A 144179-nucleotide genomic window follows, 5' to 3' on the forward strand; every position below is an offset into this window, starting at 1 on the left:
TTGCACCACAGACTGTCCAGGAGTTGGCGGATGCTTTAGTCCTGGTCTGGGAGGAGATCCCTCCAGGAGACCATCCGCCACCTCATCAGGAGCATGCCCAGGCGTTGTAGGGAGGTCATACAGGCACGTGGAGGCCACACACACTACTGAGCCTCATTTTGACTTGTTTTAAGGACATTACATCAAAGTTGGATCAGCCTGTAGTGTGGTTTTCCACTTTAATTTTGAGTGTGACTCCAAATCCAGACCTCCATGGGTTGATAAATTGGATTTCCATTGATTATTTTTGTGTGATTTTGTTGTCAGCACATTCAACTATGTAAAGAAAAAAGTATTTAATAAGATTATTTATTTCATTCAGATCTAGGATGTGTTGTTTAAAGTGTTCCCTTTATTTTTTTGAGCAGTATATATTTATATTTTAGCCATCAATTGAGTACTTTCCTGAGAGCAATACCAGCTGGACTGGCAATATCCTACTAATTCAGATCAGAGGCTTGAGCACCAGGAGAAAGTTGATATTGTAGAGTGGGTGTCTGATGCTGCCAGCCACTTTGGCCACACAGCTGCTCCGTAGCAATATGAACCTACTGTCGTTACAATAGCCTGGCATAGATGTCTGGGCAACAGGAGAATCAACATGTATGCAATGCACTGAGTAGACTCACAGATTCTTAGAAACAAAATAGTTCCATTCGTTGAGAGTAATCAATGGCTCCAAAAAAGCGTTTTCACCTTATTGATGCACGAGGCATGTGTGATTTACTGTATTTGAACGGGACTGAGCTGGTAGATTAATTTCCAGTTGATAAATGATGATAGCGTTGTCTTTTATCTGAAGTCTTACAGAGAGGAAAATGATTGGGCGGTCTCGTCTAGTGTTACACGTGCAGACTTTCAAAGAAGGCTATTCTCTCCCCCTTGTCCCACGTTATGTTTGCTTTCTTTGAGGAAGGACACATTGAAGGACATCAGTCACCACTTTGCGCTGCAGGTTTCAGATCAGTTATATCCATCTAGTGTCAAGCCATCACTCACCCTGCTCCTACGCCAATTCATAAATCTATCCACGCTGGTGCAGTGACAGAGAGAGACCTGGTGGTCCAAATATCGTTTACGTTTTTTCACGTCAACCGTTGCTCAAAATAAACGCTCCCCCATCTCCCACAGGGTCAGTCAACCTCTGTGATACATTGCACTTATGTGACAAACTGAAGAGATGAGAGAATTGAACTCCTCTCGTTGAGAATATTAATCATTCAGAGAATATGGAGTACATACATATGTAAAAGTTTTTTCGGATCCATCACATCGCACTACTATTCACTCAGGTGTATGTTTAGGCACCTCTTACTTTGCACCTTTGAACCAGCATGTTGTTTATGGCCTCACTTTATACAGACTGATTTTTTACAGGCCTAACCCATCTGCTTTGATGATAGTGATCTATCCTTAATTTATGATACTATGGGGCAGTTTCCCGGACACAGATTAAGCCTATTCCTGGACTAAAAAGCAAACTCAATGGAGAATTACCATTGAAAAGGCTGAATCTGTGTCCAAGAAACCACCCCTCATTATGTGATTACTTAATATGACTTAATATCCCTCTTGTCATTGGATAAAGACACCAAAGTCAGATCGAAAATTATATTTAAAAAAAATCAGGAATTGTATTAGTAAACTCTTTCAGTTTGATTTGTGTGGAGCCTGGGGTTGGGGTAGAGAGAAGCACCAGTCAAGGTAATCTCAGGCCAATCCAGTTGATGCTGAAGACATTGAAGTGTTGTTAGTGGTGTCTCGCTGGACATCCACAGGGTCCCTGTGGTGCGTGCTAATCCAGATTCCCAGTGCAATGCTACTGGTTACATGTCCCCTCGGGGATAAGCAAGCGTCATCTGTGTGGGTCTTGTTTTACTATGAGACATTTTAGTCGTTTGTCTGCACTGTCCAAGGCTTAATGAGTCACAGAATAACACTCCCGATGTAAGTATCGGCGTTTGGTTTGAATTTAGCTTTCTCTTCGGCTGCTTTAAACCTGTTAAGTGCCTCCCTTGGCCAAATAGATGTGTCATTGGGCTCAATTAGTGGTTTAGTGGTCTACTGTATAACATAATATATACCAAGCTGTTAATATCTTTAGTGTTGATATAGCGGTAATGAGAAAGTGTGTTTTGGTGAAGCATTGCATGTAGCTCAGTGTCAAAGCCATATGCAGGATGTTTTGAAGCTAAGCTAATACTGACACGTTGCCTGTTATCTTTTCTTGATTAGCAAAGCTTCCCGAGAGAGGAGAAAGTGTTGGCAGGGATACACATTTAATTTAGTTCCAACATGTGTGTACATGAATGAAGCATTTCACTTGGAGCTCTATAATTCAATGTAGGAGGTTGCTGTATGGTCTGGAGAGCCTGGCGGATCCATTGGCTGACTGCAGGGACCATTGGTAAAGGAACCTGTGGAAAAGTCTAGAGTGAACAACAGGAAGGATGGGAGTCAGGCATCAGTCAAAGTCCTGCACCCAATTAATGTAAGTTAAACATGATTGGGAGTCCCATAGGGCGGTGCACAATTGGCCTAGCGTCGTTAGGGTTTGGCCGGGGTAGGCCGTCATTGTAAATAAGAATTTGTTCTTAACTGACTTGCCTAGTTAAATAAAGGTTAAATTAAAATGAAATAAAAATGCAAAAGACACACAATCAATTGATATGTCTCTTTAGAAAGTTTAGGTGCTCTTCCTCATTTTCGCCAGTAATGTCAAACCTTACCAGTGATAACGCTAAACCAAACAAATTAATAAACGAAATCATCTCTGTTTTTCTTGACTATTGTTTGCCTTGTCTCAATATACGAAGCTTACAAACAGAATAAGTTCCTTCGCTTATTTCCGTATACCTGCCTCCCCAATAAATCAAATGAAATTGTATTTGTCACATGCTCCGAAAACAACAGGTGTGGACCTTACCGTGAAATGCTTACTTTCAAGCCCTTAAACAACAATGCAGTTCAAGAAAGAGTGAAGGAAATATTTACTGAATAAACTAAAAGTAAAAAATAATAAAAAGTACCACAATAAAATAACAATAACGAGGCTATATACAGGGGGTACCGGTACCGAGTCAATGTGTGGGGGTACAGGTTAGTCAAGGTAATTTTTACATTTAGGTATGGGTAAAGTGACTATGAATAGATAATAGTCAGCGCGTAGCAGCAGTGTAAAAACAAATGGAGGGGGTGGTGTCAATGTAAATAGTCCGGGTGGCCATTTGATGAATTGTTCAGCAGTCCTATGGCTTGGAGGTAGAAGCTGTTATGGAGCCTTTTGGTCCTAGACTTGGCGCTCCGGTACCACTTGCCGTGCGGTTGCTGAGAGAACAGTCTAAGAATTGGTGACTGGAGTCTTTGACAATTTTTTGGGCCTTCCTCTGACACCGCCTAATATATAGGTCCTGGATGGCAGGAAGCTTGGCCCCAGTGATGTACTGGGCCGTACTCGCTACCCTCTGTAGCACCTTACGGTCAGATGCCGAGCAGTTGCCATACCAGGCGGTGATGCAACCGCTCAGGATGCTCTTGATGGTGCAGCTGTAGAACTTTTTGAGGATCTGGGGACCCATGCCAAATCTTTTCAGTCTCCTGAGGGGGAAAAGGTGTTGTCGTGCCCTCTTCACGACTGTCTTGTGGTGTTTGGGACCATGATAGTTTGTTGGTGATGTGGACCCGCTCCACCACAGTCCCTTCGATGTTAATGGGGGCCTGTTTGGCCTGCCTTTTCCTGTAGTCCACGATCAGCTCCTTTGTCTTGCTGATATTGAGGGAGAGGTTGTTGTCCTGGCATCACACTGCCAGGTCTCTGACCTCCTCCCTATAGTCTGTCTCATCGTTGTCGGTGATCAGGCCTACCACTGTTGTGTCGTCATCAAACTTAATGATGGTGTTGGAGTCGTGTTTGGCCACGCAGTCGTGGGTGAGGGGACTAAGCATGCAGATGTGTTGTTGCCTACCCTTACTACCTGGGATTGGCCCGTCAGGAAGTCCAGGATCCAGTTGCAGAGGGAGGTGTTTAGTCCCAGGGTCCTTAGCTTAGTGATGAGCTTTGTGGGCACTATGGTGTTGAACGCTGAGGTGTAGTCAATGAACAGCATTCTCACGCAGGTGTTCCTTTTGTCCAGGTGGCAAAGGGCAGTGTGGAGTGCGATTGAGATTGCTTCGTCTGTGGATCTGTTGGAGCGGTATGTAAATTGGAGTGGGTCTAGTGATGATGGTGTTGATGTAAGCCAGGACCTGCCTTTCAAAGCACTTCATGGCTACTGACGTGAGTGGTACGGGGCGGTAATCTTTTAGGCAGGTTACCTTCGCTTCCTTGGGCACAGGGACAATGGTGGTCTGCTTGAAACATGTAGGTATTACAGACTCTGTCAGGGAGAGGTTGAAAATGTCAGGGAAGACACTTGCCAGTTGGTCCGTGCATGCTTTGAGTACACGTCCTGGTAATCCGTCTGGCCCTGCGGCTTTGTGAATGTTGACCTGTTTAAAGGTCTTACTCACATCGGCTACCGAAAGCGTGATCACACAGTCGTCCGGAACATCTGGTACTCTCATGCATGCTTCAGTGTTGCTTGCCTCGAAGCGAGCATAAAAGGCATTTAGCTCATCTGGTAGGCTCGCGTCACTGGGCAGCTCACGGCTGGGTTTCCCTTTGTAGTCCGTAATCGTTTTCAAGCCCTGCTACATCCGACGAGCATCAGAGCCGGTGTAGTAGGATTCAATCTTAATCCTGTATTGACGCTTTGCCTGTTTGATAGTTCGTCTGAGGGTGCATTCGGATTAGTGTCCCGCTCCTTGAAAGCAGCAGCTCTAGCCTTTAGCTCGATGCGGATGTTGCCTGTAATCAATGGCTTCTTGTTGGGATATGTATGTACGGTCACTGTGGGGATGACGTCATCGTTGCACTTATTGATGAAGCCGATAACTGAGGTGGTATACTCCTCAATGCCATTGGATGAATCCCGGAAGATTTTCCAGTCTGTGCTAGCAGAACAGTCCTGTAGTGTAGCATCCGCGTCATCTGACCACTTCCATATTGAGCAAGTCACTGGTACTCCCATGTACCTGTCCCGTATTTACTGTTCCCAAGTAGATTCACTACCTGTCTCCTTTTCATCCATTTCCACTCCATTTCTACACCCACTCTCCACAGTCGTCCTTACCATCTCCCTCCGCCTTTATCTATGTCACGACCTTAGTGATGTGCAGCTAGCTGCCAGACCTGTCTGTGGCACTGAGGCCAGGGGGGCCTTCAGTGGTGCCATGTTGTGTTTGTGAGATTCAAGCTGAGTGCTTGCCTGTGATTGTCAGTGCTTCAATCCCTCTTGCGCCTCTCGCTAGCCCCCTGCTGCAGCTCCCCTGCTGGGTATGAAGATGTAGCTGCTTCCCTGCTCATCCCTCTCCTTGATTAGACCGCTGACAGTATCGTTCACGTATCCAGGAAGAGGAATTCTGCCTCTGTGATGCTTTCTCTTCACTTCCACTGAGATTTAAACTGATATAGAAGAAGCTTCATTGGTACTTCTAACCAAGAGTTAGTTTCCCTGTGTTTAATGGTTCTGGGCTCTGATTGAGGGGGTTTTAGTTCCCTTCAATTTTATTTCAACATCCATCTTTTTTTAGAAATGTAAGTAGTTGTCGACACGTTGTTTTGTCTTCTGGTGTGTTGGTGTTCAGTCAACATGTTGTGTGACTGATGTTAATGTGTCCTCCTTGTCAAAGGATGTTGATGAGGAGCTTGAGGCTGAGTACCCTGAGGACCCTGTCCAATCCCCCCAACGTGGTCAAGTTCTACGGCATGTTCTACAAGTCAGACGACCTCTCAGGCGGACACCTCTGGATGGTTCTAGAAGTGAGATCCCCTGGGTTTTTCTGTCTCGCTTAATAAAGTCGGACTTTGCCCAGCTTTACAATCCAGTCAAATATTATATACTGTATCTACTGTACATCTTCAGTACAACATGCAGTTAATCATTTAAGGGCTCATACAGTAGCACTTTGTCATTTGAGGCAATATAACCCAGTGGTGTGAGCTTGTTAAACAAGACAGTGTCTGATTGTGCTCAGTATAGGTAGCTGCACTTTATCTCCTGTGTTACATTTCCACCAATACGATCGACACAGTCTTACAGTAGACTACAGCCCATCTTTGTTGTTCTCTGTTTGAGCAGTAGAAAGATCACAAACAGTAGATTTACTTTAAATGATGGGAGTGAAATCCATCGCCGAGCTGAGAGGAGGTCACCCTCCTCCACTGGGAAAAATCTCAAGTTTAAAAGCTCTGGAAGGAGTTGTGACTCCAGTCTAGTTGTATGTGTGGGAGGGGTGGCTCTTGTAATTAATCATAATCTAGAGTGGTGAGTATTGGAGGAGCCACTGCTCTCTCTCTCACACACACACACACACACACACACACACACACACACACACACACACACACACACACACACACACACACACACACAGCTGTGCAACGGGGGGCTCAGTCACAGATCTCATCAAAGGCCTGCTCATGCAAGGCCAGCAACTGCTGGAGCCCGTTATCGCATACATTTTATACGGCGCCCTCTTGGTGAGATGGCCAACTGCTAAATGCCTAATGACAGAAGGGTGTGGCATCCACGCACAGTGGGCAGGGGATTGACTCAGGAGGTGGCAGGGTGTGGGAGTAATACACATGGCGGTAGACAGCTTTATTATTAACAAACAGTTAATAATGGCATTACTGACGCTTATTAAGCCCCTCCTCCCGCCTGCCAGGGTCTCCAGCATTTACACAACAACCAGATTATCCATTGTGACGTCAAAGGAAACAACATGCTTCTGACCACCGAGGGAGGAGTCAAGCTTGTCGACTTTGGTAATGGCTTTGATTTCCTGTTGTGGAGGCACTTCACTTCTGTCTGGGCCTTCATTTAAAGGTCCAATGCAGTTTTTTTAAATCTCATTATCAAATCATTTCTGGGATTGTTTTAAATTAAAATGGTCAAAAATAAACAAAAATATCTTCTTAGCAAAGAACAAGATCTCAAGTAAGACTTTTGCTAGGAATGTCTGGGAGTGGTCAGAGTGGGAAGGGGTAAACTGAAAACTAGCAGAGAGGTTTGGAAATCTCTTTCTTATTGGTTTATTAACTCATTTACCACCTGGTGATGAAATCAGGCAGGCCAAAACTCCATCCCACCAAAACGGGCTGAAATTTCTGGGGGACTTTTCAAAACAACTCTTACACTTAAAGCGCATTATCATAATTTTCACAATTTCACATTATTATTCCAACCTCGTAGTGTGGAAATATACACTGAACGGCCAGTTTAATAGGTACACCCATCTGGTACCGTCGTACCCCCTTTTGCCTCCAGAACAGACTGAATTCTTTGGGGCATTCTATAAGGTGTCAGTAATGTTCCACAAGGATGTTGGTCCATGCTGATGCAATGGCATCACGAGATACTGGATCCAGTGTGCCTGGCACCGATGATAATACCACTCTCAAAGTCGCTTAAGTCACTCGTTTTGCCCATTCTAACGTTTAATCGAACAGTAACTGAATGCCTCGATGCCTGTCTACCTGCTTTATATAGAAAGCCACGTGACTCACAGTTTGTAGGAGCGATCCATTTGGTGTACATAATAAACTTGCCGGTGAGTGATATAAAACACAGGACTATCACATTTTTGAGCGCATTGGGCCTTTGACAGATAACTCATCATTGATAGTTCACGGTTAATGCATTTTTTTTATTTCTCCACATAAAAGCCTGTGATATTATTGGTAAATGCTAACATATGGGCATCAATGCTGTGATGCAGTCCTCTTTCCATGTCTTTGTTACCGACCCTATGTAACATCTTTGTATTTCATGGACCATAGCTTAACCTAAGGCTATTATTGCCAATTTAAATTGCATTATTTGATCCTTTGCATATAAAAAGAAAGCTGTTCTGGCAAATGACTTTGAGTTGCCCCAGGCATGTTTATGTCCTCTGTGTGCTGAGAATGAAGTGGAATCCTGCTGATAAAAATCTGTCCCACTTAATTAGAAATGATTATGGTGGTATGGCAGGTTAGCACACCAAGTGATATGCCATATCGCTATTGATTGATTCACACATCGACACTTTCCCTCTGTTTATGTAATTCAATATGCACACAAATATACAGTACCAGTCAAAAGTTTGGACACACCTACTCATTCAAAAGTTTTTCTTTATTTGTACTATTTTCTACATTGTAGAATAATAGTGAAGACATCAAAACTATTAAATAACAAATATGGAATCATGTAGTGAACAAAACACTATTAAACAAATATTTTAGATTTTAGATTCTTTAATGTAGCCACCTTTGCCTTGATGACAGCTTTGCACACTCTTGGCATTCTCTCAAACAGCTTCATGAGGAATGCTTTTCCAACAGTCTTGAAGGAGTTCCCACATATGCTGAGCACTTGTTGGCTGCTTTTCCTTCACTCTGCAGTCCAAATCATCCCAAACCATCTCAATTTGGTTGAGGTCGGGTGATTGTGGAGGCCAGGTCATCTGATGAAATGTTTTGATGTCCCCACAAAATCTCTGAAGCTGGAGTCTTTTATTTCCCTCTCTAACTTTAAGCATAAGCTGTCAGAGTAGCTTACCGATCACTGTACCTGTACACAGCCAATCTGTAAATAGCACACCCGACTACCTCATCCCCATATTATTACTTACCCTCTTGCTCTTTTGCACCCCAGTATCTCTACTTGCACATCATCATCTGCACATATATCACTCCAGTATTAATGCTAAGTTGTAATTATTTTCACCTCTATGGACAATTTATTGCCTACCTCCCTACTCTTCTACATTTGCACACACTGTACATAGATTCTTTCTATTTTTCTTTTATTTTGTGTTATTAACTGTATGTTTGTTTATGTGTAACTCTGTGTTGTTGTTTTTGTCGCACTGCTATGCTTTACCTTGGCCAGGTCACAGTTGTAAATGAGAACTTGTTCTCAACTGGCCTACCTGGTTAAATAAAGGTGAAATAAAATAAAATAAAAAATAAATGCAGCACCATCACTCTCCTTCTTGGTAAAATAGCCCTTACATAGCCTGGAAGTGTATTTGGGGTCATTGTCATGTTGAAAAGCAAATGATAGTCCCACTGCTTTTTTCAGCTTTTTTCTAAAGTATTTTTCTTTACCTCTGAACCGGAATCTCCCAACAGAAGCTAGCCAGCTAACTAGCTAGTAGTCAGCTAACCACTGCTAGCGGCCATCAGCTACCTTTAGCTCGGAAAGCTCTTGCCAGTTTGTACAACGCGATTCAAAGCAGAGCATACCGGACCTATTTTCTCTCCATATCCCCGGATTCCGACCGCAAGCTCTGAACCTTCTCACCTGGATCATCGCAGCTAGCTAGCTGCAATCCGAGTGACTACTAGTGGCTAACGTCTCTGTCCCGAAGCAAGCACCAATTAGCCTGGAGATAGCCCAAGCTAGGCCCATCTCCAGGCTAGCTGAATAGGTCCATCAGCCATTCCTGGGCTACAATACTTATTTTGCCAAATGGCCTGGACCCCTTTTACTGCCGGTACGGGGTACGGAACCCTGCCGATCCATCACGACTGGACTACCGACGTAATCTGCTCGAGGGGGTTACTCAACTGGTTCCTACGTCGCAACGTCCCCGGCATGCCCATCTGCTAGCCTGCTTGCCGCGGCCCGCTAGCTGTCTAGAGCATATCGGACTGTTAGCTGAATAGATCCATTTGCCAATTGGACTGGACCCTTCTGCTACACGGAACCCTACTAATCCATCACGACTGGTCTATCGACGGAACCGCATAAGGAGGCTAAAACAGACTTTCCTCCGTCGCGACGTCCCCCTAAGGCCCTTCTGCTAGCTTGCTAGCCCCGGCCTGCTAACTGTCTGAATCGCCATGTCTCCAGCCAGCCCAAACACTCACTGGACACCTATGATCACTCGGCTACGCATGCCTCTCCCTAATGTCAATATGCCTTGTCCATTACTGTTCTGGTTAGTGATTATTGTTTTATTTCACTGTAGAGCCTCTAGCCCTGCTCAATATGCCTTAACCAACCATTTAGTTCCACCTCCCACATATGCGATGACATCACCTGGTTTAAATGTTTCTAGAGACAATATCTCTCTCATCATCACACAATGCCTAGGTTTACCTCCAATGTACTCACATCCTACCATACCTTTGTCTGTACATTATGCCTTGAATCTATTCTATCGCGCCCAGAAGCCTGATCCTTTTACTCTCTGTTCCGAATGTACTAGACGACCAGTTCATATAGCCTTTAGCCGTACCTTTATTCTACTCCTCCTCTGTTCCTCTGGTGATGTAGAGGTTAATCCAGGACCTGCAGTGCCTAGCGCCACTTCTATTCCCCAGGTGCTCTCATTTGTTGACTTCTATAACCGTAAGAGCCTTGGTTTCATGCATGTTAACATTAGAAGCCTCCTCCCTAAGTTTGTTTTATTCACTGCTTTAGCACACTCTGCCAACCCGGATGTCTTAGCCGTGTCTGAATCCTGGCTTAGGAAGACCACCAAAAAATCCTGAAATTTCCATCCCTAACTATAACATTTTCCGCCAAGATAGAACTGCCAAAGGGGGCAGAGTTGCAATCTACTGCAGATATAGCCTGCAGAGTTCTGTCTTACTATCCAGGTCTGTACCCAAACAATTACAGCTTCTACTTTTAAAAATCCACCTTTCCAGAAACAAGTCTCTCACCGTTGCCGCTTGGTATAGACCACCCTCTGCCCCCAGCTGTGCCCTGGGCACTTGATTGCCCCCCATCTATCTTCAGTGCTCGTGCTGCTAGGTGACCTAAACTGGGACATGCTTAACACCCTGGCCATCCTACAATCTAAGCTTGATCCCCTCAATCTCACACAAATTATCAATGAACCTACCAGGTACAACCCCAAATCCTTAAACACGGGCACCCTCATAAATATCATCCTAACCAACTTGCCCTCCAAATACAGCTCTGCTGTTTTCAACAAAGATCTCAGCGATCACTGCCTCATTGCCTGCATTCGTAATGGGTCTGCGGTCAAACGACCACCCCTCATCACTGTCAAACACTCCCTAAAACACTTCAGCGAGCAGGCCTTTCTAATCGATCTGGCCGGGGTATCCTGGAATGATATTGACCTCATCCCGTCAGTAGAGGATGCCTGGTTATTCTGTAAAAGTGCCTTCCTCACCATCTTAAATAAGCATGCTCCAGGATGCAATGTAGAAAATTGCATCCAGTAGCAGAAACTCAAAAAAAGTTCTGGGACACTGTAAAGTCCATGGAGAATAAGAGCACCTCCTCCCAGCTGCCCACTGCACTGAGGCTAGGAAACACTGTCAACACCGATAAATCCACTATAATTGAAAATTTCAATAAGCATTTTTCTACCTGGCTACCCCTACCCCGGTCAACTGCCCGGCACCCTCCACAGCAACTCACCCAAGCATTCCCCATTTCTCCTTCACACAAATCCAGATTGCTGATGTTCTGAAAGAGCTGCAAAATCTGGACCCCTACAAATCAGCTGGGCTAGACAATCTGGACCCCCGAAATTGTTGCAACCCCTATTACTAGCCTGTTCAACCTCTCTTTCGTATCATCTGAGATTCCCAAAGATTGGAAAGCTGCCGCAATCATCCCCCTCTTCAAAGGGGGAGACACTCTAGACCCAAACTGCTACAGACCTATATCTATCCTACCCTGCCTTTCTAAGGTCTTCGAAAGCCAAGTTAACAAACAGATTACCAACCATTTCGAATCCCACCGTACCTTCTCCACTATGCAATCTAGTTTCAGAGCTGGTCATGGGTGCACCTCAGCCACGCTCAAGGTCCTAAACAATATCATAACCGCCATCGATAAGAGACAATACTGTGCAGCCGTATTCATCGACCTGGCCAAAGCTTTCGACTCTGTCAATCACCACATTCTTATTGGCAGACTAAACAGCCTTGGTATCTCAAATGATTGCCTTGGCTGGTTCGCCAACTACTTCTCTGATAGAGTTCAGTGTGTCAAATTGGAGGGCCTGTTGTCTGGACCTCTGGCAGTTTCTATGGGGGTGCCAGCAGGGTTCAATTATCGGGCCGACTCTCTTCTCTGTATACATCATTGATGTCGGTCTTGCTGCTGGTGATTCTCTGATCCATCTCTACGCAGACGACACCATTCTGTATACTTCTGGCCCTTCTTTGGACAGTGTGTTAACTAACCTCCAGACGAGCTTCAATGCCATACAACTCTCCTTCCGTTGCCTCCAAATGCTCTTAAATGCAAGTAAAACTAAATGCATGCTCTTCAACCAATCGCTGCCCGCACCTGCCCGCCCGTCCAGCATCACTACTCTGGACGGTTCTGACTTAGAATATGTGGACAACTACAAATACCTAGGTGTCTAGTTAGACTGTAAACTCTCCTTCCAGACTCACATTAAGCACCTCCAATCCAAAATTAAATCTAGAATCGGCTTCCTATTTCGCAACAAAGCATCCTTCACTCATGCTGCCAAACATACCCTCGTAAAACTGACTATCCTACCGATCCTCGACATCGGCGATGTCATTTACAAAATAGCCTCCAACACTCTACTCAACAAATTGGATGCAGTCTATCACAGTGCCATCTGTTTTGTCAACAAAGCCCCATATACAGCGAGGGAAAAAAAGTATTTGATCCCCTGCTGATTTTGTACGTTTGCCCACTGACAAAGAAATGATCAGTCTATAATTTTAATGGTATGTTTAATTTAACAATGAGCGACAGAATAACAACAAAAAAATCCAGAAAAAGGCATGTCAAAAACGTTATAAATTGATTTGCATTTTAATGAGGGAAATAAGTATTTGACCCCTCTGCAAAACCTGACTTAGTACTTGGTGGCAAAACCCTTGTTGGCAATCACAGAGGTCAGACGTTTCTTGTAGTTGCCCACCAGGTTTGCACACATCTCAGGAGGGATTTTGTCCCACTCCTCTTTGCAGATCTTCTCCAAGTCATTAAGGTTTCGAGGCTGACGTTTGGCAACTCGAACCTTCAGCTCCCTCCACAGATTTTCTATGGGATTAAGGTCTGGAGACTGGCTAGGCCACTCCAGGACCTTAATGTGCTTCTTCTTGAGCCACTCCTTTCTTGTCTTGGCTGTGTATTTTGGGTCATTGTTATGCTGGAATACACATTTTCAATGCCCTGGCTGAGGGAAGGAGGTTCTCACCCAAGATTTGACAGTACATTGCCCCGTCCATCGTCCCTTTGATGCGGTGAAGTTGTCCTGTCCCCTTAGCAGAAAAACACCCCCAAAGCATAATGTTTCCACCTCCATGTTTGACGGTGGGGATGGTGTTCTTGGGGTCATAGGCAGCATTCCTCCTCCTCCAAACACGGCGAGTTGAGTTGATGCCAAAAAGCTCAATTTTGGTCTCATCTGACCACAACACTTTCACCCAGTTGTCCTCTGAATCATTCAGATGTTCATTGGCAAACTTCAGACGGGCATGTATATGTGCTTTCTTGAGCAGGGGGACCTTGCGGGCACTGCAGGATTTCAGTCCTTCACGGCGTAGTGTGTTACCAATTGTTTTCTTGGTGACTATGGTCCCAGCTGCCTTGAGATCATTGACAAGATCCTCCCGTGTAGTTCTGGGCTGATTCCTCACCGTTCTCATGATCATTGCAACTCCACGAGGTGAGATCTTGCATGGAGCCCCAGGCCGAGGGAGATTGACAGTTCTTTTGTGTTTCTTCCATTTGCGAATAATCGCACCAACTGTTGTCATCTTCTCACCAAGCTGCTTGGCGATGGTCTTGTAGCCCATTCCAGCCTTGTGTAGGTCTACAATCTTGTCCCTGACATCCTTGGAGAGCTCTTTGGTCTTGGCCATGGTGGAGAGTTTGGAATCTGATTGATTGATTGCTTCTGTGGACAGATGTCTTTTATACAGGTAACAAACTGAGATTAGGAGCACTCCCTTTAAGAGTGTGCTCCTAATCTCAGCTCGTTACCTGTATAAAAGACACCTGGGAGCCAGAAATCTTTCTGATTTAGTGGGGGTCAAATACTTATTTCCCTCATTAAAATGCAAATCAATTTATAACATTTTTGACATGCGTTTTTCTGGATTCTTTTGTTGTTATTCTGTCGCTCACTGTTCAAATAAACATACCATTAAAATTATAGACTGATAATTTCTTTGTCAGTGGGCAAACGTACAAAATCAGCAGGGGATCAAATACTTTTTTCCCTCGCTGTATATGGGGCTTTGTTGACAAAACGGATGGCACTGTGATAGACTGCATCCAATTTGTTGAGTAGAGTGTTGGAGGCTATTTTGTAAATGACATCGCCGATGTCGAGGATCGGTAATACTTTTTCCCCTCACTGTTCTACCCACCATTGCAACCTGTACGCTCTCGTTGGCTGGCCTTCACTTCATACTCGTCGACAAACCCACTGGCTCCAGGTCATCTACAAGTCTCTGCTAGGTAAAGCCCCGCCTTATCTCAGCTCACTGGTCACCATAGCAGCACCCACCCGTAGCATGCGCTCCAGCAGGTATATCTTACTAGTCAACCCCAAAGCCAATTCCTACTTTGGCCGCCTTTCCTTCCAGTTATCTGCTGCCAATGACTGGAATGAACTGCAAAAATCACTGAAGCTGGAGACTCATATCTCCCTCACTAGCTTTAAGCACCAGCTGTCAGAGCAGCTCACAGATCACTGCACCTGTACATAGCCCATCCAACTACCTCATCCCCATTTATTTATTTATCTTGCTCCTTTGCACCCCAGCATCTCCACTTGCACATTCATCTTCTGCACATCAATCACTCCAGTGTTTAATTGGTATATTGTAATTACTTCACCACCATGGCCTATTTATTGCCTTACCTCCCTTATCTTACCTCATTTGCACACACTGTATATAGACATTTTCTACTGTATTATTGACTGTATGTTTGTTTATTCCATGTGTAACTCTGTGTTGTTGTATGTGTCGAACTGCTTTGCTTTATTCTTGGCCAGGTCGCAGTTGTAAATGTGAACTTGTTCTCAACTAACCTACCTGGTTAAATAAAGGTTAAATAAATAAAAAATATATCTTTTTTTAACTAAGCGCAAACCAGATGGGACGGCGTATTGCTGCAAAATGCTGTGGTAGCCATGCTGGTTAAGTGTGCCTTGAATTCTAAATAAATCACTGACAGTGTCACTAGCAAAGCACCCCCACACCATCACACCTCCTCCTCCATGCTTCACGGTGGGAACCACACATGCGGAGGTCATCTGTTCACCTATTCTGCTTCTCACAAAGACATTGCGGTTGGAACCAAAAATCTGACCAAAGCACAGATTTCCACCAGTCAAATGTCCATTGCTCATGTTTCTTGGCACAAGCAAGTTTCTTCTTCTTTTGGTGTCCTTTAATAGTGGTTTCTTTGCAGTAATTGGACTATGAAGGCCCAGTCACACAGTCTCCTGCGTGTTGAGATGTGTCTGTTACTTGAACTCTGTGAAGCATTTATTTGGGCTGCAATTTCTGAGGCTGGTAACTCTAATGAATTTATCCTTTGCAAAAAAGCTAACTCTGGGTCTTCCTTTCCTGTGGCGTTCCTCATGAGAGCCAGTTTCATCATAGCGCTTGATGGTTTTTGCGACGGCACTTGAAGAAACTTTCAAAGTTCTTGAAATGTTCCGCATTGACTGACCTTCATGTCTTAAAGTAATGATGGACTGTTGTTTCTCTTTGCTTATTAGAGCTGTTCTTGCCATAATATGAACTTGGTCTTTCACCAAATAGGGCTATCTTCTATATACCACCCCTACCTTGTCATAACACAACTGATTGGCTCAAATGCATTAAGAAGGAAAGAAATTCCACAAATGAACTTTTAACAAGGCACACCTGTTAATTGAAATGCATTCCAAGTGACTGCTTCATGAAGCTGGATGAGAGAATGCCAAGAGTGTGCAAAGCTGTCATCAAGGCAAGGATGGTTACTTTGAAGAATCTCAAATACAAAATATATTTTGATTTGTTTAACACTTTTTTGCTTACTACATGATTCCATATGTGTTATTTCATAGTTTTGATGTCTTCACTATTATTCTACAATGTAGAAAATAGTACAAATAAAGAAAAAGCCTTGAATGAGTAGGTGTGTCCAAACTTTTGACTGGTACTGTACATATTAAAGCATATTAAACAACTGCGAATATGTCATTATAACAGGTATGTGATATAATACATCAAATCTTGATTTTGCATCAAACACTGATTCACTGAGGATGTTGTGTTTTATATTAAATCGCCTAAATTCTATCCAGGTGTGTCTGCTCAGCTGACGAGGGCACTTTTGCGAAGAAACACCTCCGTTGGCACTCCCTTTTGGATGGCACCTGAGGTTAGCCTTTTTTACATGTGCCACTTTACTTGCAGTTGCATGAGAACACAAACACTTCTTAGCACAGAAATATCCTACATGATGACACCATTGAGTTGCATTCGATGTGCTATATGGACTGTAGAGAGTGATAGACGAGTGAGTATGTACTCACTTGATGAATGAATCTAACTAACCTTTTTAAATCAACATTACAATGTGTATTTTAAACACAGACCATTTTTAAATGACTTGATCTTCTTCTGCATTGTTGTGTCATGTTACTTCAGCTTCAGAATCAATGAAAGCCTTTTGGTGCCCATACGAAGTTACTACCTCACTATTGCTAATACATTATCTTCATATCATCATCTACAGTAAGAAACAGCAACTTGCATGAGAAGTGTCCACCTGCTTGTGTCATGTTTGTCCTGCCTGTGTCATCCCAGGTCATTGCCTGTGAGCAGCAGTATGACTCCACGTATGACGCCTGCTGTGACGTGTGGTCACTGGGCATCACAGCCATAGAGCTGGCTGATGGAGACCCCCCATTGTCTGAGATGCACCCCATCAAAGCCCTCTTCAAGATCCCACAGTAAGGCACTAGAGGGCTCCATTTGCACACAGCTGGCTGGGACAGATCAGGCACACAGCGGTGTATACTTTCATAAAAAGCCTTTGATTTTTGTCTGGAGGAAAATGGCAAACAGAATTTAGGAGTGGATCATCGCAGAGCCCTTTCTCTGAGAATAATAAAATGCCAAATATGCCAAGAAATTGTAAAGATTCTTAATGTTATTTTTTGTGCTCATGAAATGCAGGATAGACCTGGTAGAAATTCATTAAATCAGGCAAATAATTAGCATGCTACAATGCATGTGTCCAAGCTAAAACGCTAGATTGTAAATTCAATTGAAAACTCCAGAATGATAAACTGATCAGAAACTTTATCAAGAGTAAATGGAACAATATTTGGCCTTACCCTTAAAACTGTTATTTAATCAGAAAAAATCTCTAATGTGAACACAATTTCTAATGAATAATTACTTGAAAGCTTTGATACTACAAGTGACTGACCTTTTGCTATCGGCACAGTCGCACAATTATCTCCCACTTTGGTGAGGATGAGCCCTTTTGATTGCAATTTGCATTGGTGATTAGCTCCATTCACATTTAGATGAGGCTGTCACCAGCCTCCCATCACAATGTTATCTCCACCCCACCAAACCTGATGAGAAACAAGCATGCGTCGTGTCGCAGGAGTTATGGTAGCCACAACAGCGATTTATCACACCAAACTCAAGGGAATGTAAAACAGGTCACAACAATTAAAGGCTCAGAGAAAGCTGTCCTGGTCAAACGAACGCTCCCAAATCACAGAGCCTGGAATAACACTCTACCGGGTCTGGGATGAGGCATGCATTCAGTCATCTGAGTTGATAGGATGGAACCATTTCAGTGGGATGTACAAATGGTTAGCTCCTAAATTCTGTATAGTGCTGAAATGGTGATTGGCCTGTTTTTGGTAGAAAGCTGTGAACAGCAGACAACACCTTAAAGAGATGAAGCTATTGACACAGTCCCAGAGCAGGTTTTGCATTTTGTGTTAAGAATGTTAATTCCCCTTAGATACCATTCACTACAGGTCATGATAAACAAAGGAAGGGCATGTACATTTACATTTTTTTTTAAACATTCATCCCTTTTTATTCACCTTTTTCTGAAATAGTTTGACTTTCTGAGTGATTTGGAATACGAAGAGTTAGATGTGTGTAGCAACCTACCTTTGTTGAGACTGGGGTTTCTTTTTCTAAATAAAAATAGATACTTGGCCCTGGCCCATAAATCTTTTGAATTGGGACCTTTGGCTGGGCGGCTCCAGGATAAATCAAAGTGTGAGCACACTGAACCGTGAAATGATTCTGTTCAAATATATTTCTCCATCAATGCAGCACGGCGGTCACAATTATAAGGGGAGGTTGCCTGACATTGTCTGTCTGTCGTATGTGGATTCTATTCGAAACAGAAGACTTGTGTTACGAAATTGTGTATCTGTGTGCTGCACTTTTATTCTGCACATTGCTGAGCACAGAAATGATAATGATACACTATAAATTACCTTCATGATTGTAAAGAGGTAGATTTAATGATTTTGGGTGTTGTTTCCTACGAGTGTTTCACTTACTTCAGGAGCTCTTTAAATGAACTATCTCATAAGCCGTAATCAGGGCAGCTTCTCCTGATAAAGCATTGTCCTCGGGAATAACAGGTTTCATAAAAATCTCACTTGCACTCAAACATGCTAGATTTTCTTATGACATTAGATCGTATGTCCTTGCACACGTTCCTGTATTTCCATCTCACAGTTCTGTCAATGGGACAGTATATTAATCTACTGTGTAAATCCCAAGATTATTCCTAGGAGGAGGACATACCATTCCAAACATGGTCACCATTTGGTATAAGCATTAAGAAAAACACATTAGATGTGTCTATGAAATATGGTAATAACTGCATATTCAGTGACACTGTCTAAATCTAATTGATGCATCTCTCTCTGGCTCCATCTATTTCCTGTGGTTTTGTGATGTCGCTGGCAGTATGTAATCCTTGGGTTGAGATCTGAGAGGGTTCTGGTTGTTTTGGCTGGCTGAGGTCTATGCCCCTCGGTGTACTGTAGCATCTCCTCCACGTCATACAGCAGATGGAGTTGCCGTAGGGTGTGGACTGTGCAGCCTCTGGGGCAGGGACACTGGGGCTGAACACAGGCAGGACTACTGCAAGCCATGTGATAGAGCTGTGGATTTGCGGTGGGAACTTGCACAGATGGTATCCCTTTCACAGCGACCAGTGTGAAGTGATGAGAGGAGTTCAGATCGATGTCAGTGAGGCTGCTCTGCTCCTCCACTCCATTTATACCTGCTGCTTGGCCCTCCTGTTCACAGATAGCATCAGATACAAAGAATTGTATTGATTCCAGGACTATTGTAAATCAGTATTACAGATGTAGGATCTTAATTAGAGCCAGTTTGCTACAGAAGGAGCAACAGGAAATGTGAATTATTATGTGGATTATAATTAATGGACATTTTTGTATGGGTTGATACATTTTTCATAAGGGAGATGACAAACTTCAGAAGTCTGTCTAAACCTCAAATACACTACAAGTTTGACATTTCCTGCATTGCAGGTAAGGTCTGATGCAACAGGGTGATCAAATTAAGAGCCTACATCTGTAACAGTAAACTAAGGTGGGCCCAGGATTCATTCAGTTGCAGATAGACCTCCAAGAGCCAAGCACAGATCCTCCACTACGGAAACAGATTATATGCCCATTTTAAAATGGGCTGGATGTAATTTTGCCTGCTATATAGTATGTAATATATGTGGGGCCCATGGTTATTATGAATGTGGGTAATGGAGCATATAAAAGGGTAAAGCTGTAAAACGGTTAACTGCAGAATTAATTATGGACACTTGAGACGATGCTCTCAGATATTCAATATGTGGGAAGGTTAATTGCTTGAGCCAATATTCTCCATGCTGTATTAGCCAAACCCTGACTAAAGTCCTGTGTAAAGTCATAGGGAGAAGGTTGTGAAGGTTAAGGTAATTGGCAAAGAATTCCAAAGCTGTGTTGATCCACCCAGATCCCAGTGGATATTAGCAATATATATAACTGGGCTTGTATCTGTCGGAAGGGAGGCGAGAACTGAGGAAGATGATGGGAGTAAATGATGGCTTGTCAGAGGCAACAAAGGCAAATGAAATCATAGGGCAAGTGAGCGGAATCCCAACCAGTGTTCTGGTGAGAGGTAATACACCAGCCAAAAGCCAAAGGTAATGTAAAGGCTACAGAGCAGAACAGTCATGGGTGAAAGACATCAATACAATGTTTACTGTTTTCTTTTACCAATACTCTTCATCCATTTTCAGGGCTCAGACTGTGAAATTGACACCTGACTATCAGCCACACAGACAGCAGGCCTTGGTTAAATGTTCAATGTGAACAGAATTCTTAGCAGAATGTAAACTGAGTCTTATGTTGTAATCTTGACATTAAAGATTACATTCACTGATATTTACTAAATCCTGTGTGGCTTAGTCAGTAGAGCATGGTGCTTAAAATGCCAAGGTCTGTGGGTTTGAGTCCCGCTTGGGCCACCCATATGAAAGTGGTATGCATGCTTAACTATGGCGTACATATGCATTCAGCCCATGTAACATGTTGGTGATTTGAATGAAAGGCCGGGATTAGGGTTGAGGTTAAGATGTATTCTTGCTCTTCTACAAACAGTGAGACTTTTTGATGGAGAAGTTAGTTTCAGTTTTAACTCACAGCTTCTGGCACAGATGTTTCACATGTTGGGCATTTTGGAATGTATGTGGCAGATAAGTACTATTGACTACGATCCATCGTAGATTGATCGTGTCTATGAATGTTGCTGATCTTGTACTGTACTCGTCCCATGTTTGTATCTCTCTCCTGTGTGTCTTTTAAACACAAAGCATAGGGAATCGTTTTTCAAAGGAGGCTGAAAAGATTTGGCACGGGCCCTTAGAGCTTCAAAAAGTTCTACAGCTGCACCATCGAAAGCATCTTGACTGGCTGCATCACCGCTTGGTATGGCAAACGCTCCGCCCTCGACCGCAAAGCACTACAGAGGGTGTTGCAGAAAGCCCAGTACATCACTGGGGCTGAGCTCCCAGCCATCCAGGACCTCTATATCAGGTGGTGTCAGAGGAAGGCTTGTAAAATTGCCTAAGACTCCAGCCACCCAAGCCATAAATTGTTCACTCTGCTACCATTCGACAAACGGTACAGGAGCATCGGCTCTCGGTCCAACAGGCTCCGAGACAGCTTCTACCCCCAAGCCATAAGACTGGTAAATAGTAAATGAATAGTTACCCGGACTATCTGCACTGACCCTACCTTGCACTGACCCTATTATGCACACTCACTAGACAATATACACGGAGTGTACAAAACATTAGGAACACCTGCTCTTTCCATGACATAGACTGACCAGGTGAATCAAGGTGAAAGCTATGATCCCTTATTGATGTCACTTGTTAAATCCACTTAAATCAGTGTAGATAAAGGGGAGGAGACAGGTTAAAGAAGGATTGTTAAGCCTTGAGACAATTGAGACGTGGATTGTGTATGTGTGCGATTCAGAGGGTGAATGGGCAAGACAAAATATTTAAGTGTCTTTGAACAGGGTATGGTAGTAGATGCCAGGCGCACAGGTTTAAGTGTGTCAAGAACTGCAACACTGCTGGGTTTTTCACGCTCAACAGTTTCCTGTGTGTATCAAGAATGGTCCACCAGCCAAAGGACATCCAGCCAATTTGGCACAACTGTGGGAAGCAATAGAGTCAACATGGGCCAGCATCCCTGTGGAACGCTTTCGACACCTTGTAGAGTCCATGCCCCGACGAATTGAGGCTGTTCTGAAGGCAAAATGGGGTGCAACTCAATATTAGGAAGGTGTTCCTCATGTTTTGTACACTCAGTCAATACACGCTCACTCACACACACTACTTTGACACTCCCACACAAATCCCAGACACATTCACATACACTACAATCACACACACACACACACACACACACACACACACACACACACACACACACACACACACACACACACAACACAAACACTGAGTGTACAAAGCATTAGGAACACCTTCCAAATATTTTGCCATCAGAACAGTCTCAATTCCTTGGGGCACGGACTCAACAAGCGTTCCACAGGGATGCTGGACCATGCTTCCAACAGTTGTGTCAAGTTGACTGGATGTCCTTTGGGTGGTGGACCATTCTTGATACACACGGGACACTGTTGAGTGTGAAAAACCCAGCAGCGTTGCAGTTCTTGACACACTCAAACCGGTGCACCTGGCACCTACTACCATGCCCCATTCAAAGGCTCTTACATCTTTTGTCTTACCCATTCACCCACTGAATGGCACACATACACAATCCATGTCTCAATTGTCTACTCCCTTTCATCTACACCGATTGAAGGCTACCGAGTGGCGCAGGGGTCTAAGGCACTGCATCTCAGTGCTAGAGGTGTCACTACAGACCCTGGTTCAATTCCACGCTGTATCACAACCGGCCGTGATTGGGAGTGCCATAGGGCGGCGCATAATTGGCCCAGCGTCGTCTGGGTTTGGCTGGTGTAGGCCATCATTGTAAATAAGAATTTGTTCTTAACTGACTTGCCTAGTTAAATAAAGGTTAAATAAATAAGTGTATTTAACATCAAGGAAAGAGTAGGTGTTCCTAATGTTTTGTACACTCAATGTACATACTGTACACACCCAAACATACACACACTTTTACACTCATAATTTGCAGCTGCTACTCTGTTCTTTATTTTACTCGTATTATTATTCATCCTGAAGCCTAGTCATTTTACCCTGCCTTCATGTACATACAGTGCCTTCTGAAAGTATTCACACCCCTTGACTTTCTCCACATTTTGTTACATTACAGACTTATTCTAAAATTTATTAAATAAATATAAATCCTCAGCAATCTATACACCATACCCCATAATAACAAAGTGAAAACAGGTTTCTAGAAATTTTAGCAAATGTATAAAAAGAAAATAACTGAAATACCTTATTTGCATAAGTATTCAGACCCTTTGCTATGAGACTCGAAATTGACCTCAGGTGCATCCTGTTTCCATTGATCATCCTTGAGATGTTTCTACAAATTCAATTGATTAGACATGATTTGGAAAGGCACACACTTGTCTATATAAGGTCCCACAGTTGACAGTGCATGTCAAAGCAAAAACCAAGCCTTGAGGTCGAAGGAATTTTCCATAGAACTCCGAGACGGGATTGTGTCGAGGCACAGATCTGAGGAAGGGTACCAAAAAATGTCTGCAGCATTGAAGGTCCCCAAGAACACAGTGGCATCCATCATTCTTAAATGGAATAAGTTTGAAACCACCAAGACTCTTCCTAGAGGACAACCATCTCTGCAGCACTCCACCAATCAGGGTTTTATGCTAGAGTGGCCAGACTGCAGACACTCCTCAGTAAAAGGCACATGACAGCCCACTTGGAGTTTGCCAAAAGGCACATAAAGACTCCAACACCATGAGAAACAAGATTCTCTGGTCTGATGAAACCAAGATTGAACTATTTGGCTTGAATGCCAAACGTCACATCTGGAGGAAACCTTGGCACCATCCCTATGGTGAAGCATCATGCTGTGAGGGTGTTTTTCAGCGGCAGGGACTGGGAGGCTAGTCAAGATTGAGGCAAAGATGAAGGGAGCAATGTACAGAGAGATCCTTGATGAAAATCTGCTCCAGAGTGCTCAGGACCTCAGACTGGGGTGAAGGTTCACCTTCCAACAGGACAATGACCCTAAGCACACAGCCAAGATAATGCAGGAGTGGCTTCGGGACAAGTCTCTGAATGTCCTTGAGTGGCCCAGCCAGAGCCCGGACTTGAACCCGATTGAACATCTCTGGAGAGTCCTGAAAATAGCTGTGCAGCAACGCTCCCCATCCAACCTTACAGAGCTTGAGGATCTGCAGAGAGGATCTGCAGAGAAGAATGGGAGACACTCCCCAAATACAGGTGTACCAAGCTTGTAGCATCACACCCAAGAAGACTCGATACTGTAATCAATTACCAAAGGTGCTTCAACAAAGTACTGCGTAAAGTGTCTGAATACTTATGTGAATGTAATATTTCAGTTTTTTATATAAATTAGCAAACATTTATAAAAAACTGTTTTTGCTTTGTCATTATGGGGTATTGTGTGTAGATTGATGAGGGGAAAAAAACAATTTCATCAATTTTAGACTAAGGCTGTAACGTAACAAAATATGGAGAAACAACTTGTTCTCCATCATATAGCTTTTAAGACCATATAATGCACATCTGCTATTTTGCCAGTTTCAACCTCTGAGGAGAAGGTTATTGGTTGTGTGACAGTCCAATCATGAGCAGAACAGTCCGTGTTTAGAATATCATGCTTCTATCTTTCTATAATGCAGTTATTCTATGCAGGCACACTGTGATACTCCCTCCCAGTCCATCCTACAATACCCTGTGTTGGTGGTGAGCCTGAAGACAGCAGAGAAAAATGTCGCAGCACTTCTCCTTGTTCACTCATGTGTGCTCAACAGAACTGTTGGCTCTCTCAGATGATAGATGAGCTGGAGCTGGAGTTTGAGCAGGTGGCTCACAGACGAAGTCTTTATTATGTTTTCCCATACTGCTGCACTTTACCCGTTTAAAGGCCATCAGGCTCGCTTTGTTTTCACGCTGTTGCCCCTCGAAGTTCAAAGGCTGCCTGCCCAGTGTCTTTACTTTTCCACAGTTTAATGATGAACTGTGTATTCCTATATTCTATAGCTCTATCTACTGTATGACTTTGGCTGTCAGGATTCATGTACATTTTCCAACCAGTTTTTTATGTCTATTAGGAAAATGGGAAGAATTATGAGCTCTGCATACAAAGTATCATATCCCCCCCCCCAAATAATACAAAATATATAATATTCATGTGGGACACAGGAATGCTTTTTTTTGTCTTTCTTCTGAGCTTAGTAGCAGACTTAAGGCTTTAAAAGTGGTGCTGACAACCACTGATTTTACCTCAATCCACTGTGACACACATTTGACAGGAGGAGTGCCCAGGCCTAGATTTAAATAAGCCAATTGTGTTTACAGAATGAGTCAGTGCTCCCACAAATACTGGAAGAAAAAAAGATGCCTGAATTTGCTAAGCACAATGAGGGTACTTGACAGTGTTATCACCAACGTGCTGGTGTATTGACTTTGTAATATATAAGCAGTGCAGCAGTACAACATCAAGGCAAGAGCATAGCTGCAGGCTCATATTATAGTTTGTATTGAAGCAGTCAGTTAGTAGGCTTTGATCTGCACTTCAGAAAGGACTGTCTGTCTGAATCTCCATCACAGACCCGAGCGACTTAGTGCTGGAAAGAATGACACATTTTCTCTGAAAAATAAAGATGTTTAATAGGCTCTCATTTATGTGTAGCCTATAGCTTTGTTCTTGATGATGTTTTCTTGTCAAAGAAATTAGAACCATTTGTTCTTGGTTGTTTTTTCATGGCTTAAATGTACATCGCTTTTCTTCAGAGTCGCTGTCTCCATTTAATAAATTAGTCGATGATACACTGAAGATTAAGTTTGAAAGCTTAAAGGGATAATCCACCCCCCAAAATACAAATCATGAAACCCCTGTCAATTTGGTGAAAGCCTATGTTCTATCGGTGGGTAAAATAAAAAAAATCCCCACGATTTAACTTCTAAGTGGTTCTTCTGTGAAATCAGGAAATCGTGTAGGAACTCGTCACAGCTACATGGTTCTCGTCACACGAGATGGGGAATAACACATCGTCACATTTCATAATTAAAAACAAATAAAACAATTACCTGCACACCAAATCAGCCAATAGATGGTATGGGCATACTTTTCTACAACACATTCGTCCATTTCTATCATCATGACAAAGTATATATTTCACTTAGATGTGCTCATTCTAAACAGTGTGCCAAACGTTTCAGTTCTCCTTCTAGTACAATCTCGCAATGCTCCCTGCAAGTCTGTTGGAAACGCGGAAACGTGCGAAAGGGCCGTCGTTGCCATAGCAACGGGCTCATAGCATACTCGTAACACCCGCTCTGAGACAGAGACGACCTGCAAGTTGGAAGTCAGTGAGATATACTCCTAAATTGATTGTGCCGTTTGTTTAGGCGATTGCACAGCTAGCCTGCTACTTCACATAATGACATTGACTTTGGTGTTATTGTGTGTTGCTACGTTTGCTAGCTAGCTAGCTAGCCAGCCAGCCCAGAGAGAGCATTGCATTGTGGGTCGACTTGAGCTGCAACAGATTTCCACAACGATTTTCACATGTTGCTACCAACCTTGTTATAACAACAAAATGAAACGTTTGTTCACCAAAAAATAATAAATAATTCACATGTTAGTGTTATTTAACACTGTTAATCATAGGAATTTGTGGTTTGGGGTGGATGATCCTTTTAAGTGTATAAATGCACCCTATCCAATATTACATTATCACTCATGAGCGAAATCATATTGTTGATTATAATATGCGTGTAAACATAACTAATCACCATCTTCCCCATTACATTATTTCTTTAATTTCTTTGGTGAGCATGCTGTGAACTTTGTATAGTGTAGAAATGATAATGCCCTGTATTTGAGCCTTACTGCCCTGGCTCCTTTCTGATACATGTATCAACCACTGAATTCATCTTGAGGTACTCGTTATAGATGGTCTCTTTAAATGCTGCTGACAGAGGTATTACCGGGTCCCATAATTTTGGCTCCCGCTGGCAGATGCTTCCTACCAGACAGTTAAGGAGCTGTTATCATTTGTCACTTTTCTCTTGCTGCCTGCAGTGGCCCTGGCTTGGCTGGCTCCACCAGCCTGTACTCCAAATTGTGTAACTCTCAGGTCCTATGACTATAATCAGCACTCAGATTATACTCAACCATGCTGCTGCTCCAGTCTCATGAGAACGATCGTGTTTATGCCAATGACAACAACATCAATAACTTAAACATTTCAGTTCAATATTTAAAAAATAACTTCATATCCAGGAATGATGATTTTTGTGATGTGTGTGTTTGTTTCAGAAACCCTTCCCCTACATTACGCAATCGAGAGGAGTGGTGCAGAAGCTTCAGTCACTTCATTGACCAGTGAGTATCCTTCATCGCCGAGTGCTTCCTGCTAAAAAGTGTTCCTCTATTCTTACACAGTAATGAGGATGCTGGGTCCGATAGTGGGAGGATATTCCAGTGGGAGAATTTAGCTACTACTGGCAGCTTTTTTTAGATCACTTTTTTATTATTGTGCATGTTTATTTGTCTTGATTTACTCTTTGAAGCAACCAACTGGCCCCAATGCAGCTAGTTAATGGTGATAAGAACAACATATATGAATTGTTACTTTCTAACCAACTGGCCCCAATGCAGCTAGTTAATGGTGATAAGAACAACATATATGAATTGTTACTTTCTAACCAACTGGCCCCAATGCAGTTAGTTAATGGCGATGACAACAAAATAAATACATGAATGTGTTACTTTCTAACCAACACAAGCCTATTACAATGGAAAAGTAGAGTACACATGTACATCTGACTTTTAAAAATGTAATGGGTTTCAATGGCGAGACTTCAATGTTTTCCCATTTGACCAAAGGAGCAGAATGCACTGGTTCCACATTTGGTTCTGGGCATCCTTTGATCACTGGAAATGGAAGGACTTGAAATGGATCTTTTTTAAGCTAGATAGTATCAACCCTTTTATCTTCCTCATATTTCATCACTTTTCATTTCCATAAATCTGTCGCAGAGGAAAAACGAATTCTACTGAATTATCAGTTTTATCTTTAGGACGAGATAAGTAATCAGTCCCTCCAGTGTGGAAAACAAATAATGTCAACATTGGCCCATAATAGTCTCGCTGAATAAACAACCTCAATATCTAGCATGCAGTGCAAATTGGAGCAGAGAGCGAGGCGTAAATGAGAGAGAAAATTCAATTTCTTCAGGGGTTATTTATGGGTGGGGATTTTTGTCTTCCTTCTGTGTTGTTATTGGTGGAATAGATTGAAAGGCAGTGGTTATTCATTCATTATTAATAATGAAAACATCAAACAGTACAGCTGTGAACCCATAACCATTAGTGGTAACAGACTCATTTATTTGTGTTAGTCATGCATTCCTCAGAGCACCAGGTCTGTCAGAGTTGGATTAGAAGCTGGAGCTGAGTCCGATCTATAGTTGGTGCTACACTACTGCCTTAAAATATTGGTAAGGCTTTGCTTGAACCCATCTATCAAAAGGCCTATCATACAGACTTTTTGATTCATAATGCACATTAAACACTGTTTTAATGATGTTATACCAAGCACCTTTTTTTTGTGCCTCGTTATTTATTCATTTGGTGGAGCTGGAGAGCTGAAAGAGACGGTTCGAGGCCCATGTGAACAGGAAGGAATATATGGTGCTGTTGTGTTATAGGTAGCCTATAGCAGTTGATTTCTATGCCGTTTGTGTCATTTATTGGGAATGCTGACATCTTTATTGATTCTCTTAAAAAAGCTCAATTATCCTCTCTGGTTCCGAGAGAACACAACTCATACAACCGTTACTTGATTCTTACAGTACACTGTTTATAAAACATCTTACTGTAATGTTTCATTTATATCACTTTGCATATTCAGATGCAATGCATTTTATTGGGTGTTTTTTTTTAAATCGTGCTCTCTCTCTCTCAGTAGTATGAGGTAATGGATTCTATGATATCAGATCAGAAATAATCTCTTCAAACAAAGCCCACCAGGCTACAATGTGTGGAGGGTGGACAATGTTATCAGGCCTGGCACAATGTTTGTGAGGACTCTCCAGCTCTCAGCCAGACCAAATCAAATTTGATTTGCCACATACGTCGTAAACAAACAACAGTGTCTACTATCGCTGTTCTGGATAATAAATGCATCATCAGTGTCTGTCCCCCGTGCAGCCAAAGGAGCTGTCTTTTGAAACAAAGTGGCCTGATGTTTAGCATCCCGGCTGCGCATCTCGGCTAATGGCTGCAACCTCTGCTTAATGTCCTGACACTAATGAATTCGAGGAATGAATTTCCAGAGCAGACTGATAGAAAACTGATAGAAAGAGGAAGAAAGAGGAAGCAGAGTTGCAGCCCAGATTAGGTAGCAGGAGTCAGATTGGTATTGTTCTCTTATCTCTTTGCTGTCTGCCTGCAGAGTTGTGTCGCAGTACTATAAAATATATTCAGGCGTTTAAGTGTTTCGATGAATTAAAGAAGGATGGATGTTCCGAATGGAAGGGATATATACGGTATGATGGCTATAGGTAACATCTTTTCAGAATAAAAGCAGGATAACAAAAAAAATGCTCATTTCATAAGAAAGTACTTGGCAGCTGGATTAAATACCCTCGCCATTTGAAACGGTATCACACCATGTCCATGGACTTTTTACCCGTGTCAAAAAAATATATCAATAATTTGAACAACATTGTATTGCCTCTGGATTGAAAATATTTATATCGTACATCAAAGATGTGAAGGCAGTAGTATAGGGATAGATATGACCACCATGACAAAGAGTGGGCTCTAAGTAAACACGGCACATAGCAGATAGAGGCCATCCATGGCTGTGCCAAAAACAGACCTGTTTGCACTGGGGGCCATGGTGATGACCAGACCATGTACTCACAGAGGGGACAGTGTTCAGACACAGAAGCACTGATGAGAAGCTCCATAGAAGCACCCTACTGAGAACACCCTCGTCAGATAATCCAGAGACATCAGCTTTGTAAGATGTTCAGGTCACTTTGTCTATTTAGTTTTTGTTCATGTGTTGACGTCGACTCAAATGTAAAGATCCACCAGGTGAATTAGTTATCAGAGGTTTTGTTTTAAACCAAGGGAAAGGTTGCACCAGGTTTGGTTTTCTATCTCCTTTATGATGTATTGGGATGTTGTAATTGCATTCTGTCGCTACACAGGTGTCTGATAAAGGATTTTGAGACTCGTCCGTCTGTGACCCGCCTTCTGGAACACCCATTCATTAAACAGGCCCATGGCAAAGGCTCTCGGTCAACAGCTGTCCACACTCATCTGCGAGCAGCAAGACCTGGGCTCCAAACTTAAGACCAGGTAAGTGTATTGTCACCTCAAAGAAATCCTAACATTTTCAGCTGAAAAATTCCCGAGGCGACTAGGTGAAAAATCTGTCGACGTGCCCTTGAGCAAGGCACTTAACCCTAATTGCTCCTGTAAATCGCTCTGGATTAGAGCATCTGCTAAATGACCAAAAAAATGATCTAAAAGAATCCCCACTGCAGAACTCATTAATGAATTGATGAGCTGAGATGTGTTTTCTCACCAGTGGGTGGCAGAGTTTTATTTCCTTTCACTGTCCCTTCAAACCAGTGTAACAGACATGATGTGTAGTCAAAGTAATGAGAAGTATGTGATTAAAGAGAAGTTAGGGGAGTGGAACTAATTTGATAGGAGTGATTGTGCTGACTCAAAGTTAGATTAATAAAAGCGTTTTTCTCCCAATGGATCTTTTTTTAACAGTGTGACGATGACGAACTTTTAGTACAGAGCACTCCTCCACCCATATGATTAAACCAATTATCCGTGGAATAAAACACTTCGGTCTCATATTGATTTACTTGTAGAAAATACTAACTGTTCAACCTTGCATTATCACTGAATTAAGAATTATGCAATGATTTATATCTAGCTTACGGTGAGCTTTTATTAAAAAAAAACAGTTGATTGTGATTGAGAAATTATTCTGTTGGCTGCTTATCAAGTTTATTTTAGGACACAGACTGACTAGGGTTAGTAGACTAGAACTAATCACAAGTGTGCCAATTCTATAGGTCTGACTTACTCTACTGTACAGTATGTGCTGGTTGAATGTATCTTACTGCTGGGGTTGTTATTAAAACACACTCTAGTTTTCTGCAATTCTACACATGTTTGGTCCCATGCCATGGCATTTTTAGAATTTTAGATTCTCCCTGACTGTCTAGTTTTTATTTTGCTGATTGTTAGATCTCAAAGATTATGTTATTAAAAAATATATTCCTCCATTATATTTTCTGCGTACTTTATATCTGGTTTCAGTCGTTTAAGTTTACACTGAAACATTTTACAATCCTGAACAACAAAAAAAAAATATATATGTGTTTTTATATATTTTTGGTTAACATTTTGCAGTGGTGGCCACTAAATGCATATAAGGGAAACACTGCACTTTGTGAATGAGATCTTGCCCATTTCATTGTTCATATTAGGTTTAGTATCTGAACTTGAGAATTTCTGGGTGCAATATTTTAGTGGTGATAACAATTTTATTTTAGAGCTTGTTGTTTTTGTCAAAAGTGCTGATTAATCTCGCTAATCTCGATTACATGTCTATTTGCACACACACGCACGCACATCCCTCCAATTATCCCAATGCGCCAGCTGCCTCTGTGCTGACCTCTTGCCCACAGGCCCCATTGTAGAGTGAAAGGTCAAACAGAGATAAAGTGCAATCACAGCCTGTAATAATGGTGGAGTTCTCCCTGGGGAACACCCTTATGGGCCACCAACAACCCATCTAAATGAATGGGTTTTATATCCAGACAGATTATTAGTCATTTAGCTGTATTCTTTAGTCACTATAATGCTTTCTTCACCATTATTTTGTCCTTTTCTCCAACAGACATAAAATAATCAACACTCCTAAAACAGTCATAATAGAGAGCAGTCCTGATGATGATCTGGTGAACCTGGAGGTTTTAGATGAGGTAAGATTGGATACTGTATGTTGACTTCATTGTTGTTGGACTAGAGGACGGTATATGCACACTACCGTTCAAAAGTTTGGGGTCACTTAGAAATGTCCTTGTTTTCCACGAAAACATACATGAAATGAGTTGCAAAATGAATAGGAAATATAGTCAAGACGTTGACAAGGTTACAAATAATGATTTTTCATTTAAATAATAATTGTGTCCTTCAAACTTTGCTTTCGTCAAAGAATCCTTGCAGCAATTACAGCCTTGCAGACCTTTGGCATTCTAGTTTTCAATTTGTTGAGGTAATCTGAAGAGATTTCACCCCATGCTTCCTGATGCACCTACCACAAATTGGATTGGCTTGATGGGCACTTCTTACGTACCATACAGTCAAGCTGCTCCCACAACAGCTCAATAGGGTTGAGATCCGGTGACTGTGCTGGCCACTCCATTATAGACAGAATACCATCTGACTGCTTCTTCCCTAAATAGTTCTTACATAGTTTGGAGCTGTGCTTTGGGTCATTGTCCTGTTGTAGGAGGAAATTGGCTCCAATTAAGCGCCGTCCACAGGTTATGGCATGGCGTTGCAAAATGGAGCGATAGCCTTCCTTCTTCAAGATCCCTTTTACCCTGTACAAATCTCCCACTTTACCACCACCAAAGCACCCCCAGACCATCACATTGCCTCCACCATGCTTGACAGATAGCGTCAAGCACTCCTCCAGCATCTTTTCATTTTTTTCTGCGTCTCACGAATGTTCTTCTTTGTGTTCCGAACACCTCAAAACTCCAAAACACTTTTTTTCCAATCTCTTCCTCTGTTCAGTGTCTGTGTTCTTTTGCCCATCTTAATCTTTTCTTTTTATTGGCCTTTCTGAGTTATTGCTTTTTCTTTGCAACTCTGTCTAGAAGGACAGCATCCCGGAGTCGCCTCTTCACTGTTGACATTGAGACTGGTGTTTTGCGGGTACTATTTAATGAGCTGCCAGTTGAGGACTTGTGAGGCGTCTGTTTCTCGAACTAGACACTCTAATGTACTTGTCCTCTTGCTTAGTTGTGCACCGGGGCCTTCCGCTCCTCTTTCTATTTTGGTTAGAGCCAGTTTGCGCTGTTCTGTGAAGGGAGCAGTACACAGCGTTTTACGAGATCTTCAGTTTCTTGGCAATTTCTCGCATGGAATAGCCTTAATTTCTCAGAACAAGAATAGACTGACAAGTTTCAGAATAAATTCTCGGGCAGACTCTTTTCTCTGTATATATCAATGATGTTGCTCTTGCTGCTGGTGATTCTCTGATCCACCTCTACGCAGACGACACCAATCTGTATACTTCTGGCCCTTCTTTGGACACTGTGTTAAAAAACATCCAGATGAGCTTCAATGATATAACACTCCTTCCATGGCCTCCATCTGCTCTTAAATGCTAGTAAAAGTAAATGCATGCTCTTCAACCGATCGCTGCCTGCAACCGCCCGCCCGACTAGCATCACTACTCTGGACGGTTCTGACTTAGAGTATGTGGACAACTACAAATACCTAGGTGTCTGGTTAGACTGTAAACTCTCCTTCCAGACTCACATTAAGCATCTCCAATCCAAAATTAAATCTAGAATCGGCTTCCTATTTCGCAACAAAGCCTCCTTCACTCATGCTGCTAAACATACCCTCGTAAAACTGACTATCCTACCGATCCTTGACTTCGGCTATGTAATTTACAAAATAGCCTCCAACACTCTATCACAGTGCCATCTGTTTTCTCACCAAAGTCCCATATACTACCCACCACTGCGACCGGTATGCACTCGTTGGCTGGCCCTCGCTTCATATTCGTCGCCAAACCCACTGGCTCTAGGTCATCTATAAGTCTTTGCTAGGTAAAGCCCCGCCTTATCTCAGCTCACTGGTCACCATAGCAACACCCACCTGTAGCACACGCTCCAGCAGGTATATTTCACTGGTCATCTCCAAAGCCAACTCCTAGTTTGGCTGCCTTTCCTTCCAGTTCTCTGCTGCCAATGACTGGAATGAATTGCAAAAATCACTGAAGCTGGAGACTTATATCTCCCTCACTAACTTTAAGCATCAGCTGTCAGAGCAGCTTACCGATCACTGCACCTGTACACTGCCCATCTGTGAATAGCCCATCCAACTACCTCATCCCCATATTGTTATTTATTTTTGCTCTTTTGCATCCCAGTATCTCTACTCGCACATCATCATCTGCACATCTATCACTCCAGTGTCAATGCTAAATTGTAATTATTTCGCCACTATGGCCTATTTATTGCCTTACCTCCCTAATCTTACTACATTTGCACACACTGTATATAGATTTTTCTATTGTGTTATTGACTGTACGTTTGTTTATACCATCTGTGTTGTTGTTGTTTTTGTCGCACTGCTTTGCTTTATCTTGGCCAGGTTGCAGTTGTAAAGGAGAACTTGTTCTCAACTGGCCTACCTGGTTAAATAAAGGTGAAATTATTATAATTTCTTTTAATGTTGTTTGTTTCTGGCCATTTTGTGCCTGTAATCGAACCCACAAATGCTGATGCTCTGATACTCAACTAGTCTAAAGAAGGCCATTTTTATTGCTTCTTTAATCAGGACAACAGTTTTCAGCTGTGCTAACATAATTGCAAAAGGGTTTTCTAATGATCAATTAGCCTTTTAAAATGATAAACTTGGTTTAGCTAACACAATTGGAACACAGGAGTGATGGTTGCTGATAATGTGCCTCTGTACGCCTATGTAGCTATTCCATAAAAATCTTCAGTTTCCAGCTACAATAGTCATTTACAACATTAACAATGTCTACACTGTATTTCGGATCAATTTGATGTCATTTTAATTTGTCAAAAAATGTGCTATTCTTTCAAAAACAAGGACATTTCTAAGTGACCCCAAACTTTTGAACAGTAGTGTAGATATTTTACACAGTACTAAATGTGTGTTCTCCTTCTTCTCTGCAGGAGACCCTCATCAAACACCTCTCAAAAAGATATTACGAGCTTCAGATATACACGTACGTTGGAGACATCCTTATCGCTCTCAATCCTTTTCAAACTCTAAGCATCTACTCGCCACAGGTTAGTTTATAACAGCAGGGTCATTGTGTGTCATAATTCCTGTGAATACCTCTGTAAAAGACAGAACGGTATTGATATTCTAATATGGTGTGTTTGTTCACAGTTCTCCAAGCTGTACCATGGGGTGAAGCGAGCAGACAATCCTCCACACATCTTTGCTACTGCTGATGCAGCATACCAGGGCATGATGCCCTTCTGCAAAGACCAGGCACCTTGTGTGTGGAAGTAATATTTAGTGATATGCCGTTTTAAATGGATAATGTTATCATTGGCATTTTTTAGTGACATTTTCTTGTTTAGAGATCTAGTGATGCATTTGTTTGAGACACCCCGGTGACAAAGTTGTTGTTGATGTGTCCCTGTGTTTCAGTACATCGCCATCAGTGGAGAGAGTGGAGCTGGAAAGACAGAGAGGGCTGATTGTCCAACATCTCACCTGCCTGGGAAAGGTACTGCTTGTGTGCTAAAACCCCATGAATCAGTTTTTCACATATTCTACTACATCATGTTCACAAATATTGAACTAAGTTTTCCACCTCAATGGAATTCATTATTCATTGGACAGATTAAGACGCTGATATATTTAGTCCTACATATTTCGTTTGTATTGTCTCTGCAGGGAGTCTCTGCAGGGAGTTGTAAAAACAATTGTTTTACTGTGATCCCAGTCAAACAATCGGGACACTGCAGGAGAAGATCCTCCAGGTGAATCCCTTGTTGGAGGCATTTGGCAACACGTGTACGGCCATTAATGACAATTCCAGTCTCTTGGCAAAGTACCTGGAGATTAAGAATTCACTGCAATTACTTCCCAACACCAGACAGATAAAAGTGAAGTGCCTAATGCTGAGGCCTTAGAAAATGGTAAGACAACAGTACTTCAGTATTATTAGCAAAATCAATTTTTTTCTTGCTCAGTTTGATTTAATAATAGATGGTAACATTCCAACTTATTGGTGCATACACAGTATTGCTAAATGGTTTCTTCCTTGCTGCTGTATGTGACATGGGCCTGCTCTGTCCCTCAGCTGCGGCCTTGCTCTGCATCGGCCCTGAGGTGCTCATGGAGGCCCTGACGTCCCACTGTGTGGTGACCCCGGGAGAGACCATCATCCGCACCAATACTGTAGACAAAGCCACCGAAGTCCGGGACGCCATGTCCAAGGCTCTGTACGGACGCCTCTTCAGCTGGATAGTCAACCGCATCGATGCCCTCCTGCAGCCTGATATGAATAACTAGTAAGTGTAAGGCACTGGTTCTCTCTCTCTGGTCCCTCTGTCTTTGGTTGTTGCACTCTGCTTCAGATGTGTGTGTGTTGCTGTATATTATTAAGCTCTAGTGACCCTTACATCTGGGTAGAGAACCAAACACGGAGAGTAGAATATGAATGGACAGCACGAGACAAGAAAGGGCGCAAAAGAAGTTGAATACATTTTAGTTGCGTGCTGAGAAAATAATATTCAGATGATTAAAATAACTTCAGAGAGACTGTAAAGGGTTGTTCATTGATCCAAAATAATTCCCTCATAAATGTGAGCGTGGACTGTCAGGGAGTCATCTGCTGTCTCTGAGCTGCTGAAGGCCCACAGGGTCTGTTTCCACTTCAATCATCTGTACACTCTGTTATTGCCATTAATAACCTGTTAACCAAGACAAAAGGTGACCTCTAATGTCTTGGTAATTGAAGGGATTATGGGAAATGGTGTCTCTCCATCGTAGCAATACCGGAGTGAAATCACTCTGTAAGATTTGTGTTTAGTGTAGACCTAAAGACTTGTCTAGATCACGGTTAAATACAGACTCTTGTACAACCCTTGTTAACCATAACATGTTATGATTCATTTATTGTAGTTAGAGAGCTCTGAACTTTCATAATTTTTGTTCAGAGGTTGATTATGATTTCCCCATAACAGTAGAACTGGCCATTCAGATCAAAATATTCTCTATTTGGGCTGAACTTGGTTCATCATTAAAGTTTCATAAGTCATTGGTTGCTTGGGATTTGCTCAGACAGTTCCACACTAGAGTGATTTTGTTCGTCTGTCCTGTTTTTCCCCTTTGAAGTGCTGCAGATAGTGGCATGAATGTGGGAATCCTGGTCATCTTTGGATTCGAGAACTTCAAGAAGAACTCCTTTGAGCAACTCTGCATCAACTTTGCAAATGAGCAGATTCAGTTTGACTTCAACCAGCACATTTTTCAAATCAAATCAAATCAAAGTTTATTTGTCACGTGCGCTGAATACAACAGGTGTAGTAGACCTTAGAGTGAAATGCTTACTTACAGGCTCTAACTAATAGTGCAAAAAAAGGTATTAGGTGAACAATAGGTAGGTAAAGAAATAAAACAACAGTAAAAAGTCAGGCTATATACAGTAGCGAGGCTGTAAAAGTAGCGAGGCTACATACAGACAACGGTTAGTCAGGCTGATTGAGGTAGTATGTACATGTAGATATGGTTAAAGTGACTATGCATATATGATGAACAGAGAGTCGCAGTAGCGTAAAAGAGGGGTTGGCGGGATAGGGTGGCTCATGTTCTAGAATCGAGGTATGCGTAACAAATGGCACTACTTTTGACAAGAGTCATAGGGAATAGGATGCCATTTGGGGCAAAGCCTGAATTGATTGCTTCTCCAATTCCAGTAAGAGTCCATTAACAGTGACAAATGAAGATAGACTGGATTACGCTGAAGATGTCCTTTTATTGCAGCACATATTTCAACATTTTGTTGAGCATCATTTTGTATATTAAAGGAAAAATCCACCCAAAACCACACATTCCTTTAATTTACAGTGTTAAAAAAACACTAATATGTGAGAACAATATTTTTTGTGAACAAATGTTTCATTTTGGCGTTATAATAAGGTTGGTAGCAACATGGAATATTATTGGGGAAATCTGTTGCAGCTCAAGTCGAGTACAAAATCCACAATGCAATGCTCTCTCTATGCGCTGGCTAGCTAGCTAGGTATCTAGCTAGCAAACGTAGCTACACACAATAATACCAAAGACAATCGGCCAGTATTGAAATCGGACATGTATGATAGACGTTTTCGCTATCTAAAAGTCGTATTCTTTTTACCTTCCAGTGTAGTGAGAGACTTTATCACGGTGCTACGTCATACCTGACGGATTTCTGCCTGCTTGAACGCCAATAACTCAGATACACATGAAAACATGAAATGGCCCAGGGAATCGATAGAACATCACTCAGAGATGCACAAAAACAATGTAACATTCAAAATGGGTGAGCCTTTCCTTTAAATATCCAGATGCAGTATGCAAGCTTGTTCATCAATCACAGGAGAAGCGTCTCTTAATGAAACACTGTAATTCAGTGTTATCTTCTTCATAGCTTTATATGACGTTAAAATTATTATTTTTCTTCTCCCTCACCTACTAGATATTATTCTCGCTAGGGGGCAGTATTGACACGGCCGGATAAAAAACGTACCCGATTTAATCTGGTTACTACTCCTGCCCAGTAACTAGAATATGCATATAATTATTGGCTTTGGATAGAAAACACCCTAAAGTTTCTAAAACTGTTTGAATGGTGTCTGTGAGTATAACAGAACTCAAATGGCAGGCCAAAACCTGAGAAGATTCCATGCAGGAAGTGGCCTGTCTGACAAGCTGTGTTTCATCTTGGCTCTTTTTATTGAAGACTGAGGATCTTTGCTCTAACGTGACACTTCCTACGGCTCCCATAGGCTCTCAGAGCCCGGGAAAAAGCTGAACGATATCGAGGCAGCCTCTGACTGAAACACATTATCGCTTTTGGCAAGTGGCCGATCAGAGTACTATGGACTTAGGCGCGTGCCCGAGTCGACCGAATGCTTTATTTTCTTTCGTCTGTTTACCTAAACGCAGATTCCCGGTCGGAATATTATCGCTTTTTTATGAGAAAAATTGCATAAAAATAGATTTTAAACAGCGGTTGACATGCTTTGAAGTACGGTAATGGAATATTTAGAATTTTTTTGTCACGAATTGCGCCATGCTCGTCACCCTTATTTACCCTTTCGGATAGTGTCTTGAACTCACGAACAAAACGCCGCTGTTTGGATATAACTATGGATTATTTTGAACCAAACCAACATTTGTTATTGAAGTAGAAGTCCTGGGAGTGCATTCTGACGAAGACAGCAAAGGTAATAACATTTTTCTTATAGTAAATGTGACTTTGCTGAGTGCTAAACTTGCTGGGTGTTTAAATAGCTAGCCCTGTGATGCCGGGCTTTCTACTGAGAATATTGCAAAATGTGCTTTCACCGAAAAGCTATTTTGAAATCGGACATATCGAGTGCATAGAGGAGTTCTCTATCTATAATTCTTAAAATAATTGTTATGCTTTTTGTGAACGTTTATCGTGAGTAATTTAGTAAATTCACCGGCAGTGTTCGTGGGAATGCTAGTCACATGCTAGTCACATGCTAATGTAAAAAGCTGGTTTTTGATATAAATATGAACTTGATTGAACAAAACATGCATGTATTGTATAACATAATGTCCTAGGGTTGTCATCTGATGAAGATCATCAAAGGTTAGTGCTGCATTTAGCTGTGGTTTGGGTTTATGTGACATTATATGCTAGCTTGAAAAATGGGTGTCTGATTATTTCTGGCTGGGTACTCTGCTGACATAATCTAATGTTTTGCTTTCGTTGTAAAGCCTTTTTGAAATCGGACAGTGTGGTTAGATTAACGAGAGTCTTGTCTTTAAAATGGTGTAAAATAGTCATATGTTTGAAAAATAGAAGTTTTTGCATTTTTGAGGTTTTTGAATAACGCGCCACAGGATTACACTGGCTGTTACGTAGGTGGGACGATTTGGTGCCACCTACCCTAGAGAGGTTAATTGATTTAATGAAGCTGTTTACCCTGGAGTGTGGGAGTTTTTTGTTTTCACTGACGACGCTGTATAGAAATGAATCAAGAGCACTTTTTGCTGTATCGTCCTTTTGTCTCAATGTTTGCTCTCTAGCAGTTCCTTTCAAGGGAATTAGAGAGAAAGCTGGTATTCATGAAGTGATCACTTTATTCAGTATAATGAATAGACAAGAATTGAAGTGTAAGAATGAGGTTGTGTTCTTAAACGGTATTCTACAGTATATGTGCTGGATGTGTCCTTTTGGAACCATTTGTATACCAAGGCTTAACTGGGCATACTTAATTCCCGGATCATAACTAGGCAACTTTCCTGCATGATTTGTCATGTTACATACAATATGTTTTCACTTCAATGTAGGGTTGACTTCAATGTAGGGTTAGTGGTTAGCGGTACACAGAAGCGGATTATTCTGAGTTAATGATTTAAACATGGAGGACGGTTTAGATCCGTTGCTTCCACTTTATTGGTCAAATATTTAAAATAACTTTATGATCTAAATTAAGCAGATGCAATAATGTGATATGCCTCTGGGTTATTTGCTAATGGAACTAAATTATGAATTAGTAAGTGGCTTTATTTGTTATTTCAGAACAGTTCTGTATAATTTCAGCAACTGACTTTGTTATACATTTCAGCCGAAGAAGAAGAACTGGAGTGGTGCTGTTGATTAAGAACTTTTTTTAAACATGCAAAAATCCTATTTAGCCTAGATTGTTTAATTGGGTTATTTAGTGAAATCATTAACTGTGGACTGTTCTATATTCTCTTTGTTTTAATTAGATGGAGTACCAGAGCGAGTTGGTGGATGCCAGTATGAGGACAACCATCCCATCCTGGACATGTTCCTCCAGAAGCCCATTGGCCTGCTCTCTCTGATGGATGAGGAGAGCCAGTTCCCCCAGGCCACCGACCAGACCCTTGTGGGTAAGACGAGGCCTCACAAGCAGACAAGGTCAAGTCCATGTGCTCTAAAACAACCCTGCTCTGGTCGGTAAGACAAAGCCTCACCAGCAGACAAGGTCAAGTTCATGTGTACTAAAATAACCCTGCTCTGAAAGCAACTATGTTTAATCAAGATTAGTCTTTTTTTCAATGTTATCTTCAAATATCTTTTCTCTACAGATACATTTGAGGACAATCTGTACTACAAGTACTTCTGGAGACCAAAACATATTGAGCTCTGCTTTGGGATTCACCATTATGCTGGCAAGGTATAGATCAGGGCCTTGTTGCCCAGTTGTGATGTAACTTAAGCATTACGACGATCGTACCAGATGCATCGTTATTTACGAGCCAACTTTTCAAGAGTGTTTCCCAAACAAGCACATTTATTTGCATCCCCATTAGCTTTTACAGAAGCAGCAGCTACTCTTCCTGGGGTCCACAAAAAACACCAAACATGACAAGTAACAAAACACTGATAAACACTCTAACCGCTAGGCTATCTGCTGCCCATCATTCTAACGATGATCTTAACGCTCTGGGAATTGAGGCCCAGTGCAGTATGTATGGATTATGTATGTATGGATTATGTATGTATGGATTAGTATCCAATGTATCATTGGTGTTTGCACGCAAATACAGTTGGATAGGTAGTTTTTTTATCAGGTGTGATTTGAGTTGATTATATAACCCTTTGCTGTCATGTAGACAGCAAACGTGAACGGGTTTCTGGAGAAGAACCGAGACGTTCTCCCCTGCAGACATTGTTGTGGTTCTGAGAACATCAGACAACAAACTTCTGCAGCAGCTGTTTTCAAGTCCAATAACAAAAACAGGTCGGTCGCCAGACTTTCAATAAAAATGTTTAAGAATTCATTATCATTCATTATCACTCCTTTGGAGTATTATTATGCTACTGCCCCAAATTCCATACAGGAAGTTGGAAACCTCACTTTTTGTTTAAACAACGAAATAATCTTAATTCTGTTTACACTGTGGTAGAAATGTATTAGGAACACCTACTCTTTCCATGACATTACATTTACATTACATTACATTTAAGTCATTTAGCAGACGCTCTTATCCAGAGCGACTTACAAATTGGTGCATTCACCTTATGATATCCAGTGGAACAACCACTTTACAATAGTGCATCTAAATCTTTTAAGGGGGGTTAGAAGGATTACTTTATCCTATCCTAGGTATTCCTTAAAGAGGTGGGGTTTCAGGTGTCTCCGGAAGGTGGTGATTGACTCCGCTGTCCTGACGTCGTGAGGGAGCTTGTTCCACCATTGGGGTGCCAGAGCAGCGAACAGTTTTGACTGGGCTGAGCGGGAACTGTGCTTCCTCAGAGGTAGGGGGGCCAGCAGGCCAGAGGTGAATGAACGCAGTGCCCTTGTTTGGGTGTAGGGCCTGATCAGAGCCTGAAGGTATGGAGGTGCCGTTCCCTTCACAGCTCCGTAGGCAATCACCATGGTCTTGTATAGACATGACATAGACTGACCAGGTGAATCCAAGTGAAAGCTATGATCCCTTATAGATGTCACCTGTTAAATCCACTTCAATCAGTGTAGATTAATGGGAGGAGACAGGTTAAAGAAGGATTGTTAAGCCTTGAGACAATTGAGGCATGGATTGTGTATGTGTGCCGTTCAGAGAGTGAATGGGTAAAACAAAATATTTAAGTACTTTGAACAGGGTATGGTAGTAGGTGTCAAGCACACGCGGTTTGAGTGTCAAGAATTGCAACGCTGCTGGGTTTTTCATGCTCAACAATTTCCTGTGTGTATCAAGAATGGTCCACCACCCAAAGGACATTCAGCCAACTTGACACAATTGTGGGAAGCATTGGAGTTAACATGGGCCAGCATCACTGTGGAATGCTTTCGACACCTTGCAGAGTCCATGCCTCAACGAATTGAGGTTGTTCTGTGGGAAAAGGGTGGTTCAACTCAATAGTAGGAAGGTGTTCCTAATGTTTTGCACACTCAGTGTATGATTGTGTGTTTGTTTCTAGTATTGTTCATGTCTCAAACTTTCAGGTAAGGAGATTTTTTTTTTTTTTTTTTTTAAGACGCCTCTCCAGAAACAGCGGCATCCTGGTCCTCCTCCACTCAAAGCCCCTCTCTCTGCGATGTGATACTGTGTGTGGATAAATCTCCAGTCTCCATTATCTCCTGAGAGGCTCAGCTCTCCACAGAGGGCTCTGTTTTTATTTTCACTAAGCTGCCCCGTTTGGTTTCATGCTGCTTGCTGCTATCTACAGATTGTGCAGCAGCGGGATATTTTTGTGATAAGGTTTCCAAATACCCAGGAGATGAAGAAATGGTATTTAGAGATCATATAAGCAACTCTTCTTCCCGGTCTTTTCTGTTTAGTTAAATAAAGGTGGTAATATCCTCGTCATTAGCCGTGGCTGGGGCCCGTGGTCACTTGTCTGAGCCAGCATGCTAATGGATGTGTTCAATTACCAAATACAGCACTTCATACTTTCCTCCAGTTAAGCCATATTATGTGCTTCGCTTCCTTTTGAGCCACCTGTAAATGACTGCTTTCAGTTATAGTCGTATTAAGAGCAGCTCCAATTTACGATGGGTACTTTGGTTTAGCCTCCATTAGAAATCCATGTGCAATGTCTATAGGCTATATTGGGATGTAGTGCATGAGGTGAGCCCACAGCCAGCCTCCTCTTTACTTGATTGACGAAAAATACACTAGCATGAAAAAGTAAATTCAGTATAATGTAAATGGGTGGAGAATTCACTGCACTTTGGTACTCCGAAGTATTGAGTGACAGCAGAGATGTGGTTCACCATTCATGGCTACAGACATGGTGTCAATTAGGCCTAAAAGCCTCTCTAATTTGGTTCAGCTCGTCCAACGGCTTTCTTATCTACAGCATAAACACAAAGGGATATACACTACATAACCAAAAGTATGTGGACACCTACTCGTCGAACATCTCATTCCAAAATCCTGGGCATTAATATGAAGTTGGTCTCCCCTTTGCTGCAATAACAGCCTCTACTCTTCTGGGAAGGCTTTCCACTAGATATTGGAACATTGCTGCGGGGACTTGATTCCATTCAGACACAACAGCATTAGTGAGGTCGGGCACTGACGTTGGGTGATTAGGCCTGGCTCGCAGTCTGCGTTCCAATTCATCTCAAAGGTGTTTTATGGAGTTGAGGTCAGGGCTCTGTGGAGGCCAGAGGCCAGTCAAGTTTTTTTACATTTTATTTATTATTATAAAAAAAAAAAATACCCCTTTTTCTCCCCAATTTCATGGTATCCAAATGGTAGTTACAGTCTTGTCTCATCGCTGCAACTCCCGTATGGACTCGGGAGAGACGAAGGTCGAGAGCCGTGCGTCCTCCGAAACACAAGCCAGCCTAGCCACACTTCTTCTTGACACAATGTGTCGTAGGAAACACCTTTGTTTTTGCCCTAGCACTGCACACCTGATTCAAATCATCAAAGCCTTTTGATGAGTTGATCATTTGAATCAGCTGTGTAGTGCTAGGGCAAAAACAAAAATGTGCACCCCTTTGGGTCCCCAGGACCAGGATTGAGAACCGGTGCCTTGGACCACTGTGCCACTTGGGAGGCTTTCAACACCAATCTCAACAAACCATTTCAGTATGTACCTCGCTTTGTGCATGGGGGCATTGTCATGCTCAAACAGGAAAGGGCCTTCCCCAAACTATTGCCACAAAGTTGGAAGCACAGAATCATCTAGAATGTCATTGTATGATGTAGCGTTAAGATTTCCCTTTACTGGAACTAAGGGGTCTAGTTCGAACCATGAAAAACAGCCCCAGACCATTATTCCTCCTCCATCAAACTTTACAGTTGGCACTATGCATTCAGGCAGGTAGTATTCTCCTGGCATCCACCAAACCCAGATTTGTCAATCAAACTGCCAGATGGTGAAGCAAGATTCATCATTTCAGAGAACACGTTTCCACTGCTCCAGAGAGCTTTACACCACTCCAGTCGACACTTGGCATTGCACATGATGATCTTAGGCTTGTGTGTGGCTGCTTGGCAATAGAAACCCATTTCATGACGCTCTTGACTAACAGTTTTTGTGCTGGCGTTACTTCCAGAGGCAGTTTGGAACTCAGTAGTGAGTGTTGCAACTGAGGACAGATGATTTTTACGCGCAACGCGCTTCAGCACTCAACGATCCCATTCTGTGAGCTTGTGTGGCCTACCACTTTGCGGCTGGGGCAGTTGTTGCTCCTAGACGTTTCCACTTCACAATAACAGCACTTACAGTTGGCCGGGACAGCTCTAGCATGGCAGACATTTGACTAACTGACTTGTTGGAAAGGTGGCATCCTATGACAGTGCCACGTTAAAAGTTACTGAGCTCTTCAGTAAGGCCATTCTACTGCCAATGTTTTGCTATGGAGATTTCATGGATATGTGCTTGATTTTCTACACCTGTCAGCAACCGGTGTGGCTGAAAACCATGAATCCACTAATTTGAAGGGGTGTCCACATACTTTTGTATATATAGTGTATTTGCAGCAATGTCATTGGGTCAAGTGCACAGTAGGTAATTGGCATCAAGTTGAGATTTTTTCATGATTGACTGCAGTAAAAGTGTTATATTGCTGTGTAGTTGTAATCTAGTCATTGTTGTTATTAGTGTGTCAGTTATGGAATCTTACTCTGTATCTCGTCTCTCGTTCTCACTGGTTTTGAGAATGAGTGAGGGCACCCTGTGGACAATCTTCAAAATCCCTCTGATATAGAGGTCCTGTCTTCTTATGACACTTCATGAAAGTTTAGATAATCACGTAAGATAAGAGCTCTGAGACAATCTGCTTCTGCTTATCAAGTGGGAAAAAGCTTGAGTTCCCTTTTAAGTGACAAATAGCAGAGGAAAATTCTAATTCTATTCTTCAGGGTAAAATCTGGAGGAATGTCATTTGCATTTTAGTTGATATTATAGATTCAGTTTTATCTATGAAATTACTGCTATCTGTGGGATCAGATGAACATCTATCTAAAGCGCGTTGGTTTAGTTTTATGCTGCCGAGTTGTGAATAAACAACCGGATGGCTCTAGTTGTGACCACTAGGTGTCAGCCTTGTTGACATTTGAGATGAAAGGACATTGGTGGATCCGAAACAAATAGAGATTCATTGAATATACATTTATCTGTCTCATCAAATGTGAATATCAAATTAAAATAACCAAAGCATGTAACACTTACTGTTAGTTCTTCAAATGATGTCTCAGGTTCAAAATGATTGAAGATACTGTGAACACTTGACTGCCTGGAACATTTCAGTGCTGTCAGTAAATATTACTAATTGGGAATGGACTGGTCTAGAAATGTTCAAATTGAAATGTTGCATATTGATAAGTAAGATATGATTACACGTAGAGTGTCTTGGGGAACCATCAAAGCCCCAGAAAGTGAAAAGATTTCCTGACCTGAATAGTGGGACCACTTGAGTCTAGCAGAATCTCAACAGGCAGGGTCCTTGAGGCTTGGCCATGTGGTGGTGTTTTGTCAGAGGAAATTGGATGTATTTGCATCGACAAATTCTTCCAAGCCAGGGTCTTCCCAGATCCATCAGATCAGAGTGTTTGAATTGGTTGAGCTGTATGGTCCAGTGGGGCCTAGGAGGCCTGTGGTCAGAGGAGTTGTATGTATCCTTAGGGTTAGTGTCAGCAGAGCACATCTGCACACAGGCATGGCACCGTATGACAGCCCTCACTCTGCCAGAGCAGACTGCAGGGCATAGTGGTCTAATTCCGTTTTTATGGTGCATGGCTCCTCATATAGATTTACAGTACACTTACTGTATGTGTGCAGAATGGCGCTGGAGGGAATATCAGCCGTTTTATGGGCTCCTGACCAATTCTGCTACTTTGTGTTTTTTGGAGCTAATGTTAAAAAAAAAGTACATAATGTTTCCGCCATCGTTTCCTATGACCGAATAGAGCTTCTGGACATTAGAACAGTGATTACTAACCTCGATTTGGATAAGGATTTCTATTTCAATGAGTTGGTGGCGAAGGACATACGGCTCATTCCGGGCCAGGCCAAATCCCCGACACTCAAAAAAGGAAGAGGCGACGTTATTGAAGCCGGCGTGCGGGAAACCTGACGAGACTACGTTGGCGAGTGGATAAACCGCCTCTACCCTCTGTTCTATTGGTGAATTTGCAATCACTGGAGAATAATCTGGACGAGCTCCGTTCGAGAGTATCTTGTCAACGTGATCTGAAAAACTGTAATATCCTATATTTCTCTGAGGCGTGGCTGAACAAGGACATGGAAAATATAAATCGGCTGCATCAGGTAAGCTCAAGGGGGGTGGTGTGTGTCTCTTTGTTAATAACTTGTTAATAACAGCTGGTGCACGATTTTCTAATACTAAGGAAGTCTTGAGGCTCCGCTCACCTGAGTTAGAATACCTCATGATAAGCTGTAGACCATACTATTTACTAATAGTTTTCATTTATATTTTTGTAGCTGTCTATTTACCACCACAAGCAGATGCTGACACGAAGACTGCACTCAACAAGGTGTATAGGGCCGTAAGCAAACAAGAAAATGCTCACCCAGAGACGGTGCTCCTAGTGGCCGGTGATTTTAATGGAGTAAAATCCATTTTACCTCATTTCCATCAGCATTTCACCTGTGCAACTAGAGGTGCAAAAACTCTAGATCGCCTTTACTCAACACACAGAGAAGCATACAAAACTCTCTCTCACCCTCCATTTGGCAAATCTGACCATAACTCTATCCTCCGGATTCCTGCTTACAAGCAAAAACTCAAACAGGAAGTACCAATATGGAAGTGGTCTGACGATGCGGATGCTAAGCTACAGGACTGTTTCGCTAGCACAGACTGGAATATGTTCCAGGATTCATCAGATGGCATTGAGGAGTTTACCATATCGGTCACCGGCTTCATTAATAAGTGGATTGATGACGTCATCCCCACTGTGAGTGTACGTACATATCTCAACCAGAAGCCATGGATTACAGGCAACATCTGCACTGAGCTAAAGACTACAGCTACCACTTTCAATGAGTGGGACACTAATCCGGATGCTTAAAAAAATCCTGCTACGCCCTCCAAAGAACCATCAAACCGGCAAAGCATCAATACAGGACTAAGATCGAATCCTACTACACCGGCTCTGACGGTGGCAGGGCTTGCAAACTATCACAGATTACAAAGGGAAACCCGGCCAACCTGGGCTAAATGCCTTCTATGCTCACTTAGAGGCAATACTGAACCATGCATGAGAGCACTAACTGTTCCAGACGACTGTGTGATCATGTTCTCCATAGCCGATGTGAGTAAGACCTTTAAACAGGTTAACATTCAGACTGATTACCAGGGCACTTATTGAGAGTATGTGCTGACCAGTTGGCAAATTCTGCCTGACCCAGTCTGTAATACCTACATGTTTGAAGCAGACCACCATAGTCCCTGTGCCCAAAAACACCAAGGTAACCTGTCTAAATGACTATTTCCCCGTAGCACTCACATCTGTAGACATGAAATCCTTTGAAAAGCTGGTCATGGCTCACATCAACACCATCATCCCAGACAGCCTGGACCCACTCCAATTCGCATACCGCCCCAACAGATCCACAGATGATGCAATCTCTACTGCACTCCACACTGCTCTTTCCCACCTGGACAAAAGGAACACCTGCGTGAGAATGCTGTTCATTGACTACAGCTCAGTTTTCAACACCATAGTGCCCTCCAAGCTCATCACTAAGCTATGGACCCTGAGACTGAACACCTCCCTCTGTAACTGGATCCTGGACTTCCTGACAGGCCGCGCCAAGGTGTTGAGGGTAGGCAACATATCCGCCACGCTGACCCTTAACACGGGGGTCCTAGGGGATGTGTGCTTAGTCCCCTCCTGTACACACACACTACATACAGTTGAAGTCGGAAGTTTACATACACCTTAGCCAAATACATAAAACTCAGTTTTTCACAATTCACGAAATTTTATCCTAGGAAAAATTCCCTGTTTTAGGTCAGTTAGGATCACCACTTTATTTTAAGAATGTGAAATGTCAGAATAGTAGACAGGATTTTATTTATCAGCTTTTATTTCTTTCATCACATTCCCAGTGTGTCAGAACTTTACATACGCTCAATGAGTATTTGGTAGCATTGCCTTTAAATTGTTTAACTTGGGTCAAACGTTTCGGGTAGCCTTCCACAAGCTTCTCACAATAAGTTGGGTGAATTTCGGCCCATTCCTCCTGACAGAGCTGGTGTAACTGAGTCAGGTTTGTAGGCTTCCTTGCTCGCACACGCTTTTTCAGTTCTACCCACAAATTCTCTATGGGATTGAGGTCAGGGCTTTGTGATGGTCACTCCAATACCTTGACTTTGTTGTCCTTCAGCCATTTTGCCACAACTTTGGAAGTATGCTTGGGGACATTGTCCATTTGGAAGACCCATTTTCGACCAAGCTTTAACTTCCTGACTGATGTCTTGAGATGTTGCTTCAATATATCCACATAATTTTACTTCCTCATGATGCTATCTATTTTATGAAGTGCACCAGTCCCTCCTGCAGCAAAACACCCCCACAACAGGATGCTGCAACCCGTGCTTCACGGTTGGGATGGTGTTCTTCGGCTTGCAAGCCTCCCCCTTTTTCCTCCAAACATAACTATGGTCCTTACGGCCAAACGGTTCTATTTTGTTTCATCAGACCAGAGGACATTTCTCCAAAAAGTACAATCTTTGTGCAGTTGCAAACCGTAGTCTGGCTTTTTTTATGCCGGATTTGGAGCAGTGGCTTCTTCCTTGCTGAGCAGCCTTTCAGGTTATGTCGATATAGGACTCGTTTTACTGTGGATATAAATACTTTTGTACCTGTTTCCTCCAGCATCTTCACAAGGTCCTTTTGTTGTTGTTCTGGGATTTATTTGCACTTTTCGCACCAAAGTACATTTATCTCTAGGAGACACAACGCGTCTCCTCCCTGACTGGTATGACGGCTGTGTGGTCCCATGGTGTTTATACTTGCGTACTTGTCACGGTTGTCTAAAAGAGCGGACCAAAGTGCAGCGTGGTTGTAGTTCCACATTTTATTTAATCCGTGAAACATTTGCAATACACAAATAACTGAATATAACAAAACAACAAACCATGACGCAGAGAGAAACAAACACTACTCAAAAGATAATCACCCACAAAAACAGGTGGGACAAACATCAGCTTAAATATGACCTCCAATTAGAGACAACGACAACCAGCTGCCTCTACAAAACTAGAAACTGAACATAGAAATGCAAAAACAGACAAACACCCCCTGTCACGCCCTGACCTACTCTACCATAGAAAATAACAACTTACTATGGTCAGGACGTGACAGTACTATTGTTTGTACAGATGAATGTGGTACCTTCAGGCGTTTGGAAATTGCTCCCAAGGATGAACCAGACTTGTGGAGGTCTACAATTTTTTTTCTAAGGTCTTGGCTGATTTCTTTTGATTTTCCCATGTTGTCAAGCAAAGAAGCACTTAGTTTGAAGGTAGGCCTTGAAATACATCCACAGGTACACCTCCAATTGACTCAAATGATGTCAATTAGCCTATCAGAAGCTTCTAAAACCATGACATCATTTTCTGGAATTTTCCAAGCTGTTTATAGGCACAGTCAACTTAATGTATGTAAACTTCTGACCCACTGGAATTGTGATACCTTGAATTATAAGTGAAATAATCTGTCTGTAAACAATTGTTGGAAAAATTACTTGTGTCATGCACAAAGTAGATGTCCTAACTGACTTGCCAAAACTATAGTTTGTTAACAAGAAATTTGTGGAGTGGTTGAAAAACAAGTTTTAATGACTCCAACCTAAGTGTATGTAAACTTCCGACTTCAACTGTACATATTATCTCAATTACCTCAACTACATCGTACCCCCGCACATTGACTAGGTACCTTGTGTATATAGCCTCATTATTGTTATTTTATTGTGTTACTATTTCCTTTTTTTATTTGTGAAATGTTCTTACTTTTTAACTCTGTATTGTTGTTGTAAGTAAGCATTTCACGGTAAAGTCTACACCTGTTGAATTTGACGCATGTGACAAATAAAATTGTATTTGATGTACTGTACCTCCTCAGCTATCAGTATATTTCTTCGGTCCCACACTATATTAATATGAGTTGTGTATTTCTCTGGGCTTTTAGTATGTACGTACATCAACCAAGTTGTATGTACATTAATAACCAGGTAATACTAACACGACTAGTGTCAGGATCGGTTGTGTATGTTTTGAATTATTAGGTATCCTCGGCTTATTGGTGAAAAGTAAAATGGTGTGTTGTGGGTTTGTAATATTTATGTGTATTAACTTAAACACTTGCAAATGAATGTACATACATTTTACATTTACATTTAAGTCATTTAGCAGACGCTCTTATCCAGAGCGACTTACAAATTGGTGCATTCACCTTATGATATCCAGTGGAACAACCACTTTACAATAGTGCATCTAAACCTTTTGGGGGGGGGGGGGGGGGGTTAGAAGGATTACTTTATCCTATCCTAGGTATTCCTTAAAGAGGTGGGGTTTCAGGTGTATAATGTCTATTTTGCAAATTTGTATTAGATGGGAGACTAGTATCTGATAAACTCAGCAAAAAAAGAAACGTCCTCTCATTGTCAATTGCGTTTATTTTCAGCAAACTTGACATGTGTAAATATTTGTATGAACATAACAAGATTCAATATGTGACTCACAGAAATTGAATAATGTGTCCGTGAACAAAGGGGGGTCAAAATCAAAAGTATCAGTCAGTATCTGGTGTGGCCACCAGCTGCATTAAGTACTGCTGTGCATCTCCTCATGGACTGCACCAGATGTGCCAGTTCTTGCTGTGAGATGTTACCCCACTCTTCCACCAAGGCACCTGCAAGTTCCCGGACATTTCTGGGGGGAATGGCCCTAGCCCTCACCCTCCGATCCAACAGGTCCCAGACGTGCGCAATGGGATTGAGATTCGGGCTCTTCGCTAGACATGGCAGAACACCGACATTCCTGTTTTGCAGGAAATCACGCACAGAATGAGCAGTATGGCTGGTGGCATTGTCATGCTGGAGGGTCATGTCAGGATGAGTCTGCAGGAAGGGTACCACATGAGGGAGGAGGATGTCTTCCTTGTAACGCACAGCGTTAAGATTGCCTGCAATGATGACAAGCTCAGTCCGATGATGCTGTGACACACCGCCCCAGACCATGACGGACCCTCCACCTCGAAATCGATTCCACTCCAGAGTACAGGCCTCGGTGTAACGCTCATTCCTTCGATGATAAACACGAATCCGACCATCACCCCTGGTGATACAAAACCGCGACTCGTCAGTGAAGAGCACTTTTTGCCAGTCCTTTCTGCTCCGGTGACGGTGGGTTTGTGCCCGTAGGCGACGTTGTTGCCGGTGATGTCTGGTGAGGACCTGCCTTACAACAGGCCTACAAGCCCTCAGTCCAGCCTCTCTCAGCCTATTGCGGACAGTCTGAGCACTGATGGAGGGACTGTGCGTTCCTAGTGTAACTAGGGCAGTTGTTGTTGCCATCCTGTACCTGTCCCGCAGGGGGGATGTTCGGATGTACCGATCCGGTGCAGGTGTTACACGTGGTCTGCCACTGCAAGGACGATCAGCTGTCTGTCCTGTCTCCCTGTAGCGCTGTCTTAGGCGTCTCACAGTACGGACATTGCAATTTATTGCCCTGGCCACATCTGCAGTCCTCATGCCTCCTTGCAGCATGCCTAAGGCACGTTCACGCAGATGAGCAGGGACCCTGGGCGTCTTTCTTTTGGTGTTTTTCAGAGTCAGTAGAAAGGCCTCTTTAGTGTCCTAAGTTTTCATGACTGTGACCTTAATTTTTACATTTACATTTAAGTCATTTAGCAGACGCTCTTATCCAGAGCGACTTACAAATTGGTGCATTCACCTTATAATTAATTGCCTACAGTCTGTAAGCTGTTAGTGTCTTAACGACCGTTCCACAGGTGCATGTTCATTAATTGTTTATGGTTCATTGAACAAGCATGGGAAACAGTGTTTAAACCTGTAACGTTTGTCGTGTATATACTGGACCAAAGCTCAGCGGGTTGAGTGCTCATTATATATTTATTTAGAACACTTAAGAAAACAAAACAAGAAAACCGTACGAACGAACAGGATTTCAGGCTAAACACAGCTATGCAATCACAACTTCCCACAAAACCCAAACAAAACACACCCCTCTATATAGGACCTTCAATCAGACGCAACGAGGAACAGCTTCCTCCAATTGAAGGCCAAAGCAATAAACTAAACATAGAACTAAAAAGACTAGACTAGAACATAGAAATATACTAACATAGAACATAGCCCGAAAACACTAACCAAACACCCCTCTACATAAACACACACCTCGAAACACATAAAACAAATACCCCCCTGCCACGTCCTGACCAAACTACAATAACAAATAACCCCTTTACTGGTCAGAACGTGACAAAACCCTTTACAATGAAGATCTGTGAAGTTATTTGGATTTTTACAAATTATCTTTGAAAGACGGGGTCCTGAAAAAGGGACTTTTCTTTTTTTGCTGAGTTTATATAGACGGCAAGGATATTAAAACACTATTAACATACTGTACATTTATCTATAGTTCTGTGGTATGAGCCATGTGTCCTTGTAGTCATCTCTTTGTAGTGGCAACCTTATTTTACTGCAGAGTAAATGCCAATGCTGTATGTAGGCCTATGTACCTTTCATTGTAAATACAAAAGCTTACATTTCAAACATACAAGAAGTGGTCACAGACTGATTTTAATACATCACAATTATTTCTATTTATGTACTATACAAGTCTGTATGTTCCGAGTTAGTGCATACTCTGCATCAACCAGTACAGTACATTTAACTCCATAGAGTTTTCTTCACTTAATTCCACTGGGATGTTTGAAATGCTACATATTGGTTCAACATATTTCACAACTCCAAGACAGGATGATGTTCCTCTCTTCATGTTAAGACATTCTCTTAAGAATTGACATGTTCCTTCAGCCGTGCAGCAGGATGACACAACGTGCCCTTTGTTCTCTTTTTCATAGTCTGCCTTTCATCCCACTGGGTTGCATTCCTCTATGCTTCATCAAGGTGCCAACCTAGTCCTCCATCTACCGTACATTCGGGAAAGTATTCAGATCCCTTGACTTTTTCCCTATTTTGTTACGGGACAGCCTTATTCTAAAATTGATTTTAAAAAATGTGACTCATCAATCTACACACAATACCTTTACTCAGTACTTTGTTGAAGCACCTTTGGCAGCGATTACTACCTCGAGTCTTCTTGGGTATGATGCTACAAGCTTGGCACAACTGTATTTGAGGAGTTTCACCCATTCTTCTCTGTAGATCCTCTCAAGCTCTGTCAGGTTGGATGGGGAGCGTCGCTGCACAGTTATTTTCAGGTCTCTCCAGATATGTTTGATCGGGTTCAAGTCCGGGCTCTGGCTGGGCCACTCAAGGACATTCAGAGACTTGTCCCGAAGCCACTCCTGCGTTGTCTTGGCTGTGTGCTTAGGGTCATTGTCCTGCTGGAAGGTGAACTTTCGCCCCAGTCTGAGGTCCTGAGCGCTCTGGAGCAGGTTTCCATCAAGGATCTCTCTGTACTTTGTTCCATTCATCTTTCCCTCGATCCTGACTAGTCTCCCAGTCCCTGCTGCTGAAAAACATCCCCACAGCATGATGCTGCTGCCACCACCATGCTTCACCGTAGGGATGGTTCCAGGTTTCCTCCAGATGTGACGCTTGGCATTCAGGCCAAAGAGTGCAATCTTGGTTTCATCAGACCAGAGAATCTTGTTTCTCATGGTTTGAGAATCCTTTAGGTTCCTTTTGGCAATCTCCAAGTGGGCTGTCATGTGCCTTTTACTAAGGAGTGGCTTTCCGTCTGGCCACTCTACCATAAAGGCCTGATTGGTGGAATGCTGCAGAGATGGTTTTCCTTCTGGAAGGTTCTCCCATCTCCACAGAGAAACACGAGCTCTGGGAGAGTGACCATCGTGTTCTTGGTCACATCCCTGACCAAGGAACTTCTCCCCCAATTGCTCAGTTTGGCCGGGCGGCCAGCTCTAGGAAGAGTCTTGGTGGTTCCAAACTTCTTCCATTTAAGAATGATGGAGGCCACTGTGTTCTTGGGGACCTTCAATGCTGGAGAACATTTTTGGTACCCTTTCCACGATCTGTGCCTTGACACAATCTTGTCTCTGAGATCTACGGACAATTCCTTCAACCTCATGGCTTGGTTTTTGCTCTGACATGCACTGTCAACTCTGGGACATTATATAGACAGGTGTATGCCTTTTCAAAGTCCTGTCTAATCAATTGAATTTACCACAGGTGGCTCCAATCAAGTTGTCGAAACATCTCAAGGATGATCAATGGAAACAGGATGCACCTGAGCTCAATTTCAAGTCTCATAGCAAAGGGTCTGAATACTTATTGTAAAAAACAGAAATACCCTATTTACATAAGGCTGTAACGTAACAAAATGTGAAAAAAAGGAAGGGGTCTGAATACTTTCTGAATGCACTGTATGTGTCTATGCATGCACTCCATGCAGAGAAACTTAAGTAATACTTTTGTATAGTTTCTCTAATCACAGGGAATGTTTTGAGTCAGCAGTCAGATTCTGATGCCCCTTTACTTCGATACCACAAGTCACATAAGAATATTCTTTGATAATGCAACACTATGTTGTGTCACTATAAGCCAATTACTCCATGGTTTTGACGATTGATCTGCTCTGACAGTAGTGGATGGCATTTAACATTAACTGCCTCTGGATTAGTCTCTGGGCGTAAATGGTGCTGGTTATGGTGGGGCGGGGGTTATGGCTGCCATAATCTCATTTGCTAGGTTGCTGACTTGAGTTTCCAGATCACATTTATTCAAAAACGAGAGCGGGAGAGCAGGAGAGATATCCACCAAGCCTCTGCAAACTCAGCTTTGCGAGGCTGCTCTCTTTCAACTTTGATTGTCCCCTGTGTCGACAGCTCGATCCATAGCATCTGAAGGACAAGGCGCGCACTGGCACTCATAAAAGAATGTAGAGAGGTGTCATATTGAACGTGGGATTGCTTTTTAATCCCGGGTACATTGACTATTCTTGTCAATAGAAACCCAATACAACTGCCAGCTTGAGCTTTTTTTCTATATGATTCTTGCTGGGCTTAATTTTCAAAGTGAACGCATAGATGCCAGGGAAGGCTTTTTCTCATTTTCTCCCTCTGCGTATCTGTGGTGACAGCCCCATGCCAAGAGCAACACGCATGAAGCAGAACGATCAGTGTGATCCTCCAACACCGCCTGTTCCCTAAGACAGGATGACCTGATAGGAGATGGACCCCCTCACTTCCTCCTATCCACTTACAACACCCCTACAGCTTCTCGTGATTAACCCTCTGGTGAATACACACCGTTTTGTACAGTTGTGATGATGACTCGGAATATTGAGAATAGCCACGGTTGGGTTTTCAGTAAGAGGATGTTATCTGGTTTTAAAAAGGAAGATTTAGTGGAAAGGTGCAGGCTTAGTCAGAGAGGTGATTTACCTGAGCGATTGACAAAACGTTTTGCTGATGGCCCATGCACGTTGTAAGGCATGAGCCTACATACTTGACTCAAAGAAAGATTCCATTGCCTTTAAAGTGCAGCGGTGACTCCTTCCCACTCCGTATGTGCTCACTGTCAATGCTAGACTAGTATTACCAACAGACAGAAACCGACTGTTTCATCTCAATCTGCCATTAACTTTATTACAGTCTTATGATTTAAGGTTTACTTTTATGCTGGACATCTCAGGTGCTGGTATGTTTCAAGAAAGGAAATCTTTGAGCGGAGTGACAGTTAAGCCATGCACTAATCACGTAGTCATAAGGGAATAGGGAATCACAAGGAGAATGAATTAATAAAAGCTGCCGAGGAATATATGTATAAAGATGTATAAAGAAGTGAGAGTGTCCGTTACGAGGCTTAGGTACAACTGTCATAGCGTCCCTCATCATCAAAACACAGCCCCTTCATCTCCCCTTGGTGGTGTCATGCAAGTGAGAGGCGTGAAAGCACAGCGACACTTGATGGGCCCGTTCGACACTCAGCCGCTAATTCATCATGACAAATGTGCTCAGATGATCTGGCCCAGCAGCACTAATGGGGAGAGGAGAGACCGACTCCAATTAATCCATCCAGCTTTACTTTGGGCTAATTGGAGCGCGTCCCTGCTTCTGCACTGGCCTAGCAGCTACCTGACACCATTTATCTGTGGGCACCATTTTGAGAGATCCATTTTTGTGTGTTTGGCTGAGGCCTGTAAGATGTCTCACTTTTATTTTTCCACCGAAGAGCTCTTCTCAAATTTGACTGACTGCCTCTTACGTAGCAAAATTAGAAATTGTTTTTTTTACATTGGATAAAAGTAGAGACTGGTATATCATGCACTGCAGTTGAGGAACAATGGGAAAGTAATTCTGCTTTGAAAGTTGATAAACTTGTAACCTCATTTTTGAGAAAATGGCCCTAGAATGTTTTAGTACACCTACTGGAGAGCTCTTCTTTGTATACACCCATTCAGCATCGTTCACACCCTCTTAAGCCTTAGCCCCACCCATCTCTTTAAGGATTCACAAGTGAGGCCATGCGCTAAACAGAGTGAGTAGTTTAGTAAACAACCAAATATTTCAAGACTAAAAGTGGTAAAAGTAGTAGCATACAATAAGGAAAAAACGGCAGGTAAAAATACACTATCTAGTCCTTAGCCTATATTCTAATCTGTGACGACCCTCGCACTCTGTCTGCCGAATTCTTTCTCTTTGCTTTTGTTTTCCTTAATAGGATGTCGGTGGGTAGAGCCAGGAGGGTCGTCAGCAAAATGGGACAAACATGAGCTCGGGTGTGTCCCGGGGATAAATATTCCTTTCCCCCATACATTGAGGAGACTCTCTCCACACAGACACACTGTTGTTTTTGGTTGTGGCAATTTTGGGGCCTCTTTTTGTTCATTTGTTTTGGCACCTCTCAACACCCCTCATTATCACCATCTATGCACGCATCCACTCACTCTTGCAGACACAGGAGGCAGATGGTTTGAGTCTCTGATATTTATTGTACAACAAGGGGCAGGCAAGAGGCAGGTCGAGGACAAGCAAAAGTTCATAAACCAAGTTGGAGTCCAAATGGTACATGGCAGCAAGCAGAAAAAACAGACTAGGAAAACAGAAACTCGGAAAACACGCCGGTAAGCTTGACAAAACAAGACGAACGGGCAACAGACAAACAGAGAACACAGATATAAATACACTGAGGGTAATACGGAAGATGGGTGACACCTGGAGGGGGGTGGAGACAATCACAAGGACAGATCAGGGTGTGACAACACTACTGACTACACACACACCATTGTTATTTAATAAATATGTTTGTCATTTCTGTATCTTCGTGTTGTCTCCCTCTTTGTTACGAGCTGGTTCGTAACAAATCTGACTTTGGTACAGGTCATGTTCTTCACATTACCGTCTCTGGTAAACACACACTATATCAAATGAAATCTACGTTTATTTGTCACATGCACAGGATACAGAAGGTATAAATGGTACAGTGAAATGGTTACTTGCGTAGTAGCAATATCAAAAACGGGAAGTGAGAAGATAAAAAATATTTTATAATTATGAGAAGATGTTTACACGACGCACTTCTCTAAATTGATGGGTCATGTGAAGGAAATGCTATAACCCCCCCCCCCCCCCCCCCCCCCAGCCACATCTAAGTGGATGGGTCACTATTGTCTAGACATGTACACATGTTCATGAAATACACTAGATGACCGTAGTCACCCCCAGACACAGCTGGCTGACTTGATGGCTCATGTAATCATCAGGTGAAGTGGAGTCTTTTGTTTAGACATGTTTAGCTAGCTAAACAATGAACCGGCATAATCCCAACTCATACTACTACCAATATAAACATTGCCATAGCTGTAGTATGAATCTACAGGTAGCTAAAGAGCTAACCAACTAGGTTCAATGTTATCTTGGTAACATTAGGCTATAACTAGCAATGCAAATGGCTTTCTTATTCGAATAATATTACTACACAGATCATACACGTAATGTTAGCTAGCGAGCCAGCAACCTAACGTTCTCCAGCTAGCAAACAGTACTCTAGACTCTTACCCATATACATGGCTGAACGCTTCACAGCAGACTGGAACCATTTAACTTAGTTTTGTTTGTAGCTACATCTTGTTTGGCCAGCATTGTCAAGTCACTCAGGTTCACACTGACCGTGGCATGTGCAGAAAGTAGCCCATCACTTTTTACAACTAATCTGTCGATAGCGCCTGCTAAATTCAAGGCATCAATGTTTAGAAAAGTTGCAAAACATTTCTAGTTCTCAACGGCTAACAAATCTTTCAAAAACGTGCATTAAAAAAAGGACTATCAACACATACTGAGCAGCTCACATTATAGACAGAAGCATGCAAGATGGCAGACCAATCCAAACTCATCTCCCGGCATGTCCAGCCCATCCATTATATCAGCCAATCATGGCTAATGGGAAGGTTCCTGGCTTTTTTCGTGGCTAAACCAACTAGGCTCGTAATTTAACAATTTATTTGTATTTACGGATGTAATAAGTTTGTTATTAAAGCACATGAAAGTTCACATGTTCCAGAAGGCATTTCTGACAAAAAAAGCATTTTGATAAAAAAGTTATGTTTTTTTAATTAAATGTTTTATTTCACCTTTATTTAACCAGGTAGGCCAGTTGAGAACAAGTTCCCATTTACAACTGTGACCTGGCCAAGATAAAGCAAAGCAGTGCGACAAAAACAACAACACAGAGTTACACATGGGATAAACAAATGTAGAGTCAATAACACAATAGACAAATATGTATACAGTGTGTGCAAATGTAGTAAGATTAGGGAGGTAAGGCAATAAATAGGCCATAGTGGCAAAATAATTACAATTTAGCATTAACACGAGTGATAGATTTGCAGATGATGATGTGCGAGTAGAGATACTGGTGTGCAAAAGAGCAAAAATAAATAACAATATGGGGATGAGGTAGTTGGGTGGGCTATTTACAGATGGGCTGTGTACAGGTGCAGTGATCGGTAAACTGCTCTGACAGCTTATGCTTAAAGTTAGTGAGGGAGATATAAGACTCCAGCTTCAGTGATTTTTGCAATTCATTCCAGTCATTGTTAGCAGAGAACTGGAAGGAAAGGTGGCCAAAGAGGAGTCGGCTTTGGGGATGGCTTTACCTAGCAAAGACTTATAGATGACCTAGAGCCAGTGGGTTTGGCGACGAATATGAAGCAAGGGCCAGCCAACGAGTGCATACAGGTCACAGTGGTGGGTAGTATATGGGGCTTTGGTGACAAAACGAATGGCACTGTGATAGACTACATCCAATTTATTGAGTAGAGTGTTGGAGGTTATTCTGTAAATGACATCGCCGAAGTCAAGGATCGGTAGGATAGTCAGTTTTACGAGGGTATGTTTAGCAGCATGAGTGAAGGAGGATTTGTTGCGAAATAGGAAGCCGATTCTAGATTTCATTTTGGATTGGAGATGGTTAATGTGAGTCTGGAAGGAGAGTTTACAGTCTAACCAGACACCTAGGTATTTGTAGTTGTCCACATATTCTAAGTCAGAACCGTCCAGTGTAGTAATGCTTGTCGGGCGGCTGGGTGCAGGTAGCGATCAGTTGAAGAGCATGTATTTGGTTTTACTAGCATTTAAGAGCAGTTGGAGGCCACGGAAGGAGTGTTGTATGGCATTGAAGCTCGTTTGAAGGTTTCTTAACACGCTGTCCAAAGAAGGGCCAGAAGTATAGAGAATGGTGTTGTCTGTATAGAGAATCACCAGCAGCAAGAGTGACATCATTGATATATATAGTGAAAAGAGTCGGCCCGAGAATTGAACCCTGTGGCACCCCTATAGAGACTGCCAGAGGTCCGGACAACAGGCCCTCCGATTTGACACACTGAACTCTATCGGAGAAATAGTTGGTGAACCAGGCAAGGCAGTCATTTGAGAAACCAAGGCTGTTGAGTCTGCCGATAAGAATGTGGTGATTGAGTCGAAAGCCTTGGCCAGGTCGATGAAGACGGCTGCACAGTACTGTCTTTTATCGATGGTGGTTATGATATTGTTTAGGACCTTGAGCGTGGCTGAGGTGCACCCATGACCAGCTCGGAAACCAGATTGCATAGCAGAGAAGGTACTGTGGGATTCAAAATGGTCGGTGATCTGTTTGTTAACTTGGCTTTCGAAGACTTTAGAAGCCAGTTTACGTTCAAATGCTTCTCCTGTGACATATGCTTAGTTTCCTGAAACGAGTATGTTATGGATTCTAATTTAATTTTATTTGTCACATATTCCAAATAAAAGAAGTGTAGACTTTACCCGTGAAATGCTTACTTGCGAGAAACAAACAACTTTGTTCTGAAACTCGTCAGTCTATTATTGTTTTGAGAAATGAAGGCAATTCCTGTCACGTCCTGGCCAGTATAAGGGTTAATTGTTATTGTAGTTTGGTCAGGACGTGGCAGAGGGTATTTGTTTTATGTGGTTCAGGGTGGTGTGTTAGTTAGGAGGGCGTTTGATTTATTATTTCCGGGTTTTGAGTTATGGTCTATGTTTATGTATTTCTATGTGTAGTCTAGTGAGTGTGTTTCTATGTTGAGTTAATTGGGGTGGACTTCCAATTGAAGGCAGCTGTTTGGTGTTGCCTTTGATTGGAAGTCCTATATTAGTTGGGTGTGTTTGTCTTGTATTTGTGGGAGATTGTTTTTGCATTGCGTGTTTTTGTTAGCCTGCAAAACTGTCATTTGTCGTGCTTATTGTTTTCTTGTTTTTTTGTGTTCAACGCTTGTTAATAAATTAAGAAAATGAACACCAACTCTGCTGCATATTGGTCCACCTTTTCGGACGACGATTTCGCTATATCGTCCTCCGACGAAGAAAGCCGTGACAGAATCTCCCACCAAACCAGGACCAAGCAGCAGAGGAAGGAGCAGAGGAATTGTGATTTGGACAATCGGGAGAGATGGACATGGGAGCAGGTTATGGCCGGAGAAGGCCCATGGAGTAAGGCTGGTATGGACCGGGAACGTTTCCAAGGGACACGACTGGCGTATAAGCACGAGAGGCACCCCCAATAATTTTTTGGGGGGGGGCACACGGGTAGTTTGGCTAGGCCTAGGAAGAGCCGGAAGCCAGCTACCCGTGGTTATATGGAGGAGCGTATGAGGTGGAGAGCGCCATGTTTCGCTGAGGAGCGCACTATTTCACCCATACGCACGCACAGTCCGGTGCGCGTTATTCCAGCCCCTCGCAGGTGCCGTGCTAGAGCGGGCATCCAGCCTGGTAGGAGGATGCCTGCGCAGCGCATCTGGTCGCCGGTACGCCTCCGAGGACCAGGCTACCCAACTCCCGCTCTACGCACGGCTACCATCAGGCCCCTGCACAACCCAGTCCGCCCTGTACAAGCACCCCGCTCGTGCAGGGCTACTAGTTCCATTCATCCAGGACGGGTTGTGCAGGAGGTAAGATCAAGACCGCCTGTGCGCCTCCATAGCCCTGGGTTTCCAGCTCCTGTCTCTCGTGCGGACCCGGAAGTGCGTCAACCCAGTCCGACTCGTCCTGTTCCCGCTCCCCGCACTAGCCTGGAGGTGCGTGTTCCCAATCTGGTACGCCCAGTACCAGCACCACGCACCAGGCTTCAAGTGCGTAAACCCAGCCTCGCCAGTCAACAGTCACCAGAGCTGCCCGCCAGTCAACAGTCACCAGAGCTGCCCGCCAGTCAACAGTCACCAGAGCTGCCCGCCAGTCAACAGTCACCAGAGCTGCCCGCCAGTCAATAGTCACCAGAGCTGCCCGCCAGTCAACAGTCACCAGACTGCCCTGAACCGCCGGAGTGGCCAGACTGCCCTGAACCGCCGGAGTGGCCAGACTGCCCTGAACCGCCGGAGTGGCCAGACTGCCCTGAACCGCCGGAGCTGCCAGACTGCCCTGAACCGCCGGAGCTGCCAGACTGCCCCGAGCTGCCAGACTGCCCCGAGCTGCCAGACTGCCCAGACTGCCCCGAGCTGCCAGACTGCCCAGACTGCCCCGAGCTGCCAGACTGCCCAGACTGTCCCGAGCTGCCAGACTGCCCAGACTGTCCCGAGCTGCCCAGACTGTCCCGAGCTGCCAGACTGCCCAGACTGTCCCGAGCTGCCAGACTGCCCAGACTGCCCCGAGCTGCCAGACTGCCCAGACTGCCCCGAGCTGCCAGACTGCCCCGAGCTGCCAGACTGGCCAGACTGCCCCGAGCTGCCAGAGTGGCCCGACTGCCTGGAACGGCCAGAACCGGAGCCACCTCCTGATATAGGTGGGTTGGGGAGGGGGGGTGTAGCACAGTGCCGTCGTTGACGGCAGCCACCCTCCCTTCCCTCCCTTTTAGTAGGGGGGAATTTTTGTTTTGTTGTTTGTTTTTTTTTTTTTTTTTACATTTTAAGGTGCTTCCGGGGTTAGCACCTTTAAGGGGGGGGGGGGGGGTATATCGCTATATCGTCCTCCGACGAAGAAAGCCGTGACAATTCCAATGCGAGAAATTGCCAAGAAACTGAAGATCTCGTACAAATCTGTGTACTACTCCCTTCACAGAACAGAACATGGAATAGCCTTAATTTCTCAGAACAAGAATAGACTGACGAGTTTCAGAAGAAAGTTCTTTGTTTCTGGCCATTTTGAGCCTGTAATCGAACCCATGAATGCTGATGCTCCAGATACTCAACTAGTCTAAAGAAGGCCAGCTTTATTGCTTCTTTAAATCAGGACAACAGTTTTCAGCTGTGCTAACATAATTGCAAAAGGGTTTTCTAATTATCACATAGCCTTTTAAAATGATTAACTTGGTTTAGCTAACACAATTGGAACACAGGAGTGATGGTTGCTGATAATGGGCCTCTGTGCGCCTATGTAGATATTCCATAAAAAATCTGCCGTTTCCAGCTACAAAAGTAATTTCCAACATTAACAATGTCTACACTGTATTTCTGATCAGATGTTATTTTAATGGACAAAAACATTTGCTTTTCTTTCAAAAACAAGGACATTTCTAAGTGACCTATACATATATACATGTTTTTTTAACTGATAAATCAATCAATCCAAATTGTGCACCGGCCATTTGGTGAAACAAAACACCAAAAATTTGAATGACGTTCAGAGATTGTCAAGCCATGCCTTTAATACTGGGTAGGCCTACAAAGTAGGGATCGATGTATTTTCTGTTTGTCGAGATTGACATAGTCTATTTATTGTGGTGTTGAAAACGCAAACCATGATATTGAAGCTCCCGATGTTGATATGCTTTGTTTCTTGGTTGTGTGGTGCATTGGCACAGAGACCTGTTGGTGGAAAATGTGTTGCACATATTTAATATAACTTTTAATATGGCATCCACATGTAGAAAATCTGATTTCCCCCTAGCTGATCATTGTCTGCAGCCGGCTCTGACTGTAGTGTAAATGAAACAGGCAGGGAGAGTGAGCTTGTTCCTGGTGTTCGGCGAACCCTCAACCTTCTGGCCCATAGCCCTGCGGGAGATCAACTGTGCCACAAAAACAAGTGACAAAGTCAATAGCCACATATATAAACACAGGGTTGCTACAGTTATTGTTATTTGCTGCCGTAAACATTATTTTGAGTTCATGTGAAGGGGGAGGGTGTGCTTTTTTCTTTTTACAGAGTCAGGACCAGCCCAAACCCCCCAGTAAATGTCAAACTGTCTCTCATGTGTTTTGTCAGACATAAATTGTAATTTCTGTCATTCCATTTCTTAGCCCTGTTTACAATGAGAATTAAATCGTTTTTTTATTTTACCAGGTAATTTGACTGAGAACACATTCCCATTTACATCAACGACCTGGGGAATAGTTACAGGGGAGAGGAATGAGCCAATTGGAAGCTAGGGATGATTAGGTGGCCATGATGGTATAATGGCCAGATTGGGAATTAAGCCAGGACACCGGGGTTAACGCCCCTACTCTTACGATAAGTGCCATTGGATCTTTAGTGATCACAGAGAGTCAGGACACCCGTTTAACGTCCCGTCCGAAAGACGACACCTTACACAGGGCAATGTCCCCAATCACTGCCCTGGGGCATTGGGATATAGATATTTTGACCAGAGGAAACAGTGCTTCCTACTGGCCCTAAAACACCACTTTCAGCAGCATCTGGTCTCCCACCCAGGACCAACCCTGCTTAGCCTCAGAGGCAAGCCTGCAGTGAGATACAGGGTGGTATGCTGCTGCATGATTTCATAGTTTATGCAATACTGTGCTTCTGTACATTTTCTGTTTGTTTGCGGTAGTGGTGCGTGGGTAAAATCACTGGGGAAGCCAAGCCAGGGGAAAAAATACATATTACAACCTATGTGTTGTGATAACTGTGTTGTTTGCTCTATAACCTGTTAGTTCATATGCCTCTACTAATCCAGCACCATTTCAACTTCAACATCATCTAATCACCTCTGCTTAGTCTAATACAGTGACAACTAAAAGATACAAAAAACGATTTAGTCCAATCAACGTAAGCTATATAAATATTATGTGGCTGTCCATGGTACGGTGGTGTGTGTGTGTGTGTGTGTGTGTGTGTGTGTGTGTGTGTGTGTGTGTGTGTGTGTGTGTGTGTGTGTGTGTGTGTGTGTGTGTGTGTGTGTGTGTGTGTGTGTGTGTGTGTGTGTGTGTGTGTGTGTGTGTGTGTGTGTGTGTGTGTGTGTGTGTGTGTGTGCATGCTTGCAAGTAGAATAAAACATGTTAACTCACCCTACTTGTAGAGGAATGGCAGCAATGCCGTCCTCTTCTTTTTCATTTTGATGAAACTGTCTATGACTCTGTCATACAGTACACACTAAATGCGGAAGACACATTTCAGTTGAATGCATTCAGTTGTACAACTGACTAGGTATCCCCCTTTCCTTTTATTTTTTGTTGTCCTAGGCTACCTGGCTAAAATGCTTGCTTGCTTGCTAGCCTAACTTCCTTTCATGGGTAATGATGCACCAGCCTACTACTTCTAGCTACATGTTTAACATCCATCCTCTCAGGCTTGGGGCACAATGTATACGTTTATGATTGGATCAGAATCGTTGTTATAATCATTGGCCAGTACAGAGAATTAAGTAAAACCACAAGTCCAAATCCCTATCTCCATCCATGGCTAATTTAGGAATGGGACAATTTTAGCTAGCTAGTTAGCCACCGGAAGACAACAACACAACGAGATGCAACAATTCCATTTTATTTCTTTGGATTCTGATGATGTCATTGGTGTGAAGCCAAATCCAACCTGGCTTCCCTTTACACTTTTTTTTGGTGTGACAGGACCATTCGCAACTGTGCTCACTCAGTTTAGCTCAACCCTGATTGGCTATTATTTTATATATAAAAAATGATCAGGGAGACCAAATGCTCGCTAGCTTCCCTTGCATTCAATGCTAGCTAAACTCAGCAAAAAAAGAAATGTCTTCTCACTGTCAACTGCGTTTATTTTCAGCAAACTTAACATGTGTAAATATGTGTATGAACATAACAAGATTCAACAACTGAGACATAAACTGAACATGTTCCACAGACATGTGACTAATAGAAATGGAATAATGTGTCCCTGAACAAAGGGGTGGGTCAAAATCAAAAGTAACAGTCAGTATCTGGCGTGGCCACCAGCTGCATTAAGAACTGCAGTGCATCTCCTCCTCATGGACTGCACCAGATTTGCCAGTTCTTGCTGTGAGATGTTACCCCACTCTTCCACCAAGGCACCTGCAAGTTCCCAGACATTTCTGGGGGGGATGGCCCTAGCCCTCACCCTCCGATCCAACAGGTCCCAGACGTGCTCAATGGGATTGAGATCCAGGCTCTTTGCTGGCATGGCAGAACACTGACATTCCTGTCTTGCAGAAAATCACGCACAGAACGAGCAGTATGGCTGGTGACATTGTCATGCTGGAGGGTCATGTCAGGATGAGCCTACAGGAAGGGTACTACATGAGGGTGGAGGATGTCTTCCCTGTAACGCACAGCGTTGAGATTGCCTGCAATGACAACAAGCTCAGTCCGATGATGTTGTGACACACCGCCCCAGACCATGACGGACCCTCCACCTCCAAATCGATCCCGCTCCAGAGTACAGGCCTCGGTGTAATGCTCATTCCTTCGACAATAAACACGAATCCGACCATCACCTCTGGTGATTTTACACGTGGTCTGCCACTGTGAGGACGATCAGCTGTCCGTCTTGTCTCCCTCTAGCTGTCTTAGGCATCTCACAGTACGGACATTGCAATTTATTGCCCTGGCCACATCTGCAGTCCTCATGCCTCCTTGCAGCATACCTAAGGCACGTTCACACAGATGAGCAGGGACCTTGGGCATCTTTCTTTTGGTGTTTTTCAGAGTCAGTAGAAAGGCCTCTTTAGTGTCCTACGTTTTCATGACTATGACCTTAATTGCCTACCATCTGTAAACTGTTAGTGTCTTAACGACCGTTCCACAGTTGCATATTCATTAATTGTTTATGGTTCATTGAACAAGCATGGGAAACAGCGTTTAAACCCTTTACAATGAAGATCTGTGGAGTTATTTGGATTTTTACGAATTATCTTTGAAAGACAGGGTCCTAAAAAGGGACGTTTCTTTTTTTGCTGAGTTTGTGTGGCAACAATGTCATACTCTTTCTGACCAAAATGTGTGACTGTCAGACCCTAAACACAATGTCATTGTTATTACCGTTGAATAAATTACTATATGCTGTTTCAAATCATATGTTGTGGGCTGTCTTGACTACAGCTGTGTGTGTGATGTGACAACACATTCCTTTGGCACGAAGTGGAGCCTTTTGGCAAGAGCAGGACGTTCCTGTTCTAAAGTTAGACTTGATCTGACTTTTAATTAATCCAAATGGATTTGTATCTCTCCAGAGATGCAAAACTGTATGAGTCATACTGTAGAATATGAACGGATTGTTTGTCCGTTGGAACAAGAAAAGTGTGATTTCATGCCATAGTTGTTTTAGGTGAATCATTCTCAGCTATTAGCCCTTGAGAGCTGACCTAAAGTGTTGTAATTATCATGAAAGGAATGACCTCATCTTAGTCCATTGAAGTACGGGTCTATGAAATCCAGGATGATTTTTTTTGTCTGTCAATTCAGCTTTTGCTTCAAGAAAAACAAAGGTTTTCCTCGGAGGGTGCACTTCAGCCTGGTTAATGCTGCCTCCTGTTTCTGGAGCCGTATTTTTCAAAGGTTGTGTGTGGCACATCTGTGCAGCTATTGTTTATTCATGGCGTAAACCCTTTGAAATGTGTTAAGATACTTCCCACTCATTATAAAAATCCTGCCACCCATGGATTAGGACTTTGATGTCACCAATCCTGCTTCAAAGGCTTATTTCGCTGCTATTAATCACAGTTTAGCCTCTGAAGATATAGCCAGAGAAAACATTTGGACATCTTGTGCAGAAACTTTGAAATGTTTCAGACTGTCTTGCATATGCTTGGTTCATATCCTCTCGTCTATGTGCAGGAGGGACTGTAGCACCGCTGTGCAGACAGCTGTGCTGCTGATTCCATAAAATCCAGCTCAGACTGGTCCTAAACTGCCCTTTCTGTCTACCTGAAGGATTACCCAACACACTGGTCCACACAATGGAACTGGCCTACTCTCAGAGTCATGCTTGTTGAAAGCAGGAGTTAACTTGATTTTCCTCTCTATGGCAACTGTAATACTCTGGGTACAGTAGTTGACTTTTTCTATTGAAAGGATTGCTCTGTATAATAGACAGTATACTGTAACTGCCAAAATAAAGGAAACCCCCAACATAAAGTGTCTTCACAAGGCGTTGGGCCACCACGAGCCAGAACAGCTTCAATGCATAGATTATACAAGTGTCTGGAACTCTATTGCAGGGATAGAACAGCATTCTTCCACGAGAAATTCCATAATTTTGTGTTTTGTTGATGGTGGTGGAAAACTCTGTCTCAAGCGCCGCTCCAGAATCTCCCATAAGTGTTCAATTGGGTTGACTGGTTACTGAGACGGCCATGGCATTTGGTTTACATGATGTTCATGATAATCAAACCATTCAGTGACCACTCGTGCCCTGTGGATGGAGGCATTGTCATCCTATAGGGGGCATAGCCATGCTAGCCAAAATAATGGCCTTCCCAGCAGTTTTATACATGACCCTAAGCATGATGGGATGTTATTTACTTAATTAACTCAGGAACCACACCTGTGTGGAAGCACCTACTTTCAATATACTTTATGTCCCTCATTTACTCAAGTTTCCGTTACCTGTATGTGGTATTGTATTGACGTGTTGCTTTGCTGTGTTGGTTTGAACAGGTAATCTGGCCACTTCCAGGGCGAGAGTCACTGCTGCCTCAAGGTCACTGTCACCCCAGCTCAGCTCAGGACACCACAAGGTGGGCTCTTTCTCCCTTAACCCTTTATACAACTCAAAAACATCATGGTGGTGGCTATTATTTCATCCAAGTTGAGACCACATCACTCCTTATATAAGATTACAGGCATTACATCAAAAACAAACAGTAGAAATCAAACACAACATAGCATTCGCTTGTGACTTCCATTAAAGCAGATCGATTTGAATCATTTGAACATTGAGAACCATTTGAGTCCATTTGCACCATGCTCTACCTTTAACTGCGATTCCCCCTGGCACTACAAGGATGAATTGTCAAAGGGGGCGTATCTCAGTGGTCCCTTCTGTCAACAGCTGGTGAGGAAGGAGGCTTTAAATGCTGATTGCTGATACAGACAGCTTGCTCTTACAATTCCTGTTGTAAAGAACAACATGTTGAATTGTAGAAGTTTGGTGGATGTTAAAGGCCTCTAGACAGCGTGAGGCCACAGTTAGGCCATAAACAATTACATCCTGCTACAGCCCTCTGAAAAGGCTATCTGGGGTTATACCTCACCTATAAACTAGTGTAGTAAACCTGACTTTTGCACATTCCCCCTCACTGTTGCTCTTAGTGTACCATAAAAGTAATTGTCAGCGATTTATACAAATGATACTCTGCTGCTCTGTTCATCTCTCACTGTCTGAACTAATCTCCTTTAAGGAGAACCATTCAGTAAATCATAATGTCTAGTTAAGATTTTGTCCATTCTCAAATATTGTATATTAAGAAAATACTTCTCACGTTAGGATTTTTGGTGTTGTACCCCTTAAAGGGAATGTCAGATTATTTACTTCTTGATTAAATTGTTTTTACCCTCATCTCATCAATCTACACACAATACCTCATCATTTTTTTGCAAATGTATAAAAAATAAAAAAATAATTCAGACCCTTTACTTAGTACTTTGTTGAAGCACCTTTAGCAGCGATTACAGTCTCGCATCTCCTTGGGTATGACTCTACAAGCTTGGCATACCTGTATTTAGGGAATTTCTCCCATTCTTCTCTGCAGATCCTCTCAAGCTCTGTCAGGTTGGATGGGGAGCGTTGCTTCACAGCTATTTCCAGGTCTCTCCAGAGATGTTCGATCTGGTTCAAATATGGGCTCTGGCTGGGCCACACAAGGACATTCAGAGACTTGTACCAAAGCCACTCCTGCGTTGTCTTGGCTGTGTGCTTAGGGTCATTGTCCTGTTGAAATGTGGACCTTCACCCCAGTCTGAGGTCCTGAGCCCTCTGGAGCAGGTTTTCATCAAGAATCTCTCTGTACTTTGCTTTGTTCATCTTTCCCTCAATCCTGACTAGTCTCCCAGTCCCTGCTGCTGAACAACATCCCCACAGCATGATGCTGCCACCACCATACTTCACCGTAGGGATGGTGCCAGGTTTCCTCCAGACATGACGCGTGGCATTCAGGCCAAAGAGTTCAATCTTGGTTTCATCAGACCAGAGAATCTTGTTTCTCATGGTCTGAGAGTCCTTTAGGTGCCTTTTGGCAAACTCTAAGCGGGCTGTCATGTGTCTTTTACTGAAGAGTGGCTTCCGTCTGGCCACTCTACCATAAAGGCCTGATTGGCGGAGTGCTGCAGAGATGGTTGTCCTTCTGGAACGTTCTCCAATTTCCACAGAGGAACTCTGGACTTCTTTCATTGTGACCATCAGGTTCTTGGTCACCTCCCTGACCAAGGTCCTTCTCTTCTGGTTGCTCAGTTTGACCGGGCGGCCAGCTCTAGGAAGAATCTCGTGGTTCCTTTTAAGAATGATTGAGGCCACTGTGTTCTTGGGGACCTTCAATGCTGCAAACACTTTTTGGTACCCTTCCCCAGATCTGTTCCTCAACACAATCCTGTCTCGGAGCTCTACTGATAATTCCTTCAACCTCATGGCTTGGTTTTTGCTCTGACATGCACTGTCAACTGTGGGACCTTATTTAGACAGGTGTGTGCCTTTCCAAATCATGTTGAATCAATTGAATTTACCACAGGTGGACACCAATCAAGTTGTTGAAACATCTCAAGGACGGTCAATGGAAACAGGATGCACCTGAGCTCAATTTCGAGTCTCATAGCAAAGGGTCTGAATACTTATGTAAATAAGGTACTTCTGTTTTTTTTTTATATATACATTTGCACACAAAAAATACAACCTGTTTTCGCTTTGTCATTATCATCAATGTTTTCTTTTTAAAATCAATTTTCGAATAAGGCTGAAACGTAACAAAATGTAGAACAAGTCAAGGGGTCTGAATACTTTCCAAATTCACTGTATCTTCTACCTCATCTTTCTTGAGTCTAATGATAGACTAAAGGTAACATGTGGCGGGTTCACTTACACTGTGGTTTGACATTCTGACATTTTAATGCAGTCTTTGGAAAGGCATCAAACCACCTTATGAGCTACAGCAGTGGTTCCCATCCAGGGGTACTAGGGCTCCTGGGGGTACTTGACGTATCCACAGGGGGTACTTGAGAAGACTCATGAGACCATTGGCCTACTGGTAAAATACACATGAGGGGGTACTTCAGGGGTACTCCTGTTAGAGCAAAATTGAGTTGGTGGTACAGTAACAGAGACAGGAAACACTCAGCCACACTATACCTGCTCTGTGAGAATAAAGTACCTGCTAACGGTTTGTCAAACGCTGAAACATGACTGATGTAAAATGCATGCTCGCTTTAGCTCAATCAAAGTCGGTGGAAAGTTCGAAACAGTTCATCGATGAGAAGCTCATAAAAGTTATCATCGCAAACAAATGATGGAACTAGTGCAGACGTGTGGACGGCCCTGGTTAAAATACACGAACAGAAGTAGTTGAACAGAAAGAGGATAATTGCTGGTACTTCTATCTGAACAGCATTGAACATAGTAAACTGTCAGAACATCCAATTACTCCATGAAGTTTTTCAGAAAATGTTTGACATACCTTTCCCCCTGTGCTGAGATGAAATAAAGCATTAAGATATGCACTTTGCTGTGTAGACTTACTATGAAATAAAGATTGAGTCATACATTTTGATGAAGCCATGATATGTGAGGACCGTTAAAATGCTTATATTGCGTCCTCGTTAACCCGTTGTTGGAAGGACTATCTGGTTTGGGATGGCAAGCCTCATTATACAGAGCAGCGTTAGCTGCAATTCTCCCATGGCCCTACACTGTTGGCTTTAAGTGCTTATGGTGCTGCTGCCCTACAAAGACAACACTGAACAAGCAACAATGTACTGTTTTCCATCCCATTGTGAGGGAAGGAATTATTGTGACAGCTTGTGTTTAGGTGGACACCATGGAAATGATGCGGCACCCTGAGGAAACCACCAACATGAGGAGACAGACATCTCCCTCACCATCATCATCATCATCACTATACCCAATCATTCCATTTCAGCAATGTTTTTCATTTAACTCCAATACAGTACAGAAATAGAAAAGGGTTTTCATTTTTTATTCGATTTATATCCACCCGTGAATAAGACTGTCAGTAAGAAGATTGTTTTGCTGACACAATGACAAAACAGCATCAGCACGATATCTGGGAATTCCACAATGACCGTAGGAAATAATGCATAATGCAAATAATAATCCCTGTTTTCTTGTTTGCTCCACCCCCGTCGCCTTGCTTTGTCTCCTCACTGCGTTGGCAGTACTCCCTGATGGATCTACTGTCTAAGATGGTGGTGGGTTGGCCCCACTTTGTGCGCTGCATAAAGCCCAACGATGACAGACAGGCGCTGGGTTCCTGTAAGGGGAGGGTGATGGTGCAGCTGCGTTACACTGGAGTCCCGGAGACAGTGAACATCCGCCACCAGGGCTACTCCCACCGCATCCTGTTTGAAGAGTTTGTTAACAGGTAACAACCGCGATGTACTGGGCGCCGGGGCGCTAGCTGTGCACTCACGCTGAGTGCTGACACAACCCCAGAGTTAGAGCAGAACAAGTGCACGGCGTGTGCTACATCACACAAAACACGGCTTCCTTAATTGGAAAGGAGTTAAAAACTTGAGCAGAGCAAGCGGCTCACTAATTGGCAGTCGTTAGTGATAGCATAAGACTACATCTCTTAACTGGGTGGGTTCACTTCACGGAACTGGGAAATAAGGTCAGAATTCAAACAGAGAGGAACTCTGAGGCTGAGGATAGACATTTTAATTGATTTCTTTACTATTCATGAAGGGTTTGTTTTTGTGCTCCGTGTCCTGGACAGAGTCTATATCTGGTATAGGAGCCCATTATTCCCTGGGTGGTTATCATGAATGATGAAATTGGGTTACTGAATTTTTTCTATTAGATACAGGATATTAGATAAGGTTTTTATTTGTTTTCCCAATGTCTGGCAACATCTGCCAATGTGAGAGGTATGAGAATTTCTTCCGTTGAAACGGCCTAATAAAATATTAAGCTTAGATTTGATTTTTATCCACACCAAAAAATCCAAAAGCAGGTATTTAAACCTTCTTGAATCCTGTCAAGAATAAAATACATACTCAGACTCGGTCCTTGGGGAAATGTAGGAAACCTACGTTTGATCAATTATCCTTTGAAAAATATTCCAGGCACCTCCAATGGGGAGCTTTAATACGATATCAAATGTAATTAGCTTGGGCTTGTGGCCTATGTAAAAAGCAGTGAGATGGCTGGTTAGTTCCGCTGCTCCAGGGGAGCTTTTAAAAGATTGTGTGTTTAATTTAGCCTGATTTCTTGCAGAAAACCCTCAATGACCATATGCTGTTCTTCTGCCTGTCCCAATTCTAGGACGGTGTTGGTGAGGCTATTTTCACAGTGTTAAAGGTGACAGTTCACCTGACAATGGGCTGTTAACCCTCAAATAGAGTGTGTGTGTGTGTGTGTGTGTGTGTGTGTGTGTGTGTGTGTGTGTGTGTGTGTGTGTGTGTGTGTGTGTGTGTGTGTGTGTGTGTGTGTGTGTGTGTGTGTGTGTGTGTGTGTGTGTGTGTGTGTGTGTGTGTGTGTGTGTGTGTGTGTGTGTGTGTGTGTGTGTGTGTGTGGTAAAGGGGGGCTAGATTCTCAAACGTTCAAACGCTGCAGTCCTATTGTGTTACTGGATGGAATGGACCTATCTATTGTTTGGAGTATAGGAGACCGTATCTTAGCATGTCCCTGGCTTTCTGTCCTCCTTCAGGACTACAACCTTGCGATTGAGTCCACCCCATCCCATCCGAGCCAGGCAGAAATAATACTGACAGACTCAATAGTTAAACTGCACCTTAAGTGGAAAACTGATTTAAATGTGTGCTCTCATATCAAAGGCTCGTCTGATGTTACCAAGGAGTGTGCTTTGTATTTGCCATCAAAGAAATAACAGGTATCAACAGGAATTAGAATGAAAGGCTGTGGGATGGGGTGGGGGGTGTTCAAATATGTTTTTCTTCCAGCTCCATTGTTTCTTTGACCAACACCAGAACACAAGGAATGAACCAGCAGTTTGGGAGCCTTGATGTCCCTGAACAAACAGTTATATCAGCTCTGTCCTGTGCAGGTGTTTTGTAAACTGTGACAGGCAGGACAGTCAAGGCCTTAGACAATGAAGTAGAGGCATTCCATGGAGTTGATTTACACAGATTGGCCCTGATGGGCATCATCTGTGTAGTGATTGAAATAAGAGAGCGTAGTCCGTTCAAAAAGAGCTCAGACAGTAGGCCTCTGTTAGCGGCTCATGGCTCAGTGAGTCTCGTTTTCTTTGTGCACTGTGGGTGGACCCATGCCTCAGATCCATGCATGGTCATTCATTTAATTTAGATTTAAATTAAAATTAAATAAACTTGTATGAAGGAAGAGTCTCTGAACGGTCTGAAAACATCAATTCACAGCAAAACATATGATTACGATATACACTATATATACAAAAGTATGTGGACAGCCCTTCAAATTAGTGGATACTGCTATTTCAGCCACACCCGTTGCTGACAGGTGTATAATATCTAGCACACAGCCATGTAATCTCCATAGACAAACGTTGGCAGTAGAATGGCCTTACTGAAGAGCTCAGTGACTTTGAACGTGGCACTGTCATAGGATGCCACCTTTCCAAAAAGTCAGTTTGGCAAATTTCTTCCCTGCTTGAGTTGCCCCGGTCAATTGTAAGTGCTGTTATTGTGAAGTGGAAAGGTATAGAAGCAACGAGGCTCAGCCACACAAGCTCACAGAACAGGACCGGCGAGTGCTGAAGCACATAGTGCATAAAAATGGTCTGTCCTCGGTTGCAACACTCACTACCGAGTAGAAACTGCCTCTGGAAGCAACGTCAGCACAATAACTGTTCGTCTGGAGCTTCATGAAATGGGTTTCCATGGCCGAGCAGCCACACTCAAGCCTAAGATTACCATGCGCAATGCCAAACGCCGGCTGGAGTGGTGTAAAGCTCGCCGCCATTGGACTCTGGGCAGTGGAAACGTGTTCTCTGGAGTGATGAATCACGCTTCACCATCTGGGTTTGGCGCATTCCAGGAGAACGCTACCTGCCCGAATGCATAGTGCCAATTGTAAAGTTTGGTGGAAGAGGAATAATGGTCTGAGGCTGTTTTTCATGGTTCGTGCTAAGCCCCTTAGTTCCAGTGAAGGGAAATCTTAACGCTACATCATACAATGACATTCTAGATGATTCTGTGCTTCCAACTTTGTGGCATCAGTTTGGGGAAGGCCCTTTCCTGTTTTAGCCTGATGGTGCCCCATGCAGAAAGCAAGGTCCGTACAGAAATGGTTTGTCGAGATCAGTGTAGAATAACTTCACTGGCCTGCACAGAGCCCTGACCTTAACCCCATCGAACACCTTTGGGTTTGAATTGGAATGCAAACTGCGAACCAGGACTAATCACCCAACACCAGTGTCTGACTTCACTATTGCTCTTATGGCTGAATGGAAGCAAGTCCCCTCAGCAATGTTCCAACATCTAGTGGAAGAGTGGAGGCTGTTATAGCAGCAAAGGGGGGACCAACTCCACATTAATGCCCATGATTTTGGAATGAAATGTTCGACGAGCAGGTGTCCACATACTTTTGGTCATGGAGTGTATGATAAAGGTCAGACAGTAAAAGCTCAGATATCTTTCCCTCACCCCTTTTTCGTAGGTATTACTACCTTGCTTTCCGGGCTCACCAGGTTCCTGACACCAGCAAAGAGAATGCCGTTGCCATCCTGGAGCGGGCCAAACTAGAAAACTGGGTCTTAGGGAAGACGAAGGTAAAGTGGGGATGATTATCCAGATACATTATAGTAATGTTTGTTTCCAAACCTATGGCTGGCATCTCAACTCTGTCCATGGATTGAGGTGCTTCAATGTTAAGCTCCCTGGGTGTACTGTGTGTCAGTTGTTCCTGAAGTACTACCATGTGGAGCAGCTGAACCTGCTGCTGAGAGAGGTGATAGCACGGGTGGTGGTGATGCAGTCCTACATCAAGGGTTGGCTGGGGGGCGAGGCGCTACCCACAAGAGGAGGAGAAGAGAAACCCCGAAGCCATCATCCAGTCAGGTATACCTCCACCTGGCATAATCTGGACTAGTTTTCGTTAAAGAGATTAGTTTGATAACCACAGTGTGAACTATAGGGGCCAAAAGAGCAATGCATCAGAGAGTAGACAATAAGAGCTCTGAGAGTTCAAAGGGATCTAGCTCATTGCCACCTGGTTGTGGTGTGTTTTGAAGTGGGATCTCGTGCTGTAGGTGCTGTCTATGTTGTTTCACTGAGGTTGATCAGTAGCTTTTTTCTCTCTGTAGCCTGGAGGGGCCACACTGCCCGACAGAATCTCAAGCAAACCAGAAAGGAGTGGGAAGCTGCAGCTGTTTGCATAAAATCAGGTAAAGCATTGGAGATATTGTTGTATTGTTCTCAGAAGTACTCAACACACTCAGTAGGGCACTTCTGGAATGTATGTCCAGTTTATGTGCTTGGGGGGGTTTTCTTTCAATATTTTTAAGAGAAATGAATAAAAGACAGAAAATCGTACGGTTTCATAAAATACCTTATTGATCTCAATAAGCATTCCATGAAACAGTAATCATTCATTAATAATGTATAAAGAAATGCTTTTGAAAGTTTGGGCAGCATTTTGGTCTCCATGTTTCAGAAGAACAGTGCATATTGAGATCCTTTTTTCCTTTCATCTCTTTCCCAGTAAAGGCAAGAGAGAGGCTTATTCCTTCTGTTTCCTCACAACTTCCTCTCTCAAATTCCCAGTCTATTACGCTGCTCTCACATACCAGAAACAAGATGCCTTTTTGTACTGTCAACCTTTTTATCTGAAATGTAAATTAATTCTTACTCAGTGTGCCTTGACGAAGATCAAAGTGAGCACATTAACCTTTTCGGGCCTCCCCCACTCCTTTGAGCCTCTCGCTGGAGGACAAGGGAGGGTGCCAAGAGGGGGAGGGTTGAGGAGGGAAGATGAGGGCTGGGGGAGGAGACTTGGCGTTGTTTTATGTGGCTCCTAAGGGCTGCCCTCATCTGGCACACGGAGCATCTCAGTCGCCTGCTCACCTTGTGTAATTGTCCTCCATTAAAACACTTGTAAATAACATTGTGGAATGGGTAAACAGGTTTTTTGGTGTGAGAAAAGCTCCACTGTCAGCCCTTGCTCGCTATCTCTTTGTAGAAGTGCACATTGATGTGTTTGTGTGTGGGCAGGAGGGCTGTGGAAAGGGCCCGACCTTACATAAGTGGGGCCTCAGCCCCCAGAAGGAACACTCCAACATGCTCACATTGTGTGTTTGACTGCAGTTTATAGCCTTTGAGATGGGCCTGCATTTGCATTTTTTAAATAAACAGATGCCTTTCAAATTTATGAGCCTGGTGGCTCCTCAGATCTCGACAGGGCCTGGGGGGGCTGCTAACCATCGATCAGATTAGACCATGGAAAATAGAGCTGTTTAACAATGTACTGCAACACGGTTTTCCACTGTGTCAAATTTTACAACTAAAACACTAAGCCCTTTGACTGAATAATGTGTATTGCCCTAATTTGATACATCCAAAAGAGCTGAGGTTCCCCTTTTTATTCACATATTGTTTTGAAAATGAAACCCTCCTTTTAGTACTGGATAACGTCTTTGTTTACAGAAATTGTCAAAGACTCCAGTCACCCAAGTCATAGACTGTTTTCTCTGCTACCGCACGGCAGTGGTACCTGAGCGCCAAGTCTAGGACCAAAAGGCTCCTTAACAGCTTCTACCCCCAAGCCATAAGAGTGTTGAACAATTAATCAAATGGCCACCCGGACTACTTACATTGACCCCCCCCCCCCCCTTGTTTTTACACTGCTGCTACTCGCTGTTTATTATCCATGCATAGTCGATCTTCACCCAGGGGCAAGAGGCCACACCACCGAGGACATGCAGTTTCAGTTATCTCTGTCTCTGTTTGTGTTTATGTATCCGTTAGGCTCTAATGATTAGGATGCTCCAAAGTTCAGCCATACAGACAGCAGGGTCCTCCACAATGCCCCTAATAGGGGATGATATTCTGTCTTTGCAGGTCATTCGATCTGAGCCTGGTTTGCACCCCTGTCAAGCTCTTTCTCAAGTTCTTACAAAAGGACCTCCGGTAGAGACCACAGTCATGGGGCAAAGGGGTTTGCATACCAGTCACTCAACCAGAGTTCTACTGGGCAGATTTATTTCCTCCCCTCTTTAATGTATTGTTGTTTCAACCACCAGGAAGCTCCTCCTCCTTGCACCACATCTCCTTTTTATAAGTCTATTAAATATCTTTCCACCGAGATAGCGCACTTGTCTGACCGCTAACGGGGCTGGGCTCTGAACTGGTCTCCAGATGTAAGAGCTGAATGCCGTTTGTGTTTACTCAGCATATGGCAGACTAGTCATTAAAGAAGTATGTGCAAAGCAGGAGAGCAGCAGCTGAACTGCAGTATACATGGTGTCTGGCCAGTGCTGCTCGCAAATCCAACCTAGCTGACTCTCACACTCTCCTTTAACACTTGTTCTTTCATTCAAGTCCCCTATTTGCTCTCTCTTGCCTTAGTATTTAGAATAGTATTGGTTTATTCCATAATCTTTAAATGTTAAAGGTCCAATGCAGCTGTTTTTATCTCAATATCAAATCATTTCTGGGTAACAGTTAAGTTCCTTACTGTGATTGTTTTCAATTTAAATTGTAAAAAAAGGAACAAAAATAGCAATTTCTCAAGCAATCATTTTGCTAGGACTGTCTGGGAGTGGTCTGAGTGGGGAGGGGAAGACTGAAAACTAGCTGTTATTGGCAGAGAGGCTTGGAACTATCTTTGTTACTGGTCTATTAACGGATTTACTGGTGATGCCACCAGACAGGCCCAAACCCCATCCCACCAAAACAGACTGCATTTTCAGGCAGTCTTTTCAAACGGCTCTTACACAATTATTTTAATATATTTTTTATTTAACCTTTATTTAACTAGGCAAGTCAGTTAAGAACAAATTCTTATTTACAATGACGGCCTACCCTACTATAATTTTCACAATTTCACAGGATCATTCCAACCTCATAGTGTAGAAATATATATAAAACACAGGGAAAGGATGTTTTTGACTGCATTGGGCCTTTAAGGGTCTGAACTGACAGGTTTAAAATGCAATTTTTAGAGGGTAAATACATAGAAAATCCTTCCCACTGGGCACAAACTGATTGAATCAATGTTGTTTCTACGTGATGTGTCAACATATTGTGATATGGAATCTACTTGGTGTTACAAGTTTTTGTTTTTCAATTTATGTTTTTAGGTTGGACTTTAGCACGTATAGCTCGTCAGCACGTAGGGCACACCGTTTGGTGTCACCTCGTTAGTCAGTATGTGTTACACCAGTGCTGGCTTGTCATCTCGTTAGTGGGAAGGTGTTTCCCCTATGCTCCAGTTGTCTTGATAGATGCGGAGGGTTAACACCTTTAGTTGGCTCTCCCTATTTAGATTTCTAGCTCAACAATCCTTTATCCGACTTCCCCGATTTTCGTTTTGCTCCACCTTTCTGGTTTGCTTCCTGTCTTAAAAGTTTGGTGTGGGTTTTTCTTTTGTTTGCCTCTTAGTGGGCTCTCATGGTGGGTGTTTTTTAGGTCCCAGTTCTTTGTTGTAACACAACTTTCAGTGGACACCCCACATGAGTGGATTTTAGAACCCCTCCTAAAACCCCACCTGTTTCGTTTTGGTTGTTGTCGCTGACTCTTTGTTAGTTCCCCCTTCTGTTTGAGTCACATTTTTCGTTTTCTTACTGGGGAACGTAACAGTGGAAAATACATTGGACTTTTGGAATACAGTAAATCGCCTATTAACTTGTCGACAAGTTAACGCGTATGTTGGATTCACGTCTCCAACTAAACGAAAAATACAAGTTAAAAAATAAGATTAAGCCAGTGGCTCAAATGGAACTATCCAAGCATTAGATACATCTCTTTTAAATGTTGATATTTGGTTGCATTGTCAACCAAACACAATTCAATATTACTTTTGTAACACTGTAAATAGCCTAAAGTTAAGGCTATCTTACAAACTAATGTAACAGTATTTATTCAACCTTCAAATGAGTAACACATAGATGGCCACATTTTGAGGTTACTATAACTACAGTATTCATGGCTTACATAATCATAGAAAGAGTGCATGTTCAACATAGCATGCAAAGGTTGCAGGACTTTGGAAATCCTCACAATTGCTACAATAATCTGTGCAGAATCTCAAACAGCATTGACCACTTGCACCTTTTAATGTAATATTAAGGGGAAAGGGGGCTACCTAGTCAGTTGTACAACTGAATGCATTCAACTGAATTGTGTCCTCCACATTTAACCCAACCCCTCTGAATCAGAAAGGTACAGGGGGCTGCCTTAATTGACATCCATGGCACCCGGGGAACAATGGGTTAACTGCCTTGCTCAGGGGCAGAACAACAGATTTTTACCTTGTCAGCGCAGGGATTCAATCCAGCAACCTCTCAGTTACTGGCCCAACGCTCTAACCACTAGGCTACCCGCTCTAACCACTAGGCTAGCCGCTCTAACCACTAGGTTACCGGCAGGCAGGCAGTTACCTGCAATCCAGGTCATTTGATTGTGCTATTAGACGAAGCACAGTGATAAGATCTCTGACATTGTATTCCAACTTTGTTGTGCTATTAAATGGTTGAAAGCGCCGTGATAACACATTTAGATGACAAATAAACCAAAAATCACACATTGTTTTCCCATTGAAATTTAGTTGTGCTTTTAGATGGTCGAGGGATAGTGATAACACATTAGGAATTCAACAAACTTCTGTCTTTCCTTTTTGAGTGGGTGAATAAATGTTGAAATCTCATTGATCAACGTCTCAACCAAATATTACCCAAATGTCCACGTTGAAATGACGTGGTGAACCCAGTGGGTTGGGTTTGGCACTATATTGCCAACTGATGCACAGATCCTCCATTTTGATGGAGGAGATGAAATCTTTATTAATTTCAACTTTTGTTGACTTTGTCGGTCAAGGCAATGCATCTCTCCAGACTCTTACTAGATTTTTACATCTGAAAATGTTATGCTTGCTGTATACCCGGGCTGAGTTTTTCTTCTGGGAATTTTTCTCCATGTTTACAATCATATTCCCTGGTGAGAAAACTTCAAAACTCAACTTAACAATTCTGTTTAATCAGTGTTGGAATCGCTCCATATAGATTTATTGTGACGTGATCTGGCACATGCTCTCCTTTTAAGATCTGCGTGCTTTTACCTAGACACTGTTACTTTCCCCTTTTATATCCCTCAGTGCACACTGTCTATGTTTGTGTCCATCTCCTAAGGTTTCTATTGCATCATACTGCCAAATGTTTTTGTTCTATTGCTCCTGTGTAGTGTGTCTTTGAATTTTGATTATATCTACTGTACCACATTAGATCTATTGTGATAGGGGGTTTAGGGTCAGTCCTCTAAACTATCTTTTTCACCTTTTGTCGATATGATGGCAGACACATTTTCAATGATGATAGAGAGAAGGTAAGTTTATATCAGAGAAATTAAGCATTTTAGCATGCGGCTCTAGCTTCAGCTATGTATTCATAATACTGTACTTCTACAAAGCCCCTTGAACATAGATTATTCGTGAGAGTTTTTTTTTTGGAGTCCTTGAGACAAAAGACTTCTCTTGCTCCAAACTCCATCTCAGAGGAGCGACTGGGTGGTACGGGAATGGAAGAATCAAAAGGCTGGAAATTCACTGCTGAGAATAAATGCTCGCTGTTCCCTGAGGTGATTTGTCTTTGCGCTTCTCTTTCTACAGATGTAAGAGCCCTTTTTTAGTAAAGACCTGAGGTTCTTTGGTACCACTTTGATATCCTGCTCGAATTCAATATGTGAAATAGAAGAGCCACTCCGTGACTTGGAGCACATCACAGTCTTTGAAGTCTGATCCAATTTTTGCTGCTCACCATTTGATGTTGAAAGGATGAAATGAGGAAAAGGTAGAGTTTTTGCCAGTAACTCTGCTGAGCATATGTAAGATTAAAAAAGCAAAATCCTTTGGAGGATGTACTTAGAAATGTTAAGCAGATTAATACTTTCCTATAGCTCTTTTATTTAAAGATAAAATTAAATATGATAGGACGTCTGTGTGTGCTGTTATTTTCACCCTCACAATTAAGTCAGTATGCTGCTATTTGCAGGAAGGTAGGGGGTAATAGAGGGGCCAATGCGATTGCATTAGCATGTGATTAACATTGCAAAACACATTCATGGGTTCTAGTAAATGCGTCTGCCAAAACAGTAAATTCCAAATAAATGAATTTGAATCCAGTAACTGAGTAAGAAACAATAATAAGACATGACAATAAGACATGACTATGAACCAATAATAAATAGGCAGCCTGCTTTTACTTGTCTGTCTGTCAGTCTATGTATTTTCTGTTTCCATTGACAGTATTCTTCAGGCTGTGTTTATGCCTCTTCTTTAAAGGTTGCCCCCGACAACCATGATAGACAAGTGAGAGACAACAGCCGAGACAAAGCGATAGAAGACACAGTAGAGAAGCCTTGCAGGGAGACAGGCAGTCTGCGAGACACACAGTGTAAACAAGGTAAGCCCGAGCACACAGCTGGCGGGTGCAGGTAATTACAAAAGGAGACAGGAGAAATCCTGCTTTAATGGATAAAGTGCTATTTTTAATACAGAACCCCTTTCAACCTTTCATCCCTACCAATCCTTCCTGCCATTTTTTTTGTTGACAACAAAGGGATGGCGTATTATGAGTAATCATTTCTGTGGTATTTTAATAACCTTGGTCAGCTCATCATAAACGACGTCTCATCGCGAGGGTTTTAGAAGCACCGAGCACTTCAAAGCCTCATTCTCCCACACGCCGAGCCCTTCACTAAAGATCCCATCAATGTCTCTAATAGACCCACATAGCAATGGTGACAGGAAAAAAACACAAACCCTGATTTGTTGAACATATGTTTGGTTTCCTTTTTGCCCAAGGCGCTGAATTCCATTAATTCATGCTGCCTGGGAGGCTGAGTGGGTGGCTGAGCAGGGGGTTGCTGATTACGGCCGTCACCCAGCCCACCGCTAGCCTGTCTGGGTAATGGGGGCTCGGCCCTTCATTAATGTTATTAGGAGTCTGAGGTAAGAGACAGAGGTGGAATACCGTTTAGCAGCGTGGCCAGGAGATTACGTGGATTAGACATGATAATATAACACAGACAGTGCTCTCCAGCGGGCGCAGGATTAGTGTCAGCACGCCACAGCAGGTCTGGGTTAGATAGCGGCTAATCCGGTAATGCCAGATACAGGTGACCCCCGCTCTGAAGCATCACTGCCGCTGACGAGGGACTGCTTTTAAGAATTAATGACATGTGATGTGAATATAAAGGGAAATGCTGGAAGGAGTAGTAGTTCCCTGCTTTATAGCAAAAATAATTAAGCAGTCATGCCATTATGAATTGGGAACAGTGTTTGGGAAAATATTCATTATTAATAGCTAGGTTCATTAATGAAGTTTGAAATTCCCCTCACCTAAGTGCAGGGGAATAGTTTTTGGGCAAAATGCTAAATGCTGTGACAGAACTTTTTCCTTTTCAATAAGCCACGGGCTTTCCTAATGCTTTACTTCTGTTGTGTGCAGAGAACACACAGACTTCCAGGTATCCATTATCCCTTTCCTCCCCGTTTGTGTTCTGAGGTCTGCTTGTGGCTCCAGTTGCTTTCAGGAAACCATATTTGAATATGTTGAGGGAGGCCACGGTGGCTCAGAAACCCAGGGCACACTTTGATCCCTGCAGATCTGAGGCCTTTTTTTAATCCTGAGGTTGAGCAATTGATGGAAGCCTGGCCCTGCCAGATGTTTGAAGACCAGGCTTCTTCCTGTGTCTATCCTGCTGACGCCCCTGGTGATCGCTTATATTCTGAGGTGAAACTGGAGTGTTTCAGGACACCAACAGAGAAAGTTCAAAATCAGGCCAGGAAATTCAAATCCGCTTTTGCGTTTGGCCAAAACCGCTTTGGCACAACCCGGAACCTCTCCTTGAGTTTGATGGACTCTTAAGTCCCTTCTACAGTAAGTCATTTGACTGAGCCCAGCTCTGCTGTGTGGGCCAGGCCATCCATCCCCCTTTGTGCTTCAAAACAAAGAAAGCAAGACAGGAGGAGATTACCCCCAGTTTAAGAGATGTCTGTTTCAGTGTATGTTTAACACAGGGCTAAGTGACTATCCCCCAGCTTTAGCCAGATAGCCGCAGTGCTGTCTTTTATGGAGGGAAGGAGGGAAGAGAGAATTAAAGCACTCCACAGTCACAGCCCTTTCCTCGCATGTCTGAAGTGTCAACCTTTGATTTGCAACATTTTGTCACCGAGAAAGTTCAGCGAGGCGCAGTCATGTAAACAGAACACTTACTGTACGTAACTTCTCTCTACCTGTCTCACCGGCCTGAAGATGAATACAACATGAATAATATTTCAAAACGAGTCACGCAGACGAAAGGCTCTGCGAGTAACGTGGCGATATGATCAGAGTGCTGTTTACGCTCCTCAGTGTGGTAAACAGGCTGGTGCCGAGGATCAGTCAGAGGCTGACTTTATGGTTTATGAAAGCTGAGCTACTTATGTTAACAGGCTTTTTGAAGATTATAGTCCTGGTAAACATACATGTCAGGAGTGAGACGGTGATAAAGAGGAGTCACAACACAGAGACCAATTACCACTGCTTCTGGGAAGACTCTTAACCTGGTCTTTTGAAGAGTAGGGAAGAAAATGACAAGGAAAAGAGGAAGGCTCAGTACCTTTTGAGGTTTCCTATTACTTATTGGTTATGGTTCTGTACTTTGAACTATATAGCGTGTACTAGTCAATGTGCATTGATCTGGTTGGCACCCTGAGCTGTGCTGCAACTTTAAGTGATCAATGGGAACCCGGTATTAGGCCATGGTATTACCCAGCTGTGCTAAAACCCACATTCACTGATCCATCCCACTTTCCTAGCATTCAACTACCCCATTACCAACAACCCTTGACACCACTAACCACATGTCCTCTCACTAGCTGTGCAACCACGACGCTCCACTCCCCCAGCCCAGCGCCTACCCTCACCACCACCACCACCACCGCCATATCAACATACATCTGCAAGACAAATGATCCACCCTCTCCATGTTCCTCAGACAAACGCTCTCCCTCCCTCTCACAGTCTCTCAGCCGTTTGATTTATCTGTCTGTCTCCACACATCATAGAGGCTGAACCGGATGCCTAACACATTTCTTCAGTTTTAGGCAAATTACAGGCACGTAGCCGAGATTTGGAGTGGATAGGAAGGCTCAATTTAACGGAAGGAAGAAAGAACTCCTCCTGTCTGCCACTACCTAGCATAATCTTCTTAATGTCAGTGAGAGTAGTTAACAGGATGTACTTCCAAACTACTCATCACAATTTCTACAGAATAATCTGTTTAAACGTACCTGTAGTATAGCAAGGTATAAGATTATATTCAAACTTTGCGGCTTGGGTTATTTTGAATGTTTTTTTGTAATCAGAACTTTTAGGAGATCCAGATTGTTGAAGTTGTTGTCCTTTAGAAATGGTTATAAGAAAGTGTGTTACCCAACACACTACATTTTAGTTACTTGGTTCATCACTTTGCGGGATGGTCTCTCAATGACTGTGCGACTTCCCCTGTGCAACATACCAACATGCGCTCACTGCTTAACCTGGAGGGCTGCGCTGATACATCATACAGAAGTCTGACAAATGATTGACAAATGATTATCCAGACACATGGAGATTTCTTCAGGAATCAAGCCCCAAATCTGCTGTCAGTGGAGAATGATTGATTTCAGTGTGAAAAGTTGGTTGTAAGTAACAACATCCTCTGCCTGCATTAGTGAAAAACAGATGCAGGAACTGCCCTTCCGAGCATAATCTAGAGAACCCTGTGATTTTCCTAGTGTGCCTTTATAATTCAAAGCACATGGGTTACCATTTAAGTACAATGTCCCAAATTAAGACATTGGTAATAAATTACAGGAGTCCTGGAAAGCTCTGGAACTCCCCTTGAAGTTTGACTAGAGCTAGCTGTCTATTCAGGGACTTTCTGTTAGCAATAAACGGTGTGTATGTGTGTGTGAGGGGGTTTGCAGGGGAAAGAGAGGGGTCTGGGCTACACATGACTCATTTAGACATCAAAGGACTCCACTGATGATTTTTCCTTATAATCCATGCCTTTTGCAGATCCGGCTCCCTCCATCTGAATAAACAAAGCCCAAGTGGTTAACTGTGGTCTGGGAGAAGTCAGGTGATCCCAACACGTGATTCAGGAAGTAAATCGATACATCTCCTAATTTATTCGTCTAAAATCCCTTTTAGCAGCTAATTTATGTTGGTTTTCTGATTTTCAAGGGATTTACAACTGGTATGTAGAGATCAGAACCTCTTTGAAAATGAAAGAAGTACCTATCTCAAAAATTATTCTCATCCTTTTTATCTGTCGATGCAAGCATGTACAATATGTAAGTATGCTGCAAAGAACAGCAAACTCTGCTGGGGAAAAAACATTTGATAAGGAAAATCAATGTTGTATGAATTGCAGCGCTTCTGTATTCTCTGTTGACCATTGATCCACCCCACCCCAAACATCAGACGGTGCCCACCATCATTTAACAGGCCTGGTGTAAGCCACTCTCTGACCTCTTCCCAGACCTACCTGGTTCCAAAGTGCTCTCATGCCAAAAGTCAATTTGGCAGCCTCAGTAAGGTATCTGCAGAAACAGCATTCCTCTGAGACTGGCCTGGATCAAATGGCAGTGATTTTCCAAACAGAGGCGGAGCTGGGAAGCCTGACCCATCCTCTGATCTGCTATATGCTTTAATCACTGCGGGTCAGGCTGGATAAATAGGGATGTTGGAACTGGGAGTTTTTGACTCCTGGACTGCACACTCACACAGGGATCCAGCTGTATACAAGTTACAGCTGTTCACTCAGGATGAAGGGTCTAAAGTGAATAGAGAAAGCATCTCAACTCAGACCCCAAACATAAATATCCTCCATTCAGGCATCTAATGCTATGATTAATCATTCCTTTGCCATAAGCATGTATGATGTCTTTCGTGTCTTTGTTTTAAAGGAAATTCTGAGGTATGACTGAGGTATGACTACATTATGACACTTTGTTCAAGGCCGTCAGGATTCATTATTCTTAATTGAGTGCTTCGATTCGGGTTTTCAGGGGAATTTAAATTTGCTAATCAAACCCATTTCAAACGTCATTAGCAGAATAATGTCCCACACACAATATTTTTGTTAAAACCTTCAACCGATTGAAGCTTACGTCAATTGGCCATGCTCCCAGCAAGCTTTGTGGTGCCATTGGGAAAAGATGAGCGTCAACCAATTGGTTCTTATGTCAATACATAGCAGTCAATAAGAAAAGATTAGTGTCAACCAATTGACGCTTATGTCAATACATTGCATTAAAACAATTATGTTAAATAAGCCTTTCGCAAACTAATACTCACACTTTACCTTTTTCCCCATTACTAGCTCTGACTTTGCTGATAGCTACTTTATTGAGGAAAAATGTATTTACTATGACTGTCATATGTGGTTGTCCCACCTAGCTATCTTAAGATGAATGCACTAACTGTAAGTCACTCTGGATAAGTCTGCTGAATGACTGAAATTTAAATGAGTGTCAACCAATGTCAATATATTCTAGTCAATGGGAAAAGATGAAAAGGTGAGACTTACTGAAAGACAGACCTCTCTCTCTGTCTCTTTCTCTCTACCTCTTCTCTCTCCTCCCCCTTCTTTCAACTTTCCACCCTTTCCCCCTCTCGCCCCCCTCTCTCTTTCTCCCTCCTATCTCCCTCCTCTCTCTATCGCTCTCCCCCCTCTCCCTCTCCTTCACCTTCTCTCTCCCCCTCCCTCCCACCATCTTCCCCTTATCTCCCTCCCACCTCCATTCACTCGCCCTCCTTCTTCCTCCTCTCATCTCTCTCAATTCAATTCAAGGGCTTTATTGGCATTGGAAACATATGTTAACATTGCCAAACCAAGTGAAATAGACAATAAACAAAAGTGAAATAAACAATAAAAATTAACAGTAAACATTACTCTCACAGAAGTTCCAAAAGAATAAAGACATTTCAAATGTCATAGTATGTCTATATACACTGTTGTATATACAGCTCTGTATGTCTGTTGACTCTTTACCCCCCTTCCCTCTCTCCTTCACCCTGTCCCTTTCTCTCTTCCCTCCCTCACTCTCCCCATTCTCTCTCTCCCTCCTCCCCCCTCCCTCTCTCCCTCCTCCCCCTCCATTCTCTCCCTCCTTCTTTGCCTCCCCTCCCCCTTTTCTCATCTTCTTCTCCCTCTTCTCTCTCCCTCCTCTCCCACCTCCACAGACAGGACATTGACGCAGAAAGACAGGCAGGCAGGCAGACGAAGGCAGACACACAGACAGTTTCTAGAACTGCAAGACCATTGTGTCCAATTGAGGTAAAAATGCTTTTGGGTCGATTGACTTCCAATTTCATATGCCGGGACATGACGGTTTCACGGTCACAAATATATATAATTTGGGAAGATTCAACCTTTTTAAATCCTTCAAAACAGCCCCTATGACTCCCAATTAAGTCACTTCCTGTAATTGCAGGAAGTAGAAATTCAATGTATGGCCTCGTGGGGACACTCTTTAACAATGCCCCGAGCTTCAAGTCTTTATGTTAAGAATGGACCGTTCTACAGAGGATGGAAGACAGTGTTTTTGAATAATTGCAGGGAGAGAATGAAGCCCCATGTTGAGGATGAATTAACCCATTTCATGTTGCCACAGTAAGCTGAACCTCAACACAGGGCATCCTTATAAGGCCACGATGAGTTGTGTGGAAGCGCGGAGTCCATGGGCGCGTCATGGTTATGTGAGGGCTATAGGTAATGCTTTTCTATGGAAGAAAGGCCTTGTTCTCTGTGGTACCAAGTTTTCACTGAGAAGAGTTCATTTCACATGGTCAGGTTGTAGGGTTGCGTTCATCGGGAGCATCTGTTGAACTCTCCCATACCTGGATTTTGTTTCTACCATTCTGCCAATGTCACTCAAAAGCTGTTCACTCCTTTATCATCGGGCAGACTGTATTTGATCATGAGGTCTGATACCAACTTCAAGTCATGTCTACCTTTCTGTAATGTAGTGGTGGGTGGGGCGAATTAATTAGGGTTATTTCTAGGATTGAGGCCCTTTTTTTAAATTTATTTTATTTCACCTTTATTTAACCAGGTAGGCTAGTTGAGAACAAGTTCTCATTTACAACTGCGACCTGGTCAAGATAAAGCAAAGCATTTCGACACATACAACAACAAAGAATTACACATGGAATAAACAAACATACAGTCAATAATACAGTAGAAGAACAAAAAGAATATATACAGTGTGTGCAAATGAGGTAAGATAAGGGAGGTAAGACAATAAAATAGGCCATAGTGGTGAAGTAATTACGATATAGCAATTAAACACTGGAGTGATAGATGTGCATAAGATGAATGTGCAAGTAGAGATACTGGGGTGCAAAGGAGCAAAATAAATAAATAAATACAGTATGGGGAGGAGGTAGTTGGATGGGCTATTTACAGATGGGCTATGTACAGGTGCAATGATCTGTGAGCTGCTCTGGCAGCTGGTGCTTGAAGTTAGTGAGGGAGATAAGTCTCCAGCTTCAGCGATTTTTGCAGTTCGTTCCAGTCATTGGCAGCAGAGAACTGGAAGGAAAGGCGGCCAAAGTAGGAATTGGCTTTAGGGGTGACCAGTGAAATATACCTGCTGGTGCGCGTACTGCGGGTGGGTGCTTCTATGGTGACCAGTGAACTGAGATAAGGTGGGGATTTACCTAGCAAAGACTTGTAGACGACCTGGAGCCAGTGGGTTTGGCGATGAGCATGAAGCGAGGGCCAGCCAACGAGAGCGTACAGGTCGCAGTGGTGGGTAGTATATGGGGCTTTGGTGACAAAACGGATGTCACTGTGATAGACTGCATCCAATTTGTTGAGTAGAGTGTTGGAGGCTATTTTGTAAATGACATCGCCGAAGTCAAGGATTTGTAGGATAGTCAGTTTTACGAGGGTATGTTTGGCAGCATGAGTGAAGGATGCTTTGTTGCGAAATAGAAAGCCGATTCTAGATTTAATTTTGGATTGGAGATGCTTAATGTGGGTCTGCAAGGAGAGTTTACAGTCTAACCAGACACCTAGGTATTTGTAGTTGTCCACATATTCTAGGTCAGAACCGTCCAGAGTAGTGATGATCACTACTCTGGACGGGCAGGCAGGTGTGGGCAGCGATCGGTTGAAGAGCATGCATTTAGTTTTACTTGCATTTAAGAGCATTTGGAGGCCATGGAAGGAGAGTTATATCATTGAAGCTCATCTGGATGTTTTTTAACACCGTGTCCAAAGAAGGGCCAGAAGTATACAGAATGGTGTCGTCTGCGTAGAGGTGGATCAGAGAATCACCAGTAGCAAGAGCGACATCATTGATGTATAAAGAGAAGAGAGTCGGCCCGAGAATTGAACCCTGTCGCACCCCCATTGAGAATGCCAGAGGTCCGGACAACAGGCCCTCCGATTTGACACACTGAACTCTGTCTGAGAAGTAGTTGTTGAACCAGGCGAGGCAGTCATTTGAGAAACCAAGGCTGTTGAGTCTGCCAATAAGAATCTGGTGATTGACAGAGTCGAACGCCTTGGCCAGGTCGATGAAGACAGCTGCACAGTATTGTCTCTTATCGGTGGCAGTTATGATATCGTTTAGGACCTTGAGCGTGGCTGAGGTGCAACCATGACCAGCTCGGAAGCCAGATTGCATAGCGGAGAAGGTACGGTGGGATTCGAAATGGTCGGTGATCTGTTTGTTAACTTGGCTTTCGAAGACCTTAGAAAGACCTTAGAAAGGCAGGGTAGGATAGATATAGGTCTGTAGCAGTCTAGAGTATCTCCCCCTTTGAAGAGGGGGGATGACCGCGGCAGCTTTCCAATCTTTGGGGATCTCAGACGATATGAAAGAGAGGTTGAACAGGCTAGTAATTGGGGTTGCAACAATTTCGGGCAGATAATTTTATGAATAGAGGGTCCAGATTGTCTAGCCTGGCTGATTTGTAGGGGTCCAGATTTTGCAGCTCTTTCAGAACATCAGCTATCTGGATTTGGGTGAAGGTGAAATGGGGGAGGCTTGGGCGAGTTGCTGTGGGGTTTGCAGGGCAGTTGACCAGGGTAGGGTTAGCCAGGTGGAAAGCATGGACAGCCGTAGAAAAATGCTTATTGAAATTCTCAATTATCGTGGATTTATCGGTGGTGACAGTGTTTCCTAGCCTCAGTGCAGTGGGCAGCTGGGAGGAGGTGCTCTTATTCTCCATGGACTTTACAGTGTCCCAGAACTTTTTTGAGTTTGTGCTACAGGATGCATATTTCTGCTTGAAAAATCTAGCTTTAGCTTTCCTAACTGCTTGTGTATATTGGTTCCTAACTTTCCTGAAAAGTTGCATATCACGGGGGCTATTTGATGCTAATGCAGAACGCCACAGGATGTTTTTGTGCTGGTCAAGGGCAGTCAGGTCTGGAGTGAACCAAGGGCTATATCTGTTCCTGGTTCCACATTTTTTGAATGGGGCATGCTTATTTAAGATGGTAAGGAAGGAACCTTTAAAGAATAACCAGGCATCCTCTACTGACGGGATGAGGTCAATATCCTTCCAGGATACCCAGGCCAGGTCGATTAGAAAAGCCTGCTTGCTTTAGTGTTTTAGGGAGCCTTTGACCGCAGACCCATTACGGATGCAGGCAATGAGGCAGTGATCGCTGAGATCTTGGTTGAAGACAGCAGAGGTGTATTTGGAGGGCAAGTTGGTTAGGATGATATCTATGAGGGTGCCCATGTTTACGGATTTGGGGTTGTACCTGGTAGGTTCATTGATAATTTATGTGAGATTGAGGGCATCAAGCTTAGATTGTAGGATGGCCGGGGTGTTAAGCATGTCCCAGTTTAGGTCGCCTAGCAGCACGACCTCTGAAGATAGATGGCAGGCAATCAATTCACATATGGTGTCCAGCGCCCTAACCATAAAGGGGTCTACACATAATACGCAAATGGAGCTGACGGAGCGTAGCGCAATGTTGCATTGTCATTTTTTGTCACAAAAGTGGCAGCTCCTTGTAGTGCTCTCCGACATTCAATGTACTCCCGTGCCACTTGAAAATTTGAACATGCCGTATCATCACTTTTGTAGCCGTGGGGGCAGTGTTGTGTAGGTAATGAAGCTTGCTTGGTTCTTTGATCGGATCTATAAGCTATAGGCTAGGCATCAAAGTAGACTATTTTGCATTGATAAACTAATATAATCTCATTGACTGTTCAAACAATAAACCAAACAACATTGTAGCCTTATTAGAATCACCCCAAAATGTATTTTGTTTTAAAGCAATAACTAATGATTCCGGGCTACTGGTGAAAACAGCTGCGAGATGTGTGCTTTTTCTCTACAACCAAAACATGATGACATTCTATTTTTAGCTGATATGGGAGTGAATACATTCAAGCAGCATATCAAATAAAATAAATGTTTATTTGTCAAATGCTTCGTAAACAACAGGTGTGAACTAACAGTGAAATGCTTACTTACGGGCCCTTCCCAACAATGCCTGAGAGAAAGAAAATAGAGAAATATTAGAAAAGTGAAGCACGTAATAATAAAAGTATAGATACACGTCCTCCCGAGTGGTGCAGCGGTCTAAGGCACTGCATCGCAGTGTTGTGGCGTCACTACAGCCTGGGGTTCGATACCAGGCGGTTGTTAAGACATGCAGTTTTGCGGGTCATGTTTCGGAAGGACGCATGACTCGACATTCGCCTCTCCCGAGCCGATGAAAAGTTGCAGCGACGAGACAAGATTGTAATCATGAAATTTGGGAGAAAAAGGGGGTAAAAATATGTAATAAATAAAAATTATAGATACACAATGAGTAAGGATAACTTGGCTATATGCAAGAGGTACCAGTACTGAGTTGATGTGCAGGGGTACAAGGTAATTAAGGTAGATATGTACATATAACTAGGAATAAAGATAGACAATAAACAGCAGCAGAAGCGTATGTGATGAGTCAAAAGAGTTAGTGAAAAGAGGGTCAATGCGGGTAGTTATGGTTAACTATTTAGTAGTCTTATGGCTTGGGGGTAGAAGCTGTTCTATGGTCCTCTTGGTTCCAGACTTGGTGCATCGGTACCCCTTGCCATGTGGTAGCAGGGAGAATAGTCTATGACTTGGGCAGTTGGAGTCTTTGACAATTTTTTGTGTCTTCCTCTGACAATGCCTGGTGTATAGAGGTCCTGGATGGCAGGGAGCTCGGCCCCAGTGATGTGCTGGGCTGTACACACTACCATCTGTAGTGCCTTGCGGATGAATGCCAAGCAGTTGCCATACGAAGTGGTGAAGCAAACAGTCAAGATGCTCTCCATGGTGCAGCTGTATAACGTTTTGAAAATCTGAGGGCCCAAATCTTTTCAGCCTCCTCGGGGGAACAGAAGCGTTGTCGTACCCTTTTCACGACTGTGTTGGTGTGTGGACCATGATAGATCCTTAGTGATGTGGACACTGAGGTACTTAAAGCTGTCGACCCGCTCCACTTCAGCCCTGTCGATGTGAATGGGGGTGTGCTCGGCCCTCCGTTTCTGTCACATCTGCTCCTGCTACGCCCTCTTGTGTTCATCCGGTGTCTTCTTGACCTGCAGTTACTCCCCCAGTACACTCTCTCTCTCTCCCTCTCCCTCTCTGTGTGATTGTGTGGTTGGAGACAGGTGTGCTGGAGTCAGAGCAGATCCCTACCAGATGCAACTCGTTCCATAATCAAGACCTCTACAAATACTCAATCCTGCCACTTCCACTCTGCCAGATCGTAATCTCTGCTCATTTACCGCTCTGTCTCTGGCTCCTGTCTCCCGTTCCACATCTCACCACCCTACTACCCTGTTCTGGATTTAGCTCACCACCACTACCTTGGATTCCCCTCCGGACCTGTTTACCCGGTTCTACCCAGTTCACTCCAACCTCAGTCTTCACATCTCGTTTTCTACAACTCATCCAAGCTTCCCCGGATCTGCAGTCCATATCTCCCTGTGTTACAATAAATATCTTGGTTCATTCATCCCTGTTTCCTCGTCTGAGTCTGCTCTTGGGTTCCCCTCTGTCTCTCACTACTCTCCACCAAACTCCCATTGGTCAAGGCGCCCTGCTCAAGCAACATGACCAAGCCCTTAAAGCCCTTCTGGAGAACATCAAGGAGTTTTCACGGAGCCTGTCTGACCTACAAGTCCGAACCTCCGCCCAGAGCTCACAACCAGTCCCAAGTTCCTTTTCTCCGCCCCAGGAGCCTTTTGTTCCGACTCCCGAGCGCTACGATGGTAATCTCGGCGTTTGCAGAGCCTTTCTTGTGCAATGCTCACTAGTATTTGAGCAACAGCCCTACTCTTCTGCTAGTGAACAAGCCAAGATTTAATTTTTTGATTGGCTGCCTCCGTGGAGCAGCGCTTTCCTGGGCTACTGCGGTGTGGGAGAGACAGTCACCTATCTGCTTCTCCTACAGTAGATTCACAGAGGAGATGAGGAAGGTCTTCGACCACCCGGTCTGTAGAAAGGATGCCGCTAAACGACTTCTGTCCCTTCGTCAAGGCTCCACCGGGAGGGTAACTACTTGGAGTATATTTAGTCATTCCAATTGTCTACATTCTGCCCTTCCACCTGCCTTGTCTGCACCCCAGTCCATCCCAGAACCCCCAGACCTGTCTTCTGTTCATCCGGAGTATCACGTTCTAGCTCCTTTATTCAGTAAGCACCACACCCCATCTCTGCCGCCTCATCGGCCGTATGACTGCGCTACAACTCATCTGAGCTTCCCTGGATCTGCACTCCATATCTCCCTGTGTTACAATAAATATATTGGTTCATTCATCCCTGTTTCCTCGTCTGAGTCTGCTCTTGGGTTCCCCTGTGTCGCTCCGCCTAACAGTTTCCAGTAGTCCACGATCAGCTCCTTTGTCTTGCTGACGTTGCAGAAGAGGTTTTTGACCTGGCACCACACTGCCAGGTCTCTGACCACCTCCCTATAGGCTGTCTCATCGTCGTTGGTGATCTACCACCGTCGTGTCGTCTGCAAACTTAATGATGGTGTTTGAGGCGTGCGTGGTCATGCAATCGTGAATGAACAGGGAGTAAAGAAGGGGACAAAACACGCACCCCATGTTGAGGATCAACATGGCGGATATGTTGTTGCCTACCCTCACCACCTGGGTGCGTCCTGTCAGAAAGTCCAGAATCCAGTTGCAGAGGGAGGTGTTCAGTCCCAGGGTCCTTAGCTTAGTGATGAGCTTGGAGGGCACTATGGTGTTGAACACTGAGCTGTAGTCAATGAACAGTATTCTCACGTAGGTGTTCCTTTTGTCCAAGTGGTAAAGGACAGTGTGGAGCGCAATTGAGATTGTGTCAACTGTGGATCTGTTAAGATGGTATGCAAATTGAAGTGGGTCCAGGGTGTCTGTGATGATGTTGTTAATGTGAGCCATGACCAGCTTTTCAAAGAATTTAATGTCTACCGATGTGAGTGCTATGGGGCAATAGTCATTTAGACAGGTTACCTTGGTGTTTTTGGGCACAGGGACTATGGGGGACTATGGTGGTCAGCATTAAACATGTACTGTAGGTATTACAGACTGGGCTAGGGAGAGGTTGAAAATGTCGGTGGACACTTGCCAGCTGGTCAGTGCATTCTCTGAGTAAACGTCCTTGTAATCCGTCTGGCCCTGCAGCTTTATGAATGTTAGCCTGTTTAAAGGTCTTACTCACATCAGCTATGGAGATCGTGATCAGATGTCCGTAGCCATGTCAGTGTTCCTCGCCGCGCTGCGAGCATAGAAGGCATTTAGCTTGTCTGGTAGGCTCGCGTCACTGGTCTGCTCGCGGCTGGGTTTCCCTTTGTAATCCGGGATAGTTTACAAGCCCTGCCACATCAGATAAGTGTCAGAGCCGGTGTAGTAGGATTCGATCTTAGTCCGGTATTTGTCGCTTTGCCTGTTTGATGGTTCGTCGAAGAGCATAGCGGGATTTCTTATAAGCGTCCGGGTTAGTGTCCCGCTTCTTGAAAGCGACAGTTATAGCCTTTAGCTCAGTGCAGATGTTGCCTGTAATCCATGGCTTCTGGTTGGAATATATACGTATGGTCACTGTGGGGACGACTTCATTGATGCACTTATTAATGAAGCCAGTTACTGATGTGGTTAACATCTCAATGCCATCGGATGAGTCCCAGAATATATTCCAGTCTGTGCTATCGAAACAGTCCTGTAGTTTAGCATTTGTTTCATCGGACCACTTCTGTATTGAGCCTGTCACTGATACTTCCTGTTTGTCATACTGGGAGTACACTGGCAAGTATAAGAATATTTGCCAGGGCGCATTATTTAATTATAAATCTGACTATTTCACATGGCGATGTGGGAAGCTTAAAGGCTAGCTAGCTGGCAGTATTTAGCCAACTTGCTAGCAAGGGAAGACAAGACAAGAGACTCTTCTTTTGCTTTCCCAACAAATGAGAAGACAGCAAGAAAACCCGATAATCCACCCCAAAAGTTATTTTGTTTACAAGTAATAACTAGTGATTACAGGCTATTGAGAAATGGTAGAACCTGCTGTAGCCAACTAGCTAGTCATGTGCTTTTTTTCTCTGTGACCAAGACATGACGTTCTGTTTTTAGATGGGAATGAATACACAAGCAGCATATCAACCTGGGATAATGTTTTAGGTTACACTGGTAAATATACAAATATTTGCCAGGCATATTTTTACATTATAAGTCTGATTATTTCACATGGAGATGTCCGAAGCTAAAAAGGCTAGCTTACTTGCTATCCTTTTAACAAGGCTAAAGCCAGCTAGCCAGGCTGCCAGCGAGCTACTACTAGCAAGGGCAGGCGATTCTTCCTTGTTTTCACAAAATGAAAAGACTAAAATGAAAAGACTTTGTTATGAATGGGAGGGGGACAGTTAAGGATATTATGTTACCCAAAGTGGTCCGCTACTCCAAAAATCCCTCTCCACCCACGTGCACGCACGCACGTAGATCAACAGAGTGGAGCTTGTAGTAACCTTAACCCTAACTCTAGCATCATGTCAACATCCCGCCTCAACCCTAAACCTAGCCTCAACACTAACCCTAGCTTCATATCCACTTCCGGCCCAACCCTAACGCTAACCCTAACTCTAGCTTCATGTGTACATCCCGGCTCAACCCTAAACCTCAGCCCAACCCTCCTCTGGGTTTGAAGAAAACGGAAACATCTGGTTTTCAGGGATACAGTATCTTCAACCTAGCTTCCTTTTCCCCGGGATGTTTTGTGTTGGATGTGGGGACGCCTGCTACGTTAGTTTACATCAAACCTAACCCTAGCTTCATATCCACTCCGGGCTCAACCCTTACGCTAATCCTAACCATAACCCAGATTAATGTCCACATCCGGCTCAACCCTAAACCTAGCCTCAATCCTAACCCTCGCTTCATCTCTACATCTCGGCTCAACCCTAGACATAACCCTAACTTCTGTCCATTAACCCTAAAAATAACCCTAATTAACATTAAATTAACCCCACCTCCCACTATATGGTAGAAAGGTAGGCCTCACTTGAAGCCTGACCTAGAGTTAAAGTTCTTTTGAGTGACATCGGCAGAACGGTTGGGCTAGAAACAAAATTTGGGAATGGGATCGTTCAACAGATGCTCCCGATGAACGCAAGCCTACGCCTGACCATGTGAAATTAGTTGAAACTTGGTCCCACAGAGAACAAGGCCTTTCTTCCATAAAAAAGCATTACCTATAGCCCTCACATAACCATGACGCATCTGTGGACTGCAATTGAGCTAGCTAACCGCGCTTCCACACAACCCATCATGAGCTTATAGAGATGCCCTGAGTTGAGGTTCAGCTTATTGTGCAAAGGGATTAATTCATCCTCAACATGGTTCCTCATTCTCTCCCTGTAGTTACACAAAAACTCTGCCTTTCATCCTCTGTAAAATGGTAAATTCTTAACGTAAAGACTTGAAACTCTGGGTATTGTTAAATAGTGTCCCCATGAGGCCGTACATTGTATTTCAGCTTCCTTTGATTACAGAAAGTGACTTAATTGGGGGTCATATGGGCTGTTTCGAAGAGTTATAAAGGTTGAATCTTCCCAAATTGTACATATCTGTGACCCACTGTCCATCATGACCCGGCATATGAAATTGGAAGTCAATAGATCCAAAAGCAGTTTTGTCCTCAATTGGACACAATGGTGTTGCAGTTCTAGAAGCTAAGAGGCTTGTGAGAATTAATTCTGAAGAGAATATTGGTTGGAAAAAATAAATTTACATGAAACTGTCTGTCTGTCTGTCTGTCTTTCTGTTTGCCTGTCTGCCTGTCTGCCTGCCTGTCTGTCTCTGTCTGAGTCTTTCACCAATTTATCCATTGTAGCTGTATCACCGACTTTCTTGCCTTGAATGCAATGTATTGACTTGTGTCAGTGCCCTTGATGCATATTTATATATCAATATATTGTCTGTGGAGGTGGGAGAGAGGAAGGAAAGGGAAAGAAATGAGAAGAAGGGGAGGAGGGAGGATAAGAAGAAGGGAGAGAGAATGGGGGAAGGAGTGAGAGAGGGAAGGGGGAGAGTGAGGGAGGGGGGAGAGAGAGAGGGAGAGGGGGTGGGGGGGTATGTGAGTCACATCTTTTCCCATTGAATGCAATGTTTTGACATAAACATCAACACTGTGACACTCATCGTTTCCCATTGACTGCCATGTATTGACATAAGCATTAATTGGTTGATGCTCATCTTTTCCCATTGACTGGGAGGTATTGACATAAGTGTCAACCCTTTGACACTCATCTTTTCCCATTGAATGCAATGTATTGACATACACCTCAATTTGTTAACGCTCATCTTCTCCCATTGAACACAATGTATTGACATAAGGGTCAACCCTGTGACACTCATCTTTTCCCATTGAATACAATAGAATACATTGTGTGCCCTGACACTGGGACAAGAAATCTTTCTGACTGCTCCTGATAAATAAAATGTCCACGTTAGAAGTGCAGACATATAACAATGACAGCATCTCCATGGGCATTTTCAAAGTTCTGTGAATTTAGTAAATCTACGCTGGTTTGAATAACATCAAGAAAGCAAAATGAGGGGAGGAAAAAACTCTTGAGCTTTGATATATAGGATTGAGATGTGATGAGGTCTGTTCAAAGTGAGTACAAAGTAGTGTTAAGCTGCAAAAAAGTAAATGCAGCTTAAGTCAAGGTTGGGAAGCTGAAGTAATAGGAGATGATGAAGGAATGTCCTGTCTCACCCAAAACGTAGGGTAGGAGATGAAACGCTATCTGGCATAAAAAATAGATGCTTCGTTGTAAAGGTGTCTTGAGTTTTAAAAGGCATTTTTGTAACTGCTAAATCTTGAAACTTGGATGTACAGTTTTAGAAAAGATCTACTGTGATCTAAATTGTCTCATGTTTGATTAATCAGGTGATCATGTAAGCCTGCTCATTATCTATTGCAAAAACCTACCGTGTTGTATCTCCATCTATTATGTTTATGAATATTGAATAGTTACAACCATGTGGCTTTGAACATGAAAGGAAAACAACATGAAATTGGCAATGCTACAGACGTCTGCTGTCAGAGTTTAAGTCATTGATCTGCTGGTGCCGTATTGCCACAGTTAGCGCTGAGAGCTTGGCTTTCCTCTTGGGTCCCATAGAGGGGAATAAACCCCATTGACATAACTGTGGGAATATTTGCTTTTCACTCTGTCCCTTACAGCATTTAATGCCTTCATGATTTTTTTTTGTGAGGTTTTATTACCTCATTGTGGGTTTTTTTTACCTTTATTTAACTAGGCAAGTCAGTTAAGAACAAATTCTTATTTTCAATGACGGCCTAGGAACAGTGGGTTAACTGCCTTGTTCAGGGGTAGAACGACAGATTTCTATCTTGTCAGCTCGGGGATTCGATCTTGCAACCTTTCAGATACTAGTCCAACTCTCTAACAACTAGGCTACCTGCCGCCCAGTGCAATTTGAATGCATCGCATTGTGTAGTGGTTATCCGTTGGGGCTGTTACAGCACTGCGTATCAGTGTGGAATTTTGTTGTTGTTTGTTTTGGTTGTTGTTGTTGTGAGAGGATCCCACTGGGTGCCATGTCTCTGTGCTGTGTCTCAGTGATTTGTCTGAGTGATTTGTCTCTGTTGCAGGTCCAGTGCTCAAGCTGCAGCAGCGAAGCCCTCCCCGGCGGGGCCAGTAGCCCATACTGCTGAACAGCCCTGAAGACAGTCTCTATTACAACCAGCTAAATGTGAGTTGAAAGTGGCGATAAAGCCCTTTGTCTGACTTTGGTTCCAGATGATAATACAATTAAATCTACCTGTGCCAGACCCTCGAGCCCCACCCCCACGCTTCTCTGCCTCTTGTCTTGAACATGTGCTTATGCTCTTTATCTGTTGCTTTCATGTCAGGATGTCTGCCTTCACGGTGAATAATTGATGTGGTTTATCAAAGCTGAGCAAGATGCATGCTTCATCAGGCTCACTTGAGCCCTTTGATACAAAAAAAAATAATATGCTGTGACTTCTGATACTATCAGCATCTGCTCTCATTCAACACAAAATCACTTTGAATTAAAAATGTATGACTCTCTGCTCATCTTTTGACTGTGTGCTCTTGGCCCTTTCCACAGAGAAATCTGGATTACCAGGGGAGCAAGAGGAAGCCGAGAAAACTTGGGTAAATAACTGCTTTCCTTCCTACAGCAACTCTAAACAGAGCAGGCCCTTTGTGGAATAGTAGAATCCAGGAATGGATTTTGTTTTCCTATCATGTAAATTGAGAGCTGAAAATAACCACGTTTTTTTACGAGCTCCTTTGCGTCATTAGAGAGGGCGACATATTAAGGCTTTGTCAGCATGCTAATTTTAATTGTTGACAGTTTGACTATTTGTAAAGCAGGTTTATAGGCTACCAAGTCAATATCATATAGAAGAGGCTTAACTCCTCTCTGCCGTATCTATGTTAGATATCATTGCTTTTATTAACGGGATAAAACTAACTACATTTTCTGTTTGAAATGTTTTAAAAGAGCAGTCTTAACATTTTCCCTCTCATATTCTTCCTATCTTGAACATCACTGGCCAAATCAAAGTGCTGGACAGAGAGGGTGAATACTACAAATGACTGTCAACGGTGGAGTCAATCCCCGAGGAAGACTACTCGACTGGGGCCCCTCCCACCCTGTCAAGAGGGCCAGTCTTCAGTCAGAACTGAGCTACAACCAACCCCTGTCAACTGGTAAGAGTCAAAGAGCACTAGCCAGACACACACTGAAAGAACATTTCCTCCAAATGCACCATGTATTACAAGTACCAGTGATGTACAACAAGAGACCAAAGCAAATGTCTATTATTTTTAAGAATGACTAATGATGCTCCCCATGTACAGGTATGTGTGTATTTGGCTGAACATGAACTCCACAATCAAGGTTTTTCTCATGAATATAGTTCCGCTGCCATGTTTTACATCAGCAGTTCCTTGTACATTGACACCTCCCCCACACACCTCTCAATTTAGTCAGATAGGCTCCAGTAATGTAGGGATTAGTTATGGTGTCGTTCATTCCTCTTCTGGCTTGTTTTGAAAAAAATCTGGTTCACACAAGAGACTCATGTTAAAATAAATATTTGTCTTTCAAAATCATGACAAATGGTACAGATGTTGCATCCATAAATGAAAAGTCAATGACAAATGCACGTTTGTGGAAAGACAATGACACAGTGCTGTTTAGCGGAAGAGGAAAAGACAAATTACATTTTTTTTCTTTCTATAAATATTCATTGTCACGGAATATTGTACAATAGACCCCGACTAAAACTCCCCTAACAGCAAGCTTGAGCCAAAGTAGATACTGTAGGAAAACTGCTCTATTTAGAGAGTACCGGTGGAAATCTGTCATGGAACCAGACTCTGAGAACTAGACATTTACCCATCATCCTCAGTCTGTGCAGACCAGGGCTAGCGTTCGAAAGGAGTAATAGTGTAAAGGTCAGTGTATCAATTCTCTGTTCACTGTGGTATACTAAATGAAGTGTAACAATTCTGTTATCAAGTCTTCTCCCTGAAAAGCTGTATTGAGAACATAGAGGTATACTGTAATGTGAATAGTCAATGTTATGATTTAACCCTTTGCAGTTAATTATTCAACCCCTTGCAGTGAATTATTCTATAATGATTGTAATATGTTATTTTTTTTATCATTATACCAAGAGTGATCTATAGTTTGATGCTGTGTACTAGAATCTCAAAAAAAATTGTCTTTCACTCACACAGAGCTAGTCGTAACTCTGAATTTCCCCCAAAGTATAGGAATTTCCTTTTAAGATGTGTCGGAAATGCGGGGCTGGCAAGTTGATTTGTAGTGGGGGTTTTAATTTGCATATCATTTACTGCATCTCCTTTTGTTGACACCCCAGGGCCCAAGCCAAGATTTTGATCTTAATAGGAAGAGTAGGGGGGTATGACTAGTTAAATAAAGGTTAAATAAATAAAATAAATAAAAATGACTGAAGATCCCTTCCTCCTTATTCTTACTCAGTGAGAAACACATTAGAGCTCTGCCTAGATAGCAGGACCAGCCACAGTCAGTCCAGGTTCTACTCTGATTCCTTTGGGTTTTCAGAAGCCCTAAGTGGCCATCAGAGAGCAAGACTACTTACAATACGGGTCAGGACTAAGTCAAGTTGCATTAAGGTTTTGTGGGACTTTAAATGGTTAGCTAACATGTTGTATGGCTTTTTTCACATTGTGAGACATACTGTACTAATATATACTAATAATGTTATTCATACCTGCGTACATTTTATTTGCCATATCTTTGATCTAAGCCTACTAGAAAGTGTGTGCCCTCAAGCCTGGAGTGAAGCAAGAGTAATTCCACTACCCAAGAATAGTAAAGCGCCCTTTACTGGCTCAAATAGCCGACCAATCAGCCTGATACCAACCTTTTGGAAACTTTTGGAAAAAATTGTGTTTGATTAGATACAATGCTATTTTACTGTAAACAAATTGACAACAGACTTTCAGAAAGCTTATGGGGAAGGACATTCAAAAAGCACAGCACTTACACAAATGACTGATGATTGGCTGAGAGAAATTGATGATAAAAAGATTTTGGGAGCTGTTTTGTTAGACTTCAGTGCGGCTTTTGACATTATCGATCATAGTCTGCTGATGGAAAAACGTATGTGTTATGGCTTTAGACCCCCTGCTATATTGTGGATAAAGAGTTACCTGTCTAACAGAACACAGAAAGAAGCCTCCAACATAATCCAGGTAGAATCAAGAATTCCTCAGGGCAGCTGTCTAGGCCCCTCACTTTTTTCAATCTTTACTAATGACATGCCACTGGCTTTGTGTCTATGTATGAAGATGGCTCAATACTGTACACATCAGCTACTACAGCCAGTGAAATTACTGCAACACTTAACAAAGAGCTGCAGTCAGTTTCAGAATGGGTGGCAAGGAATAAGTTCATCCTAAATATTTCATAAACTAAAAGCATTGTATTTGTGACAAATAATTCACTAAACCCTAAACCTCAACTAAATCTTGTAATAAATTATGTGGAAATTGAGCAAGTTGAGGTGACTAAACTGCTTGGAGTAATCCTGGATTATAAACTGTCATGGTCAAAACATGTTGATACAACAGTAGCTAAAATGGGGAAAGGTCTGTCCTTAATAAAGTGCTGATATGCCTTTTTAACAACATGATCATCAAGGCAGGTCCTACAGGCTCTAGTTTTGTCGCACCTGGACTACTGTTCAGTTGTGTGGTCAGGTGCCACAAAGAGAGTCCTCAGAAAATGACAATTGGCTCAGAACAGGGCAGCACGGCTGGCCCTTAAATGTACACGGAGAGCTAACATTAATAATATACATGTCAATCTCTCATGGCTCAGAGTGTAGGAGAGATTGACTTCATCACTACTTGTTTTTATAAGAAGTGTTGACATGCTGAATTCACCGAGGTGTCTGTTTAAACTACCAGCACACAACTCGGACACCCATGCATACCCCACAAGAAATGCCACCAAAGGTCTCTTCACAATCCCCAAGTCCAGAACAGACTATGGGAGGTGCACAGTAGTACATAGAGTCATGACTACATGGAACTCTATTCCACATCAGGTAACTGATGCAAGCAATAGAATCAGATTTTTTTTTTTAAAGATAAAAATACACCTTATGTAACAGCGAGGACTGGGAAGAGACACAAGCACAGACACACATATACATGATAAGACACATACTCTACACACATACACATGGATGTTGTATTGTAATATGTGATAGTAAAGTGTTATGGGTAAAGTGTTATGAAATGTAATGTCATGTAATATTTTAAATTGTTTATAACTGCCTTAATGTTGCTGGACTCCAGGAAGAGCAGCTGCTGCCTTGGCAACAGCTAATGGGGATCCTTAATAAATACAAATAGTGAATTGAAAGATTATTGGTGGTTGATAAGGCAGAATCCAGTCTTGATTGGGAAAAGCCCTACTGTTGTTTAGGGGCAACATCAGAAAAGAGTATACCCAAATCAGATCAAATGTCAAGGACCAATAACATCTGTTTAGTTCCTCTGTCAAAGCTAAAAGCATATTTTTGTATTGAAATTGTAAACCTTTTCTACCAGAGAGGATTATAAATGAAATGCCCTTTGAGATTGAAACTTTGGCTGAAGAAAGTCAAACTTAGAGAATTTATATGAGTGCACTAAGAGACTCAATCTCTGATATAATTTTACAGCAGACAGTGACATTAAAATGAATAGATGATATTAGTTATTGAACCTCACCAAATATTTATTTAAGACATGTATGTAAATTCTATTGCAGTATTTTACATTTCAACACTGCACAGAGGGATTCATATGGAAATTGCAAGGGAAAAAAGGACCTATAATATGGTGTTGGCGATTGTGCAGTTAGTTCACCTCCGGTTGTACAGCGGCGGATCCAGTAGTAATTAGAATACTGCTTGTGCATTACTCCCTTACTGGGGATATTTCGTTCCACTGAAGAGCCGGCTGAAATAGGTCACCACAGCACCCTGTAGTGCGTCTTAAAAGTACAGTGAATCAATTAAGTGTGATCGTGCTCCCTTGATTATTTTGGCCCTGTTTTACCATGGAAAGGAATTTGAAATAGGCTTACTTAGTTTTAATAACAAGGTTAGACTATGGTGATATATGGTGCTGTAAGTGGGTGTTACTTTCCCTCTTTCTCTCTCTCTCTCTGCCAAATGAAGTCCCTGGCTGACTGCCTGCCTGCGCATATGAGAGGAGGTGACCTGTGGATGCAACAACCTTGGGTACTTGATTATGTATCCGGTAAACAATGTTACACTGTTTGTTCTAAGCTTAGAATATGCCTGCGATGGTATGAATGGTATGGATGGGGAAAGTAGTCATAGTGGTGTTGGACGGACAGGTGGACACCGACCAGACAGAGCAGATCTCAGTGTGTGTCTGTTAAGTAAAGGATTGAGGCCTGTCACCTGTTTTGTTTAATACCTCTTCATAAACCCCAGCTGCCTCTTGTTTTTCCCTCATTAAATCTGTCTGAATCTGGGGCAACAGAGGACTCCTTTAATGTGGTTAATATCACCACTGATGCTATCCTCGCCATTTTAACTAGTTGCTGCAAACACTGTGTTTTCATTAAACCTACAGCCAGCCTAAAAACATTAATATCAACCACATTTCATACCACCGCTTTCTTTCTGATATCTCGAGCTCCAGCCTTTACAAATTATGAAAAGCTTTTATTTTCCACAGGAGCACATTTACCTTTTTTCACCTAATAGTGATGTCTTACTTCAAAGAGTGAACACAATTAGGGCAACATTGTCCTGTTTCTATATCCTTTGAGTTCAAAGGGAGAGTTTTTGAATATCAATGTTTCTTGAGCAGTATTTGCAGACACACTCTGTTTTAATGCAGTTTATGTCCTTTTGAGATACAGATGTTCAGCTTTGCATTAAAGAATTTCAGCAGAGACTTTCAGTAGACTGTCCTCACAGGCCTTACCCCATGATGCTCTTAGCAAGCTAATGATTGATGCCAAAGAAATGGACAGGCATGAACGTCAAACAGATGTCAGATGTGTTGAGGGTTCTGTGCAAAAGAACATTCCCTAAAAAGTGCATTAATAAAGAAACTGGTTGAGCAGGGGAGAGAGGAGAGAGCGAGAGAGAGTAAAAGGGATAGAGGAAGAAGGAGATAAAAGAGTGTGTTGACTATGCACATCAAAGGCCTTTTAATGACGAGGGATGCCATTAGACTTAGTGGCTTTTGTTTCAGCTTCCTCACACCTGCAATTTGTTGAGAGCATTCTATGCACAGTTGAGTTGCTCACATTTGCATGCAGAGAAAATGTATGCATGAAGGGATTTCCTTGAAACTTTTCCCCTGTAATTTGGGTAGCTAATGACTGGTTTTCCTCCAAAGATTTGTATTTGAGAAAAGAGCATTCAACAATCAGGTTACTTACCCATGCAATAACATAGTAAGCTAGCAAAAGACTAGATACAGAACAGCGTAAGGAAACAACACTCATCCTGTGTCCTACGAAATTTGTTTAGCTAAAAAGTTTGAATGCCTCTGGTATTGGAATGAGGTTTGACAAATCAGAGCGTGAAATTCTGATTAGCCTCTCTCCGTTTGTGGAATGAACGGGGCACTAGCAGACTGGGCATGGCCAAAGGTGTAACCTGTTCTGTTTTGCCTCGGCACTGCTCGCCCAGATGGTGGGACCAGCTGCCATAGAATAAACGCTGGGCGGGTAACAGTGTGAGAATCACTGTGGCCTTGCTGTAGTTTGGGACACTAAATGGGGAAATCTGTCTCTGTCTCTCTGTCTTTCTGCCACTGCTAAGAGGAACAGGATCATATCACGTAGAGCTTCATGAAATAACCTCCTTTACTGTAGGGCCCAGGCCCCTAACATGCATCCATGACAATTATACATTTATACTTCTTATGAAAAAAGATACACTATATATGCAAAAGTCTGTGGACACCCCTTCAAATTAGTGGATTTGGCTATTTCAACCACACCCATTGCTGATAGGTGTATAAAATCGAGCACACGGCCATGCAATCTCCATAGACAAACATTGTCAGTAGAATGGCCTTACTGAAGAGCTCAGTGACTTTCAATGTGGCACCAGCATAGGAAGCCACCTTTCCAAAAAGTCAGTTCGTCAAATTTCGGCCCTGCTAGAGCTGTCCCAGTCAACTGTAAGTGCTGTTATTGGGGCTATCTGCCCCACTGCATACTGCCAAATGTAAACTTTGGTGGAGGAGGAATAATGGTCTGGGGCTGTTTTTCATGGTTCGGGCTAGGCCCCTTAGTTCCAGTGAAGGGAAATCTTAACGCTACAGCAGATTCTGTGCTTTCAACTTTGTGGAAACAGTTTGGGGAAGGCCCTTTCGTGTTTCAGCATGACAATGCCCCCGTGCACAAAGCGAAGTCCAAACAGAAATGGTTTGTCGAGATCGGTGTGGAAGAATTTGCCTGGCCTGCACAGACCCCTGACTTCAACCCCATCGAACACCTTTGGGATGAATTGGAACCCTGACTGCGAGTCAGGCCTAATCGCCCAACATCAGTGCCAAACCTCACTAATGCTCTTGTGGCTAAATAGAACAAGTCCCCGCAGCAATGTTCCAACATCTAGTGAAAAGCCTTCACAGAAGAGTGGAGGCTGTTATAGCAGTAAAGGGGGAACCCACTCCTTAATAATGCCCATGATTTTGAAATGAGATGTTCGACGAGCAGGTGTCCACATACCTTTGCTCATGTAGTGTAAAGTATAACACAGAATATGTAAATAAGAGAACATGAGTAGTGAGAACTTTTACATGCAGTTAGTTAGTCTGCGACAGGTGCTTTTGTCCCTGGCGGGCTTCTCCGACAGCGTAATTACTTGATATGATATGTCCGTTTCCCATCTTTCCTGGCAGAGCAGGTTTTGACGCTGAGAATTATTGTGGGAAGGCTGAATTACCACACACAGGGTGGGCTGAGAGAATGTGAAATGACTTTTCCCTCCTTCCTTGACTTTGGGCCAGCCTGCACATTGCCATGGCTTTTCTCTTGAATATGCAGAGATCCCCTCCTTCATAGGTTTGGCGAGAAAAATGTGTTTTATCGCATTGCAGGGAAAAATCTTGAAAATTAGAGAGACCAAAGTTGGAGTTCTTCTATGTTGGAGGCTGTGAACAATGGCAGCTTTCTGTCAGAGAGCAACTTCAAAGGTCTGCTGAGTGACTGCTCTGAGTTATACTTTCTTGTAGATCACTGAGGAAATTCACAGATGTTTTCTCATACGAGACACCATTATAGCGGCTCAAGTACCCAGTAGCCTCGAGCACCTCTCTTCTCGCGCTCCCCCACTCCCTCTCTCACTCAGCCCCCCTCTCTCTCATGTCTCTTGTGTGAGACAGATGTGGAACCTGTTTTCTCTCCAACTGTCCAGAGAATATGAAAGTTGAAAAAAGGGTTAATGTTGTTGCGTTTTCCCCCCAACTACCTCAAAGCTGCACTTCTCACTGTCAATGTATTTAATGTTATAAGACCGGATGCAACGCCACTTTCACTTCCTCCACAGACAGTATATGCAATTTTCTGGGAAATAATTGATACTGAAATATGAAACATGCCATATTAATGCACGTAAATAGTCAAATGCTTTTTATATAGATGGAATAAGCCATTGTGCCTGGAATTGGAGACATGTTATCCTCTGTATTTCAATGTTTAATTCTCTGGACTTGAAGTCAACTATGTTGAAGTAATACAAAAGGAATGAATGATATATTATAAATGGACTTTGTCTCTCTTTGTTTTACAGATTGCCTTCTTTGACTCTGATCTCAACCAAAAATAACTGTATATTTTGATGGTCAGACTTGAATTGTACTGTATGTTTTATTGACCAGGTTTATTATTTAGTTTCCTGTAAGTGGATCAAAAATATTTTATTTTAGATGAGTTAAAGTGATTGCATGTTTACGTCTCATTATTTTTGATTAGCTCTATTATTTGTCCAAGCAAAGTGATTGAGAAGGCTATGATCAATATCCAAAAACGTATCCACTTATCCAAAAACATAAAATGTATACTGAACAAAAATATAAACGCACCATGCAACAATTTCAAATATTTTACTGAATTACAGTTCATATAAGGAAATCAGTCAATTGAAAGAAATAAATTAGGTGCAAATCTATGGATTTCACAGGCGCAGCCATCAGTGGGCCTATATAGGCCCACCCATTTGGGAGCCAGGCCCACCCACTGGGGAGTCAGGCCCAACCAATCAGAATTCGTTTTTTTCCCCAGAAAAGGGCTTTATTTGAGACAGAAATACTCCTCAGTTTCATCAGCTGTCACAGGTGAAGAAGCCGGATGTGGAGGTCCTGGGCTGGCGTGGTTACACGTGGCCTACGGTTGTGAGGCCGGTTGGACATACTGCCAAATTCTCTAAAACAACATTGGAGGTGGCTTATGGTAGGGAAATGAACATTCAATTCTGTGGCAACAGCTTTGGTGGACATTCCTGCAGTCAGCATGTCAATTGCACACTCCCTCAAAACTTAAGACATCTGTGGCATTGTGTTGTGTGACAAAACTGCACATTTTAGAGTGGCCTTTTATTGTCCCCGGCACAAGGTGCACCTGTGTAATTATAATGCTTTTGAATAAACATCTTGATATGCCACACCTGTCAGGTGGATGGATTATCTTGGCAAAGGAGAAATGCTCACTAATAGGGATGTAAACACATTTGTGCACGATATTTGGGAGAAATACTTTTTTTTATATATATGGAACATTTCTGGGATCTTTTATTTCAGCTCATGAAACATGGGATCAACACTTTACATGTGTTTATATTTTTGTTCAGTGTATATAAAAGTGTAAATAGCATGGCTTATCATACTAGTAATGATAAATGGTTTATAAGTCACCTTTGGTGGAAAGGCTTGAATCGCTGTTATTTTTTTATAAACATGTATTCCACTCTTAACAGTATAATGTCAAACAGCAATTTATTGTAGAATTGTCATTCACCCCATGTGAGATCAGAGTTGTAGTCAGTAGTACATGCAGGTTGGTATTTTTTGGTGCACTTGCAGCATGCTGCTTTTACCATGTACTCGTTCTCACTGTCGTCATTTGTATCAACATTGTTTTACAACGTTCTAATAAAGTGAGTAAAATAAATCAAAAAACATTACTCAAAGCTTTGACTGGTGTTTGAACTGCCGGTTAGACTACCACACATCATCTACAAGATGCATTCAAAGTTATACAAATGTATGTTTCTAGTCCTAATTCAATATATATGAATCTTGTAAATGGAATGTTTCTGAAAAACAATAATGACTTGCTATTCCTCAAGCCATGTTCTAACTGTATACTAGCAAGCGCCACTCATATACGGCGCCTCTTGTATTTCATAGAGCGCAGTGGATTAGAGGTAAAATTATTGGAGCATAACGGTTGCTATACACTACCTTTTATTATGCAGCAATAACACGCATAGGAAATTAGATCCTTATTGACCGGTTGTGATACTTGGTATTAATTGACCATAGTTGTAAATAATATGTATTAAAGGCACAGGCAAGCAGGCAGCCTATGTATTGCTTTGGAGAGAAACGGGATTGTTGCGCGGCCCAGCAGGACTCCCCCTTTCCCCCATGACTGTGTGTAGAGCCGTGGGAGAGGACCGGGAACATTAATCCCTTCAAAGGAACAGATCTAATTCAAAATCAGCAGCTCCAAAGTATTTGAGAGGACAGTGATTGTTTCTTCAGGGAAGCCTGATAAAGATGAATGCGTTGATATAGCAGAAAACTTCCAGGGCTTTACAGTTGAACATGACTAGGCTACAACTGGTTTTTGTTTGTTTTTTAACAAACGTTTTGAAATTATAATGATCAGAAAGGTAGTTTATATTGTATAATATGGATTATAATTCTTATTAGAAAAATATATGCCTTTATAACAACATATTAAACGTTAGTTTGTTTATTTGTTTTATTTAGGTCTGATTCATAAACACCCGTTAATTCTGAAGCGCATTGAGGTCTTACGTGCTTGGCCACTTGCATGAATGTTCAACAAGCTCAAGGCGGAGATGCGGGCGGGGAGTTGCAAAATTGTTTCCACTTTCTTGGGGATGGAAACTCCTCCTTCCTTCCCAGGCCTCTCTGCACTGGTACAATTTTTTAGGAAACACACAATAGAGACATCATACTCTCTGCCAACTTTGAGCTGGATCAATGGAGGGCTATCTAAATAGGTTATGGTTAATCATGCAGAAATACTATGGTCGTTTAGTGTTACAACAGTTGCAATTAGTTACTGGAAATATAGTTGTTAGGCTACCGCTTCTATCACTTCCAACTTATTTTTAACTAGGCAAGTTCGTTAAGAACCAATTCTTATTTACAATGACGGCCTACACGGGCCAAATGGGTCTTCCAATTACGGCCGGTTGTGATACAGCCTGGAATCGAACCAGGGTGTCTGTAGTGACGTCTTAGGCACCGAGAATGCAGTGCCTTAGACCTCTGTCCCACTCGGGAGCCCAACAATACATTATCCGACAGTACATTTTGCCACCAGTGGGTAAAAGTAACTTTCAGCACTAGAACGCTAATGACAGCACAATGGGCTTCTGGGGTTAACTATGAAAGAATGAAAGAAGTGAAGGGATGACACTGAAATGCATGTAAGCATGCCAGGGTATAAACGGTCATCTTGTTCAAAGAGATGTTTTACAGTGGTCCGCCAGTCGATATGTATTGCTTGATAAACTATCAAAAGTATTTGAGTTCCATGGAAACAAGTTATCAACACCATAACTGTTTGTTATAATAAAAACATTTTATTTATATTTTGAAACATGAACTTTGTGTTGAGTCACTAGATTTGGTCTCATTAGCTACTCCTCTTGAAGTTATCAAATAGCTATTCGCCAGGAGATCTCGAGAGATAACAATGTCACATTGTCACATAGGGTCCTGCTACAAATCCTTAATTACAAAAGAGGATCAAATGACTACAGCATCCAATACCGGAGTCTCCAGGCGGCATGGGGGTCTTTGATCAAGAAAATCCAATTATTTGTGTATATACATTTCCCACATAGTGATTACTTCATTAATTGTCCCGCCTTTATCTCCACCCTTCCCATCCCCCTTAATAATCAGCTCTTTTATCCAGACCAACAAACACACCATAGGAGCTTTGTGGATTCAAAGGATTTGCTTTCCCCTCTCAAAGAGCCGCTATTCTTTGATGATTGGGCAGCGGCAAACTTCAAAGTAACAAATCTTATTTCTGACTGGCTGGCGGCCCACCAAAGTCCTTATCAAATTCTAAGAAGTGATCCCTCACTCTCCAGATAGTCCAAGGATATCTCGAGGAGAGGAAGTATTGAGTGTGAAACACTACCACGTCAAGACATTTTTCTACGATTTTACATTGATCTCTATTCGTTTTTATTGTGATTTGTTTTTTAACAAGAAGGAAGAGGACGTTTACCATGGCAGCAGTGGCTGTACTGCGGAATGAAACACTCCAGGCTTTTCTTCAGGTTTGTTCAAAAGTTTTTGCTCCCGTGTTTTTATTTGTCCTCAAAATATTATTGTACGTATATGGTAGTTAAAAATATTTGTTTAGAGCGCGCGTAATACGCGTGTGTGCGCGTAATGGGCATTATACCCGATTCATATCCTATAATGACTGAAATGTGGCTCTATGAATTACTTACAGTATGGGGCGAAATGAACGGCTTTGATGATTATGTTACAACTCTGTGTTTATATTGTAGGCATGAGAGTGTATTGAAACTAATATTAGGCTAATGTCGTTTTAGTTCACGGAGCGTCCAACGTGGATCCTATACCGTTATGACTCTGTAGTCTTTAGTTTAGTCAAGTTTAGAGCCAAGTCAACACATCATTGATCATTATTTGTTTTACTTATGCAGGACCGTACTCCGAACTCTTCTCCAGAGAACTGCAAACACTCTCCACTGGCGCTGTTAGCTGCCACTTGTAACCGGATCGGACATCACGGATCAAGTCCGGCAGATTTCCTACAGGTTCCTTATGAGACTACTTTAGGCTCACCGTCGCGAATTTTTCATCCTTGGAGTAACGAGGGGAATCCTCAAAGCACTCTCTCTAGCAATTCAACTTTTGGACTATCTAAATCCCAGCTCCACATCCAAAGCTCATTTACTTCCCACCACGAGCTCCCGCTCACCCCTCCAGCGGATCCCTCATATCCCTATGACTTTTCTCCTGTGAAGATGTTACCTTGCTCCATGCAGTCTTTGCAGTCCTCTTGCCCACCCACGTACGTCCCTGCTGTAACTTATGCAGCGCCAACTGCCATGCAAGGTTTCGTTACCGGACACTCTGGCCTTGTGCACCAGCAACAGAGACAGTTGTCCCCTAACACAGGGGAGGATATTCCGTGGTGGAGTCTCCAACAGGGAAATCACGTCAGTCACCACTCAATCACCACACAATCCCTAGGTCACCACCGTTTCCAACTGCAGAGGGGCTTGGTAATGGGACATTCAGACTTTGCGCAGTATCAGACTCAAATCGCTGCCCTCCTTCACACCAAGTCCCCCCTCGCAACAGCTCGAAGATGCCGGAGATGCAGGTGTCCCAACTGTCAGTCCTCCACCTCAAGCGACGAGCCCGGCAAGAAAAAGCAGCACATCTGTCACATACCAGGGTGCGGGAAAGTTTATGGCAAAACTTCCCATCTCAAAGCGCACCTGAGGTGGCACTCGGGAGAGCGTCCATTTATTTGTAACTGGCTTTTCTGTGGCAAGAGTTTCACCAGGTCTGATGAGCTTCAGAGACACCTGAGGACTCATACTGGGGAGAAGCGTTTTGTTTGTCCGGATTGTTGCAAGAGGTTCATGAGGAGTGACCATTTGGCAAAACATGTCAAAACTCACCAGAACAAAAAATCTAAGTGTCATGAGAAGACACTTGATCATCACGTTAAAAGGGAAGATTTGAGGAACATCTAGTAGCCTACATTAGAGTCAAGTTGATTAGTAATCAAGCTAGACCTATACTAGTGCAATATAAGTCCTTTACTTAGTTTAAGTACAAAGTGACATTTCTTTTATTTTTGGTTTCCTTCTTTTTTCTTACATACAGAAAAATTATTTCTCTAAATTTGCTGTTCTGTGTAGCACATTTTTGTATATATGACATCTGTCTCATAAAGTTAAATTGGGATCCTGGAAAACATACTATAATACCCCATGAGCAGGTTTCACTGTCTATACCATATCAAGAAAGACAAGTTTCAGCTTGTGTTTTGATCATTTTCTTTGTGGAAGATTTCACTTTCTTGTAAATAATATTTAATAGCTTTTGTTGAATGATAGTGTCCGTTTTTGTTCGATGTGGGGTGTTTTAGCATGCTCTTTAAAAGATATGCTATTGTTGATATGACCCAAATACTGTGTGAGAATAAAAAAGGGAACATTTTCCAATGTCAGAATTAGTCTCCTTTAATTTTACATAATAACATATTATCCCCCCCCCCCCCAAAAAAAAAAATGTACTCCTACATAACTTTCACTCTATGTGGTTACCTGTGTAAGGACTTGCACTTTGATCCACATCAGTTGACATCAGTTGACCATCTCTGCTGCTCAGACGGAGAATGTATTAATAACAGGAAAAGTTATATGCCATAACTGTAACCGAGATTAGCATTTCCAGCAGTCAAAAGAGCGTGTAAAACCCATCATATTTCTCCTAAAGTTATGATTTTCTGATAATGAAACCGGTCATAGACATCACATTGAGTATGTGATGTGTGCGGTGCATCAGCCTAAAACAAGATCATGTTGGTTCATATCAGCTACAATCACACTATCTCTGCAGATAAGGTGTCCGATGACAACTTCAATGAAAAGCTAGTGTACGTATGGATAATTGTTATGAAATGATCAACTTAATTGTATTCGATTGCATCGATGGCTTTCAGCACACACAAACAATTTTAGAAAGTCAGCTTTTTCTTGCGACTGATTATGTCCATTAAAAAAAAAATGCCCCAATAATGTTAGAAATATAAAGTGAGGGGTTTCCTAACTTTTTTCTGTTGTGACCCAACATAAATCTTTACATTTCCTGTGACCCTCGAGGTGAAAAGAGTCCAATACCAATGCTTTTCCTGTGACCCAGTAGGAGTTGATCGTGATCCACCAGTGGTTTCGACCCAGTATGTGAGAAACACTGTGTGATATAGAATATGTAAGATACATACTGTTTTTTCTGTTGGGTTAAGAGACTTTACTCTGTAGAGTAAATGGGAGTCAGTATATTCTCAGGCTACAATAGACATGATATTAGAGCAGTGCACCAACAACATGACTTACTGGTCATCTTACAGTGTACAATCTGAAAATGATTTTTTGATTTTAAAAATAGAGCTGTCAAAGCACCATACTATTATTTAGGCTTTTGCTCTGCGGTATATTTCTTTAAAGAAAAAAAATCTAGTCCCACATAGATATTTTTCAAAACTGAAACTAAAATAATGCATTATACTGTATTACTAAACAATCAATCAAGAATATTGTCACAAAAACTAAGAACAAAATTAGGAATGATTGCATACTGTAAGAGCAGTAAAGAGTCTTAAATGAGTCACCAATAAACATCACAATTCACTGACATGTCTTAACATCATTTAAATCTAGCTATATATTGTACAAAAATTCCTCAGTTCCGTTTATGTTACCCTCGGCGCTATAATTCAGGAAAATGCGTGACTACATCAAAGAACTCCTCAGCTATTCATCAAAAGATTAAACTTTTCACCAGTCAGGTTACTTGTTTTCCTTGCAAGAGCGACCCCTATCGTACATTTTAATTGAACCTTTATTTAACTAGGCAAGTCAGATAAGAACAAATTCTTATTTTCAATGACGGCCTAGGAACAGTGGGTTAACTGCCTTGTTCAGGGGCAAAATGGCAGATTTTGACCTTGTCAGCTCGGGGATTTGATCCAGCAACCCTTTCGGTTACTAGTCCAACACTCTAACCACTAGGCTACCTGCCTCCTAATTGCACTAGAAATGTTCTTGTGGCCCCTATCACCAACTAACTATGTGGATTATAATTCATAGAATTTTTTTTGTAGGGGTTGATAGATTTTTCATTAGGGTAAAGTCTGTCATTTTAAAGTGCAAATTGCAAACTTTAGAAAGCCCTTTTAAACGTCTACATCCTACATCTGTATGGTACAGGTCAACTAGCCACACAATTCAGAATATCTGCACAGTCACTCTCCTCCATATGGAAAAAACATAATTGAATATACAGTAAATTATTTGAATATTGATGAGGAAATGAGACCTGTGATTGGTTTAGGAATACCCTCCCTAGTGTGCGCACTGTAGTTTGAATATTGTATAGTGGCTGATATCGCCCGTCCATTGCAGGACTCCTCTGAAAACAGTGATGCACAGCTCCAAGCCATGAAACCCTGAAACATCATAAGAGAACCATAATGGACCTCTGTCATAAGAACTGACTAAAAGGACCTGCTATAAAAACCAATGTAGAGACCAGGCTTTGGGATCAGTCAAAACCGTCAGCTTTTCCCCTGCAGCTACAGAGCATGTTTGAAATAATATGCACTCTAAATGCGTTTCTATTTATAACATGCTGTAAACATTGATATTTTGTGCACATGATTGCAAATGGTTATTTTTGCGACACAAGAAGATTGCACTTTTCAACTTGGCCTGTCCCTGAGACTTAGTAACCCAGTGATGGACTGAATAGGGCCCTTAGAACTCAGGACTTGAGGAAATTCATATCTAAACACTTAATGAGTTTGAGGACTTCATCCAGTTTTCCCACAGGACTTCTCCACATTCCACGGACAAACAATAGTCATCTACAGTACATTCATCACACAAAAGCGAGGAGGGAAGGGGTGGGGGTATTGTGAACCAAATACATCAGGGAGACCAGGGCCGGCCCTAGCCTTTTGGGGGCCCCTAGGCGAGATTTTGTTTGGGGCAGGGATGTATAGCTGCTGTAGCGAGGGGGACCGGCACTCCCTCACTTTTTTCAATTTGCGAATACAAGGAGCTTATAAAAAAATATTAATTAGAAAAAATTCGAAATAAATTATATTTAATTACCACAAAAATTCCATGAAAATGAATGACAAACTAAATAAAAACCTAGGCTATAGCAGCCTATAGGTAGGTACATTGTGGTTTCTTCCCTGTCTTTTCTCTCTCTGGCTGTGGCGTGAATGATGAATAACTGTAGGGGTGTGTGGAGAGGCCCGTTGGTCGGAGGCTTGACCACTTTGAGCGTGCCAAATCCGACATAACAAGAACAGCCACAGACAGAAACTCTGCCAGAGGTTGCTAAAACGGCTGTCCTCAAAACAGTTTGTTATGTGTAAGGACCGATGCTGGAGATGAGAAGCAGGTACGGCGGAGTTGAACATTTAATGAGGAAAAGACAGGTAACAGGAACAGCGTCAGCACACTGCTAAACAAGGGCATATGACAATCAATGCAGAAGCAGGGAACAGAGCAGGGAACCAGACAGATATAGGGAAGCTAATGACAGAGGTGATTGAGTCTAGATGAGTTCAATAATTGCTGATGCGCGTGACGGGGGAAGGCAGGTGTGCGTAATGATGATGGCAGGAGAGCGCAATGCTGGGGAGCCTGCGAGCGCCAGGGGGGAAGAGCGGGAGCAGGCGTGACAGTCATGGGCTTGGGGCTCATGTACGATACACTTGTACTCGCCCTACTGTCCGAGTGCTTAGCTTACAGAAACGTACCCTGTATCTGTTGAATACGCCTAATAGTCGTACTTATCACTGACTATTATTATTTCAAATAGAATATTATCACTTCTCTCCAAGGGCAAGATTGTGTTATAGATATTGGGGAGAATGAACAGTAGACGGGGGTCTAGGGGGTCCTCCCTCAAAACCTTTTTGTTGGCATTTCTTGCAATTCTACAGTTTGACATTACTTATTATGCCTCTCTTGTGGGGTATATGGAGGGGTATTTTGAAAATGTGCCGTTTTATAATGCTATCCTACACATTTTGTCATAAGTCTGATAGAAAATATTGCAGTTTTAAAGCTAAAGTCCTTCTATTCTACACATTTTGCCATGAGGCTTAGAGAAAATGTTGCAATTTAAAGTAACTGTCTAGTGAAAATCTCACTTCTAAAAGTTCATATTCTGTTAACTCATACCCCCAAAAATGTGTTGACTTATCCTATACTCCTATACTGGGTTTGAAAAACACTTAAACAAAACCCACCTGAAACTTGTATCACAAACAGATTGTTTCAAAAATGCTTGCTATTTCCTCATAGAGGATGTTGTCATCCAACTGACGAGGATGAGACGGTGAATCAGTGGTATACACCCACACCATTCTGTTGGGGTACGCCCACACCATTCCAACACAGAGCATCAGCTTTTTAACATACTTCATTAAAAAAACATTGGTAGGAAAACTATTTCACTGATATTGTAGTTCATTATCGGCTATATCTCATAGAAATCTGGAAATACTGGACAGTTACTTTAACAGTCGACCTTTGGCAAAAGCACACAAATAACGTCTTTAAACTACAGTTGAAGTCAGAAGTTTACATACACTTAGGTTGGAGTCATTAAAACTCGTTTTTCAACCACTCCACAAATTTCTTGTTAACAAACTATAGTTTTGGCAAGTCGGTTAGGACATCTACTGTGTGCATGACACAAGTCATTTTTCCAACAATTATTTACAGACAGATTATTTCACTTATAATTCACTGTATCACAATTCCAGTGGGTCAGAAGTCTGCATACACTAAGTTGACTGTGCCTTTAAACAGCTTGGAAAATTCCAGAAAATGATGTCATGGGTTTAGAAGCTTCTGATAGGCTAATTGACATCATTTGAGTCAATTGGAGGTGTACCTGTGGATGTATTTCAAGGACTACCTTCAAACACAGTGCCTCTTTGCTTGACTTCATGGGAAAATCAAAATAAAACAGCCAAGACCTCAGAAAAAAAGTTTACACCTCCACAAGTCTGGTTCATCCTTGGGAGCATTTCCAAACGCCTGAAGGTACCATGTTCATCTGTACAAACAATAGTACGCAAGTATAAACACCATGGGACCATGCAGCCGCCATACCACTTAGGAAGGAGACGCGTTCTGTCTCCTAGAGATGAACGTACTTTGGTGCGAAAAGTGCAAATCAATCCCAGAACAACATCAAAGGACCTTGTAAAGATGCTGGAGGAAACAGGTACAAAAGTATCTATCCACAGTAAAACGAGTCCTATATCGACATAACCTGAAAGGCCGATCAGCAAGGAAGAAGCCACTGCTCCAAAACCGCCATAAAAAACGGTTTGCAACTGCACATGGGGGACAAAGATCGTACTTTTTGGAGAAATGTCTTCTGGTCTGATGAAACAAAAATAGAACTGTTTGGCCATAATGACCATTGTTATGTTTGGAGGAAAAAGGGGGAGGCTTGCAAGCCGAAGAACACCATCCCAACCGTGAAGGACGGGGGTGGCAGCATCATGTTGTGGGGTGCTTTGCTGCAGGAGGGACTGGTGCACTTCACAAAATCGATGGCATCATGATGTAGGAAAATGATGTGGATATATTGAAGCAACATCTCAAGACATCAGTCAGGAAGTTAAAGCTTGGTCGCAAATGGGTCTTCCAAATGGACAATGACCCCAAGCATACTTCCAAAGTTGTGGCAAAATGGCTTAAGGACAACAAAGTCAAGGTATTGGAGTGGCCATCACAAAGCCCTGACCTCAATCCCATAGAAAATGTGTGGGCAGAACTGAAAAAGCGTGTGCAAGCAAGGAATGGGCCAAAATTCCCCCAACTTATTGTGGGAAGCTTGTGGAAGGCTACCCGAAACGTTTGACCCAAGTTAAACAATTTAAAGGCAATGCTACCAAATACTAATTGGGTGTATGTAAACTTCTGACACACTGGGAATGTGATGAAAGAAATAAAAGCTGAAATAAATCCTTCTCTCTACTATTATTCTGACATTTCACATTCTTAAAATAAAGTGGTGATCCTAACTGACCTAAGACAGGGCATTTTTACAAGGATTAAATGTCAGGAATTGTGAAAAACTGAGTTTAAATGTATTTGGCTAAGGTGTATGTACATTTCTGACTTCAACTGTATGTAATGGATCAGTGAACCATCATACTAGGTCATTTAAAGCTTAAAAACTAAAACTAAATTGATGAAAACTATATTTTTCTAGAGAAGTGCCATTTCTTACCAATGTCTACAGCTTCCGTCCAAAACCAAATCTAGTGAATTGATGTCAACACATACTGGAGGAGTTACTGGCTAGCTACAAGTGGCAAGCTTAGCTAACGAACTAGCTACGTCGTTCGCGGCACACATGACACATCAATGAACCACCAAAGGCACACCCCATTTGTGTTTGAAAATTGAGAAAGAGGAGGAGTTAGCAGTATTTCACATAACAGAACCAAATATAATAGCAAATGCTGTAGCATAGTACGCCTATAATATGTTTCACCAAAAACACCAGCTGAGTCATTTCTTATCTGAAGCTGAATAGTCAAAGATTTTTCTTTCATTCGTGAAACAGTCATTCAATAAGATCTAAATGCATAGTCCCGTGAAACTGATTGACATGCAGTTTGGACATTTCTCTGGTAAAATGAGAAGAATTATTATTCATTAGGTATGCCTAACTTGGTGTTTGAGGGTATAAAAAAATAGATCTAACAATTTCTTGAGACAATATGTGTGGACATAGGCAGACGTTGCAATTGGATGATGCATTTTATGCATAGGTCTATTCTACAATGCAGGCCACAAACTTTGATTGAGAAATGTGGCACTACACCACTGGTTGCCCCCCCCCCCCCCCCCCCCTAGCAGGCAAACATTTTAGTTGTCCCCTCTTGATGGCGGAGAAAAGAAAATGTATGTTTGAAAGTTAATTTCCTGCAATTCTACAAATTTTGCCATTTTGGGCATAGAGAACATTTTTTAGTTTTCTGCAAATCTACACATTTAGCCATGGTGTCGAGAGAAAATGGTGCAATTTTATAACAAATTTCATGCAAATCTACAAGTTTTGCTTTGGGGCAGAGAGACAAAAATGGCAGTTTTACAGCTACTTTCCTTAAATTCTACACATTTTTCCATGACTTATGCCATTTAATATAATATCTGAGTGAGAGTGACTAATAAAATAAACGGGGGCCTCCTGGAGGTCAGGGCCCTGGGCACATGACCTTCTTGCCCAGTCGGTAATTCGGTCATGATTACATCAAGTTTAGATAGCTGGGTATACTAACTTACCAATCTAAAAAATGTTAGCTGACATTAATTGAGTGACCGTCAGTGACTGACATAGCAAGAGGAAAACTGCTGATGCACAACCAAATGTATAAATTGCACCCTGTTTATTCTACTATTATAATGCTCAACAGTAAGTTAAGACCCCGACTGAGTCCCCCCCCCAAAAAAACATTGTTTTGGGACTTTTGGATCGGGGGGCCTCTAGCGGCCAGGGGCCCGAAGCAAATGCCTATGTCAATTATGCCCAGGGCCAGCCCTGGGGGATAACATTGAAAGAAGTCTTCACCATTTGAACTTTAAGTCTTTGTTCAAATTTCATCATCCTCTTATGAAGCAATGACTTCTAGGGATGAGTTGAAAACATCCATGGAGGCTTCTAATAGCAGACAAAGGATTTGTTGGCCACTGATTGGCTTTACATTTCAAAGATTATAATAACTGTGGAATTTTAGAGACTGTTGGGGGTTGCATGCATGGCTGTAAATACAAAGCCTAGTTACTCCAGTAAGTTCAGTTTTATTGTTAGAATAGACTATTCATAGAGTGTGCCTGGTTGTCCATAGAGCTATTAACGCCCAGTACTGATGTTATAATACAGTTGGTCAGATTGATGTTCTGTATCTATTGACAGCATCTGAGATATAGGGGGTGTAAATTGACAGGCGTTGCAAAGCCGCTTGTGACATTTTTGGGGATCTGACCATAGACATCATATGGCTAGAGGTGGAATGGATCAGTTGTGCCAGCCTCCTGGTGATAGGTTGGGAAGTAGGAAGTACTGGTGGAGTCTCCAAAACACCCCAACGTTTTCTATGTAACTATGCGTGTGTCTGATGTCCCAGTGGTAGTAATAACTTTGGCCTTGGTGGGATAGCTCAGAGCATGGTAGACACTTGGAGTCTCCTCATGTTGGTGATGCAATATACCTCCTATTGGTGCTTTCAAGACAAATGGGAACTCGTAAAAAAACAAGGTCAAATCATTACGTCGGTGATCTTCAGGTCGGAAAGTCGCAGTTCTAGAAAGATGCCTGACTTTCCGACTTGGAATTCCAAGTTGGATGATCGTTCAAAACAATTTTTCCCAGTCGGAGCTCGTTTTTTTCTGAGTTCCACGTTGTCTTGAACGCACTGAAGTCGGAAGTCAGAGATTTCTGAGTACTGAGTTCCCAGTTGTTTTGACCTAAAGAACAGAGAGATGATGTTATGGGGAAGGGGGCGGGCAGGAAGACATGAGTGACAGGTAGATGTCAACGTATACAGTTGAAGTCGGAAGTTTACATACATCTTATCCAAGGACATTTAAACCGAGTTTTTCACAATTCCTGACATTTAATCCTAGTAAACATTCCCTGTTTTAGGTCAGTTAGGATCACCACTTTATTTTAAGAATGTGAAATGTCAGAATAATACTAGACAGTATGATTTGATTTATTTCCATATTCTCAGTGGGTCACACGTTTACATACACTCAATTAGTATTTGGTAGAATTGCCTTTAAATTGTTTAACTTGGGTCAAATGTTTCGTGTAGCCTTCCACAAGCTTCCCACAATAAGTTGGAGGAATTTTGGCCCATTCCTCCTGACAGAGCTGGTGTAACTGAATCAGGTTTGTAGGCCTCCTTGCTCGCACACATTCTTTTTCAGTTCTGCCCACAAATGTTCTATGGGATTGAGGTCAGGGCTTTGTGATGGCCACTCCAATACCTTGACTTTGTTGTCCTTAAGCCATTTTGCCACAACTTTGGAAGTATGCTTGGGGTCATTGTCAATTTGGAAGACCCATTTGCAACCAAGCTTTAACTTCCTGACTGATGTCTTGAGATGTTGCTTCAATATATCCACATAATTTTCCCTCCTTCATGATGCCATCTATTTTGTGAAGTGCACCAGTTCCTCCTGAAGCAAAGCACCCCCACAACATGATGCTGTCAACCCTGTGCTTCACGGTTGGGATGGTGCAAGGCTCCCCCTTTTTCCTCCAAACATAACGATGGTCATTATGGCCAAACAGTTCTACTTTTGTTTCATCAGACCAGAGGACATTTCTCCAAAAAGTACGATCTTTGTCCCCATGTGCAGTTGCAAACCGTAGTCTGGCTTTTTTATGGCGGTTTTGGAGCAGCGACTTCTTCCTTGCTAAGTGCCTTTCAGGTTATGTCGATATAGGACTTGTTTTACTGTGGATATAGATAGTTTTGTACTTGTTTCCTCCAGCAACTTCACAAGGTCCTTTGCTGTTGTTCTGGGATTGATTTGCACTTTTCGCACCAAAGTACGTTCATCTCTAGGAGACAGAAAGCGTCTCCTTCCTAAGCGGTACGACGGCTGCGTGGTCCCATGGTGTTTATACTTGCGTACTATTGTTTGTACAGATGAACGTGATACCTTCAGGCGTTTGTTAATTGCTCCCAAGGATGAACCAGACTTGTGGAGGTCTACACTTTTTTTTCTGAGGTCTTGGCTGATTTCTTTTGATTTTCCCATGATGTCAAGCAAAGAAGCACTGAGTTTGAAGGTAGTCCTTGAAATACATCCACAGGTACACCTCCAATTGACTCAAATAATGTAAATTAGCCTATCAGAAGCTTCTAAAGCCATGACATCATTTTCTGGAATTTTCCAAGCTGTTTAAAAGCACAGTCAACTTAGTATATGTAAACTTCTGACCCACTGGAATTGTGATACAGTGAATTATAAGTGAAATAATCTGTTTGTAAACAATTGTTGGAAAAATTACTTGTGTCATGCACAAAGTAGATGTCCTAACCTACTTGCCAAAATTATAGTTTGTTAACAAGAAATGTGTGGAGTGGTTGAAAAACGAGTTTTAATGACGCCAACCTAAGTGTATGTAAACTTACGACTTCAACTGTACAGTCTTGGCCACCCAAAGTTTTGAGAATGACACAAAAATTAATTTCCACAAAGTTTGCTGCTTCAGTGTCTTTAAATATTCGTGTCAGATGTTACTATGGAATACTGAAGTATAATTACAAGCATTTCATAAGTGTCAAAGGCTTTTATTGACAATTACATTACGTTGATGCAAAGAATCAATATTTGCAGTGTTGACCCTTCTTTTTCAAGACCTCTGCAATCCGCCCTGGCATGCTGTCAATTAACTTCTGGGCCACATCCTGACTGATGGCAGCCCATTCTTGCACAATCAATGCTTGGAGTTTGTCAGAATATGTGGGTTTTTGTTTGTCCACCCGCCTCTTGAGGATTGACCACAAGTTCTCAATGGGATTAAGGTCTGGGGAGTTTCCTGGCCATGGACCCAAAATATTGATGTTTGGTTCCCCGAGCCACTTAGTTATCACTTTTGCCTTATGGCAAGGTGCTCCATCATGCTGGAAAATGCATTGTTCGTCACCAAACTGTTCCTGGATGGTTGGGAGAAGTTGCTCTCGGAGGATGTGTTGGTACCATTCTTTATTCATGGCTGTGTTCTTAGGCAAAATTGTGAGTGAGCCCACTCCCTTGGCTGAGAAGCAACCCCACACATGAATGGTCTCAGGATGCTTTACTGTTGGCATGACACAGGACTGATGGTAGCGCTCACCTTGTGTTCTCCGGATAAGCTTTATTCCGGATGCCCCAAACAATTGGAAAGGGGTTTCATCAGAGAAAATGACTTTACCCCAGTCCTCAGCAGTCCAATCCCTGTACCTTTTGCAGAATATCAGTCTGTCCCTGATGTTTTTCCTAGAGAGAAGTGGCTTCTTTGCTGCCCTTCTTGACACCAGGCCATCCTCCAAAAGTCTTTGCCTCACTGTGCGTGCAGATGCACTCACACCTGCCTGCTGCCATTCCTGAGCAAGCTCTGGACTGGTGGTGCCCCGATCCCGCAGCTGAATCAACTTTAGGAGATGGTCCTGGCGCTTGCTGGACTTTCTTGGGCGCCCCAAAGTCTTCTGCACAACAATTGAACTGCTCTCCTTGAAGTTCTTGATGATCCGATAAATTGTTGATTTAGGTGCAATCTTACTGGCAGCAATATCCTTGCCTGTGCAGCCCTTTTTGTGCAAAGCAATCATGATGGCACATGTTTCCTTGCAGGTAACCATGGTTGACAGAGGAAGAACAATGATTCCAAGCACCACCCTCCTTTTGAAGCTTCCAGTCTGTTATTCGAACTCAATCAGCATGACAGAGTGATCTCCAGCCTTGTCCTCATCAACACTCACACCTGTGTTAACGAGAGAATCACTGACATGATGTCAGGTGGTCCTATTGTGGCAGGGCTGAATTGCAGTGGAAATGTTTTGGGGGGATTCAGTTCATTTGCATGGCAAAGAGGGACTTTGCAATTAATTGCAATTCATCTGATCACGCTTCATAACATTCTGGAGTATATGCAAATTGCCATCATACAAATTGAGGCAGCAGACTTTGTGAAAATTAATATTTGTGTCATTCTCAAAACTTTTAGCCACCACTGTATATGCTTTGTGTATACAGACAGTGACTTGTCAGTGGGATGAGTTAAATGTGGTATTTGCTTCTGAACTTAAGCTACATTGAAGCTCATGACTGATTAATTAGGACAGCAGCAGAATCAAACAGAGGAACACCAAATACTTATGTGCAATTCTGAGTCTGTTGGGAGCAATTGTTTTGTAGAGAAGAGAATGACACCCTTTCATATTATCATATAGACATACTGTAAAAACGTTGTAGCACAGGGACCCACCATGAGTCTTCTGTGACAGAAAGTTTAGCCAAGGGTAAGGTAGAAATAAACAACATTTCATTTCCAAATATTTCAACATGTAACTATGAACATGTACGAAGCCTATGACCCCTCTTGGCTCGTTTTCAGTAACCACCACCTTACCACACAACTGTAACGGCTGTCTGTAAGAGGGAACCAAGGTGCAGCAGAGGATGTGTTCATCATTAGAATTTTTATTAAAAAAAACAAGAGAACACTACAAAATGAACAAAAATGACAGCAAACAGTCCTGTTAGGAAAATACTCTAAACAGAAACAATTACCCACAAAACCCAAAGGAAAAACATGCTCCTTATGTGTGACTCCCAATCAGCAGCAACGAGCTTCAGCTGTGCCTGATTGGGAGCCACACACATGGCCCAAAACAAAGAAATACCAAAACATAGAAAAAGGAACATAGAACGCCCACCCAATGTAACACCCTGGCCTAACCAAAATAAAGAACAAAAAACCCCTCTCTATGGCCAGGGCGTTACAGTACCCCCCCCCCCCCCCCCCCCCCCCCCAAAGGTGCGGACTCCGACCGCAAAACCTGACTCTGAAGGGGAGGGTCCGGGTGGGCCTTCTTACGGCGGCGGCTCAGGTGCGGGACGTGGCCTCTGCTCCACCCTTGACGTCGCCCTCTTATGTGGCGCACCTGGCCGCGCCGAAGGTCTGGTGGGCGACGCTGACTGCGCCCGGCGGCGGCGGCGATGGCTGCGCCCGGCTGGCGGGCGACCCTGGTTGCACCCGGCTGGCGACCGGCGATGGTTGCGCCCGGCTGGCGGGCGACCCTGGTTGCGCCCGGCCGGCGGGCGGCGATGGCTGCGCCCGGCCGGCGGGCGACCCTGGCTGCGCCCGGCCGGCGGGCGTCCCTGGCTAAGTCAATAGGTATCAAGAGATATGTTCAATAACATTATAAATGTGAAATTGTAGTCCTTATTATGGTGTAATGTAGCAAAGTCTTATAAAACACCTTCCACAGTAAGCCACTTGGGATTCATTTAATTCCACTGATTTAATCATCTTATCACTGTTTCCCTCCAAAACAAATATGTAGATCTAGCCTAGCTGTGTACAAATACCAAAAATACAGAAAACCTTCAAGTTTAGAACTGCATATCTGAGATCAACGGTTGCAACTGCATGAATTCAAGTGAATTACTAATGAGACATTGATACAATATATACTGAGTGTACAAAACATTAAGAATACCTTCTCTTTCCATGACATAGAGTGACCAGGTGAATCCAGGTGAAAGCTACTCAATATTAGGAAGGTGTTCTTAATGTTTTGTACACTCAGTGTATGACGGTGAATTAGACCAGTCCATTTACTTTACAAGAGTTCAGTGACCATGTCTTCAGTACCATGGACATGTGGTACTTTTTGTTCTAACACATGGGTGTAATGATAATGCCTTATTTAGTCCCATAAGGATCTTGTTTCAATATTTACTCCATTATCCAATTGCTTTGAACTCAATAAAGAAATGAAGATGTATTTTTCATTGTTTGATCATAATTCCTCAGATTTTAACTAGCTTTTTTGAGTCATTTACATTTTAAAATGAAAGGATTGTGTTTTTGCATATTTTAATTGGCTTTTACAAAAAAAGGGTGCAGGGTATTTAACCGTGCAAAATTTTTAAATTGGATTTTAACATTCTAGTAGGATATAAAAAAAAAAAAAATTATGACAAAGAGAGAATTTTATGCTATTTTGAGAAAAGAGATGGCCAGTAGAAAACTGGTCAGTACGTGACATTGTCTCACATATTAATTCACTTCATGGTACATAATATCGATAAAAGTATATATCCTTTTTGTCAAGCTGACTGGCAGCGGTTGGGTGATCCTCTAGTTGGATTCAGTTGTTTTTGTTCTTCACAAATACCTGCTCATTCAGAGTCCCATTAAAACAGAACCTTGAGAATCATGGTTCTATCACAGAACAACACATTTTGTGACACTGGTTTGAAAAGTTGTGTGAATGCTTGGACATACCATTAAGTCAACATCGGAGTATAACGTCCAAGTTGTTTATGGCTCCTTCTCTTGTCAAAGGATGCACATTAGCAGGGAGAAGACATGAATGATTGCTGTGGTGAAGATGATCCAGATACTGTTGGGACACCGGTGACACACCCTCTGACCGCTGCTCCTACAGAGGAAGAAGAAAGGGAGGGTGGGAGGGATCCTACTTCCACATTCAGAAATAGGGAAGAACTCAAGAGGGCAGAGGTAGCATGGTGCAAAGTGTTTCAACCCACTAGACCCACATATCCAACAGTCTCTGTGACTGCGCTAGAGGTGAAAAGTGCATCATATTAATTATAAACCAGGGGATAGATGGCCATGATGGTATGAGGTTCAAGTAGGGAAAACAATTCCATTCTGTTTATTGTGGCCCTTTCGGGTAAATGTGTCTTGCATCTCATCACAAACAGGCACAGCGTCACATTAGCCTTGGCCAGAACGGGGTTAAGACATCCCTGCTAGATTTAGCTATGAGGTCTTGCGTGACCATTCCGACTCAGTGTGTCTCAACTCAACCGAAAAACAGCACACTTGACAGGGAAGTGACCCTATCCCTTGCAAAGGGCACTGTTGTGAGAGTGCCCCCTAAGGCCTTCCACCAACACTTCTAGCAGCTCCCATTTGGTCTTTCATCCAGGTAATGGTAGTCCTATTAACCCAGACCAGCATGATTCTGCTTTGCTTCAGATGAACGACGCATGGAAAAGGTGCAAGGTTGTGGTCTTTTGACTGTACGACTAAGATTGTCTCAGGTGGTCCAACACGTGACATCCGACCTCTTGAATTCTTCAACTGCACTCTAACTGGACAACATTGAGCCTCCTCTCTGATTAGTCAAGCCTTTTGAAAGCAATGACTTTATCAAAAACAGAACCTCATTTATGAACAGTACTCCCTGGATGTGTTTTTCAAAGTCTCACATTCAACCTTAGATGGTTTACAATAGTGTTTCCCTCTGCGTTCTGTGGGCAATCTCTCCATGCTCATAATGTCGTTTCAGTGTTTCACGGTTTGTCTGCTTTGAATGGTAGGAGGAAGCGCCATCTTCTGGAGACTGATGTTCCTCAACTCTATTGCAACGCGACGAAGAGGACTTTCATCCTTCACGTTCCTATGGATGGCAATGACGATCTGACGTCCGATTTTTAACGGCTGCCACGTGGTATTTTCTTTTTATAAAACTATAAAAACAGATTCATCACAAACATGATAGCCTACGCAGTATCCTGTGTTGCCTATTACAATCTGAATAAGAGACACCCAAAACCTGTCAATGAAGTGAAAAAGAATGTCTTCACTGCTCTGAAAACAGGTATATGTCATTTATTTGTGAAATCGTAATGCTGCACGTAACCGTTCGACTGTTGACTGACAGCAGGGCTACGTCATTAACAGGTCTGGCAGCGTCCACTCAACTGTAACGCGCTGGAGCTGTCCAAGGTGCTGAAAATGTCAAAGACAGCATTCCTACCGAGGTCCGCTGAGGTCACGTGCCCTGAAGTAAGAGCTATGTTACATGCTAGTTACACAGTCTCACTCAGATATGTTGAATGGTCAGACTTTAAATGGTTTTGTTATTATTTATTTGTTGATCTTAGAGCCAAATGGAATGCTCATTGAGTATGCAATATATTAGCCTTCGCTAGATAAATATTATCTTCAATGTGCTTAATATTCAAATGGATGGTATTTAGGATGGCGACCATGGGCCTATATTTTAATTGATTGAAAGAGTAAACCTGTTGTCTATAGCCTAGTCCAGGGTTTCCCAAACTCGGTCTCCGGGACTCCAAGGGGTGCACGTTTTGGGTTTTTCCCTAGCACTACACAGCTGATTCACTAAATCAACTACTGATCAATCTTTAATCATTTGAATCAGCTGTGTAGTTTGGGGGGGAAAAAAATAAACGTGCACTCCTTGGGGTCCCGGGGACCGGGTTTGGGAAACGCTGGTCTGGTCTATGAATAGCTTGTTCCCTTGAATCTTATTCTTGGGCGCTGGGCCTATTGTTGTTCCATTGAACCCATGTAGCTTTGGTATGGTATGATGTAGCAAATCTGATTCATGTCTCGGTTTATTATTAGCTTCGTGAAGTATTTACGGAATTGCACACTTCACTTGTGTGGAGTTCTGGGAGGAATCATTGATGATTCCTTACTGCCACCTTGTGGATTTCATTACAATCCTTACACACTGACTTTGAATTTCTCCATTTTGCTGCTAAAAAAGGAAAGATAAATATTGCGCAGTCATCTTGAAAATCCATTCATTGTCTGTAAATGTTATTATTGATAACATATTGCTTGTAGCCTATAGAGCAGGGGTATTCAACTCTTATCCTACGAGGTCCGGAGCCTGCTGGTTTTCTCTTCTACCTGATAATTAATTGCACACACCTGGTGTCCTAGGTCTAAGTCAGGCCCTGACTAGAGAGGAACAATGAAAAAACGCAGTGGAACTCGCTTTTAAGTAGAGTTGAGTTTGAGGGCTATAGAGGAACAGATGAACCCTTGCATTCTGAGATTTCAATAAAACATCCTAATCCTAACGTTTCAGTCATTTAGAAGACGCTCTTATCCAAAGAGACAATTAGGGTTAAATTCCTTGCTCAAGGGCATATCAACAGATTTTTCACTTAGTTGGCTCGGGGTTTCGAACCAGCGACCTTTCAGTTACTGGCCCAACGCTCTTAACCGCTAGGCTCCCTGACCTGTTACAGAAGGAAATCAACAATAACCTAGAAGGAGATGGCTATTTTGATTATGGTTACCTACTGTTCGGATTTCTCAAGAACAAGGCAAAGACAACCCCCCCCCCCCTTCCCTTCATCCCTTATGGGCGTAATGTGTTGCTCTGCTCATAGGATCAAACTTCCCAAGTCCATGTTCGTGACCAGGATTCCAAATCGAGGTATATAGCTTCAAAGCCAATCAAGCACTTCCCAAAAGTCACGTTATAGCTGAAAGCGACACGATTCAGTGTAAATTTGCAGACAAAGCGGATCTGTTCGATATTGGGTGGAAATATGCAGCACCAGAGGAGGTATTGGTGTGAATCATGCGTGCGTAGTAACGAATAAATAGGCAGTGCACGCTCTAAATATCAGCAAATCAAACGTACTTCACCTAAAAGGTCACCGTGGATGGGATTTTGTAGACAATAGATATTCAAAACCCTGTGTTTCTTAGTGTCAAAAGCGCACCAGACGTTGCGTCGCCAAAGGACTTTATTTGATCGTCCTCGCATAGTTTCTTTTTTGGACTCTACTTGGGTCACCTGTACCCATCCTGAGCACGGTAAGCTGCTTTTTAACAGGGGATTATTATTTTACAAGAGCAGGCTAAATCTTATTTGTTCATTGAATGCTTTATGATAAATTGACGTTTGAGATGCTCTAACAGGTGTTTTCAATTCTTTCACATGGTTTTGTAAAGTACCTACAGAGAACAATACATGCTTTTCATGTTAATGTATGTCTGTTTGCTGAAGTTATTCATGGTTTGAATTAAATCTGTTGTGTCTGTATTCAACTACATTAAACTACAATCGAGCTATGACGGACGGTTTATTATTGTATGGGCATGGGTTTTTCTTGAATTGACGTTGACCTGGATCAGGGTCGTCATTATTTACAAATCATCGCCTTAATTAAGGTGTCACTATCCTGTTTGTCAATCAATTCTGTTGACGTAGACTCTTTTTGGTCATTGTTTACCAAATTAATACTTTATTTATCGGAGGTTTGACGGTTCACCTAACTTGATAAGTCGCCAGATGAGCTGTTATGGCATTTAGTTGATCATTAATTAACAAGGCTAATTCAATGTTTGAATAATTTTTTTGGCTTAAACTTTTCATCAAGTCCTATGCATTTAAGGCAGATAAATATCAACCTCTCTGAAATCAAAGACACTTGCTGTGGTGCCTCATTATCCACATTGACTGTAGTCCAGGTTATGAAATGGAATCGATTGGTGAGGATTCATTAGCATCTTTGTCGATGGGCTATGGTTGATTTGATCAAGCCTAATGAAATGCATTGTGTTTATAGCCAACAAGTTATTTTGCCATAGGTTTTGACTTTCAAATCTGTATTGATTCAGGAGAAAATAATATATGTTCAGCCTCAACCAACCTGTTGATTGATGGTTGAGAATAATTCTACCCTGGCTGCCAGACGTTGTCTTCGGGGTTTCGTCTGTCGTGTCCTGACCCTTGCTTATTCGCAGCTGTGGTTTTCTGTCAGCGTTTGTATGACGGATCGATCTTAAAATATCCTATCGATACATTTCAAATAGTTCGGCATGTGATTATCTATAGCCTATGTTGTATGTCTCCGACAGCTACCCTTTCTCATCTCCTTACAGTTCATGTGACTTTTCATCTTGGATAAAATAAGAGCGGTTTCACAGAAATTGACGCTTTGGAAGTGAGGACTTTTGTACTGTATTTTAGGGGTGATGGCGGCGTCTGCACCTTCCTCCTCTGGCGGGGAACCGGATCCCAACTCGACAAATTTACGACCACCAGGCACAAGTAGGTCCATCACAAATAAAACGCTATTTCAATTGTGCTATTTACTTTGTGAGCAATGCCATTAATCATTTCCATGGAGGAAAATAACTGTACACTACCATTCTAAATGCCACCCAACAAATCACCGCAGCATTGCATGCGCAGCGGACCTCCCGGCTTCATGCTTGATAGACGAATCTTGCTGTCAAAACTAAAAACCCGAACTGTCGGTATTGATAAAGACGAAAATCGCCAAAGAATTTAGCTTTATCTTTCAAAATAATATTACAGCCTACTTTAATTATTATTATTATGTTATTTGCCTATTACTATTATTATTTATTAAGCTTTTATTAGAGTACTATTGCATTTCAGAAAGAAGTAGGTTCTATTTTTTTCTGTGGATTTCTTCCGCCCTGGTTGAAAAGATAGAGTGAGTGATGTTTAGGGGGTAATTATGCGCAAAGTAGGGTTAATTGTAGCCACACTAAAGCCCCGTTTATACCTGGTTCTAACTTGCTTCCTTTGCCTTGATCTTTTCTCATTCTGATTGTTGTGCCCACATTTTTAGACAGGTGTAGACAATGAAAAGACACATTGGGATATGATCGTGATCAGATAATCCTGCCCACCTCCGGTGGTAGTCATGCACGCATTGTGTCCGAATATCTTACAAGTGTAGACAGATCTGGACATAGAAACCATTTAAATCATTATTTTGCATAATTTGCGTAAAGGTAGGGACCAGGAAATCTCGTTACAATGTAGACACAGTGGGCAGATTACGGACACATTTTAATTCCATGTGTAGACACGTTTCTGGAAATGTGGGCACAATCAGAATGTATACAAGTTCAGGACAAAGGACTCATGTTAGCACCAGGTATAAACTGGGCTTAAATTGTCCCTAATAGCGTGTGTTCAAACGCCTTATTGTAACCCCCATCAGCTGAGGGGGATGTAGCCCAGGCTAAGAGATGTAAGCAGGCAACCGCTCTACTTCAATACTCTTCATTATCCAATAGTTATTGATGAAAAACACATTAGCCCAATTAGTCATCCAAGCACATTCCAATTTTGTTGCAAAGTTTGCCATAAATGGCATATTTTTCTTAGGCCTACACACAATCATAAAGCTCTGATTTGATATTGACAACACCCCAGTGTAAATTATGCATTTGCAAAGGTAAACGATTAAGCTACGCCATTTAAAATGAAGTCAGATCAGATGTATTCAAATAGAAAAACTGCCCCTCCGTTTTTCTCAAGGGATTTAGTCAATGCTGGATTTGCTTGCCAAACTGCTTTGTCGCTTGTTGGTTTTCCAAAACCATTAGACTGGTGTCATGCCAGTATTACATGCAGAAATGTGGAACTTTCTTTTTGTCTGTGTCTCTATTGACATCAATGCATGATTGACGCGAAAACCCGAATCACGTACGTGCATCTCAAGCCTATTCCGCTCATAATTGGCTCGGTTAGGCTATTTGGCAATATACACGTCATATTTCAGATCTTTCTGTTGCCTTTGTATTTTCTTTCATGAGTGAAACCTTGGCGTAGATTCTGGTCCAGAATTCTGTGAATCTGTGTGGAGCTGGTCTGTCCCTTGTCCCTTTCACTGGCCTCTAACAAAATTCTTTCATTCCTAGACCTAGACTGCTGTTTCATCAACATTTCCCCATCCATCGCTTTGCGTTTGTAATTATTTTAGCAGAAATAATGCCCTTGAGGCCTAATGTAGAGGCCCTCTCAATAGTTTTCCAAAACTATTTTAGGCTATGACGCTTGGTGTGGAGTTGCCCATGGATGTACTAGAAAATTGGGAATGAAGATATGTGGTAAGTTCGCTATTTTCATGTCATGTATTTAATGTTCATGTTTAGGCTATATTGTTCCTAAGTTTTTCTCGAGAAATAAAGATCATAGTCTGCATATGTTAGCCTATGTTGCATATTTTATGTTATTCAACGCTGGGCAAGCAGACCATTCTCATATGTGAGGAATATGGGCTACGTTGGTCTGAAACACAAAGACTGCAGACTGGGTGGCTGTGGTTACGGGCTTCTGCCCCTTTCTGTTTTCCCTTGTCGCATGAGTGGGTTTTCATGATGAAAGGATGATTATGTCCATAATGATTATTACCACGGAATTTATAGTGACAAACCTATTTCTTTATGAATATGAACAGCAGTTTGAAAACCTGCAGAGACCACAGGCCTAGCCATTGGTCCAGAAATAAATATAAAGGTCTACGTTGGCGTCTAAAAATGCAATATGAGCTGTCTTTAGTCTTGCATATGTTTTGTTTTCAATATGAGTGTCTGTTTTGTTTCCCAGCTAGTACATTTTTTGAATTCGTAGGCCCTAATACAATCGTACTCTTGCGCCCTCCCATGGCATACTTGAGAAATATAGTCCTCCCTTTGCCGATTTGTAATGACCTTGGAATACACAGTTAGCCGACTAACTGTAGGTTATCCAACCCCCTTCTATTTTGGGGGTTCATTTCGAATAAACATGAACATATACAGTGGATTTTACTACATGAATTGTAGTAGACCTAATCAACTAGTATGGTAGGCCACTGTCTTTATTTTTGCTTGGCCATACCTTTGTCTTTGTCTTAATGTATCTCGGTAGTGTAAGAATTTGTAAGATTTTCTACTTAGTGTGCCTCTAACATGCACCAAGCTAACAAACGTTATTACCATGAATTGCAGCTATTACACATGTTTTCCACTAACCAACTAGTTATGTCTCAATGCAGCTTACACAAGCAAACTGATGTTTCCACTTGCAGCACATAATAGGAACTGGCCCAACCACAAGCCTGCGGGGCCCCATCTCGTGATAACAGCAACAGTGTCTGGCATGCCCGACCCTGTGAAAACAGGAACACACACACACACATAAGCCATAGCTTATCCAAGGCACTCACACCCAGACTTAGAAGCTTTGATAGAAACCTAATATCATCAGAACATTGTGCAAGATCGCAGGAAGACGCATGAACAGATGGAGCCAATCGACGGTGACAACGCCTGGACCTGAGCCAACCAGAGGATCGGGACTTCAAGACTCAACCTACTTTCTGTGTTGTATAAAACATGTAAACAAACTGTTTTAGGGGCTCTCTTCCGCTGGCTCCCTCAGAGCTACTGGAACGAGTCCGTGCACGCTGTACCAAATATCTTCACTCTGAATAAACTATCGCTTGTCATATAATTTAGCGCCTTGTCCGAATCAGTCCTTGACCGACTCTCCCTTCTACTCATTCCAACACCAACAGTAGCCTATAGTTTTATAACTGAGCGGGTGTCATTCATTAAAGGTATATTTGGTGGAACGGTTTGGTATCGGTCCTTATCATGAGAGCTCATCTGAAGAGAAAAGATGAACGAGACGCGCCTGAAATCGTAATTCGTCAAGGTTCTGTTTAACAGAGATAGCGCTGTCAAGTCAGTCTTCTGCTCCACAATACGAACCGATTAAGTGGAAGCAGAATGCCTTAGCCCTATCTGATATGGCCAAGCGTTGAGTCAGTTATTGTTCCATCAGGGCCAATCAATGCCCAAGAGTATGGGCCGAATGCAAATACAAATCATGTTTGATGTTTTAATGCGGATGTTGACGCAATTGTTACGTTTTGGTTTTATCTGATTCACTATCCGGTTAAAGGCCTATTGCCATTTTTCATCTCTGTTTTTAAAGTGCAGTGATATTGGTCTAAAAACATCACGAACTTTCCGTTTTGCTTGACCAAGTGAAATGTTGGTTTTATATGACTTCACGTGAGACAGATGCAAGCTTGTTCAGACTATAGTCTAACATCTCATTTTTTTGAAAGTGAAATAATAAAATACATTATATTATTACATGATATAAACGAAATGAAATGAGTTACAATGAAATAAAACCAACTTTCATCTTTTGATATACTTTTATGTACTTTTATTTATTACTCCAAAGGGTGTGGGCTATGGCATAGAAATGGGTTTCACATCTTATAGGGCTAGATATATTATCTGAAATATTGCCTTATTTATAGTAAAATAAGATCACATTGAAGGATTTTTTTTATGATTAATAATCTAAGCAGGAGATTTGGAAAATGTGTTATTTTTAGAAGGGCCAATCTAGAAATCAGATTAGGTTTGGGAGAAATTGGTAGGGCTAAATAAGATTTGAGTTAATGTGGTGTTCTCCACGGGCCTATGAGCAGATAGGCTATAAAATGTCCCAATATATCATCACAGCCCAGTCCAACTATTAGATCTGCCTTCGGGCTTTAATGACATCGGTTCATTGTGTGCTCTTCCCTGCTTACTGAAGTGGAATCTCTCCGAGGGACTTCATACGAATGTACATACACTAAATTACGGATATTTGTTTTTGCTTGGCTGGATTTTCGTGCTGATGTCACCGGGCTCAACCTCCCACTGACTGTTCCTCCCACAAATAGGCTTCCATGGACAGGATGGGAATTAGGCTACCTCAAAACTAGCCTCCGTCACAGCATTGTCAGTTCCACCAGTGAGAGTAGTTTAGGCATGTGTTTTGTGTAAAAAAAGGGTGTCATCAAAATGTTTGGGATTGGGGGTGATGATAGTAATCCCTCATTTGAATCCTCTGCCCCTTGCAACAATTTAGGATTTTTGCAGAAGAACAATAACCTCGAGGAGAAGATTAGTTCCTTCAAGGAAAGATCGTCTAAGGACCTGCTTGATAACAGCGACAGGGATTCCCGTTTCAGACGCACGGAGACGGACTTTTCCAATCTGTTTGCTAGAGGTAATTGGCCGAGTTATTTCCATTATGGGAAATATAGGCCTATCAATCAGAATGATCCAAATTGTGTAGGGATCTTGTTAATGTTCGTTTTGTGCAGTTGTTTTACAATAAATGGAAAATGAGTCAACTTGAAAACGTTAATTATCTTACTGATGCGAAGATTAGCCTGATTTGATCTGATTTGAAAATACTGATTTACCAAATCTTTATCATCTGTCTAAATCTCAGTGATTTCTTTCGATTTAGTGATATTTCATGACATTAAGGACAATAGATAACATACACATATCACAGTTCAGGGGAAATTTTTAAAACGCATATTGAGAAAAAGAATACAAAAAACTGAAATGATTAGGCTGTTGGTCATTGAAACTGAATTGATTGCTATGTCTATTTAAAATTAATATTCACCATTTGTTTGACCATAATCACCTTCTAGGTCAATTTGTAAGTGGCTGAAAAAATAGCCTAGGTTACTCAGGGACACTCACTGGAGAAATAGCAAAAATAGTAATTCATTTGTTGCTAAAAAATGACTTTCTAATTGATACAATTTATACCAGCTTTAGAGAAGAAACTAAAATACATTATCTATGAGTTGGGAAGTAGAATGAAGTCATGACAAATTCTACAGAATATTATGAAAGTGACCTCTTCAAACACACCTAAGTTTCTCGAAAACGAGAAACTGAAAATATCGACATGCTTCAATTTCTCACGCTAGATTTATTACCAGCCAAAAATGGAGAGGAGCCAACCATGCAGTTCTTGTTGGAGGTGGTGGATATTCTCACAAACTACGTCCGGAAGACCTTCGACAGATCCACCAAGGTCCTGGACTTCCACCACCCCCACCAGCTGCTGGAGGGCATGGAGGGCTTCAACCTGGAGCTGTCCGACCAGCCTGAGTCTCTGGAGCAGATCCTGGTGGACTGCAGGGATACCCTGAAGTATGGCGTGAGAACAGGTGAGGACAGAGAAGACAGAGGAGGCAGGAAGCAGAGCTAACCCTCAGCGTAATCAACATCTCCCCATTTGTCTACAATGTGGTTTAATGATTACAGATAATCCCATAGTTAAATGATGAAACTTTCATGAGAAATGTATTAACGACAAATGGTGTTGTCTTCCTCCTAGGTCACCCCAGGTTTTTCAATCAGCTCTCCACTGGTTTAGACATCATTGGGTTAGCAGGAGAATGGCTCACCTCCACCGCAAACACAAACATGTGAGTGGTCTTTATTTACCTTAGTTATTACACATTTATGATACATTTAAATATGTTTATTATCAAAAGTCACAGGATCCTGAAATATTGTAAATATCTGTACAGTATATCAGTTATTAAAGTCCTCTTGATTTTGTGCAAAATGTCAGGTGAACAATTTGCCTAAACCAATGATCTTAGTTAGAGTGACCCAACATAGCTCTCAGTTTAGGCTGGGATTGTGATAAGGGGTTGATATATCGAATTTCGCAGTGAGTGGATTTCCTTTGGGTGAATGTAAGTCTGGCACTGAAGAAACATGACATTTCCTACCATTTTTCAAATGGCCTTGGAAGATTCTGGTCGAAGATGAAGATCAGTAGAAGTGACATAATTGGGGCCCTTTGATGAGCTTCTAAATGAAGGACGATGCTCCTGAGGATGCTCTCCAAGCCGCCACTTAAGCGAGTCAAATGTGACATGGCAAGCATGAAGAGGAGAGATGGCAATTAGTCATCTGTTGGTTGCTGTATTATTGTTGTTGACAAACACTGTGGCTGTAGTCAGATAATACAGCCCCGCAGGAACATTTAATTGCATATCGATTAGCAATTGAATCTTACATAGGGCGGTTGTTTTATGTAACACTCTTTGGATCAGAGATAACGGTACCACAACAGAATGAGATTCTCCCTTGAGATCTGCTGCAGAAATGTGAACAACAGACATAGTGATATTGCTTTTTTGCCGTGGGAAAGGCAATCTGGAAGAGACAGCATTATGATACACCAGGTGTCCAGGGACTTGTCCAAGATAAAAACGTTGATGCTTCATTGAACATTGGCTATTGTTGACCGGTACACACAGATTATCAGCTGAGGCTGCCGAGTCATTTAAGACACTGGCCAGAGTGTATCACCTACTGTAACATGTTGATTTGTCTATGATGTCAGCCTAAAACCCGTCAGGGCATTTGTAAAACCATCATAACAAAACAAACAAAAACACTATATGAAAAATGTTGTCGCCTAAGCACTGATGAAACATAGCATTTATGCGTGGTAAGAACCAGTCTTATGTGTGGTCATGGTGTTTTTATTCCTATTTAAAAACAGCACATAAATACAAGCTTACCACCAAGGCTGAGGCTCTTCATGTCAAGGATTCATTCGTTTTTTTTGCCTGGCCCCTGGCATAATAAAAGGTTTGAACCCTCTCCTGATTTAACTTTGTATTTATTGTAATCTCCAAAGGATTTCCCCCACTGTTTTGAAGAGTCTTTAGTTTGTCAAGCTCATTGATGTGGTGCTGAAGAGTGTTCTGGTGAGAGTGTTAGCCCGTGTGCTGCATGGCAACGCTACTGTAGACAAATTGAATCAGAGGGCTCTGACTGCATACATATTTGTTATTTGCATTAGCTAATTACTACATCATCATTAATTACACTTATTGATTGACACTAATTGGTTGACAATCATGTCACAGGGCTATCATCGGGATTAGTCTACATGAGTGAGCGAGCGAAAATTAATTTGGGACATAACTCATAACTTTTTTTTCCTTCTTTTTTTAAAGTTGTTACTGGATATGCCAGCAAGAGAAGTAAAACATATGTGCTGTGTGTATGGCACGGTGCGATACACTGTATTGTCCCTCTAATGCATTGACTTTCATTGCATGAATAGACAGGCAGTGTAATTAGGAGAGCATTGGTCAGTACATAGTGAAGATAGATGAGCTACTGTGGTCGGGCATCCATTTAATTCCACATTGATATCGCATTACCCTGGAGGGAATTCTGTAACATCTTCTAATGATATGGAAACAATCCTTTATTTTGCAATCGTGATTGCGTTGTATAAACATGACTGTAATCCTATCATTTCTATTGTAAAGGTGAAACGACCATTCTTCCATCATTACTCTCAGAGAGACGGGCCTCGAGTGTAATATACTGTATGTATTAAAAACGCATTCATAACAAGCTCAGTGGAAGCTGGCCTCCAGACAACCCTCAGACACGACGATAACGGCATTCTCATTGTGCTACATCCCATTTCTAGCCTCTTCCTAACTCCGAGACAAGAGCTCCCTCTTAGTGGCATGCTCTTAATAGACTTCCACCGACGTGACATTCATGTTCGTTCTCATTCCACTGCAACGAATGGTATCCCTAACACAATGTGACAGAGCTATCATTGAACCGTGGCTGCGTTGAAAGTAGTATGCACGTTCCATGCTTTCTCTGGCTTCAAAGTGCCAGTGCTCAAATAACACTATGAGAAACTTATGTAATGACAATTCAAGAACACAACAAACTAAAAACCAATTATGTAAAAAAAAAAAAAAAAGAGCTACAATTATTGGCTGTTATCACTATGGTGATTCATTAGCCTGGGATTTTTCCACCTGCCTTCATTGATTCTGCTTATGTCAATATAGACAATGTAGATATGAGAAGCAAATGGCAATATGAGAGTTCAAGGCCAGTGATAGAATGGATTTCTAATTGGTAGTGGGTAACTGGAGACAGGTGCTCTATTTCAGGTTCACCTATGAGATCGCTCCAGTCTTTGTGCTCATGGAGCAGCTGACGCTGAAGAAGATGAGGGAGATCATTGGCTGGCCTGATGGAGAGGGCGATGGGATATTCTCACCAGGTGAAGCCAATGTGGATGAACAGTTGTCAATTCATCCATGCCTTGGGAATCGTAGATGAGAATAAACCCACTGTTACAGATGAATATTTCCAAAACTTCAGATAATAGGATGCAGTTTAGTGAAGGATTGTATGCAACGTCTGTGCAGGTGGAGCGATATCCAACATGTACAGTGTGATGACCGCCCGCTACAAGTTCTTCCCTGAAGTCAAGACCAAAGGCATGACCGCTGCCCCCAGACTGGTGCTCTTCACCTCCGAGCATGTAAGCCTCATACAGTATCCTCATAACATCTGATTATAACATGCATTTTCACGTCACAATATATCTCCAGTGTCAGAAACAGTATTATGTCACCAAAACAAAGTCTTACTGTTTCTTATTGTGTCACTCCTCGATTGACCCTGTCTATTGTGTGTAAAGAGTTCATGGCATGCCTGATTCAAAGCTACAAAATGGCCCTCATTGAAAAAGATGAAAACAATTGGACGGTACAGCTGACTGTATCTCTGCCCTCAGCTGATAGGCTAGTAGTCTAATGCCATGGTCATGTGTTTTGACAGAGCCACTACTCTATAAAGAAAGCCTGTGCTGCTCTGGGCTTTGGAACAGAAAACCTGATCCTGCTGAGCACAGATGAGAGGTTTGTGGATGCATGTCCAATACACTGCACTGTATGAAATAACCCAATGAAAACCTCCCTTTGACTGTCTGTTTGCTTCTCTAGAGGGAGAGTCATTCCTGCTGATTTGGAAGCCAAGGTCATCGATGCCAAGGCGCGGGTGAGTTTCAAACTGTCAGACAATCAACTTCAAATTGTGGATTCGTTCTCCCTGAAGACATTCATTCACTTCTGTTTGTTTCTGCACTGAAACTGAATTCTTATGAATCCAGTCGTTAACGGAATAGTCAGGCCATTACTTGTTTACAAAACTAAAATACGTCTCCTTTCATTTTAGAGTTAGTGCTTATGCCTCCTCAAATATTATCTTACCGACTGCTATTAGTTCCGAAGTACAGTCTCCTGAAGCTAATTCCGTGAGAGGAGGGAGGTGATAGCAGGCTCTCTGCAATGGGTGTGCAGTTCTGCTGTGACAAAGACTTGACAAGAGAAATAGTCAAATGTCTGTGAATTCTGCTCTAACCAATTTATTTTCAGTCAAAGATAACAGAAACTGAAGGATGCAAGCATTTCAATTCACTGCAATAATATAAGAACCCATATTCATTCTGATGGGTTACGCTTGCAGGGTTGTGTCCCAATGTTTGTGAATGCTACAGCTGGTTCCACAGTGTATGGAGCGTTCGACCCCATCCATGAGATTGCAGACATCTGCGAGAAATACAACATGTGGCTACATGTTGATGTAAGTGCATCTTCCTACTATAAGTACAGGAAGGTTATTGTGATATTGATCATTTCAGGGATGATTGCAATACATTTTCATGGCGGGCTAATCTTTAGTTTAAACATATCAGCCATTTTCAGGTCTAATCCTTTTGAGGATTCAAAACAAACCGTTGTTTTTGTTCAGGGTGCATGGGGAGGAGGCCTACTGATGTCCAGGAAGCACAGGCACAAGCTGCGTGGCGTGGAGAGGTAGGCTACAGCCCTGACAACCTACAATGGTCTCACACACACATTGGTGACTGTAGCCTGTCTTACAGCCTGTGTTCCATGTTTACAGGGCCAACTCAGTCACCTGGAACCCTCACAAGATGATGGGTGTGCCACTGCAGTGCTCTGCCATTCTGGTCAGAGAGAGGGTACGCGCAATTACTGACTGATGAGTTTTCACGTATGGTGT

The 144179-nt window shown here is 42.5% G+C and overlaps 2 protein-coding genes and 1 pseudogene across 3 annotated transcripts in view; all 3 read left to right on the top strand.

Moving 5' to 3' along the window:
- The first annotated feature begins 2397 nt into the window (after positions 1 to 2397).
- LOC106581706 (myosin-IIIb-like) lies at positions 2398 to 83383 on the top strand (annotated as a pseudogene).
- Positions 83384 to 113416: 30033 nt separating this feature from the next.
- On the top strand, positions 113417 to 115543 carry LOC106581774 (transcription factor Sp5). The gene is made up of 2 exons (XM_014164063.3): positions 113417 to 113608; positions 114005 to 115543. Exons 1-2 carry the CDS (start codon positions 113558 to 113560, stop codon positions 115067 to 115069), a joined length of 1116 nt encoding a protein of 371 aa, XP_014019538.3. The 5' UTR covers positions 113417 to 113557; the 3' UTR covers positions 115070 to 115543.
- A 16501-nt stretch (positions 115544 to 132044) lies between these two features.
- LOC106581773 (glutamate decarboxylase 1) overlaps positions 132045 to 144179 on the top strand; it is a 17806-nt gene continuing 5671 nt past the window's right edge. Inside the window, exons 1-13 of one of the 2 annotated variants that reach the window (XM_014164060.3) lie at positions 132046 to 132491; positions 133651 to 133731; positions 135489 to 135551; positions 138364 to 138504; positions 139229 to 139471; positions 139642 to 139732; positions 142259 to 142371; positions 142520 to 142635; positions 142935 to 143014; positions 143099 to 143153; positions 143622 to 143738; positions 143907 to 143971; positions 144060 to 144138. In XM_014164060.3, the coding sequence (XP_014019535.2) occupies positions 133656 to 133731; positions 135489 to 135551; positions 138364 to 138504; positions 139229 to 139471; positions 139642 to 139732; positions 142259 to 142371; positions 142520 to 142635; positions 142935 to 143014; positions 143099 to 143153; positions 143622 to 143738; positions 143907 to 143971; positions 144060 to 144138 (1239 nt within the window). In that variant the 5' untranslated portion in view covers positions 132046 to 132491; positions 133651 to 133655. Of the gene's footprint in view, positions 132492 to 133650; positions 133732 to 135488; positions 135552 to 138363; positions 138505 to 139228; positions 139472 to 139641; positions 139733 to 142258; positions 142372 to 142519; positions 142636 to 142934; positions 143015 to 143098; positions 143154 to 143621; positions 143739 to 143906; positions 143972 to 144059; positions 144139 to 144179 lie in introns of both variants that reach the window. The other variant, XM_014164061.3, reaches the window with a different exon arrangement.

This window comes from Salmo salar, chromosome 21, assembly GCF_965601325.2.
Source record: "Salmo salar chromosome 21, fSalSal1, whole genome shotgun sequence".
Classification (NCBI taxonomy): domain Eukaryota; kingdom Metazoa; phylum Chordata; class Actinopteri; order Salmoniformes; family Salmonidae; genus Salmo; species Salmo salar.

Excerpts from the sequence above, each read along its gene's own strand:
- LOC106581774 (XM_014164063.3), top strand. The coding sequence starts at position 113,558 with ATGGCAGCAGTGGCTGTACTGCGGAATGAAACACTCCAGGCTTTTCTT. Across the intron at positions 113,609-114,004 it reads CACTCCAGGCTTTTCTTCAG|GACCGTACTCCGAACTCTTC; the intron begins GTTTGTTCAAAA and ends TTACTTATGCAG.